The sequence below is a fragment of the Rissa tridactyla genome, chromosome 4, assembly GCF_028500815.1.
Source record: "Rissa tridactyla isolate bRisTri1 chromosome 4, bRisTri1.patW.cur.20221130, whole genome shotgun sequence".
Classification (NCBI taxonomy): Eukaryota; Metazoa; Chordata; class Aves; order Charadriiformes; family Laridae; genus Rissa; species Rissa tridactyla.
The window spans coordinates 70,285,359-70,429,537 of NC_071469.1; the positions used below are offsets into that span (position 1 = coordinate 70,285,359).

The following is a 144,179-nucleotide window of genomic DNA, read 5'->3' on the forward strand; positions in this document are numbered from 1 at the left end:
ACAACAAGCCTGTTTTCTGGAGCAGAGGTGTCAAGCTGCCTTCTCTTAAAGGGTTATTTTCATTTTTTACGATTGTTCATCAACCGAGGTAAACATGTCAGGCAGGAGAGTCACAGTTCTCCGAAGCTAGACGGAATTTTTTTCAGAGCTCTGCACCGAAGCACAGTCTTTTGTACCCTCTGAACATCTTCACTGGGTAGCGGTGCACTGTGTTTATAGCGGTGCTGTTTCTTCATCTTCTTCCCTTCCCATTCCCCTCCACTCCTCCCTTCCCCTTTTTCTTTGCATTGTTTCCGCCCCCCCCTTCATCATTATTCCTAAATCCAGAACCCCAACATACAGCCCTAGCTCCCAATTCCTTCCCCCCTGCACCACGCGCCAGAGAAACAAGCCACAGCCCAGGCAACATTACCGGGAAGAAAAGCCACCTTTCCCCCCACCCGCCCGCCCCTGGAATTTCAGTAAGGGCCCTCTGGGTGGTTTCCATGTCCCCGAGCCACCAGCTGAGGCCGTCTCTGAGCCCACTGGTGCGGCCACATCTGTTTACAGGGAGAACACTGCTATTCCCCAACACCACAGCCTGATTATTATTTTTTTTTTTTTTTTAACAAAAATTTAAATTCTGCAGCTTCTACATAGGCCATACAGATCATAAATACCTCAGCCAGAGGCCACGTATCTGGCACTTCTGCTCCAGAGCCTTCCATGCTGTTTTAAAACTCTCAGCAATGACCTTTTAGCGTTTCTTTGGAGATTATTCCCTTTCATCACAATGCTTCTCCCTTGACTTCTCCTGAATTACTTTCAGATACGAACCCAATCTAAACTCTGCTATTCTCAGGCCTTGCCGAGTTTTTTTTTTATGCTGCCCTCTTCCCTCTTGAGAGGATCTCTGCGCATAAAAATACAGATATTTTTCATACAAATGCACACACACGCATATATACATTTAATAATGGTACGGAAAAGACAGCTGGATCCTCAGCAAACCAAGTCTAATGTGAGGTCAAAACCTTCACCCACCTGAGAAACACGTGGGACCTAAAAAACAAAAGGCCGTCACTTACCTTTGAGAAAAATGTGACCGATGTCATTTGTGTGAAACCACAAATATTTATTTTTAATGAAAAAATACTTAAAGTGTGCCACAGTGTCCATATATTCATTTGAATAGTAGTACAAAGATATGCATTTCTGAGAAAAAGTCTTAACGCTGTAGAAAATAAACGTGGTTCTTAAATTATGCCAAAAGAAACCAGTAAAAAAGTAATGTTTTATACACTGGAGTAAACCAAAACAATTAGAGATAATAATAAATTATAATTACAGTATTCCAAATATTCGCTTCATGCTTTTTTCAGCATTAGTTTCTAAATGTGCCACATATAACACGCCCCTCAGAAGCCGGCGGTCAGAATGGTCGTTCAATGGTACTGCGGATAATAGGATGTGGAGCTGAATAAAGTCCTAGAAAAATGACACCACCGTTTGTTATTTACTGATACATAAAACATCAGAACATGGCAGTTTTAGGTTTGTACCTAACATATATTTTTCGTTAATGGAAATTAATTTAGCTTTTTTTTTTCTTTTAAAAATCAACTAATCTTTTATACTTTAATGAACTAAACAGCAATTATGGTCATTAACAAGTATGTCACCCAAGCACACTGCACGACCGTGCTTACGGGATGCTACACGTCGCGTTGCCTTTTACACAGTCAAAGTTAACAAGAATTTGGAATCATTTCAGGTCTAATTAAGCACTGCAAAATGTTTAAAACTATAAAGTGCTTTGAAATACAAATCATTTTTGCTCTTTAGAAATAGGAAAAAATCCAAACATGCACTTAAACCTGAAACCTCCATGCCATATATACTGCTGTTCTGCAGTAAAACATCAGTTTTGTGCCATTTCTTTTAAAATTTCCTTTCCCATCCCGCCCCAACCCCAGTCAAAAATTCAAATGGCGTCTAAATTGGATTTGTCGGTATCTTCTTGGTTGTGTTTGTACATGAAGGTTAGGAGGAAAAGAGCGATATCCAGAGATGACCAATAGGCAGTGTGGGATGTGACGGCGGACCAGTATCTGCTCTCCACAAGACCTTCCCTGAGCTCGAAATCAATCCTGTGCTCCAGTTCCACTGGAAATTGAACAAGAAACAAAAACGTTAGAATTCTAAGTCAGCAGAAGGAAAAAACCACCTGCACGTTTTTCCATCAGTTTTGGGTTCCGATTCTATTTGCTGCATATAAAATGCACATAATATCTCTGGGTTTACATTGAGCAGCCCACTCACCTAAGTCAATTGTGATTTTTAATAGTATGTACATACGTTTTTATGCACACGCATTTACCACACACATGACCTAAGAGTGATACTTAGTTTACGGGGGAAAAAAACCAAAAACCATCCCTAAACCTAAAGCGAAGAAAAAGCCGGCAGTTTTTAAACAGCTGTTTTCCTTACAGTAACTATACAAATACATTTATTTATGTTCCTTATGATAAGCACGCAGAATCATCCAGCAAATATTGAGGCCCCACTAGGAAACACCAACTTTCAGAAGGCGGATGCTCAAAACGTGCCGAAATAAAGGGACTTCTGGCATCTTCAGTGGCTACACAAGGAGACTACACCCGGTATCGCAAGCCCTTTCTGAAAACCAGCTGTCCCTACACGGCACTAGCCCTTTTAATTTCCAGATTATTCCAAATAGATTTCAGCAGCTACCCTTTCATTTCAATGGCGGGTTTGATTAATACCACATTCAAAGCAATTTTCACTGCGTGTTTAACTGGGCCAATGGCTAACCTATTGTTAAGGCACTTCAGTGGTTAGAGCATCTCTACAAGGAGCACTAGAATAAAAAGGACAAAACTAAAAGCCTGTTTCGCTACAAAAGCCAAAACCCCATATTGAGTAAAAAATGCAGCCATTTACAAAGCCAGTTTCAAGGAATTTTAATTCTTGGCTCAAAGAGGGGACGAAGAGAGCATCGCACAAGCGCTGCCTCGGCAGTCGTGGCTTTCCCCAGGAGCAAACCAAGGAGAGGGAGTCCGAGCCTTCCGATATGAGGAGATGACTGCAGACGCTTCCACGAAGGCACATATATTCCAAAAACCCCAGTCTCCCCGCAGGAAGGGACGCCCCAGACGACTCCACAAGAGGCCGTTACAAGAGCTTGGGTGGCAGCCAAACCCCATCACAAGCCCAGCAAATACCGTGGCCATGGATTGCATCATTCCTGCACACAGGCTGAGAGAGCTGGGGAGGTTCAGCCTGGAGAAGAGAAGGCTCCGCGGAGACCTTCCAGCCCCTTCCAGTCCCTAAAGGGGCTCCAGGGAAGCTGGGGAGGGACTCTGGATCAGGGAGGGGAGCCATGGGACGAGGGGGAACGGTTTTACACTGAAAGAGGGGAGTTTTAGATGAGATCGAGGAAAAAATTCTTGGCTGTGAGGGTGGTGAGCCCCTGGCCCAGGTTGCCCAGAGAAGCTGTGGCTGCCCCATCCCTGGAGGGGTTCAAGGCCAGGCTGGATGGGGCTTGGGGCAACATGGGCTGGTGGGAGGTGTCCCTGCCCAGGGCAGGGGTTGGCACTGGGTGATCTTTAAGGTCCCTTCCAACCCAAACCATTCCATGATTCTATGATTCAGCTCACAGCCCCACTGGCTGCCACTCCACGGCCTCCCTCTACAGAGCAGGGAAGGGCTTTCAGCAGACGGGGATGCAGGAACCATGTGGAAGGCCCTTGATGTGCCAACGTCCCCTGAAAGGGCCTCAATCAACAGCTCCACGTTATTCACTGTCACGCCATTCTGTTTTCCTCGAGTTTAAAACAAAGTCCCTGTCCTCACATACTGACTCAGACAGGTTATCTGTCGAAATTAGCAGCGATGAACGGACGGCAACGAATCATGTGAACGCTATCACAAGATACAACATACTTGTGACTCCTTAGATTGCAAAAAAACCCGCCCAGCCTTGCAACAGTGTCAATGAGCTTAGAAACAAAATCAAGCATGAATTTCTGTAAAGGAAGTACGTATACTCTTCAAAAAAAAAAAAAAAACACAACAAACCAGCTGCTAAAATTGCAGTTTCTGTTCTGGGCAGTTCAGATCAGGACAAGGGTAGCTTCTGTTTCCAGTCATACGTGCCTTCAAATCTAGATTGCTTCAGGATTGCAAGTGTGTGGGGAAATTTAAATAAATCCATTTTACGATAACTGGTGAGTGGGATTCTCTGCAGCATTTTTATTGCTTTTCCTAGTGGGAGTCTAGGAACTAGTAACAGGCGACAGGAGAAGAAGGAACAGCCTCAAGTTGTGCCAGGAGAGGTGTAGAATGGATATTAGGAAAAATTTCTTCACCGAAAGGGTTGTCGAGCACTGGAACAGGCTGCCCAGGGCAGTGGTGGAGTCGCCATCCCTGGAGGTATTTAAAAGCCGGGCAGATGCGGTGCTGAGGGACATGGGGTAGTGGTGGGTTTGGCGGTGTTGGGTTGATGGTTGGACTCCATGATCTGAAAGGTCCCTTCCAACCCAGACAATTCTATGATTCCATTCTACGAACTACTGATACGCAAATCTCATTAGCCAAAACTCATACGTGCGTATATATGTGTCAGTGGTGTACACGTACGCACAAACACATACACAGACAAACCTCCTTTAAAAGAAAAAGGGATAAAAGGGAGAACAAAGAGTCAGTCCTTGGACACTCTTTGCAGATTCAAAAAGCGGGTTCAATTTTTACCACTTTAGAGCAAATCAACAACATTGATTAACACACGTTAATTGATATCCCACAATGTACAGCCGCAGCTCACCAAAGGTGGTCTTTCCATGAGGTTTGTACGGCGGACTTGTCACTCACCTATGGGTTCCAGAAAGCCCGAGCTGCTGTGGGGGAGCGGCGGTGTCCCAACAGTTGTGGCCTTTTTGTCGTCCCCCTCGGCTCCGTCTTTTCCCGGCTCGAGCGTCTGCGGAGTGGTTGTACTGGATCGACCAAACCTCGAAAAAAGCATCCCGCCGAGGCCCTTCCCGATACTCGCCGCTCCTGCATTCAGCACGGAAGGAAAAACAAACAAACAAGCACAGGGGCAGCTAAATCAAACCGCAAATTAAAGTCACCGCAGCACCCATCAATTAGAGCGGAGCGGCAGACAAAGGAAAACACTATTCATGCTTTTCTAGGGTGGGAACGGCTTATCTGACTTCAGTGTACACTGTTTATCGTGAGACTAATCTAGCGTACACACAAAAGCTATAATTTGGAAACTGGAGTTAGGGGAGGGAAAAAAAAATACATGAGAACACTTCTGCAGCAAGAAACCTAGTACTTTTACGGACACGATGTAATTCCCCTTGCATAGAAAGTCTAAGACTAAGACAAAAGTGCTTTATAACATTGTTAGTACCTTCTGCACTTAAGAATCCCATCATGATACTTAAGACAGTCCTCCCCTTAAGGGCCCTTATGTTGGCATCACCCTTACAGACATTTACAAATGCTCTATCATCCTTTAAAATGACTATTTTGGTTGCTCAGGGAGAGTATGAAAGTTAAGAACAGATCTGTAATGTTTTCTCCCGACTTTGCTGCCACCTTATGGACAAGACATTAAAGTTACTGTAGTAACACAGTAAAAAGCAACTCTGCTTTGAAACACTGCCTATTTCCACTTAAGGACAAAACTGCTTTTATATACTTTACTTATTTGATTGGGAAGATTCCTGGCATAAGGTCACATTAGCCTTCTTCCAAATCCCACATAGAGAGCTAAAGAAAAGCCTTGAGTCAACAAAAACTGCAAGTGCGTGCTCAAATGTAAGCTCCAGTGAAAGTCAATTTAAGCTCACTTAAACCAGGGTTTATTTTCAATCAGAAAGCCAGAAGGGGACAGACTTCATATTAAACCGGCCTGACTGTTGTAAACCCATGACTTCAGTGGAACTGTAATAGCTTACGTAGAGTGATTTTTCTCCTATTTGCCAATACCAGAAAATGCAGTCACAAAACAAGCTTTAAATTAATTTTTTTTTCCATGAAGTACAGTGGAAACTATTAAATCACCATGATGTTACTTCAATAAGGTAGACGACAATAAGGCAGCGATAGCATAAACTCCCCAACACACATCCTCTCCCCGCAAGCCTGGACTCCCGTGTACGTAAACGGTCTTTTCCTCAAAGTAAATGTTAGTTGGGATTAAAATAAGCCGTAAATCTATACGGAACACATTAAACCAGCCAGGAATAGCTTGCTTACGGCTGCACCTCAAACAGTGACGCCCACAGGAAGGTCCTACGTTAAAGAATAATTAAAAAAAAAAAGAGGACACAAAGAACAATTACCTAATATACTCGCTTTGCCGATGTTTGTTATAGACTCCCCGTAGTGGCGTCGAACCATGACTGGTGAAGTAGTTGGGCTGGGTACAGTTGAAACACTTTCACCATCAGTAACTGAGGTAGGTTCTTTTGTTGGGTTGAGAAAACTTGGCTTCATATGCTCATAAGGTAGAGGGTTTGCAGTGTTGTACCAGTGGATCTGGACAGGCGAAATGTTGCTGTAGTGCTTCAGAATTAAAGGTTCTAACCTATAGGCCTGCAAGGGTGAATCAGAAAAGAAAATCCCAGGTGTGAAGACTGAAAAAAAAAAAAAAATCACGTTCCTGTCCCATACAGAGCCCTCTCCAACCTCAAATCCAAAATATCTGTAATGACTGAAGCCTAGAAAGCGACAGAATGGTGGCGTTATGAGCCGGTTCACTTTTATTTTCACGGCCTGGAAGACATATTAGCCGCCTAGTTGCTCGTGCACTCACATTTGCACATGTTGTTACAAATACACAAGTTATTCTTCACACACGTTTGTTGTTGTGCATTGACGGAGCAAATTTTACATACGGTTAAACAGATTCCGCACAAGACAGCGGAGAGGGAGGAACTGGCTATGTAAACATTTTGTTTGACGACTCTTCATCGATCCCTGTGCACACCATGAATTGGTATGCTTATTAAAAAAAAAATCATTTTCTATCGATTATTTTTCTTTGTTTACTTAGACGTAGAAAATCATTCTGCACTTTATGTTAAGACTAAGTCAAGTCACCATTCGCAGAGTCTATGGATCCAATCGTCCTGCGTGTCCCAGGAAAATTCTGGTTTTGGAGTAGCTGGAGCTGAGCAAGATCTTGAGATACCCCCGAATTACTGTTCTACAATAAGTATGAAATCCCAAATCAAGCTCGCATCAAAGAAGTTGCCAAGGTGATACAGATCAAAGGCTCTTTGATAAGAGCGAACAGCGGCTGGCGATGGAAGGACAGGGCACAGCTACACCAACACCACCCTCCCAAGCACTCTCCCACCCTCCAACAATCTGTCACTCAGGACCCTTTGGGAAAAAAAATACCGTCTTTCTTTTTCTACAGTATCTTGTAAACTGCTTGTGAAGCCTTTTTTATTTATTTATTTTTTTATAACAGCAGTAGTATCTTTGGACAGGTGATGTTTAATGGAAGTTGGTAAGTTAAACGCAAGTTGGAACTTGACTGAGAAGGATTATTTCTTATGTCTTCGCAAAAAAAAAAAAAGCAGACTAATCTCAAATCTTATGCTTACAAAAATCAAAAGAGAAGCAAAGAATATGGTATTTAAGGCAATTATTTGTAGGGACTGTTATTCTACAATCACAAAAACCAAGACATTTTACAATAATCATTAACAAACAGTCCTTTGCTGGAACATATTTGCGTTGATTCACACGCTTTGAAGATCACACGTTATCACACAGCTGATGCTTAAAATCAGACAAGGTAAAAGCTTGCAATTGCAATTAAAACTCACCACTGGATCTGTTGGATGAAAAATATTTAGTAAGCGGTTACAAATTGTCCTGGGCAGAATATGGTCTTGACTACCGCTGTTTCCTGGACGGATGCCACGCAATGCCAAGAACACTGCCAACGGAGAGCCCATACAGAAGAAGTTCTCAACCTAAGGAGAGATTTCATTCATGTTAATAAGGATGGAAATAATGCTTTCTAACATGGCTGGACTTGATTTCTCTCTTTCAACTGATTTCTCAGTTTCAACTGAGGTACTCGTATGGTATTAGTAAGTCAAAACAGGGAAGACCACTACAACACACATACGATAACATGAAGGTTAACCTTCCCATTTCCCTTTGTTGTGAGAAAAGAGTGGTGCTACATAGTTGGAAAACTGAAAAACAAGTCAGATATTTGAACCGAAAGAGGTCTACCCATGCTGGAAAGGCTGGAGCAAGAAGAATTTGGAAGTCATTAAGGAAATGTGATGAGTTTCACAAGACTGAAGTCTGATTTCTCATGAAACTTCCCTAAGCTTACAACACCTCCTTAACCTTACCCTAACCAAGTACTCCATGATTTGTTTCGCCACACACATCCATCGAGGTAGAAATACAAGCTACACTGAGTGTTAAAGGCAACCTAGAGAATACTTAGAGCAGCCACACACACGTACAGGCTGGTGTTACGTACAAGCTCTTCAAAACACCTAGTGTTAAGTGAACAGAACGGTGCTCATCACAAGTGCCACCATGTCACATGTGAGGAACAGCTACCCAGGAGAGGGAGAGCACACCGAGCAGCTCTGCAGGCTATGCTCACCTCATCCAAAGCCACCGTTGCTTTGCTCTAAAAGGACTGTCTGTGACACCAAGAGGCAGTTGAGTAAACCTGAGCTGCAACTGCCAACCCATCTGGCAAAGGTCACCAAACGCGCATCAGTGGTAATGCCTTTTGGTCACTACCAACGCGGGCTGGGATTCCACAGTGACCTAGAGGTGAATGGCTTCGTATCCTACTACCAATCCTCAGACATCACCTCCTAGAAGCACCAAATGTAAAAATCTGTAGTCAAAAATATTTTCCTAAGTCCAAAATTACTTTTTAACCTTTAGAGTATTTCCTTATACGAAAAATTAATTTTACCGTCACCAGACCTTCACCGCGACTTTCCCAACAGCAGTGCCCAGTTTGCAGAGCACTACACAACTGGGCAACTCCCAGTGCTGCTTAACCAGCACGAGAAATCGCTGCATCCTTGCTAAGTGCACGCAGAGGACGCTTGGATTCCCATGTGCCTTCGCTATATGTCAGCGCATGGAGCGAGGGCGTAGACATAATGGTTCGTTTCATCTATCAGATTCCAGCACTGCACACAACATTCCTCCTCCTCCTCTGACTTGGCACTGGGACTCCACCTCCACCTTCCAAAAGAACGCGCGAGTCCCAATACAATGGAAAAAAAAAAAAAAAAAAAAATCTAGGTCTTCAGCAAAGCTATTCAATGTCATACACTGCTCTGTCATCTACATTGGCACTCTAGTCTGCTGTGAAGCCCCTTTCCTTTCTTATAATCAAGCTTTATACAGAACCCTTGCATTTTTGCAGCTTGGACAAAAAGCCTTCTCATCTTCAAATACACAATAGGAACAGATATTCACAGTACAATCCTTTAAACCGAATAAGTAATGTTTAACCCTGTCCATCTGGTATCCCTGTCGCGAGCATCTGAAGTACAGAATTATGGTCTTTCTGCTTCAGAAAGAAATCAGAAAGCGACTGCCGGCTTACACTTGCTTAAAAGGTGTCTTCATGGATTCACCTCAGGCTACTACAGACGAGGCAAAAATCTCAGAAGGTAAGTAGCTTCAGGGGTTACACGGTGCATGGCTTTTGTTCTATCGTTTCTATCGATAAACATACAATTAAGAGTGCCCACAGAGAGATGCTTTCTTTTTGGAGGGCACTGTTCTTTGCTCCGTATCTTCTTACGGGCACAAGCCTTTCAACATCATCTTCCAGCTCTGGAAATGCTTACGCAGACGAAGAACCACTCGGTGGGTAACTTAACGGGTGGCACCAGACCAAGACCAAAGCAGTGAGCACTAAAAATCAAAAGCAAGTCTTCCGAAAATAAAGTCCTTTAAAATTGCAGCCATTAGACTCTCAGTGCTGATGCAAAGTGGCTGATGAGAAGGCCGCCACGCCATGGAACCTACTGTGAATAGAAGACTAAGATCTTTCTAGAAAACATTTGTTAATTTTGGTGTTTCTCCTAGAAGCAGGAGTGGGGCACTTCACATACACTCCTGTAAATGTTTAACAGCAGAGAAGAAAGGTTTAATAACATGACCTTTCAGGACAGCACTGTCCTCCTGGGTATGATTCATAAACAAAAGACTTAATGAATTTATTCGTATCTTAAGCAGAAGCTGAGCTAAACAGTCATACGTTCAACTTAGAACTGCAGTATCTTCAGAATAATAATAATAAAAAAAAAGGTGAATGAGCCACCATTCAGTGAGGCAGCGCGGCTCTGCTGTGCACAGGTAAGTGGGGGGGACAAATGAGTGGTTTTTAGTGGCAAGGTTAAAACAGAAGACCCAGAAGGCAATTACAATTTATGTTTCTGTGCTGCCTTTCAGCCTGGAGGATCCCAAACATCCTCCCAGAGTGAGGAAACACAGACCTCTGCAGCAGCCTCCCCCCATTCCTGCGGCCAGGAACGTCCTGTAGCCTTAGCAGACAACGGGAATAGAGATTTACACCAGTATGACACAGGGAATTTAACTGGGAGATCGTGTGTTGAACTACTGCTACGGCACACTTCTGCATTCAGTCTAATGGCTTCCTCCTCTCAGATAAAGCTGCGCATCGGCAGCCCATTAAGCTCTCATGGTTCCCCTATGTGTGGTAAAGCGCTGGTATCTTATAAATAATTTGTGATGGTTGTTATCGGCATTGACATCACTGTCAGATGATGCTACACAGAAACCACAAAGTCAAGTACAAGCTCGAGCTTCTTCCAGAAGAGTTTCTCCAACCCTAGGGGAATAAGAAGCACTAAGGAATCCTGAAGCACTTTGGGACAGCACACAGTCAAATCCAGGTGTAAATGAACGTCCTTTTCAGTACTAGGGAGCAACTGTGCTACATCCTGCCCTCCTCTTCCCCACTGCGACTGAAACTCATCCCACAAGACGGTTATTTTCATGCACCACAGAGTCATAAAGAGGTAGATATCGCACCATGCCCCAGGTTTTCATGGTCTTCAGCCCCTTTAGCCTTTAATTCCGATCCCTCTTACACAGATGGTTGTGTTTCTAAGCTTTACGTTTACAGTGGGGGGTTGGCTTTGCTTTTAACCCATGCAGCTCCTGCTGATTCAGCACTGTATTTGATTCTGCCATCTGAGGAGAAGTAGAGGAAGAGAGACAAAGATACCCCACCCTCAAGTTCTCATTCTGGCAGCTTGTCCAATGTATTATTAGCGTACAAGACACTCCATGGTTTCAGGTTTGGTTGGGTTTTTTTCTACCAAAAGGGAGAATCAACCACACAGGTCATTTCCTCTAATATTAAATACCAGCCGAATTAGCTGCTGTATTTATTCTTGCGCTTGTCTTGCTAAAGCTTCCTTTGTGCTTGCTCAACATCAAACAAACTTAACTCTGCTTAATGCAGGACTAGTGACTCCGCCTCATCCTGGGAAGCTTAATTTGTTTCGGTCCATGAAAGAGGCAACACATGGACAAGCGGCTAACCTTTTTCATTACAGCTGTACATCCCGTTTCATGGTGTAATACAGCCTAAGGAGATCAGGGACCAAAGACCAAATTAATTTGTGGATCAAGCATTTACGGTGAATAGCAACTCATGACCAAACCAGAGCTCTGGTCTGCCATGAAAAGCCAAGGTGCTGCAGGTAGTTGGTACCTACGAAGCTGTTAGTTCTCTTTCAACAAGCTGGAAGTCCTCCCTTGGCAGAAGCCCTTGGCCATCGCGTTCATGGAAAACCTCTCTTCTCTCTCTGGAGCTCTGTCTCGGGCACGGTACTCAAGCAACGTGAGTGACTAGCGTCCAGCTTCACAGAAACACAACATCTTCCTCTCGGTAAGGGTAAGAAAAAGGATGTACTTCAATGGAAAATTACCTAGCAGCAATTGGGATTGATACAGCCTTCTTTTCTTCCCCCTTTCTTTTCCCTTCCTTTCCTGCTCCCTCTAAAAAGCATCTGTTCAAAAAAATCCTCAGTTTAAACACAACTGAGTGAAGAATAATCTTTCACACGGCTGGAGGAGTATCAGCCTGACTCCCGCTTCCTTGATAGTAGAGATAATAGCGCGATACAAGCTTTTAAGCAGCGATGAAAAGGAGAAGGCTATGACAAATTGAATTAGAGTTAGTTTCTTCTTTTTTGTGGCTCAAGATTGACCTTGGCTTCTAGAATTCCTTCTGAACTCAGAAGGAAAGAAAAATGGCAAGTTAAGAAAAAATAATCTATTTTGTTCTCATCTATCATATCATGTCATGTCACGTTTTTATAGTTTAATATTTCAGGATATAGTCGAGCAATTAGAAAGTGTTGCACATCCCACCAAGAAGGTAGAAAATGCCTTTTCCCAATGATAAGAAATGTTAGCAATCTGTACAGCTGATTAGCAAGCAATCTATTTCATGAGACTAAAAGCAACTCGTGCTGTCAGGCCAGAATAATGTGGAAGGAAAATCCACTGCTGGAGGAAATTCAATCAGATTTGCTCGGAGACGTGACACGTTAGAAGCAGTCCCCAAGGAAAATGGATTAGTCAACAAAGTAGAATTGAAATTGTTTAAGATACATGGTTAATGTAATTTGCCAAACGGCTTTTACCTTCCCGTGTAGTTGTACACACGTGTGCAATATATTAACCATCTATATACAGGTTTATTTATCTACATGTAAACATATAAATTTGTAATAAATAGTAATATATGAATGCATTAAAATGTTGACAGACACGTACACCCACTTCAAGCAATGCATTAAAATTATTCTACCAACATCATGTCTAGGGAAATGGCAGGGGGGAAATAGTAAGTAGAATAACTCACATTGCAGGTGTATTTTTACAGCAAGTAGAACATTCAGTAAAAACCTCTCGACTATACATACCTTAAATTTTAAGACAGGTGGTTTTGATATGGTGGATGCCTTTAACTCATGTAACCTTTCTTCTATCTCTTTCAACCTAGAAAATAGAGATCTTTCTGAGATCCAATAAAAAACGTAGCCTTAACCCCTCTGATCCAAACAGGCATTCCTGTGGGGTCCAACATGTTTGGCTGCTGGGAAGAGAGAGCGATGGCGTCAGTATTTCTTGGAGGCAGCCCAACTGATAAAGAACCAACGTATGTGAAACCCTGTTTCCCTGACCACAGAAAGAATCTGTCAAGACACAACAGTTCCCCCCTTCACCACCCCAAGCATCTGCCCACCCTCCTTCCTCAGGAGCAGGTGACTCATCTCCCATTTCCTTGGTGGCTTTGCAGCCAAATCACCTGTCTTGGTTTGGTTTTTTTTTTTTGTTTGTTTGTTTTGTTTTAATGAAAAAACCCCAAGGCCACAGGGAAGTCCGTGGCCCAAACATTACGGAGTTCTGTACTGTGGTAGATTATCTGGAGGACAGCGTCCCACCCTTTCAATTATCATTTAAAAAGACTGTTCACCTGTTCTTCTTGTTAGCCTGAATTAAAGAAGCAGCTACAATATTACGCACTCATACGGACTGGTAAAAATGTTCCTAATCCCAGCACCAGACCGTTATGCCCTCTTCAGAGCAGGAAAACAGCATCCACAACGACATTATGTAAACAAACACATTAGGCTCAACCTCTGCCATCCTGATCAGAAAGAAGCAAGTCTGGAGCTGAAACTTCCCAAAGACTTGCCAGTACTTAAAAAAAATAAAAAAAAATATATGCTTTAACGAATGTGATTCAGTCTTAAAAAAGAAGGCATGCAGAACTCTTGTGAACCGTTATCAAAGGTTTCCAATCCACAAGCTTCACATGCTGTATGCATTTTCATCTACAAATTAGAATATTTTCACATGCTACAACACACCCTGCTCAGGCATAAGCATTTCCAAAAATCCACTATGTGTTTGCCAACCTTACAACACTAGAAAGCCACAAGCTAGAGGATTTCAGCAGTATATTTTCTATCATTTCAGACCGAATCGCACTAAGATGGCTCACTAAACGGGGAGCCACTCTTCCTAGACAGAAGTGCCAGTGTCAAACGATACTTGGATTACTGTGGATGCAACCTGAAGCACTTCAGAGGATGCCTAAGGAGCCGGAGCGTGAGTGTGAAAATGATAATTTTTCCCTGATGACATGCTAGGGATATGCCTGAAGGGTCATCTTACCACTGCACAGCTTCGCTAGGTTTCGTACTTCCCTTCTCTCCGCAAGACTGCACTTTATCCAGCCTTGCAGCTGATAGAGATGTACCAATCCCTAATTACACACATACCGATGTGAGCACGGCGGGAGATCTGATCCTACATTAATGCTTCCACAATACCGCCAATGCTAAGATGGGTTTCAAGAAGGAACCAAAAAGAACCATGATCATGATTTATCCTCACCTCCCATTGGAAAGACTGAAGCTCAAGCTACTATTGTTAGATGCCCTATGTACGGGTGTCTCATAGCACCTCGATATCCAGGTTAGAAGAGGGAAGTCACCTGAACACTGTGGAAACATCACGATGATCTACAAGGTCCCCTAACACCGAGAATCTCTACCAACACTTGCAAGGCGCTGGGACCGAGATCCCGTTTGTCATGATGGGCACTGCTGCTTCACACTCCCAACAGCACGAACATTTCTAGATGGCAGCAGGAAGAAGCTGGTAAATGGTCCAGCCACAGAGTAGTAACCTCATAAACCCAATCCCAACAATGACAACATCTGTATCCAGCTGGTGGAGCTCAATTTCCAAGCTGAGCCTAGGAGAAAACTTCTCATTTTCCTCCAGAAACAGGAATTTCAATGCTCGTGGGTTCTGCTCAGTGTTATAGCTCACTGCCCGCCCCCCTGCAAGCTACTTGGTTGTGTTCCTCCTCAAGTATCTGGAGGGCTAATGGCCTGACCTTCTCCTTTCTTCCTGGCTATGATCTGCTCCCAGTGCCTCTGGTCAGAGAGAAGTAGCTACTTGCTTGGTAGAGCCCATGGGATGTGGAATGAGAGCTCCTTATTAGCAGTGCCAGCTCCCTGTGCCTGCTCAGTTGTGTGTTTAGCATTTACCATTGCCGTCCATCACCAGCAGAAGAACATCAGCCACAAAAGATAACAGCCATAGTGGGTTCTGGAAACACCCAAAGGGCATCATCTAGTGATGTGGTTTTCTCCTTTAACAATCAGAACTGGATGCATTACCGTTGTTTAGTTACGTAAAGTTCTTCAAGTAAACGTTGCTCCTCATAGCTCATCCAACGTTCTTCAAGCTCCTCCTCCTCCTTCTGCAGCAACTGTTCGTAAAGCCTGACTGGGTTCCAGCCAGTCATGATGTCGTAGGTGATGACGCAGCCCAGCGAGTGGGACACAATCGAGACTTTCCCTCCTTTCTCCTCAAACTCCGGATTCCGTGAGCAGAAGAGTGTGTACAGCCGGTTCAGCTCCTGCTGCAGCCCTTTCACCAACTGTTTCAAGAAGGAAAGGAAAGCAAGTTTAACGTCAACATCTCATCACTCCTGTTCGTAGAATCACAGAATGTGTTGGGTTGGAAGGGATCTCTAAAGGCCATTTAGTCCAACCCCCCTGCAGTAAGCAGGGCATCTTTAACTAGACCAGGTTGCTCAGAGCCTCATCAAGCCTGGCCTTGAATGTCTCCAGGGATGGGGTCTCCACCACCTGTCTGGGCACCCTGTTCCAGAATGTTCATGTATGTTCATAAACTACACTACTCCCTGAGCATGTATCTAGGATGAGCATGATGGTCTGTTCACTCAGGCTGGGAAGATGAGCAAAATCTAATGGTCAGCAGCAACGGTTTGGTTGACTGCCGCTGACTCCGGTGGTTCCTCTCTCCCCTCCAGACCCAGCAGCAACAACCACACAAGACACGTGGTGACCCTACAACTGCTACACTACACCGTCCATAGCATTACGTTGAAATAAACCACAAAATAAATGACAGCTGTATTAAAGTACGTAACGGCATCCTCTGAGGTGAGGAGCAGCAAGGCACTTGGTTTTCACTAGTGAACCATTAGCACCACAGCAACTATTAATACAGCTGTGCTCCCTTATTGCTTGTTTCTCCCCCAGTTTCTCTACCTTTTCACAGCACCGAATGTTTCTCCTGCGTCAGCAGTTCAGCAAATTTTTTAACCTAAGGAGCCATAGATGATCTGGAATCAGCTCACATCTCTGCCACAAGCTCAGCACATAACCCTAGACAAGTAACGCTCGCTCTTCTCCATTTATCAAAGCACGGCAAGAGCGTTCCGACCTCACTGCAGGGGACTAGGAAGATAAACCCACTAAAATGGATATGCTCAGATACCACAGTGACAGTCTAAATGGGTTGTGGAAAAATATCCTCAAATTGCTTTTGGATCTTCGGTAAAGCATACCTGAACTCATCAAGTCTTTCATTATTCTGCCCAATGCCTGGCTACAAGGAGACGCAGGTTTCTGTCCTGTTTCCCCTCCCACCATACTGCACCTGCTGGAATTTTTTTCTAAAGAAATCAGAATGAAACGGTGCCACTAAAGAATAAAAAGCCTCATCTCAGGCAAAAGGAAGATATGGGAAGAGAAAACACACGCATGAGACAGGCAGAGCCAGAATTCGAACATTTGATGAAAACAATGTTAAGAAAGCAGTTTTCTGGTTATAGTTTTCCAGGAGGGTTTTTTTATTGGGGGGGAAAAAACAGGAATGCAACATGGTTCTCAAACACCACAGGCTAATCCTATAGTACTACCACAATAAATAAATATTGGTCTTCTGGTAATTGAGTCTCCGAGAGGCTCATCTGCTTCAAATCCTGCACTAGGGCACATATGCATAAAAACGTTCAGATTCAGAGAAAGCATTTTTTAGAGAGAAACATTGAAAGCCCTGAGATTTAGGAATGAGACAATACAAAAAAAGAAAAAAAAAAAAGCAGCTTTGCTTGTGAAACTCAGCACGGTAACTGAGCGATGCTCCCAGGCTACAGCATAGAGGAGGACAAACAAGAAATTGCAAATCATTCCCTCGTTAGCAACAGGAAATTAAAGCTCTACAACATGTAATTTGAACACGATTTTTCAAGAGCCTGAATCATTACTGAATATAAATATGAATGGCACTGGGGCTGGCAGTGTTTGATACACATTTCACTGAGCGAGGATCCACACAACAAACCCTTGTGCCTGAAGCACTGTGAAATGATGAACAAAGCCTTGCAACAGCTTGGAGAAATAAGCGTCACCGTTCCTGTTTTCCAGTCTTTTTTTGACTGGGACGCTGCCCATTCTTGCGCTGGGCTCTGTACAGGCTTTGGGCACTATTTTCACACACAAACAAACAGACAGAGGTTTTTGCAAGGGTTGGAGCCGAAAATAGAAATGAGGACTAGCTTTGGCTAGCTGGCATCTTCTCCATTTAAAAAGGTTTTGAGTAAAAGCCAGAACAAAATAGCGGAGGATCTGTTGAAATGCAAGTGTTTTGGGATTCCTGCCAGGAGCTCAGTGAAATGAGGGAACGCTGGTATCCAGTGGTTTTTGCGTGGCCGGCTGCCGAGGTACCCACCACACATCGTCCTGCTATCTGGGACCTCAGCAGGAAGCCCAGGACCACCAGCCATACAGTAGATGCTCTGGATGGAGCTCTGGCTCCCGGTTTCCAAGGAAAAATGCCAAGCCAAACTACTGCTGGACTCCTCACGGCTTCCAGCATCCCTGTCAGTACAGCAGGGAGACGAGTAATGCCATCTTCTATTAAAAAAAAATAAAAATCCCTAAATAAGCTGTATTAATATATCTCAGCGTCCCCAAATTTCTTCTCTGGTGGGAAAAGTAATATGCACAACAATTCAATTGCTTCCTCTGGTTTCTTGTTGCATAAAAGCTATTTCTCCCAATGCCCAACTTGCTCAACAGCCCTGTACCCTACTCTCCTGTAACCCTATTCCTTCACAGCCTATTTCCCTGGAGAAGGAGATATCTTCCAGGGAAAACGATATTATGTCAGCCTCCCCCACAGCCCATAGGCACAGAGTGGGTAAGTAACCTTCTGGCATCATGGCATTTCATTATAAAGGTCTTGTTCTCTTGCAATCTGGGGGCATAAAAAAGAATATTCTTGCAAAGTCCTGCTTGGACACCGAGTCCAACCCTGTTTTTAACTGTCGTACTCCTTAAAAATGTGCCGTTACCGAGAAGTTAGGCAAAAACACGGTCAGCAATTAAGAAACTGGGCATGGATTTCCAAATACTCCAAAATCTCTGGTTACCTAACTTAATTGCAGAGGAGAAGGTCTGCTGTAGGAAAGCCTCCAGATTTTCAGGCACTGTGAATGGTCCGGTTTGCTGCTACGATAAAACCAGAAGCCCTGCACCTGCAGTGAGTGCTTATAGATGGTTCTCTCTTGCCAACAGTTCTGTATCAGTACTAAGATTCAAAACTGAACCATTTGGTACACAGTAAGAAAAAATAAAACAACCCAAAACAAAAAAAAAACAAAACCAAAACAAAAAAAACCAAACAAAGGAAAAGGAAAAAGCATATTCATTTTAAGTTCCAGCTAAAAAACTATTTGGTTAAGCAGTATATGAAGTTAAGAAGTTTATATGAAGTTTAAGCCTGATTTGCTTTCTTAGTCTTAAAAAAGCGTATGATACTCTAATCTGTGAAAGAAAAGCTTGGTTTGAAAAGAGCTTTAGTCCAGCAAGCGTAACATGAAGTGCTTTCAAACCTCTTCTGTATTTACAGCTTGATATATATCCTAACGCTCCATATACAAACACCTTCTATAAACACCAATTGGCTTTATATTTGTTAAAATCAGTGATTTTTTTCATTGAAATTAAACATGAAAAACATACCTACCTGTCAAATTTTCTCTCCTAAATGGTATCACTGTAATTAAAAACAATGTTTTAAATGCTGATTTATTTTTTTGGTTTTGTCCACGGCTTGTCTTTTTGCTCACCCAGAGCTTCCTGACAGCTTCTCCTGCTCTACCGCCAATGACTTCCCAATTAAGGGAGCCCTTTCCCTACTGGTTTCCCCGGTGCTTCTCCCAACCCCAAGCCTCACCACCTGCCGGTCTGTGGGATCCATTATGTGCTTAGGAAGCACCTGCTGTTTCTGCCTAAAAACAGGAAAGCAGGAACCATCCCGGGGGGGGGGGGGGTGGTGGAGTTTCACAGTAGAATGCAACACAACCAGACCTCTCTTTCTCCCTCCATCTTCCCCTCTTGCCTCCTCCCTCCAAGTTCCCATCTTATTTTGGGGACTGGTGAGATTGGACATTCAAAGAGCTGTTTCTCCAGCCCCTGCAGCAGTGCTATTCTTTGACAGCCGCCCCCCCCTCAGCACAGCTTTCCCCATGGAGCAATCCCATGCACAAACCCAGGCTGGGTGGAGAAGGATGTAGAGCAGCCCTGAGGAGAAGGACTGGGGATGCTGGTGGATGAGAAGCTCAACACAAGTCGGCAACATGCGCTGGCAGCCCAGAAAGCCCCCACAGCCTGGGCTGCGTCCCCAGCAGCGTTGGCAGCAGGGCCAGGGGGGGATTCTGCCCCTGTGCTCCGCTCTGTGAGACCCCCCTGCAGTGCTGCCTCCAGCGCTGGGGCACCAACAGCAGAAGGACACGGAGCTGTTGGAGCGGGGCCAGAGGAGGCCCCGGAGATGCTGGGAGGGCTGGAGCCCCTCTGCTGGGAGGACAGGCTGAGAGAGCTGGGGGGGTTCAGCCTGGAGAAGAGAAGGCTCCGCGGAGACCTTCCAGCCCCTTCCAGTCCCTAAAGGGGCTCCAGGAAAGCTGGGGAGGGACTCTGGATCAGGGAGGGGAGCCATGGGACGAGGGGGAACGGTTTTAAGCTGAAAAGAGGGGAGATTTAGATGAGATCTGAGGGAGAAATTCTTGGCTATGAGGGCGGTGAGCCCCTGGCCCAGGCTGCCCAGAGAAGCTGTGGCTGCCCCATCCCTGGAGGGGTTCAAGGCCAGGTTGGATGGGGCTTGGAGCAACCTGGTCTGGTGGGAGGTGTCCCTGCCCAGGGCAGGGGATGGCACTGGGTGATCTTTAAGGTCCCTTCCAACCCAAACCATTCCATGATTCTATGACAAGGCTATGGCTTCCTTGAGTTGCTGTCCAACCTGTATTTATTACGGGTTCTCCCATAATAAGGCTTCTCCCACAGACTACACAAGCTGAAATATCTCACAAAAGAACGAATGTGGCAGCAGTCAATTGAGTCGCTTTTTTTTCCCTGTGCAGCTGCTCCCACAATCACTGCTCTGAATGCTGATCTGCTGGCTGCTCTGCTACTCTCACCAGTGAAAGGCGGCACGCTTACACGTCTGTTCCTGAACAGATCAAACCACTGTAACAAAGGGAACACTTCCTATTTCTTAAAAAAAATAGCTGCATCAAATCCCTTCCTCCCAGCTGACCCTTCTACTAAGGCATTAGTTTAGCATCAGCCTGAGGACACTGTAATATTTGAACGAAAGGTACAGAAAAACTTCCAGTGTTTCTATTTTCTTCCCCAGAAAAGTCCTTTTTCCCTATTCTGATTTTTAGGGAAAAATTTCCTCAGCACCTTTTGCAGACAAATTGTTTCAATACGAAAGTTTAGTGTGGGATTAAAACACTACAAGCCTTGTTGAAGCCACCGTGAATACTCATGGCTACCTAGAGAAAATGAAATACAAATAAAGCAGGACTCTGCAATGCCTGAAGCCTTTAGTGCAATGAAATCTCCAAGACTGATTTTACGACAAGCCATAATCAAGCACATGAAGCACCCCACAATTCTCGGGCTGGGGAGAGAGCCCTTATGTACTACTGAATTTTCAGACCTGCTCAATACGGCACAAACATTTGAGATACAGTTTGGGAGCAGCATCCAAGAAATGTACGCATTTCCTACATGTTCCAGTCTGGTCCCAAAGGGCAAGGGAGAGGCTGGATTTCCAGCAGTCAAAGGTCTCAGCAAAACCAGGGGGAAATGGAGAAAAAATGCCACCAGCCAAGTCCGCAGATGCAGTAGGGTGCTGTTCCCCTGTGAAGCTCTTCTGGGAATGTGTTTCAGTTTTGTTTCATGAAAAGGAAACGGATTACTACTTGCCTGAAGCTCCCTCTATCAGCTGAAGTTTTGCCAATAAATCTTCCATGCAGGAAACCCAAGCCCGCAGGATCAAGTTGCTCAGAAGTCATCAGCTCATATTCTGACGAACTGAGGTTAAATGCTCTAGGCCCTTCACAAACCAAATGAAAGGCAGAGTAAAGGAAAGGTCTTTCTGCACGGAGAGCCAGCGTGACAGCCATGCAATTCGAGGGGAAGCCAAAATACCAGACTGTTGACCAAGGAATGGGGTGGCAGACCTGATGGGGCCAAAAATCCCCTCTGCTTTCCAGTTACGCACCTGCTTGGCATATCATGTCCGAGTAGGCAAAACCACAACAGCTCATTCCACCCATCCCGGCAGCAAGGGCATGTGTTTTACAAAGACAAGACGGAGGCTGAGTCAGACGAGAGACACCACTGTCATCTTGGGCAGAAGAAGGAGCTGTGGCAAGGCTGATAATAAGGGCAGAAGGATCATGTCTCTAATCACCTTGTGGGTACTGGGTAAGCCCGAACTGCTGGGTCATGATGGGTAGCAAATAACTGTGAAAGCAGCCAAACATCCAGAGCCGCCGTCTGTCTCCACTGAAGCCCTTCTGCACAGAACATTAACAGCATCCTGTGCTGAGCTGGAAAAAACCCAGCTAAATCCCCGGCACCAGCATCCAAACCAGCTGTTCTGATGCAGAAGAAGCCTGTGAGACACCAGTGTAAACAAACAAGCCTGTTTCTTGCAAAGCAGGAGGAGGTCGGCTGTGTGCGTGGTGGACAAACACCTCCTGGACCTACATCAAGGAGATCCAGGCCGGAGGAGGAACATCCCCCACGGCCCATTCTAGCAGGCAGATCGCCGCGGTCGAAGGGGCTTTTCAGTGCACGCTGAAAGTATCAGGGTAGAAAATGACATTTTCCCCTCAATACCCACAAAATGAGGTTGGTTTTTTTTTTTTTTTTTTCAAGAAAACAATGAGTACAACCCCCCTGCTGGCACCCTGAGCACAGAAGTAATGCAGAGCTTGCGCTCCTCTTGCTCAAATCCTCAATGACCCGCTTGCTGCCAAAACTTGGATAGAGCACTCCAGTCCCGAGCCCTTTGATCTGTCAAAGCCAACAAAACCACTTGCTCTCCTCTTGGGCTCTGGGGATTGTCCTCTTCTGAGACTGCTCTCAGCTCTGACCACCCCCTTGCTGTAACTCTTTCTCCCTGCCGTCTCCACAGGACCCTCACCCACTGGACAATCTTCTCACATGAACAGCTTGAAGCCGAAGAGAAAAAACAAAACAAAACAAAAACCAAAACAGAGATCTACACATGAAAAGGGAGCGCAGGAAACCTGACCTCTGCACCCCCTCCAGCTTGAATAGCAGGACTGTTTTCATAGGCTTCGTGGGAAAGGAATTTTAAGGAGATCTGAGGAACAGTGAGTTTTGCAAGCAGCTCCCTCCAAATGTCAAGAGAACTTCAGGAGAAAGCACAAACTTGTTTGAAATTCAGCAACCAGGCAGTAAGAAGGTGTGCGAGCCAACTGGAGGTAGGAGAAGGTCCTTAAAAGCCAACGAAAGATCCGCAGCTCAAGGATGGATTGTAAAGGACCATGAAAGCAAAGGCAAGGCGTGTTTGCTTCATGTGAACCAGAAGAACATGCCAGCACACAACGCAGGGATGGTGAGACTGCTGACCCTCCAGCATACAACGGCTGTCACGCTCCCTGACGGCATCACTGATGGATGCCAGAAGAGTGTCACAACAACAGATGAGAGGCCAGAAAGAGACTTCAGCTGTGTGAACAGACTGGAACGGCTGCGTGTCTTGGTGACGTTACAGAGAAAGGATCTGTGGATCTGCCCAGCCCAACATCTCTCTCGCCACCCCTCTTGCTGTTGAAAGGCTGAGTCTGTGTGTTCAAGACTAAGTTTAGGTTCAGGCAGATCCAGTAACCTATCACTTTATAACGCTGCAATTACATTCAAGGACAATCAAATGAATTAAGTGAACCATGAAAGTGCTGCCAAGCAGCTCCTTGGCTATTAGGTTCAACAGAATAAGCAAAACCAGTGCTGAAACAGTCTCAGTTAAAAATCTCCTGCTTCACATCCCTCTCGTTTTCAAACACACATAAAACAAATGCCTTTTATTGCTGAAAGAAGTGCATAAGAGAAGGACATTTCCATTTACTGTGCTCTCGTGAGACCCTATCTGGAGTACTGTGTCCAGCTCTGGGGCCACCAACAGCAGAAGGACACGGAGCTGTTGGAGCGGGGCCAGAGGAGGCCCTGGAGATGCTGGGAGGGCCGGAGCCCCTCTGCTGTGAGGACAGGCTGAGGGAGCTGGGGGGGTTCAGCCTGGAGAAGAGAAGGCTCCGGGGAGACCTTGGAGCCCCTTCCAGTCCCTAAAGGGGCTCCAGGAAAGCTGGGGAGGGACTCTGGATCAGGGAGGGGAGCCATGGGATGAGAGGGAACGGTTTTACACTGAAAGAGGGGAGATTTAGATGGAATCCGAGGAAGAAATTCTTTATGATGAGGGTGGTGAGCCCCTGGCCCAGGTTGCCCAGAGAAGCTGTGGCTGCCCCATCCCTGGAGGGGTTCAAGGCCAGGCTGGATGGGGCTTGGAGCAGCCTGGTCTGGTGGGAGGTGTCCCTGCCCAGGGCAGGGGGTGGAACGGGATGACCTTTAAGGTCCCTTCCAACCCAAACCATTCTGTGATTCTAGGATTGCAAAACCTCATATTAAAGAGGGATGAAAGCTCTAGTAAAAGTTAACACTCATCCTGAATTTCAAGACTATAGTCATGAATTACTCCTTATTAATACCTATATAATAGCAAACCATCAAGCTGTTTGAAGGTGGGCAGTAAGGTCTGCCCAAGGGAAAAATGCTAGGTTGGCTGCATTACACTGCGTTCCTCCTGGCCTCCTAAAGCCCATAATGTACCTCCAACACCAAGCCCACAGCCACCACGTCCCAGACCCCGGCTTCTTTGTTTCCTCTCCTCAGCTCGTCAGAAATGTTCACTACCCACCACATTTCCCTGCACTTCAGCTGTGGCGGAAGTAATCCATAAATATCTCCTACTAATCTTCTGAGGGTACTGCAATATTTGCACTAAATCTTTAGGGATCTCAGGATGACGGATGTAAATAATCTTTATCATGTACTAAAGGCATTTTCTGCCAAGATATATATCAATAATTTACAGAATTACAATTAGCCAGCAAGTAAGTACAGTGAAGTTCAGTAAAATAAGCACTTAACAATGTAATGAAGGTGACAACACTAGATCTACTATGCATCAATTAGTCTTTTTAATCCCCGTTACAGCCATTTATTATTAAAGAAATATGAAGCTACAAAGACACAGATGTGAAACCAAGTCACCCACCGAACACACTAAACCACACGGTTATCTTACCACAGGTGGCACTAGCGAGGTCAGAATTAAATGATTGCTCATGTAGAAATAGGCACATGTGCATCAAAATATCAATTTATTGCTTCTCCGTACTACCTGTAATGTTGAAAGAGGGATTCTGTTGTACTCATCGTATAGATGAGGACCTGCATGGCACAATTTGCTTGCGGCCACAGCTGAATCCATTGGCTGCCCGCCATCCTCCAGACTGAACCGCGAGACCCGACTGTCTGCGATGTTCTGTACTGAATTATTAATACCCGTCTGATATCACATCCCATGTCAGAAGTCAGAGGCACCTTTTGGATATTCTCCCACCCTGCTGCCGAAGAAACAATACTTGAAATCAGAGAGGGGGTGATCCACCACGCTCCCGTAACACTGAGCAGTGCAATCCCGCTGCACCCCAAACAGCTCTCTGCGATCTCCTGGGAAACCTGATATGAAAAGGCTTCTGCCCCTGAAAGAAGGTAGTGGCTACCCGCTTGCAAATCCCTTACCGAGTTGTTTAAAAGAGCAGTCAAAAGCTTTAAAGAAGCAGTTACGTTGCTTCTAGATTTGGGGAAAATCCTTGGAAGTAGAAAGAAAATTCACATCAAAGTCTTGTTGAGCGCAGTCAGGTGAATCTGAAGCTTTACGCTTCTCTGGGCTGAACTCACTGCATCGCTTAGTTTATTTCACAGGGGCACAGCAAGGTTTAATTGCCTCCTTTTGAGATACTTTTAGGATTTTTGGGTGGAAAGCACGAGGAGTGCCCACAGTATAGAAAGAAGCAGGTCAGCTTTACGAAGTGGTGAGCAGGAATACGAAATCCTGAGTGACATCTGACCATGTGAATACTTGAAGACAAAGCTCATTTCTGAGCTGGAAGGACCACTTACAGCAAAGTGCCACAAAATAGCTCCACGCTGAACAAGGGGGGGGGGGGGGGGGGGGGGGCGGAAATCAACTGTTTTTCCAGAAGAATGCTTAACTTGATACTATTGTGTTTAAACTCTGCAAAGTTAGGTCGTAGACAATAAAATGAGATAAGGAAGAGTGAGCAAAAAAAACCAACCTGAGCCCAAACCAAAACATGTCTCCTTTCTGTAGGCAAAATAAAAGGTGAAAAAAATATGGAAAAACTATTTAATGACTATGAGCTTTACCCAACCCTTAACGAAACGAGCAGAATCAAATGAGAAGGCCCATCCCTGACAACTCACCGGCAGAAGGTGAACAAGGAAACCCGCACCCCAAACATTTTGGCTGCCACGCCAAAGATGCCTTTCAGAAACCCGTTCTTCAAGGCTTTAACGTTTCATTTGTAATAGCATTTTCTTTTTTGGACAAACACTTGCCATCCAAATTGCACAACTTGGCTTCGAGGAAGTTATAAGAGTTATTGATGCAGTCTGAACACGGTAAGGGAACAATCAACTTGTTGCAAACATTTCAAGAGAATTCACCTGATTCCGTGACAAAAACAACTGCGTCTTTTGTAATCAGATCTAAGCACAGCCACAGCACAACCATTTTATTTGTCAATTCTTGCACTTGAGGCATGGTGATAAACCCGCAAAACCACAGTTCTATCGAGCAATGCATTACATTTTTCATGCATTGTTGCCAGCATACCTGAACCTTCCTCCCTAGTCCGTTTCCCAGAAGATGCCCACAGACATGCCAAGCCTCTAATGCAGTTTAAAACCACCCTATTTTAGAGCTGCCAGAGAAGTTTTCATCGCTTGCCATGAAAGTTCACGCTGGCCTCAATTCCACAACAGAGAAACACGATACACAGCGGAGAACCCAGGAGCCCTGAACTTTGCATCCTTCAGCAACAAGAGGGGTACAGCTTTCCGTACACCTATCCCTAGCGCTGGAAGCTTAAAAAGCTCCCAGCAATCTCACCCCCGTTGCTGCTATCAGGAAAGGAAGTATTATTAGGCAGTTTAGGGTTTAAAATTATATCGCCAGTCTAAGGACTTGGATATCTATCTCATTTTAAGGAAAGGTAGCATCAAATCCCCACCTAAATTTTGAAAGCCTCTCCTCTCCTCCCTGCCCCAGTCTAACCACGCACAGAGCACCAAGGCTGCAAAAAGAGTACCCTATTATATATATCCATACATAATGTAGTCAATATAGGAAAAAACCTACAATTCCTATAGAACACTAAAACATCCCCCCAAGGGGTTTACCAGTAAGCGTGCCACAGAAAGGATGCTATTGGGGTGATGCACTGTACATGCCTCAGAGGCTACTGTATTACTTATTGAAGGCTTTTCTCCTCTGATTAATGGGGTCCCCTTACAGCACAGATGGCTGAGGTAAGATGGGAGCCTCCACTACATGAACAGTCCTCTCACAAACAAATAACCGAGAGCCAACTTGCTTTTCCTGCAAGGTAAGTGCACCTAAATGCATTAAAACTGGCTTGGGCACGGTGACACATGCTGCCGTCCCATCTGACACAAACGAAGTGACAAATATTCACGGATTTTGCAAGAGGTATGAAGAATCTCGGCTCTATGGACTCCCATTGCTCTGAATGTGCAATTATATGGAAACGCCATAAAAAACCTTCCCGTTTCTAAGCTGCTGATACAGACCCATTTTAGAGAGCCATTTCTGCTCTAAAAAATTACACTGATTGTACTTTTTGCTGTTTCTCTACCCCTCTCACTCTTAAAACTCTGTATTTTGATTACTATGATGACCATTACACACTTGCAAAGAGTTAGTAATCTTTATGCGGAGTCTCTCAGAAGGAAAATTGGCTTACATCCCTAAGCCCAGCTTGTTTCATGCTCTAATGCCTGCTCTAGTAAAACTTAGATAAAAACCACACTTACTTCATCTCTATATAGAGGACTCGTATAATACATGATATCCATCGCGCTGCTGTTCAGCATGTCCCTTAAACCTCGTACTTTATCCGGAGTAATGGAGTCCACAGTGTCTGGAAAATAAAAAAAAAAAGACTCGAGTCACATGCGGGAGAATGATAAAATCCAAACAAGGCACGTGCAGAGAACACGGGATGGAACTTCTGGGGACAATTTTGCAGGCTGCAGCTACTGGAACGGCACAAGAACCAGTAAGCAAGCAACTTACCTCCATCGAGGGTAAGTTTTGATCTCCATTCAACCGGGAGAAATTCAACGTGCGTTGCAAGATTGGAAAAATACTTTTCTTCTATTTTTCTTGCAGTATCTCGCATCCTGTAAAAGAGAAAAGAGAACATGTTCCCGTAAAGACTGCTGTTGGTGCAGTGCATCCAGGAATAACGCATTTCTCACATTACTACTTTTCAAGTATGCAATGCGTGCTTATTAACACGGATAATTACCTCAATCTCATGCTTTTGTTATAAAGTGCTTCAATTCTTATTCAATGAAAAATTCTCTACATTACACGCTCAAAAGGGTTTCAAAAACTTTAAATATATTACACTACAGGCTTAACATCAATCACTTAAGTTCAGCTGAAAGACATCTGTTAACTTCAGTGGGTTTGGGGTAGAATGCAACCAAAAATTCAGAATTTTATCAGTGCCTCGAAATCTTGAATCCCTTTAGATCACCAGTTTAGACCAGTATGTAAGGAAGATAGTTCAGTGCTTTTAAACACAAAGAAAACTATTAAGAATATTGCTTGAGAAGTCAGAATTTACTTTTAATTTCACGTATCAAATTGGAAGGCTTGAGAGTTCTCAGAGTGAGAAACAGGATCATTTATTAGCGTTTCAGTGTGCAGCGGTGAAGGGACAGGCTAAATGTCCTGTTAAAAGACTTTTCATTTTTTAAGCATATCTGAACACGAACACGGAGGCACCTCTATCAAGGGATGCAAGAAACTTAAAGTATCTAAAAACCAAAGTATATCTGGACCCTCTCTGTTCTTTGGGGGAGAAGGGGAATAATGGTGTGTTATATTCTTTTAAAAATACCACTTTATTAGTGTTGTGTGAAAGACTGCTCAGAAAAAAAAGAAAGCCAGCATCAAATTGTACAAGACAGTAAAATATCCAAGCGTTCCACCAAACACATTCAGCAGCCAAACTGAGAAAGCTTTATATTTCCTTTCTTTTCTTTACATGAATCTCAGCTCCCAGGGGTATTAGCATTTTTGAAGATGAGCACGACAAACTAAACCTGACCGAGCGGCAGCAGTGCTGGCTTTCCAGCAGCTGGTTCCCAGTTCCAAGCATCAGAGGGGTTTTCCTTTCCGAGACAAAGCCCAAAGTTTCAACACGGGTTTTATTTTCTCCTATTTTCAAAGAAAACCCTTTTAATGATTGCTACAACCAAAGGCATGATGACACTAATCTCCCGTCTGTACTTCTACCCATCCGAATGCAGTTTAGTAAGTTTAACCCCTTAGCTGAGACACTTTCTATGAATATATTAATGCTCCTCTGTTCGCCTTCAATAGAAGTCATGGAATGGTTTGGGTTGGAAGGGGCCTTAAAGATCACCCAGTGCCATCCCCTGCCCTGGGCAGGGACACCTCCCACCAGACCAGGTTGCTCCAAGCCCCATCCAGCCTGGCCTTGAACCCCTCCAGGGATGGGGCAGCCACAGCTTCTCTGGGCAACCTGGGCCAGGGGCTCACCACCCTCACAGCCAAGAATTTCTTCCTCAGATCTCACCTAAATCTCCCCTCTCTCAGTTTAAAACCATTCCCCCTCGTCCCATGGCTCCCTTCCCTGATCCAGGGTCCCTCCCCAGCTTTCCTGGAGCCCCTTTAGGGACTGGAAGGGGCTGGAAGGTCTCCGCGGAGCCTTCTCTTCTCCAGGCTGAACCCCCCCAGCTCTCTCAGCCTGTCCTCCCAGCAGAGGGGCTCCAGCCCTCCCAGCATCTCCGGGGCCTCCTCTGGCCCCGCTCCAACAGCTCCGTGTCCTTCCTGCACTGAGGACTCCAAAGCTGGACACAGCACTGCAGGGGGGGGTCTCACCAGAGCAAAGGAGAGGGGCGGAAAGGGAAGGGGAAAGGGAAGGGAGCATCCTTTACATGCTGTCTTCGAAAGCAGTTACCAATGGCCTGACCAAACAGCCAAGAAACAAAACTAATCAGCACCTCTATTTTTTTTCCCTGGTTTGGTTGCACTCCTAATCTCCCAGTCTCTAGTCCAATGAGATAGCAAAGGTTTAAGTAAAGCACAATGTCCTTCCCATGATGAGGAAAAAAACCCCACAATTCAGCAAGAGGATCTCCTTAAACTGGGGTTAATTTAAGGCTCGAACTGACACAGCCTTGCAAGGCACGGAACAACCCTCCCCACCACCATCCCACACAACACACCTCTACTTCAGCCCAACTTCAGCCGAGCAGATTTTTCTAGATTATCAAGAAGATAAAAAACTCAGTAAATACAAGAATATTCCTGGAGTCCCTGAGTAACCAAAACAAAAGAGAAACACATCTGTCTGAACAACATCAGATGATTACTAGCACAAGGAAACGTAGGGACCTAAAATCTAAATGAATATTCTTTGGAAATGCTAACAATTCTTTGGTCTTGCCAAGGCAGCTTAAATTTCTCTGGGTGAAGGAGGATGGTGGCCAGCTATGACGAACTCAGAAACAGTAAGTTTAGCAGAAAACCCGCCAAGCAGCAATCTAAAGCTGTAAAAGCACAGAAACGTTGTATGAATAAAGCAAAGAATTCTACACAGCAACAATCACTTTAAATGAAGGAATCGGTAAGTAACCTGGTCCTAATAGTGTAGGAAAAAACATCCAAATTATTTACACATCAGTAGCAGCTGTAAATTTTATGAAGAAATAGCTATTAGAGCTACTGACATCTCCATCTTCCGATACAACAGCTACAGGGCTTCTTCCTGTTCCAAAGGATCCAGGTCTTGCTAAAGCTATTCACAGCCAAACTGACACAGAGGATTTCTTTAACTAAAAATCTCCTTTCTAAAGCTAGTTATATGATTTTGGAAAAAATCAGTGCAGCCCAGCAATTCTGCCAGAGCTTTTGGAAAAAGCTTCACATGGGAGAAGACACATTTTCCCCAGAGCTTTGGGAAAAGCCTCCTGAAAACTGTGCCAGCTTTGCGTTCTTACCCAAAATTTTGCGGAAGGCAAACCCTAATTTTACTCGGATCTGGAAGATTCCTTCCCTACATCATCTGAGGTTGTGCATGGTGCAGCCTCCGGCACAATAGTCCCAATTTCTGCTAGAACGGATTATGGACAAACATTCAAAAGCTCTTGGGTACAACACAAAACCAAAACCCAACTCTGTGCGTGTCGTCCTTATGCCTGGCAAAATATATTCAGGTGGAAGTTCACAAAAGGTCTGTTTCAACAAATTTTTGTTACCTGCCACTTCACCAGTGTCAAATCACATGTGCAGTGATTGTGTTCCTCAGCGTTGCAAGCGTGCTCCCCGCTCCGATATGCTGCATTTCACGCTAACTTTATGAAGCTGGTTCATACTACCAACTACTGGCTGGAGTTTCGCAGGTTACAAACTATGTAGTTACAAAACTATTTCATTTTTTGCCTTTCGCTAAACTTTCTGAGGCAAGCCAGTTTTGTGCTACTAGCCAAATACCATCAGAGGGGCAATTATTCTCTCTCTCATTATTTCACAGCAGGAATGTCACCCCCATCTCCTGATCGCAAGGATCACGGAGGCATTAAAACACACCAGCACAACGATTCCCGAGGCAACCCATCTCATTAACAGCGAATGGCACTGTTCAACATCTCCCACTGATTTCGATCAACAATTTTATATTATAAATTCTAATAAAAATTGTGGTGTAATTGCCAAGCAAGGTGGCTACGCTCACACGCAAACCCCCAGACCTGCTATACACATGCTTACCTTCTCTGCTCGAAAGGCTTTCCCCCCCCCCCCACCCTTCTTCTGGCTTTTTAAACATAAATATTTTGAGCTATTTTATTAGTCCCTCTGCTCACTTGCTAAATTAACACCAACCGAAGTCATAAATCCTCATTTAAACAGGCAAAGAATTCTTCTCCTTTCCAGTGCAAACGGATGTTGAAATATTGACCCCAGAGCAACAATTACTTAAATCTATACACCAAAACACATGGTAACAACTAAAATTTATTATTTCTCCAAGAAAAAAAAAAAAAAAAAATCACTCAGGTGCAGATGCAACGCATACCTTAGAAAACATTTTGACATATTGCTGTTTTCCATGCAAGAAGCAATGGCCTGAAAATAGATACTTTGAGACTCACCATAAATAAAATGTGCTTGGCTGCCTTTCTCTGATTAAAATAATAAATAATAAACCCATATTTTCACAGGTATACATCCTTGCTTAAGCAAGTATATTGCAGAGATATGGTAACATATTTACGATTATTGCTGTGGGGTTTGTTTTTTTTTTTTTTTTAAATCTTATGCTACTAATTTTACTCTTGTGGAGCAAATCACAAATACTACATTAAAAACTGGAGAGCTGCAAACAACTTGGCTTCAGCTAGTTCACAAATTTTATAAAACGACCTTGAGAGTTGGTAACAGAGCAAAATGCCTGAAGGCTTGAAGATGTTACTCGTTTTATTCCCAAGTCATCTTTGCAGATTCGCTTCCATCAGATGATCCATAGCCAAGAAAAAAGGGAATGGTTTTTAATTTAAAAAACATTACAACGCAAACTTCTTACACTGAACTCTTGATTTCAGAGATAGGGCAATGGGATGTCCCTACAAAAAAAAAAACCCCTGTAAAGTCTCTACTGCCTGCAAAACACGTGGATCCATCCCTGGATTTCGGTCACACAACTGGTAAATTATGCCCCAAAGCATTCCCCACCTGCTTCCACCATGCTGGAGCTCCCTAAACGGAGGGCAGCACTCACTGCCTCTTTCAGGAAATAATACCACGCGTTCTTGAGGAAACTCAGGGCTGGCTTGAACTAAATTTGGTATAAATCGAAGTGAGAGTAGCGGGCATGAGTAATAAAAATTGCGATCTGCTCAAGGCAGAGGAAACGAAAGGGAGGTTTCATTTTCCTAAACGCCTACCCGCACCACAGAAATGCAAACTCAAGTCTTACTCTAGGCGGGTTTCAAAGAACAACGGCAAGACACAAGTCGTCTTCTGGAAGGTGTCCCTGCCCATGGCAGGGGGTTGGAATGAGATGATCTTTAAGGTCCCTTCCAACCCAAACCATTCCGTGATTCTGCCACTGTTCTTCAGGGATTCATCTGCTCTCAGACCAGACGCAGTAAGACCGCTGCTCAGGACGCAGAATCATTTAGCTTGGAAAGGACCCTTAAGATCATCCAGTCCAACCATAAACCTAACACCGCCAAGTCCACCACTAAACCATGTCCTGAAGTGCCACGTCTACATGTCTTTTAAATACCTCCAGGGATGGGGACTCAACCCCTTCCCTGGGCAGCCTGTTCACTTTTGGACTACCATCCACTCGCATGCATGCTCTCAGCCTGGGAGGCAACAGGTTGGTGAAATATCTTTTTTCAAATGAGTCTGTAATAAGAAGAGGACAGAAATAATCCTGCGCGTGGCTTCCTACAGATGAGCTTTAGTACTTGTAAAAGGTGTAGCAAATGGATGTGCTCCGGGCTTGGATAGACATTGACAGAGTTATAGGATGATAGGTGAGTCACATGCAGACTCATTTTACTTTGGAAGACAGACAGAAATTGTAGCATGCAGACAAAGTGAGCACGATCGTGATTCACACTTCGTCCTTTTCGAGAATAACGGGACTCAGCATGATCAAAGGAACTCGAGCTGCTCAGTTGGTTGATTATGGGATTCCCGAGACAAGCCTGTGGAGATCCAAGTGCTCCAAGTGCACCATTTGCCAAACGAGATGTTGGCTTTGGTATAGAGCTGATTTGGCATTCCTCGTCCCTGTTATCATCCCCTGCCTCCTCGCCTCTCGCTCCCATCTTCCAGAGAGGGTTCCAGTTGTTCTGACCAACTGCAGGGATCCAGTTTACAAAGGGATCATACCGAAATTGGTGCTGGTGTGGGCAGGAAAAGGGCAGCACCGGGCAGAAATGAGGGCTGTGGGGGTGGGGACAGGAACCAGAATGGATCTAGAGATACATCTAAGCCCTGGACAGGCTATTACAGCTTCCACCTGCTATGCAGTCGTGTTAGCTAATTAAAAAATTTACGCAAAACAAGCTCTTATGAAAGTATTTAATGCCCTAACTATCACCTTTTACCTCTTGGGTTGAACTTCTCATTTAGCTTGCAAGACAAGCTCAAGTTGAAACCTGTAAGGCAATTTTTACCATTTGGATACGTAATTTCAGAAAAACATGCAATTATTACCAGCACCAAAGAATTGAAAACAAGCACGTAATACGTATTGAATGCAATGTAAGCGTTTAAATGGAAAACGAGCAAAACTACCAGATACCTGAAAAGCTAAAAATTATAGGAAAAATTTTACAGGAAATCTTGATTTAAGATTCTAGCAGCATATATTTAATGCACTGAAAGGCCTCCGAGAGGCCCTGCACTCTGTAAGGGCTGGCACACCACTGGAAATTTACCAAAATAGCTATTCTGAAGTAATTATAATGATAATCCACAATTAAAATGCTTTCTAATGGGACTTGCAATAAAAATGTAAATTGGTGATTAGGGAACGCCAAGATGACGTCGCTTGTGCAGACAGCAATTTTTGGGCTCCGAGCAGCAGCCCAGGCAAATACCATTTTGGAATGAAAACAGGAGATTCAAGCAGAGGCAGACAGACACCAGCTCTAGGGAAAGAGCAGCCAAGAAGCCCCACAACATTACAGCCATTATGGGAACAGGCACAACAGTTACTCCACTCAATTTTCAAGCACAGGAGACGATGAAATCTAAGGGGCCAGCCTAAAGGTCTGACTTTTACCTAAGTCAGGCAAAACAACAGGGTATTTTTAAAGGGTATTGGAAACATGGGCAGTAACATTCCTAAATTCTATCTAACATAAGAACGCCATGCCACCCCCTCCCATAATCTAGAAGCACAAACTCAAGAAAATCAGAGATTAGGCTTCAGTGAAAAAATATTCCAAATAATGAAAGTGTGTAGAGCAAAATGAAAGGATATCCCAAAATGATATATTTTTTTAAAGTTAACATTGTACCTTATCAGAAACCTAGCAATGCCGGAATACTGTATCTGACAGCAAATAAAAAAACCTTCCAATTAAGTACATTATGCCACAATATCTTAGTTTGTATTACACAGAAATACAGAATATTCTATCTTCTTCCTTAAATAGTCATCCCTATGTCGCCGAAGCGGCCGACAGCACATTATTCTGCTCACGTTAGGTGAGGTGAATCACTGCTCCAGCCTGGAGGAGGTACTGTCTCTTCCCAGACAAGTTCTGCACTTAATACCAGCGCTGACAGGAGCAGCTTGTTGTACCAGCTGCTGCGCTACATTTAGATAATAAATGTGTTTAACTACACTGTGAAGAAACAAAACGATGCCACATCTACCAAAGACCTGCTCATTCAAGCATCAATAAAAGGCACCTTTTGCATTTACCTACTTACAGGGCACCCTGTAACCACGTTAATGACTAGATTCAACTCCATTCCTTAATGAAATCGGTGCACATAATTTTAAGTTACCCTGGAAGCAGAGTTCTGTTTTCACCTCTGTAACCAACAGGATCTGCCTAATGATGCAGATGCATCGTGTGAGCTGCACCGATTTCTTCTCGAGGCGGTACCCTGAGGACAGAGCACATCAAATGAGCTCTGGTAGGGTCTCTCACCAGCCTGGTTTACAGACAAAGCATTCCATGTCTGAGTTATAAACTGTATTTTTGCACTTTTCTTTCTTTTAAGACTACTCGTTCAAGGGAGGCTATGGTTTTGTGCTATGAACCAAAGTGTTGCTCTCACACAGGCTGAAATAAATACAAAAGTTTTATCCCAGGGTAGACTGAACCCCCCCAAGAAGCAACAATAAACATACATGCATCCTGGTTTGAGGACCAACTCGAACCAGGACAACGTGGCAAAGACAAAATGCTTCAGACAGTTTTTTTGTGGATGGTAGAAAGGGAAAGAACCTGAGAAAGTATTCCCTTCTGCAGATCCCAGAGTCCCTCCAAGCACCATGCCAAAAAACCGCAAGGTTTCATGGAGTTTGCCTCGTCCAACCTGCCTCATCGCTGTTCTCTCCCCATCTGTGGCCCAAAGCCCACAGAGAGGACTGGTGGTGGCACTCTGCGGAGGAACTTGGCCTGCCGGATGTCCTGGGGACTAAACCAAAAAGCACCTTTCTATTTCTAAAGGAAACACACGCCGCCTACCCGGGGGTTCCCACCCCACACGCATGTATCACAAGGGACATCCAGGTCCTTCAAAGCTGCACAACGATGAGTTATGAGGGCTGGTAGTGCCTTCTATATCTGCTGGCAGCACCCAGGTATTGATGAGGGAAGAAAGGAGCGGTGACAGTGACAGGCAGACCTATAGCTTAAGGTACAGATTTAGCACGGCTGCAACTACAGGTTTCCTACTAAAGAATGGGCATTTAATAGGAAAAAAACACACTAAGCCTTTTCTCCTTAGCTTCTACTTTAAAGTGCGAACAGTCAAAAAAATATTTCTCCTTCTCCATCTTATCATTTTTCAAAAGGCAACATTGGACACCCTGTGTCGCTAATGCAAAAGAATGTAAAAAAAAAATATATATTAAAAAATACACACATATATCATGGATGAAGGTGCTAACAGAAAGTGCTAGTATGGCTTGTGAGAGCTGCCACTGTGCTGGCCTGGCAGAGATTTCTTCTAAAATATCTTCCTAGAACATATGGGATGCTCCCCACTGATAAGTACTAAGCTATCAAAAAAAAAAAAAAGAGGAAAAAAAAAAAGGATTTCAATTTAAAATGATACTTTCGTTTGCAGATTTTGTACAGAATCCACAATTTATGCCAATAATTAGCACTTTAAAAGGCCATGCAATACTGTCTGTTGTTTCTTGAGGATATGAGCGAGATTTACTGAAGGACAAAAAGTCTTGTTTCCTTTTTAGGTAAAAGATTTCATGTAATTGGCTGTCGATCAAAGCAGGACTTCTTATGGAATGAATACCTGTGCAGTGTGTCCTGAGCTGAAGTTAACCCACCCATACAAGCCCTCTGTGTATGTTCGATGGAAGGCGGGGCAGGGAGAAAGAAAAAGCAGAAAACCCTGATAATTCCAAGGTGGAAGTTTTATTTCTTGCCGCTGTTAAAGCAGCAACTTATATTTAGGGTATTGGCATTTCCAGTAGAATTGCATCCTACAAAAATTTAAGTTTTTACATTTATTTTGGTGACCTGCTTTAGCTTTTTATCAAGGGCTATGGATCCATTTCTCTTTGGTTTTGATTGCTTGCTCTCAAACAACAGGAATAAAAGAGCAGCGAAGTGGCAGCACAAGAGGAGGAGGGAAGAGCAGGCTGGTTGTTTTGAGATGACAAATGACACCGCAGTGACATCAACAGTCTACTCTACTGCACCAGAGGACACTGGAGTGGGACAATGAGCTGAATGAACACGAAGAGCCTGCTGACACGATGGTACACACCACGGCAACGGCAGATAAGCACTGACATTCTGCAATTAAAGAGGTTCACAAAGCTCCTACCACAAGATCAGCAATCTCAGCTCTACACACACTGTCACAAGAGTCACTGAGTACGTCGCTATTTCTGTCAACTCTGATGGAACGTGGAACTATTTGTGACAAACGTATTAAACCATCTGCGCAAGACTGATCTGCAGTTAACACTTTTTTATCCTCTTCTTTCTGCTAATGAAGCGGTCCTCAACACCACCTCATCCCTCACAGTGCTGTCATCACCACTTTACAATTTCTTCTGATATTCAAAAGTCTTTTCAGGTACAGAATTTTCACTAGCTCCGGAGTTTCTCTTCCCATTCACCAGTACCCTAAGTGGCCTTCTGAATTAGCTCAGATTTCAAATCAGAACCCATTTGTCTTGACAAAAGACATTCAATGAAAAGACCTGGTAAGCTTTTAACCAGGGCTGCTACAAATTCATGGGCCAGTGCCTTAAAAGTCACAAGTGTTGGCCATGAAAACGGAATATATCTTTGCTCTTCTCGCTCTTGCAGCTGCTCTCACCAAGTCCATACATCCAAATTAACATAGAAAGTAGCGTACCCGCAATATAAATACTAATGAATCAGGGGAAGAGGAGGAGAGAGAAACAAAAAAAGACAGAGCATAAACCAAAGGTTCTGCTGTTATTTATAACAACAGCCTTATATTCAGGCTAGAGTTGGTACTGCAAATATTACGAAGCACTCACATAGCTGTATTTTTGATGATCCTTCCTTGGTCCATTTTCTGCCCAATACCATGCACAACAAACACAATGTGACTAGTTTGTGGTGGCTTGTCTTCTAACGTAGCTTCTTCTACATAGCCTCTATGTAGCCTTGTCCCACTACTTGAAGCTGTAGAAAAAACATTATCCTACGTCAGTTACATTCGACCACGCGCAACGGTCTCATATGTTGACAGAAGCTTGACTAGTCTCAGACCAATACATTAAAGTAATCTGAAAATAAGATAATACATAAAGGAAGAGCATGCATTTTCAAGTACCTGCAATTTTAAACTTCTCAGATATTTGAGCAGCTAGGTGATATTATGACAGTTAACGTATTAACAGGCCATTTCTACTGTAAAGATAATTAATTTCAGAGATGTTTTGAAAAACAACTTTTTAGACAACAGTGTATGATTGTCCATCAACTTCTACAACACAGTACCCTCCTTCTGTGTGTCTCCATCATTAAACTCCCTTACATCCCCACCTTACTTCCACAGCATGGGAGGATCATGGAAATGATCTGGCCACAAAAACTGGTAAGCGTTGTCATTCCTTCTCTGACCCAGTTGAAAAGCTTTACAATCTTTCCATTTTGACAGGGAAAAACCTACGCTTTATTTCAAGCCAATCCAATCTCAAATTTTCCCACACGTTCCCCAGTTCAGTGGCCAAACCAAAAAAACCAAAAAACAAAAAACAAACCAAAACAAAAAACCCAATCAATTTCTTGGGGCAAATGTGGGTGTTTTCTCAGTGCTTGATGGCTTGAGAAACCCACTGGCACAGTGTGTCTCCATCCCCCTCTAGTGACAGACCCATGGAGAGGACCACAGCCCTGCAGGAGAGCTGGCTGGCCAGGCGGCCACCAAGACCTTCAGATGGCCATAGAGAGGAAGGCGGCATTATCAAGTGGGCTTCTACTTGGTATTTCTCTCCCCCAAAACGTTTAGGACGATCTTACTTATTTATTACACACCGCCCAAATTATGTTCTGGATACAGAACACTTCGTTTCTTCTGCAACTGAAGCACTGAATTATATTCATTCTGGGCAAACATTAATTAAGCATCCACCCAAGGGCCCTGTGGGGTAAGAGGGCATTAATTACGGAATGGAGGCATGGAGATTGAAGTCAAACCTATTACCCAATCTTGTCCCTTTGGTGGCCAAGGAACACAGCAGCTGTGTATGTTCTTGGTTTTGCTGTTGTCCAGCAGCGCACAGAAGCGCCACAACAGGCCAAGTTCCAATTTTCTACGTTGGCAATAATCTGCTTTTTCCTTGAGAGAGGCCATCCTCCCTTCCAACCATCCCAGCCTTCCTGGCTTTAAACTGGTAGTTTTGAGCTTAAATGAGCCCTGGTTCCTACTGGAAACAATTTCTGCCTAAAAGAAATTCTTCACCCTTCCTCTCGGTTCATACGTCTGTTTAATCAACGGGAAAAAAAGGCGAGAGGGGGTGAGAGGGGAAGGTATGATGGTGTATTTAAGGAATGCATCGCAGCTTGCAAGTAGACAGCGGTAAAATTCAGGTTGCAAAGGCAACTGTAATTCTTACATTGTAGCTGCTAGACTCTGCCACTATAATATTTTTTATATACTTACTATATAATGTCAACTGCTGCATCCAAAATAATAAAAAAAATACGTAATAAAAAATAAATTGTAGCCTATTCATATCTAGTTACAATTATGTACAACAACCTAAGGCACCTAGTATACTCTTCCATAGAAACTGCAATGGCCAAAGGGGGCTAGTCACAGATTAAAACTTCAAATTTAACATCTCCTTCTAGAGTTAAAGTAACAAAAACTTAAAATACCGGTATTGACGATATTCTTTACAAACCTGGGAGAAATATTACCTTTGGAAAACCCCAACTTTTGTGTAACAGTTCTTGCAATTTTAGATGTTGTTGCATCACTGTAAAGATACACTTCATCCACACTGTGCCAGTCCACATGGTTGCGACTCAACTTTAGACTATGAATAGCTGCAGCAAAAAGGAACAACATATAATTTAGATGGCTGGGGGGGGGGGGGGGGGGAGAAGCCTCTTCAAACACAGAGAGAGAGAAAAGTAATTTACACATGGGTTAAAATCTAGAGCTCCATTATATCTAAATCTGTATAACTTCTTACCTTGAAAAGTTTTTTTTATGTTTAGGATTAATCTCAGCAGGACAAGCAGCAGTTTGCAGACCACCCCTGAGGACATCTCACATCATTCTCCTCCCACCCTCATTTTGGGATGGTTGGTTTCCAAAATATTCCCTTTAGCTGAAAACAAAAGCCGGGGGAGAAGAAGGAGGGCAATGCATCCTGAAATATTGCAGGTTGGCGGGATGACGAGGTGGTTGCCATATGAACTCTTACCACTAGAAAAAGGGCAATTTCACTCCTATTTTCTCTCTCCTTGTCCATACAGCGAGATCCCTGGGTTTGACTGTATACTGCATTAAGACAGAAGCTTTCAAGGCTCCATTACTAGAAAGCTCCACTGCATTTCTTTCCTTTCAGAAATATCTTGGAGCTGGAAACACAGTTCAATGAGAAAGCCTCTGAATGAGTAATTTCTGGCACAGAACAGAATCTAGCCCTTTCAAAAGCCACTAAGAGCTCTAGTGTTTTTTGGGCAATTATTGTGTTTTCCAGATTTGGAACCGATTGAGCTCTGGGACTGACCCCCATGACACACTGCCCGATTGTCAGGATTAAGCACAGCGGGCATGTTATCATGCAAGTCAGAATTTCTCAGCTCAGGCTTAGAGCTTGCTCGAGCCAAGCAGTACCGCAGCTGTGCTGCTGGCAATTCGGATTTCACCTGAGTTTGGAAATCTGCTGCTTAGGTCTCACCTAACTGGGATACAGAACATTAGGAGAGCTGACAACGGCAATAGCCCTATGACAAAAAACCAAAAGTAGTGTTATTTAACTGTCATTGGTCTTGCTAAAAAGGCCAAAGTCATGGAAAACACCCAAAGGGGTTGTTTTGGGTTTGGTTTGTTTTTTTTCCCCGTAACAAGCAGAGCTCTAACCTGTCCCCTACCTGAAGACAGTCAAATGAATTTTTAAAACTCTTCTAAAAACGTTCTGAGAAAGCCTGTGCCATCACGATTTCACATTTTAACTCTGCTACAGCACAAACTAGCCGTGTTAAGCTAGACGTTGTCACCTTTCTCCTGTAGTATTTTTTGTTTCTTTGCCAAGGCAGATAGGCCTGACATACTCAGGTGAAAAACTAAGTGAAGTTTGTAAGAAACAAGGGGATTAGAAAAGGTTTACCCCTTCTCTTATAGTAAGCATCTGATTCACAAAAAATAACTACAACTCTATTGCTGTTTTACAGTGACAGAGCAAGAACAGGAAAGGAAGTAAGCCTGACTTTGAAGGTAACACCGGCCAGAGCAAGAAGCAGCCTAGTGAGAACTCAACGAACATGCAAACTGATTCTCCATGAACATCCCTGCGGGCGCAGAGATCAATCCATGTCCAGAAATCGCAATTTAGAACTGGAGAAGGAATGGAGATTCCCAGCAAAACTTCCCTCTTTCAGACTTGGAGACAATGCAGCACAGACTGTGACATCCTGAGACAGACACGCAGTCCAGGGGCAGAGGCAAGCAGGTCTTTAAGAGCTGTTCCACCCGCATTCTGTAAAATCCCTCTCAGAGGATGTTCCTGGGGAAGCTGACAGAGGAGGGCTGGAACCTTGATGCCTTTGGAGAGCGTTGTGCTCAACATCCAAAGCATGCAGAGGAAGAGATGGAGATGCCCACGGCTGAGTTGCTTATTACCACCGAAGAAGAAAAGCAGTTTGGGGAGGAGTGATCCTCAAACTCTTTCTGGAATCATTTCCAGCCTCTCTACTGGAAAGAATATACAGAAAGAAGTTGGTTTTCCCTACCCTGCATGAATTATTCTCACTGGGGAAGAATAAATTCCTAACTTGTACTCTTCTGGTCTTCTTCAAAAACACCTGTGTTGAAGGACACATCAAAATCAACTATAAGAACATGCAAGCACTGAGGAACTGCAAAGGAAATACCCAACACTATTTCTCTGTATGTTTAGTAAGGCTTTCAAAAGGGAACCTGAAAAATTTGGTCTACTGTTAACACAGGCACCACGTAAAACTACCAGTAACCTTCAGTAGGACGATACTCATCTCTCGACAACAGAGTAACTTACTTCTCTGAGATGTGGCGTTAACATCCACATTGCATTCAAGCTCAGATATATATTTTTTACAGCACTTGGACTATATGCTCTTCCTTTCTACCCAGCACTCAGAATAAAAAAAAATTAAAGCCACCCCAAAACCATGTGTTTGTTCTTGCTTCTCAGTTTTCCTTCAACTGCAAAATATCAGGAGTTTTTTAGGGAAGTGGCAGGATCCAGAACATGTATATGGACAATGCTTTTCAGAGAATCTTCCAATTTGCCAGTAAGATGATAAATTTTGCCATTTTATTGATATATTTGCATTTTATTTTGCATCTCTCAGTAATTTTGGTTTATCAACACATTCACTGCTTTGCTTTTGAGTGCCTGTCCACGTGCACGCTCCAGAGCAAGGTCCAAACCAGCAGTTTGGACTGAAATCACTGAAAAATAGTGGCTGCAGGACATTTCAAAAGCACCGTGCACTCCTGTGCAGTATTTTGCAGAAGTCTGGATACACTTCCAGAGTGTTTATCTTACCAACCAGGAGCAGACACACTCCTTTAGAAGTTAACAAGAGTCACTTGGGTCAAAACAAACTAAACCGAGTGCTCCACCTTGGCACCCTGTTTTGAAATCCCATGGACTGTTCAAAAAGTCTTCCTGAGGATCGATGCACCCGTTCCACAGACCCTCTTTACTGTGGCAGGATGAGATGTTGTCTTCCCTTTTTTAATTTATATAAACATCGGGATGCCTGTTCATCCTCAGACCCTGGATGTGATGTCCACCAGCGGAACAGAAATCCCCTAATATGGGAAAATCTGTCACCCTGAGCTCCAGGCCCTCTTGCTCTGCAAGAATATCCCTTCAAAACAGGAGTGACGCCCCACTTGATGACTGTTGTTGTGCTTTCTCTATCCCTACATAAGAATTTGTCACGGAGATGACAATGTCTGCGGAGAGAAAAATGGTATGCCCTTGCAGGTTTGCATGGCAGAAACTCAACTGAGAGAAGACCTGCCTAGCGGAGATCAGCCGCAGGGATAAATGATCCACAAGCCACATGTGCATCCACATCTAGGCAGAGACAGAGGTTCTCTGTCCTTATGCACAGGAAATATTCAGGTAAAAAAAACCCCACACCTGCAATAAGGTACCTCTTCATGAGGGCCAATACTGCACCGAGCACTGGGAAGAGATTATCGAGATTTTCAAGAGCCCAACCAAAAGGGGCTTCTGCCACTCACAGTGTGTTAATAGTGAGGCAGGGAACAAAAAAAGTGTCTTTGGAAAGGATTTGATAGAAGCCTGAAAATAAGCATCCTAAAAAAAAAAGTAAAAAAAAAATTCAAAATATGTAAACCATGCTTTCCGGGTATGGCATAACAACGGGTGCCATCGCTGTTTTGAAACTGAACACGAGGAAGAGAAAGTTATATTTTCCTGAAGATGACGAGACAATACGATTTACATTCTCTTTTCAGAACGAATGGTGACTGTCCTATAAACCTCTGTCACGCTGCAGAGGTGGTCAAAATGACAACTCAGGAGCTTTTCACACCAAGAGATGTCAGAGTGTCAGGAAGTCACCAAGGCATGTCGTAGCATGGCCGAGGAAGCCAAGCTGCAGAATTCAGATTAGGCAGTGGGTATGGCACAGGGGAATGCTCTTCGTGTTCATGCCTCTGCCTTCTGGGTCCTTCAGGAGCACGACTTCTATGTTTGCGGATTCTCTCCAGTGCACCTGGCCAGGATGTTGCTCAGCCTCACTGAGATTTGACTGAGGCTACGGCATCTCTGAACGTCAGGCACAGAAGATGAACGGTCTCCCGTAAATCCATGGGTCAGGAATCTCCCTCTGGACCAGACTTCTTGCAGCTTTTGTTTCACATGAACCACTTCTCTTGACACTGCCAACATGCACAGCTTTCTTAGCAGGCATCTCCATAGGCGCATCTTCCCCAGTTGCTGAAAACTCCAGGTATTCTGCTCACTGCCTAGTTTTCTAGTTTGGGATTGACGGCCGAGCCCACAGAAACAAGACCAAGTTTTGAGTCCTTTGTAGCCAAACCAGAAATGAAGCATTTTTCAGGAATACCAGCCATGACAGACACCTACAGTATGAGTACATGGAAGGCACAACCCTACCGTAAACAGAAGACAGCCTGGCGCTAGACAGCGGTGAGCAAGCCATGCGAAAACAAGGAAACACAGGGGAAGGGAGAGGGGTCAGAAAAGGACTTCTTTCAGTTGAAGAAATTAATGGTTACCATCACACAAACCTCCAGCTTCACCACGATAGATGAACACAAAGCGGAAAATTCCTCTAAAAAGTTAGAATATGAAAAATGAAGTGATAAACAAAAGATATGGAATACGTCTTCCTAAAGCCTTGAAGAACCTGATCCCAATTAGACTGCAGAAACTCATCTTGAGTCAAAATAACTGGAGAATAACCGAGGAGCAGAAAGCCTGCAGTGTTTTTTATGCTTAAAACCTGTGGAGAAGCTGGGGATATGCACACTGCATCCTCCCAGCTCAAGCGCTTGAGGAGCTGAACATCTCCAGCGCCAAGTGCAGACAGACAGGCACTTGAACTTGGCATTTCACAGGGCCAACAGTTTAAAATTAAATACCTTTTAAGGTAAAGCAACTGGTTTTTTACTTGAGACTTTCATCCAGCTGCCAAGACCAAAGCATGGGGTGATTCTCTTCTCCCAGAGCTTGACTATGCTCAAGTCAAAATCAGTCTAGAGGAAAGCATCTTTGAAGTGCTAAGAGCTGGTATTATCTCCATCTCTTCCACAAAGGTACCGTCATTCCAGTCAGGGCTAAAGGCCAGAGAAGGGATAAGTACTGTCTGAAAACCTTTTCTGCCGGCTTTTTTTTTTTTCCCCAGGGATTTTTGAATTAATCTGTCTTGCAATCGATAAGCAGCAGTTTCTGCACAAATCCTGCCACATCATACAGGTAGCCGAGAACATAATTTGGCCACTATTGTTCGTTCTTAAACAACTCTGAAGTCGTGCTACGTAAACCTGAGGTACAGCTGTAGAATTTAAAACCTTTTCTTATTTATTTCAAAAACAAATGCAATGCCATTCAAATGGCTATCGCTCTTGATTAAAAAGGGCTGTCGTACATTGCTGCCATTTTTATATTGCATTTCACCACCTCTCGATTCACCAGTATCACTGTTTGTTATATAAACATCTACTTTTAATTTTTTAATTAAGCACACTCGTTACCACAACTGCACATGATCTGGAGAGAAAAATATACAAAATAATTTCAAAATTACAATCACAAAATAAAAGGTAAAAGTCCTTTCTTACTGCTCAAGACAGTAGCTACATTTATTCGCCTTTATTAACAGACTTGAGTTCCATGTGTGAGAAGAGGCAGGAAAAAGTTTACTATTAAACATTTTGCTTTCAGGCATTTTCATTTGGGCCCAATTATTGAAAAATCTAGTTAAAGGAAGTCAAAGAGGCAAACATTTATGCATGCCAAAATAAATCCTCATACCTTACAATATCCTCAGGAGCTAAAAGAATACACGGTATGACAAGAACAACTCTAAACCTACCACGTGTATTTACATTTTAAATCGCGGGAGGGTGCAGTTTTCAGGAGTCTACTTCCACAGTCACAGAAGTCAGTAAAAGTTTAATCACTGCTGGCTTTAACGGTTGGCAGAGAAAGCACTTTTGAGCCTTCTGCAATCATTAATGGCTCCTGTAAGATCTACTCCCACTTTCTGAAGCAAATTTGCACATCAGCCGCTGCAAAGTTCAAAGTTTTCTGCAACACAGCAGCCTTTATCATGTATTCTATACAGCTTCCCCTGTTTATACCGTACATCCAAAGTCTCATTTTGTTCCAGTACTCATACAAAAGTTGCAGTAAAAATAATTTACAACATAAAAGATTCATGCATTATCCAAAAAAAAAAGTGGCAAACAAAACACTGTCTAGCATAAACCCTCCATTCCTTCTCGGACATAATTTATCTTGTACCAGGCCTGCTGTGATTCTAAAAAAGTTGCTTTTAGTTTACTGAAAAAGCCAAAGCACATATAAAGAGTGTAAGAAATAAACTTTTACAGTTTTCAGTCACAAACAATTATAAGAAGGATTACTGCGTGATACTGCTAGCATCTACTTTTCTCTAAGATTCACAACGCTTCTACTTTTCTTCTAGGATTTATGACGCTTTTTCCTTCCCTTTTGAAGGAAACGGCATGAATACAGCTCAAGAAATTGAAGCATGTAAATCTAACACATTTAACTGATATAAGCAAACTAGAATTTAAAGCCTCCTAAGCCAGGAGTACTACAAAAAAAAAAAAAAAAAGAAATCTACAATTACTGTACCTTGGGAACGCTTGCGTTTAAGACATGCAGCATCTGAATTCTCCTTATATCCTCTCCATTTGAACAAAGAAGGGAGGGAGAAGGGAGGGAGGTAGTAGAGAACTAAAAGTAAAAACACTGAGCTTCAAAGTAAAATTTTTAAAAGGGGTGTCATTTTTTTCATTAGTATTACCACTTTTAGAAAGAAAAGAAAAGTTGGCACATTTTCCGAAAAAGTTTATACACATTAAAAATGGGTTTTTGTAGCAAAAGTGTCAGGTCACATAAGCCAAATTCAACTTCTTCACTCTTCACAAACAGTTATGATATCACAACAGAGCTAAAGGCATTACTAAAAGACAGCTGGAACACCCAGTGCCTTTCTGTTTACACACACAAAAGCCTAAATGCTCTGTTTGTATAGGGTAGAACACAATCACCCTTCTTAAATATACACTAAACATTTTGGGGAAAAAAAACCCAACCCACAACTCAATTTTAATTATTATTTTCCCCAGAGAGTGTAAGAGGATCATTAAAAGTTCATTTAGACAAAATATCCTACCATTACCCTGTTCTGTAAGTCCTCAAGAAGCTGCCTTCTGCAGTGAAATGCAAGTCCATGACTTTCATTAGACTTTCAATCATCTTATTTCACTCCTCGTGAGAACATTTCAATATTACACAGCAATACAACAGATTCTTTCTGAGGGACATACGTATCAGCGCTCTGTGATTCTGGAAGGAGTACTTTCAGGTAAGTGAAAACTGCTGCTAAGGAGCAGATAAAGTTATTTGAGGGGGAAGAAGCTGCTCTTGGCACTTACACAACAGGAGATTTGTATTGACTGTGAAGTTGTCATGATGGAGACCTTCAATACCTTCTACACTTCTTCAGTGGCTCCTGAGCAAGGCTGAAAGTGAAGTCCTACAAATCTACATCTTCTCTGTTACTGCTCTGTGGGCCCCTGCTCATACAAACAGTCTTCGTTTCAAAATGTTTCAGCCTCAAAAACCTGCTATAGTCAAGAGAGTGTGTTTAAATCCAATAAGAAATCAAGATTCTCCAGCCTGGCTTCAGAATGCACAGCCTGTGATGACCTGAAAGGAGTCAGCCTGCTGCAGAGTGGGGAGAAACACAACTGAACGGCATCTTCCCTTAAAAAAAAACCAGGAGCAGTTAATACTCTGTGATCCAGTAACTTATGCCAGTACAAGAGTGTGATATTCCATGCCTGCGTCAAGGGCATCGACTGCCACAGTGATGCTGGTCCAGGGTCACACCTCTTCACACCCTCAGCTAACAGCTCTGTCAGCAGATGCCTTAATACAGATGCAAGCGAAGTATATTACTATATTACATCAGTTTTTCTAGAGGAGAGGAAAATTAGGCTCACAGCCACTGCACTTGGAACTTGATGGAATAATTCAGTCTACAGAATAGTTTACTGGCTGTGGCAGCTCAAGAAGAATATACACAGGAAATTAAAGTCAAGTATAAGAAAAAAATATATCTTTTTTATGGCGTGGGTGAGAAAACACCGGTACGGATTGCCCAGAGAGGTTGTGAAGTGTCCATGGTTGGAGATATTCAAAACCCCGCCAGAAACATCCTGAGCAACCTGCTCTCCTTGACTCCACCGCTTTGAGCGGGGAGGTTGGAGGGGACCACCTCCAGAGATCCCTCCTGATCTGCACAACTCCTACAAATATGACTTTCCCATCTAAGGGTTAACTTGGCCAGCTGTGACAAAACCCCAAAAAATCTATATAAACTTTTCTATGAAAATAGAAAATATTATTTGAAATCTACGACAAAACAAATCAACTATTCCAAATGCAACTTTTGTGGTTTTTGGGGCATCTAACCACATGTTGAAATTCCATAAGAAAAACCAATAAACTCAGGACATTTCAAAATCAATGCATGAAAAAATTTAATTCTGACTCACAGGATTTTTTCTGTGTTTCTTGTCACCTATCACAGAATCACAGACTTGATCTCAGAGTAATTTCTGCTGAAGGGAATGCTGGGGTTCGTCTGCTCCAATCCCTCATGCAGAGCAGGATCAACTTCTAAGTTGGACCCAACTTCAAGTCTGATTCAGGTTGCTCAGGCGACTTCCAGCTGAATTTTGAGCATCTCTCTGTGCAAATACAATGCACAATATCTGTTCCTATCTTACTATCAAATATATTAAGCTTTAAGCTTCACTTCATCCTAATTAAATGAATATACCTGAAAAAGATGATGGAGCAACAGATGACAGGTACTCAACTGTATTTACTATAGTAACAGCTAACCAAGTATTCTTAAGGCAGAGATCATAGAATTATGGAATTGTTTTGGTTGGAACAGACCTTTAAGATCACCAAATCCAACTGTTAACCCAGCACTGACAAGTCCACCACATCTACCCGTCTCTTGAATACCTCCAGGGACGGGAACTCCACCACTTTCCTGGGCAGCCTCTTCCAATGCTTGACAACCCTTTTGGCGAAGAAATTGTTCCTAATAGCCATCCTAAACCTCCCCTGGCACAACTCGGGGCCATTTCCTCTTGTCCTAGCAAACGTTAAAGCTGTTGGAGGATATTATTTCTACCAGGGACCACTTTATGATGTACCCTGTGAACCACTGCTCAGCGGAGGAGGAATCAGAAGTAGCCCTCACACGAGCCCAGAGCAGCGGGAAGTCCCATCTATCTGCTGCTCCCTCTCCAGGAGCATGCTGAGAACTTGCTGCTCCTGCTCTGCTGTTTGGCACCATCGCTGCTATGGAGAAGACAAGAGGTCACAGTTTTACCCTGTACCAGGCAGCTGTGTGTCCTGCAGTTGGAACCTCCAGCTGAAAGTTGGACTGTCTGAGAAAAGCTGCTTGTCCATCCTTGACCACCTTCCTGCGCCTGAAGTGGTGGGCACCTTCCTGCTAACAGCTCCTCGGTCCTCGAGGAGCTTGCACCAAGGGATATTTGGGCTCTGGCCACAGAGCAAGAGAGAAAAAGCAACTTTGACCCTCCATCAAGAAGCTCTTGGTCTGAACATCACTGCCTTTATTATGGTTAACTACTGTTAGCAAAATATCGAGTCTGAGAACGCTTAAGAACTTGCTATGATCGGAGTTCATAGTCTTGTTTTATCTTACAACCATCTTAATATTACTGTAATCACTTGAGAATGCTGCTCCTTTGATAGAAACTACTTTTTGTGCATACTTAGGCAGACAGTGAGTTCAGGATCCATCTAAAGTAGCCTAAATCTTATCTTATTCTGTACGTTTTAAGCTTATTGACTGCTAAAAAGATATTAGGATACCCTTTCTGTATTCGTTCAGAATGGTTTCAGCTGAAATGCTGCTTCAAAGAACAAGTGTTAACCTGTGTCTTTCTCAGAGATATTTGTAGAATTATTTGTTGTAGAATTATAATAACGTAGAATTATTGTAGTCATATATTTTAGTGTAATCACCGGGTACATGCAATATGAGAAAGGTCAGTATTTCTGCAAAAAGGCACAGAGATATAACCTATTCTCGGTGTCATCCAAAAAACGCCCCAGATATTTCCACATTTTAAGGGCTGAAGTTTGTATCAAATATCTAAAAATTTTGAAGCTAAGAATTTAAATCAAAACGTCGCCTTACATCTTGTGTTGATATTAATTTATGTGTGTTAAATTTGAAGCATGAATTGTTCTTAAGAAGGACAAGAAAAGCCAATATACAAAAAAGCCTAGTGTTACCTGGGTGAAAAAAAACCAAGTACTGGATAAATAATTTTGAGGGCTCAATGTTGTCTATCCATCAACAGAACAGCAGAACAACAAATCAGACCGGGCAGCCCACGTATACTGTTACAGCAGCGCAGCAACTCATTTAGGGGTTTAAGGTACCAGCAGAGTCGACTGTTTTTAGCATAGACTTGAGTGGCAAACACCAAGCTCTGCTCCTCAATACAGCTATAAAATGACAATGTGGTGACTCTTGTTTTCCTCAGAAAAATTATGCAAAATTACTTTATGCAATGACAAGCCCGAAGATGCCTTCCCGAGCCTGCCAATGTGCAGATTTGCAGTTGTGCAAATCTGTGATTTGCCTTAACTCAAATCAGGCTGCAGACATTTGGTTTCACAACAAAGCAGTCGAAATGCAGCCAAACCCCTAATTCCTCATCCTGAGCGTGGTTTCCTCCTGCAGCCCTATCGGTTACTCTGTCTTAAAAGACAGAATAGCAACATCCTTCCCTGTATCTATCGATAGTAAAATTAACTATTTAAACTGAAAAATGTATATGGAATTTCGCCAGGATCAGAGCAGATTCTGGGGTGACAAGATGTGAAACAAGAGTGCGGTCAAGCGACGGGTGATGTCCTTGCAGCACTTGCTTGCACCAGGACTTGTGCAGCATCCATCCCTCTGGCCTGGTTTTAGGCACCTCGGGAGTCGATGAAGAGAGGGGCTCATGTCCCCAGCATCCCTCCCCAACATACAGACATGGTCTGTGGTGGGCTGGGGAGTCGGCTGTCATAGAATCATAGAATGGTTTGGGTGGGAAGGGACCTTTAAGGTCATTTACTTCCAACCCCCCTGCCCTGGGCAGGGACACCTCCCACCAGACCAGGTTGCTCCACACCCCCTCCAGCCTGGCCTTGAACACCTCCAGGGATGGGGCAGCCACAGCTTCTCTGGGCAACCTGGGCCAGGGGCTCACCACCCTCACAGCCAAGAATTTCTTCCTTAGATCTCATCTAAATCTCCCCTCTTCCAGTTTAAAACCATTCCCCCTCGTCCTGTCACTACCCCATCCCATGCCAACACCTCCTGTGTTGCTGCACTTCAAGATCGCCGGTCAGGATAGCTGGCCTTTGACAAGCATTACAGATGCCAACACATTCAGAACCAAACACCCCTCCAGAAATCTCGGCAATTTGACTAATTTTTCCAAGCAGCAGGCAGAGCTCTGGTAGCTGGGAGCCACGTCTGTGAGCTCCTACAGGACAAAGCCTTCTTGGAGACAAACCCAGGTCAGCTGGATATGGCAAATCTAAAGGTCACATTAACCTGTTTGGACAGTCCTAAGAAATAAAGTGCCCCATTTCTGCCTTCTGCCATAACAAATAATTTACCTGAGAAAGTCACGCCAGTGCTGAGACCAACAGCTCAGCAGACCACTGGAGAGGATCAGACACCAAGGGGAGTTGGTGACATCAGACACCATAAATGCAGTTCATTTTGCAAGGCATGAAATTAAATGCTTTGTAAGGATGAAAATCAAAATACCACTACAGTTTGCTCAGCAGAGTGATCTCCCGCTGAAGCAGTGGTCTCCAGGCTGCCCCGTGGAAAACAGAGTTTGAGAAATCATTGACCTCAATGCTGTCACGTTTTCTGTTACCTTCAGCACTTACAGCTTCACGTGCTCCCTAACATCCCTGGAAGGTGGCACGGGCATTATGTTACTTGCAGGCCACAGGCTGGAGATCCCTATTCTGAAACATTTTGCGTTTCTGGAGGAAGGTTTGCTTGGATTAAGAGTTTAATAATGGGGCATTTATTCATCAACCTCCGATCACCAACAAAAGCCCTGGATGAAGCTTAGTGATTTCCTTGTTACAATGCTTCAATCCAGAAGCAGAACTGATAAATCAAATTATTGGTATGGGAAATTGTGTTTTTAGACCTAAGGGTTCCCTCCTACCGTGTATCCCAAAACTACAGATACGCGGGAAGACAACGGGCACTTCACAGGTAACGTACATCGTGCTCACTATCAGTTTTTGCACAGATGACTCCACAGGCAGACGGGAAGAAGCACCACTTGCCCAGGACTTAGAAGAGGGTGATTCCATCGCCAGCAACACACTGGGCAGGCTGGTCAAAAGCTGAGGGTGCTAAACACCTCGTAAGCTTGCTCGCAGTTTTGTTTTCGTCACGAAAAGATTTCAGGGGACAATAAAACAAATAAATAAGTGCGACTAAATTGCAAATAAATTGTCAGCTGAGTCTTGGACACTAAGTTCCAGGGCATTGTATGTTGCCCTGAGTTAGCAGGCTGAACAAGAGAAAATTATCCAGAACGGGAGCAGCGAAGTGGAACCTGCTCCTTCCTAATTTTTCAGCCTATGGTCACCGTTTAGAGCACGGCTGGGGTCAAATCAAGAGCTAACAGGTTTGTCTACTGCACGATGCCTATTTACAAGCTAGTTTTTCATTATTTACGATGCAAACTGGCATGTTCACATAAAAAAGTAATTATGTCTAAGTACTAAGAGACTGTTAAAGCAGATTGTATTAATTTTGCTGAGGAATTAAATGAGACGGGTAGTTTTTCATCATTTACAATGCTTTATCATAGCACTGCGAATAGTCACTTCGCTTCTCAATGGTATTTACAGATCTATTTTAACTTTCACTAGTCTTAAATAACCACTACCTGTAAACCTCGATGGGACCAAAATACGTTTCATACAGGATGCAATTCCAACAAATTGTAGCAACAAACTGTAGCACTTAAAAAATTTATAAACTGAATTCAGCACTCCCAACTAATTATGTTTACTTCAGCAGCGATAATGCAAGCTGTAAAGCTTCTCCCAGTGCCACGTGCAGATGGCAATCATGGATGGCAGCTGATCAGAGATGTATTGAGAGGCATATTATAATGACAAAACCACTTTTCATACCTACTGTTAGCTGTAATTATCCTGCAACTCTCCTATTACTACCAAAAAAAAAAAATCTATTGAAAGTTATTGGTGACTTGACACATATATTACATTTTGAAATGACTGCATGAACAGCTTGGAGATTTTTTTTTTTGTTTCGTCTTTTTTTTTTTTTTAACTTTAGCTTTAGAAAAGGCACCGATGTCTGAATTTGGAGTTTTCTCTTCTGATTTTTTTATGTTTTCATAAGTATCGGGGATTATACCTTTCTCATCACTCTCTCCAGTCTCTCCAACCTCAAATCTGAAAATTCCTGCTCCACAGACCAGACTTTTTCTAAAAAAAACTGAACTCTTCCTTACTCGATAAGGAGAATCCAAGTACAACTGAACCCATCCTTCCTTCCTTCCATCAGAGGTTAAGCTAACAAAGGCTGGAAGCACTCAGCACCCATAAAGATGTGTTTTCCATGAAAAAAATCACACTACCCCACCACAAAGAGCACCGCACTCACAGTAGGTGTGCAGCTGTACTAACAAAGCTGGGCTTCGTACCAGTGCACTGGAGCAATGAATGAGCACAAGCACACAGAAATACCGATCAAAGCGCCTTTCAGAAGGGCTGTCGTACCGGCAGGGTGCTGTGCCTCAGGGATCACACCATTTTACACACCTGCCTGACAGAGCTGTTAAAGCAGAAAAGTGTACTGCAGGCTTGGCCAGAGAAAAAAAAAAAAAAGATCTTTTAAAGCGGTACAAATAGGGGAAAAAAAAATATTCAGAGTCCTCACTAGCCTTGAGGGGAGGTAGAAACTTAACAACACTCCGTACTGTTGAAAAATCTCCCCGAGTCAACAAATGATATTCTGGTTTTCATGACAGTAATTACAGAAGTAGCCTGAATACTGCCTTGCTTCTAATTTATTAACAAGCTTTTACTTGTGTGTGCTCATGTAGCTCACACATAAGAACTCTTCCGTGCTCGTGGCCAAAACACAGCCACTCCTACACTCTGTAGTTTAAAGAGATTAAAAATAAAGTTGCTTTATAAAGAATAACATAACCAAAACCCTACTAAAATATACTGTGAGGCCTCTGTACTTGCAGCTCTTGGTTTGTGGGTTGTTCACCAAGTGAAAAGCAACATACAGAAGCGATGTGAAACCCAAAAATACTGCTTTCACTGTACTATACTTACCCTGATCAACCAATTCAACTGTGTACATTAAAAATAGATCAGTAATTTCAGAAGGCTATTCTTAAAAATGTTAAATGAATTTGACTGATGCTCTCAGCCCGGTCATTAAAATATAAGGACCTCCATTACAGAATGAATGCCCAAGATTTACTATAGCTGAAAACTACTCTAATAAATTCACAGACTGAACAAGAATGGAAAATGAAATGTGATCACTAAAACTGATACTCCCTTCAGGGCAGAGTTAGGAACGCTGGCCAGAGAGCTAATAGCCACTTTGCATTTAGACACTGACTCTTCTTGTCCCATCAAGAGATTTCAGTTTGAAGTGAGATTTCAAGCACAATTGAAAGATATGAAACATGAATCAAAATGTGAACAAGAAGTTTATCCATGAATTTAATACTTAGTGTTCATCAAATGTGCTACAGCAGGAAATCCTACAGCATCAGGATGCGCTGAAAAATGGGAGAGCAAACTGATGCCTGTAATAATGTTCCCTACTATGTAGGGTGGAAAACCATCACAGATCACATTCTTAAACTTAAGAAAAAACAGACGCCAACCGTCCAGAGAACATACTATAAAAACAGCAATCTAAACAATCTTACCCTCCTTCCCATCAACAGGTTTTGATACTTCCATATCAAAGCTCTCTTGCAGCTGCTGGCCTTTGAAGCGGTTGAGATGCTCCTGTTCTATTAAGTTACTTTCCTCCTCTTCCAGAGGTTGCCATGTACCGTCAATAAACCACTGTCCACGCATTACAGGGATCTTTTCCGTTTCTGAAAATCAAACAAGAGATTTTTTTTTTTTATTTTTTTTTTTAATGCAACAAATCACAAACTGACAGCAGGTAAGAGGGAAGGGAATTCTGTTTGGTGTTTTGATGAAAAAGTTAACATTCCCACTGCTGGGACCCCTAACGAGATAACCACAAACGCCTTAAGAAACACCACCACCTTTTCCTATGGGGCCAAAATGAGCAGTGAAAGTAGTGTTAATTGGCAAACACCTGAGCTAGTGAGGCCAAGTTTTCAGAGTGTGTGTGAGGATGTGAGAGATGGACAGAAAGATGCAGATTCTGTAAAGTTTATTAAGGGTTAAGTTCAAACAACAGTCTGGATTTAACGGGATATGCTCTTCTCTACCCAGTTGCCTTGAATTTTCAAAAAATTCAGAACTTTGTGAGACTTATGCTCCCCTATCAAATTTGACTGATAACAACCATTGGTTTCAAAGTTATCAAGAGGATGCAGAATAAGGAGGAGATACAAAACCACTCGTGCTTACCCTTAGTGCACAGAGCCTTGTTTCCCTTGGGAATCGCTCTTACAATAACCCAAATTACACATCAATTAGCATAAAGGGTGATTTTGAAGACGAAAGGTGGTTTTTTTTTTTTAATTAAAATCAGTCTTTCACCAAGGGCTGTTTTCAGTCACTGCCATTCCAGTTTCAGCACCCCAAAATGAGGAACTGGGTACCCAGCATTTGCTGTTCACGTGAAAAAAAGAGAAGTTTCTATGAAAACTCTTGTCTTGTTGCTTAGTTCTTCATTAAACTGTGCTTGATACCCACACTAACTGGGGCTGCATGGAGCGAGAATTCTCTTACACCCATCCTTCCAAGCTAGCTGAGACAATAATATCCATTGTAGCTCAGCTCAGAATTTCTCCTCCTACATCTAGAAAATCAAGAAGGAGAAATACTCTGTGTGCCTGTGGTCCATAAGCCTGTAAGTTCCCAACCTCCAGCCTCATGGGACCAGCACAGGGACAGGTCTGCTGAGACCCCAAACCAGTTGGACCACTGACCTCTAGTGCAGGCTAACCAGTCCTGCTGGGAAAGTTAGTATCTATAGAGAGACTAGGCCAAACGCAAACATCTCAGGCGTGTGCACGCTAATCTCTTCAAAGCTGCTAAGAACTCAACCACAAAAGAAGAATTCACAGCCAAGAATTTCTTCCTCAGATCTTGTCTAAATCTCCCCTCTGTCAGTTTAAAACCATTCCCCCTCGTCCCATGGCTCCCCTCCCTGATCCAGAGTCCCTCCCCAGCTTTCCTGGAGCCCCTTTAGGGACTGGAAGGGGCTGGAAGGTCTCCCCGGAGCCTTCTCTTCTCCAGGCTGAACCCCCCCAGCTCTCTCAGCCTGTCCTCACAGCAGAGGGGCTCCAGCCCTCCCAGTATCTCCGGGGTGTCCTCTGGCCCCGCTCCAACAGCTCCGTGTCCTTCTGCTGTTGGTGCCCCAGCGCTGGAGGCAGCACTGCAGGGGTGTCCCCAGAGCGGAGCAGAGGGGCAGAATCCCCCCCTGGCCCTGCTGCCCACGCTGCTGGGGATGCAGCCCAGGCTGCGGGGGCTTTCTGGGCTGTGAGCACACACTGCCGGCTCACGTAGACCCAGAAGTATTTTTTATACTAACTGCTTGCAGATGAGAATGTAATAGAGAATTGCGAGCACCTCCATAATTCACTTGGAACCTCTAAACTATTCCAAATTCTTCATCCCTCAGATCACTGCACCTACAAACTCTGAAAGAAAATCTCCTTAAAATAATCTCCCCACAGGGCAAGTAACACTCAAACTGTTTCCAAAGCCAATTTTGAAACCTTTCCCTAACAGATCTACAGGAAAACAGGTTCTACAGTACTAGGGATGACGATCCACCTTTGTAACAGGAGGAGGGCACGCTTGCGGGTGATGGCATCCTTAAGTCGGTCCTGCAGCAATTAGCAAGGAGAGGTGAATGGCAGGAAAGCTCAAGGCAGGGAGGGAAGCGGATGCTGGAGGCAGATGATGAGCACGGAGCTCAGATTACCACTGAACTACCCTCACTTGGTGCTGGCAAATGGTGTTCCCCTGGCTACCGGAGCGTTCCAGTGACTGGGAATCCCACAGGCAACCCTATAGTTGTTTTAGCAGTTTTGCACTGCTAAAATAGCTACTCCAGACAGGAGCCAATTGTTACAAGCTGAATTTCTAATATTTTGGATGCTGATCATCCATCAGATGAATAGAGATGCTGGGGTGTTCGAATGGTGTGGTTATTTAATGAAAATGAACTCACACATATCAGAAGAACAAAAGATCTGAGCGGCTTTAAACTGCAGAAGTTAACAGTCACTACAAATGGCCTAGAAAATTCAATCGTCTATGAAAATTTAAACTAATTTTGGAGTCTACATCCCATCAGTGAAGCGTGAAACATGAGTATTTTATTTTCTTGAAATTAAAGTTAACCACAGCAACGTTAGCTCACACCACATACAGCCGTCGCTCATGCACTTGCCTTAACCTTTGCTGGATTCCCCTACATTTTACACCTGCCACATATCCGCATTTTTCAGTACAGCTAATACACGCGGATCCAGTCAGGCTGCCCTCACAAACAAAGCGCTGTCTGTAGGAAGAAATGAAATGCACATAATATGTGAGCGTACATAAAGGATCCCATTGTTGCTCAAGCGACGACATGACTACGTCAGATGTTAATCCTTACTGGGAAAATCTGTAAGCAATTCCTTAATTCTTGACTAAGCATTCTGATGAGGCTCCATTCATTGAATCCATAAAAAGATTTAAAAGAAAAATCATAATAATCATATGAATACTATTTTGTACTCCAAATCAAATGAATACAAGACGCCTCTTTTTTCAGTTTTGACGGGCTTTAAGTTTTTCATGTGGGAATTTCCACCTACAGATTTCTAAAATTCTAAACTTAAAGCATTAAAATAAACACTTCCAGGCTCTTTTTGCCTGAAAGAGAAACTTTCCCATAGCAGTTCTTTACAAGAGCAGACTGTAGCACTCAACAGCAGCTCTCAAACATAAGATGGGCAGCGCCTTTTCCACAAAGGCTCAGCCAGGAAAAATTGGCATGTTTCAAGTAAGAAAAATTTTATTGCCAAATCTTTGCAGGATAGTTTAGCTTGGGGATAAACTAATATATCTGGCTCTGGGTCTGGAAAGGGCATTTATATGGAAATATAAATCACTTTCAGATCCAAAGTCAGATTATTATGTGTTCAGAATACGGATTTAAAACCTGAGTGAGGCAATTCTGTTTTCCAAAGCTCTGTGGGATTTTAGGGGAACCCAGGAGTTGCCTTCCCCCCCCTCCTCCTTTAAACTGTTGCATGCTACGTGTGCAGCCACAGCACCCTGAACTCCAAGCTTTGTTTTATTTCAGGTCTGATCACTGTGCTACCAGGAAACCTCAAGAGAAAACCGGCTGGTAGAGGAAGCGAGGAAATGACATTTCCTTCCATCAGAGGCGCAGTCTGGTTTAAAGAAAACTGAACGCTTTCAGAACAAAAAAAAAAAAATCAAATTTGTGATCACACTGACACTTGCTAAAGTGGGAGAAACCAGCCCCCATTAACATCTGTGTCTTCAAAACTCAACAACGGTGGCTATATTTTAAGCGTGTAATGCCGGATTTCAGTCCGGGTGAAAGTCTTAACTCTGGTCGTGACAATGATGACAACCTACTGACGCTAAAAGTCACCAGCTCCAAAAGCAAGCGGCATTTCAGTTAAGACGAGCGATATGTTAACGGTAATTACGCCGAATACTCTGGGTTGGGTGGGGAAACGAGGCGACTGCAACACAAGAGGGAAGGAGTAAAGGCACGCCTCGATAAATACAATTCCTCAGTTTCATCTTAGACAGGGGCTGTTCTTTGAAGATTTCTCTACTATTCATCCAGAGAACTTGATGCAAGCTATTACACTAATTACCATTAAAACTGCCATTTTAGCACCCAACTTCACTCCCTCCTATCCACCTTCAATAAATCCACTCACGTCTTGGATATTCAGATGATTTTAGAAAGCTTAAACTACATTATTTCAGTTATTTTTGGCTTACGGGAAAACCAAATACACGGATATTTAAATCATGTTGCAATTTAACTGCCCCCCCCCCGATGCAGAATTCCAAATCTATAATATGAAGCGTTACTTATCTTTATCCCTACAGTCTGGATCCCTAGGAAAGCATTTGCCTTGATTTCTTTACTGCCTTAAGTCTTACGCCATATAATCTGCAGTTGGCAGTGCCTCGAACTGAAAGATACCGATATATTTGGCCGGTTATACACTTGCATGGTTTATTTATACAAGAATTTCTAAATAAATTTCAATGGCAGGGATTACGAGCTGATGAAAGGCTCTTTATTTTAATTAGTCATACACATTTTACCACCTTCAGAGGAAAACAGTTTAAGAGATCTAGACTGCAACAAAGAATTTCTTTGTTTTTACACAAAAAGGTCTTTTTTTTTTTTCCTGAAAATTGAAAGAATAAAAGAATACAAGCACTGTAATTAATGATGTGATGGGACAAGAACATGAGCGATTTGCATCATGATAATCGCCTAAATCCTCTGAATAACAGAAATTATGTGAAAATAAAAACTGTATGCAACATATAGTATACACGTGTACAGTAATTTGTATGTATACCCCAGCTACTCCTTTTTTGTGAAGGCCTTTAAACTGTGTGATCACACCCAACAGAAATTGCATGAAAAAGCTAACCAATCCATCAGAACACATATGAAATTTAATTTGTTTCCTGCCACCACACTGGCTGAAACTGTGTATACCTAAAATTAAATACCATACAGCTCAGGTACGGCTCATATAAGGCTCTTTCACCTCACTTGATTCAGAACCAGGAAAAAGTTGCAAAACCAAGAGGATACAGAGATAATAACTAAAGGTTAATAAACAGAGCTTAAACAAAAAGCCCAGAGGAGATCTGTTTCGGAAGTGCCAACCCCATCTGGAAGACAGAGAGACAGAATAAAATTATAAGAGAATAAGATTCAGTGGAACCTTTGTTGCATTGATTCAAAGCTGATGTCCTGTCCAGACGGCTTGGTGGCAAAGTTAAGGCACTATTCACTCAACCAGTCTCAAGACAGCCATAACAATTTACCCACAAATGAGATTTAAAAGGTTCCTATAATATTCAAAGGCTCAGAAATTTAAATTAAAGCTTGTGCTTCGCCAAAAATGGACAATCCCAATTTCCCAGCTCTCCAAGCCCAAAGGCAAGAGGTTGTCCGAGAAACATGAGCTCATAAAACGCAGTCACCTCGAGACGCTTTTCAGTGTAGCAATTTCAGATTCCTGCTTTTCTGCGTAGCGTTTTCTGTTCCCTAAATTTGACTTCCCTATTACTACAGTTGCAAACAATTTGCAGCATGTGAGGATGACATCTGTGCAAGCTGAAGGTAACTGAGGCTACTGTGTGACAAGCTGAAAGCTATTTAAATAATGAAGGGAAGTTCCCACACATTTAACAAGGGTGGGGGGGAAGGCAAAAGTGATCCCTTTTTTTTTTTTTTTTTTTAAATTTAATTTCCTAAAGGCCTGCTAAAAGCGCTGAACGTCTTACATCTTGGAGCACAGCACTCCTAGCAATTGTAATACACATAAGAACCTGAATGTTGACATGAGCCACTGAAATAACGTGTTCCAAACTAACATCAAGGATGACTTTTGGAGACTTTTTAAAATTTGCTATCCATTCCTGTTCTATCAAACCTAAAATTATAGTTTGGGTAAATTAACTACTACACAGTTTGTAAGACTTTTTGCTAGTGCAAAGTTCAGTTTAAGGACAGGTATTTCTTGACCTCCGCGACAGCAGCCACGGCCACTATAGCCTCTACAGAAACAATGATTTGCAGATGCTGTTTTTGCCAATGCAAATGCAGAGAGCACAGTTTGCAGGACAAGATCTGTTCCTCTTCCTTAGTTCCCTCGTGGCTGGGTTTGTAGAGTCTCACGAAGTTAAAAAAAAAAAAAAACAAACAAAAAACCAAACCTCCCCGCCTCCCAAAAAAAAAAAACTCATGAGGACAGGAAGCTTAATTATGAGAATAGATGGTTACAGAAACCAATCATGAGATTAAAGATTCCCATGTTTTACTGTCAGTGCCACTATCATACATGCTGGGTGAACAAATAGGTGTTATAAAAAACAAAATAGCCCAAAGCTAAAGTGTCACTATTTCACGTTTGCTAGCTAACTTTTTTTTTTTCTTTTAATAGCTTAATATTCTATAGCTTTCTAGCTTTTCCCCTAACACAGTATTTCAGAATAGAGCAGGTTACTGACATTTAAAAAAATGAAGCCACTCACTTAATCACAGCCCGGGTGACCCTCCTTTGTTTAACCACAAACAGAGGCAATCTGTTCTGCTCTTTCAAAAGCACCAACATAACCTGAAGAGGAGTTCAAGGGTGAAATCCCGGCCTCAGAAAACTTAACAGAGCTGCACAAATTGACAGCGCCCAACTTTTTTTTTTTTTTTTTTTTTTTTTTTTTAATTCGGCAATCGAGGTGAAAAGAGATTTCATTCACTGAGCAGCAAAGGATATTATTTTGCTGGTCCAGCAAATAATTCTAAATTGCTTTACTGAAGCAATTTCGAAATTACAGGTGGAAGTTACTTTCGAGTTTCACAACGACTACGCACATTAAGAGCAATCTGACTGGCAAGGACGGGATTTTCTTCCCAGACTCTGATCTCCACAGATCAGCATTAGATGCAGCAAGGGAGGAACATGCACTTTGCTCCACTGAAAATGTGAAATTGCCTCTTTTTTACTGAGATCACCTGAAATATTCAAGCAACAGCTTGTAACTGTTCCTCCCTGAACCATTTTTAATCCGTTTACACAAACTGAGCAATCCAAAATAATAACGAAAGGCTGATCTTTGGGGCTGGTTCAAATGCCAAACACAGAAAGAGCCCCTCAAAAAGAGATGAATGCCCTCAAAGTCCTCTCTCAACTGCCGTACATCACCCCAAAATTTAGCCGTTTTTCAAGAAGGATTTTTCTGGTTTAAGACAGTAGTTTAATTAAAATCTCTGCAATTGCTCTTTACATAGACTTGAACCTGATGGCGCAAGTCAAAACGCTAAAGCCCACCTTACTGGCCATGTCCGTGATGAGTGAGAAACGCTCATCAAAAAACCTTGTACTGCTGAAACATGAAGCGGGGATGCAGTTCAGAGCTTTATTTTTATTCAGTCCTTATCAACTAAAACAGTTCACCACATTTCAATACCAGTACTGTGAAGTGAAGCACCTCCATGACCAGCATTTGCTGCTGGGGTTGGTAACAGGTGGGAGCAAAGTTCCTCATCAGCTCTTTTTTCACCCAGAGAAACTTGCATTTTTTTGAAACCGCATTAGGTGAAAGCTAAACTGACCCACAAAAGAACGACCGTGTCACATGAAAAACATGTGAGCACCTCCTAAAATGCGAGCACGCGCTTAAATCCCATGGAAAGTCACGAGACTTTTGGACAATCACACCAACCTCAGCTCAGCATGTGCTCTCCTGGCAGGCACTCGTCCATCGGTTTTGGTTATCGAGCTCTCACCCACACTGAGCAGCGACGATCACGTATAGATAGTCTGAGCATTCCTGTACGATAATATCTTTTAAAAAAAGAGCAGCCAGATTTTTCCTGTTCAAACCTCAGACCTACCACTAACGACCACGATGAAGATATTTCAGGGCACACTAACCTTTGCTCTCATCTTCTCCCTTCTCCTCTGCAGGGATTTTTTTTCCCTGCACTCTCCTCCTGGCCTCACTTCCTTTTTCTGCCTATTCCACCCCATCTCCTGATTTCCCCACACTTTCATCCCCAGATCTCACTTTTTCCTTCAATTTTTTTTTTACCCTGTGGAGTTCCTCACCCCTTGAAAACAACCAATTTTATTCTCTCTCATCTTAAATATCAGTGCCTGGGACCCCACTTGCACCTGAGGCTCCCTTCATCCCACCGCCCACTAACCATCCTATTTATAACACTTACAACCTCCGGAGCTTCCAGTGTGGCTTCAGCTACTCACAACCTAGTCAAACACTCAAAACCACCACTTCATCTTCACTTTTCTTCAACCTTACACATAACCACTGAGAGAACTGCTCACGCTTCTTGTTTTAACTTCTTGTTGCTTTACAGATTTTTCTTCTATCTAGCCCTTCTGCTTACTAACTTACACTGTGTCAGCTCTTACAGATTATTGTTGTGCTCCTCTCGGAGCAAAAAGGAGCTCTGCCCAAGGTCTCTCTGCCTCCAGTATCATTTTTTCCCTAGAAAAAAATATTCCTCCCCCCCTCACACACATACGTGCAGAAATTCACCTGCCATCTATCTTTAATCCAGCCCTGTCACCTCCCAATTAAATCCCATCCTATTTCTTTGATATTGCCACAGCTGAATCAGCAGTCAATGCTGAATCAAGCCAGAACAGAACCCCTGATCCTCCTCATCCCACGAACGTTTTCTGCTTTCTCGGTTACAGTAGCTAACGCCCTGTCACCCACAACTTGTGACCCAAGTATTCCCTGCATCTCTGCCTTCTTCCTTGTCGCCCACATCCAGCAGGAAAAGTGCCGGACCACATCAAGGGCAAGCACAACTCATTTTCCAAGATGAGTCCATCCTACTCTACTGCAGCTGACACCATCCGCTGGATTTTGGTATCATTTACAGGAGTAAGACAACAGATTCATTTTGCTTAAACAATGCTTAAATCAAAGCTGAGGACAGGGAAGAAACTTGCCCTCAAAGACGCATCCAAGGAAAGTGATGCCATCTCCCACCTGTTCTAATGAAAGCATCCTAAATGTCACAAGTTCTCTCTACTGAAAAAAAGACAGGTACCAGAGACCATAAACACAAACAGAACATACATACAAACAAATGTAATTTGTGATTTAATACGTGGAGCACTGCAAATCTAAAAATTGTTTCTTCTGGTTGGGAAGGAGCTGGCCAAAACTAAGCTACGAGATACTTTTGGAAGGACGGTATGATAAGAACAGGGACAGAAAAGTAAAACCCAGGAAAGATTTTGAGCTGCAAAAGTCATGCTTTACCTTGCCGTGTAAACTATCAGTATTTTATTTGCAAAATAACAACATACCTGGAAAGAAAAGCAAGAAAACAGCATTCATGAATTCAGCCTTCAATCAAAAGGTCCTTTACATAAAGGAAACTGCATCAACCAAGTTCAAAGACTGTCCAACACACCAAAAGCAATGTTTTAAGCATGCTGCAAAGCAACTAAAATTGTGTTCTGCTGCTAAAACCGGACTAAAACAAATGCAAGCCACAAACATACTGACAACCTCTTGGTTCCAAGCCCTTAATTTTGCTCTTTCCCTCGTGAACCTGTTTTAATACTCTTTCTGTTCCAGAACACAAACCCCGTAAAACAAGCACACGGCCTCAGAAGAAATATCGGACATTGATTAAAGCGGCCAGGCAAGAGGTTTAGTGGGGCCTGAATGTGGGTTTAAGGGTTTTCAGTCTGCAAAGTGTCAACCTACAAATTCATGCCACCAGCTCCAGGGACGGCATGAGCACCCAGGGCTCCCGCGCAGAACCAATAGCAAAGAAGCACCTGACAGCTCGGAAATGTTGATTTTTATAGTCTTGACAATGCAGCCCAAAGAACGACCAGTGGCTGAGGTACGAAAGGCTTCATACCTTACTGCTGACCTCCACCTCCTACATCAAAACAAGCATGTGATAGAAAAAATCCGCTAAGAAAATGGCCTTTTGTAATCACCCAGTGCCAAGCATCAGCTGCTACACACCAAGATTTCTCAGTAATCCTGACTGACTCTAAATTCACAGGGCAGATAAACACTTCCCTGGCATTCACCTCTCATTTTGCAGAAGCTCAACCTGCAGCAGCTTTTCACAAGGTGCTAATGATTGCCTCTTCTTCCAGCTTACAAAGCAGGTCACAGAGAGCTTACAGAAGAAAATAAAGGTCTTGGATATTTCTTTCAGTCCAAGCTTAAAGGCAGCTGAAACAGTTTTGGTTTTTTTTTTTTTTTAAAGCTGCCCATTTCCAGCCTGAGCACACAGATTTTAAAATTTGTATGCTGTATTTACAGGTATTTCCAGGCTACGGTCAGTAAAATATCTGTTATACCAGTACAGCAGAAGTTACTCTTACATATTCACTCAAGGATGGTCCTAGTGAAGAAAATGTTTTTAAATACAACAAGGGGTATTTTACTTAATAGACTTCTGCAATTATTAGATGCAAACCCATACATGTTAAAAACCAAACAAAAACCCCACCCTTACCAAACCTGTGTCTGTGAATGGAGTATTTTATCCTTCCTTAAAAGACAATGCTCCGCACACTCCCTAAATGTCTGTAGAAACACACATTTTTGTTGTTGCTTCTCTCCACATACCACCGGATTTTACAAAAGTCCTACTTCGATCTTAAAAACTACTGTTGCAAGACAGATGTCAGCCGAGGCGATGAGTGTCCCCAACACACAGCCAGAACTGAAACTGGAGAACATGCCAGCATGGAGGCGACTACCTGGAGACTGAAAGCGTTATAAGAAAAAACAGCGCCTGTAAGAGCTAAATACAGGCAACTTGACAACGTAACCATCAAAAAGCAAGGGGAAAACAAATACCAGACAGGGCAATAGCCGCATGGGACAAACTCACATGCCAAGGAACACGAGAAAGCCACTCAGAAGTGCACCAGATGCAGATTTAACAGACTCATCCAGGACTTCAAAAACTATACTGAGTAAATCTATAGACAAATGGTTGTAAAACAGCCCTCTTCAACTGGGAGGGGGCTGGATAACCCAAAAAGATTCCAACAGAAGACCCACATGTAAAGCATGACTCGTAATGTCCACAGAAGACAAGAAGCAGCCCAACCCCAAGTTACTCACTTATCTGGAAGCCTACACTAATAATTCTCATCCTCTTGTGCTGCCGTTGCTGGTTCTGCAATACTAATTAAATAAGTCCCAGAGGTCACAAGGTAAGGATAAAATTCTCAGTAATTAACCTGCTCAAATTGTAACTCAGTCTGATATTCCTGATGTTACAAACGAAGCCTGTGATGAGCTTAAAATTTCTGAAGACGTGGAGTGAAAAAACATTTCAGCACATGCCAAGCTATAATCAACATTTCCCTGTCATTAAGACGCCATAATAGCTGAAGAACTGTCAGTGCGTTCAGTGTTGTAGCTGTGCGATAGCAGCCTTCCCTGAAGCACGGCACATACGTGAAAAAAGAACAACAAAAACGGTCAAGAACACCACAGATAAAAGCTTTTGACCTTTGCTCTGAACTGAAAATGTGAATCAGCAGAACCAGACGGCAGTTTCTGTACTCTTTAACGTGCACCTCAGAGTATTTATGTCAGTTGTAGTTATTAAACCTCATGCTCGTGGCACCAGAGAGCGAGACTTTCCTCCCTTACTCATGGAATTTGTTCATGGAATTCCACCACTGGCTCCCTCCCACACACTACAGCAAACCAGCATAGTAGCTAGCTACCCTTTGGATCCAAAAATCACACGTGTGCTGTCAAATGGGAATAATTTGGGAAAAACAGCTATATCAAGGCCTTCAAAAGCACAGATGAGACAGAATCCTTGGGATTTCACCTTGCTGGTTTCTCAGGTCTGGATGCAGCAGTTGGGAGGAAAGAATGGGAGAAAGGCAAGAGCGCTCATGTACACAGGGAATGGAGGTAAGGAAATGTGCAAGTGGAGGAGGAGTTAGACCAGAAGACACTGACAGACCCTTGAAACACCAAAAGTTTATCTCAGTCTTGTGAGTGAGTGAACTTGCTAATAAGAAAAGACTTGAGTGCTCTCCTTAATCAGCTTTCCGAGGACTAAAAAACATCCCTGTCATTAGTCTTCTCAGGACCGTGAGTTTATTTCTCCCCTGCCCAGCACCGCTTCTGGTGCTAACCTCTGGGAACCTCTCCTTCCTAGCAGCAGAAATCATCTCGGCGCAGCGTATGCTGTCATTTGAAACATCTGCCCCTCAGGCTTAATGAGACTGAATCAGCTTCCAAAATGGACAAGGCACGGGGTCAAGAAATTAAACCTTTAAGCTGCTGACAAGCACAGCCTCCTGTTCGTGTTACCGGGAGCAATCCTGCCTCACCTGACAGCTCTGCTCGCCCGCTCCCCTCTCCCTGCGGCACAGTTACAAGAGGGATGGCAGCAGCTTCCTCACCCCTTGGATGACCTGCGTCTTCTCCTTCCAGTAACCATGTGGCAGATGCATCAAGTACCAGCACAGTGTCTATCGCTTGGCTGCTCTACTCCTTAACATTTCCCTCGTCCTTGAAGGAATGCAGTTGCAAAGCAAGTTCTCAGGGATGGAGGGTGAGCACGGCTTCTCTGCTCCAGGAGAGCAGATATCCAGCAAGACCCTGGGAGACATTCCCCCCCCAAAGGAAGGGGCAGAAGAGCTGAGGTGCCTGCTCTTCTTTCATCTCTCTTCCCCAAGGTTTCCTCTCCTCCAGCAAAGCAGAAATCCAAAGGGAGAGGGAGTGCATCACCACCTAATTTTCAAGTCGAGGGAGTGAAGCAAATACATCTCTATTGGAAGGGTAAGAAGTAACGACTGTGTGTGCATCTGAGATGCCTGTTGCATTCCCTCCAACAGAAAGAAGTCCCATTTCATGCCCCCTCCCAGTGGACAGGCAATGGGGAAGGGAAGATGAAGCACAATATCATCATCTTCCTAGTGGAGAGGACGCGGGCAGCAGAGGGAAAGCCAGGTATCAGCCCTCTCTTCATCATTCCTCGCTGAAGAAGAGGGATCAGAAGCATGTGTGTACTGGGGAGGTACTGGACAAACAATTGCTGTTTCTACCCTGCTCCTTCTGAAGGAAGGGCACGCATCTTGAGGGAAGGGGGAGTTTAAGGCAAATATCCACCCTCACTCACCCTTTGTTTAGGAAAAGGGAAGCATAAGCAAGAAGGTTCTCAGTCACCTTCCCTCCTGCTTCCTTCTGTGCGTGTCAAGAAACAAGAAGATGCCCAGACCTCCCTTCCCTGTGTCTCTGCATGTGGGTTTGAATGCAGATCCCCCTTTCCTCCAGATGCACGGGCACTGGGGGGCGAGAGGGAAAGATGCTCGGTTCCCTTTGCAGCTGGAAGCAGCTTAAGAGGTGCACGGTTCACCCTTCTCCCACGTCCCTGCATGGGGGGTGAGGGTTACCCAGTGTCTCTAATCCTCCAGGGGATGCTAAGGGGTCCAGTGCCCCCTCTCTCAAGCGCATGCTGAGGGATACCCATCCCATTTCCCGTATGGGTGTGCCTGGGAGGGTGGGATGCCTAGTGCCGCTGTTTCCCTCCATTTCTGAGACTTGGAAGGGGAATTTCCAGTCCTTCCTCGCTCCGGTGTGTGACAAATGGTGCATGTGAGAGATGGGTGGCCAGGGTCCCCTCTCCCTGGGGAATGATTAGTCCTGTATCCCTTATCCCTCAAGTGTATGTGGGTAGCAAGTGATGTCCAGTCCTCTGCACGCCCGGGTTAGTGCGATGGGTAGTGCTCGCATCCCCGTTTACCCACGGGGTTGCACTGGAGGAGCAGGAAGGGCTACCTGGTGTCCCCACAGTGGGGAAGGAGGGGACATCTCCGCCGGGGTCCCCGAAGGAGGGGACGGGGTACAACGACACCCCCGCCGGGGTCCCCGCGGGAGCGGAAGCGGGGGGAGACGGGACGGGGACACCCCCGCCGGGTCCCCACGGGAGGGCGGGCGGCACTCACGGTTCCAGTAGACGGGGTAGCTCTCCGCGCTGGCCACGTCCACCTCGTAGAGCCCGCTCCGCACGCAGACCGGCTCCACCGCCGCCACCTCACCTTCCCGCGGGTCGGCGGGGCCGCCGGCGGGTCCGAGGGCCCGGTAGGCCAGCTCGATCCGCAGCGAGTCGTAGCCGATGAAGGGCTTCCAGGTCTTCCGGTCCTCCCGGTAGAACCAGCGCACCTCCTCGGCGCCCAGCTCCCGCACCACCTCATAGCGGGGCCGGCCGCCCCCCGGCCGTCTCCTCTCCGGCAGGGCGGCCGCCGCCAGGGAGAAGCCGCTGCCGCCGCTCTCGCTGCTGGCCAGCCCTGCTCCCTCACCCTCGCTGCCCTCGCCGCCGGTGCCGGTGGAGTAGCGGAGCGAGCCACCGGACTCGGCCGAATCGAAATCGCCGCCGCCACCGGCCTCGTCGCTCAGGCTGGGCTCCCGCGGCAGGGCGGCCTCCGGCTCCCCCTCGGAGGAGGAGGTGGAGAGCGCGGCGCGGAGCAGCGGCGGGGGGCGGCGAGGCGGGCGGGCGACGGGATGCTGCACGCCGCGGAGCGCCGCCGTCTGCTCCTCCGCCGCTTCCTCTTCGCCGCGGGCCGGCCGCTCGTAGTAGCCGCTGGCTTCGCCGGGCAGGTCCCAGGCGGCCTGCGGCGAGGCGGGCTCGGGGTAATCCATGCCGCAGCGCGCCCGGCCCGCCGGTGCCGCCTGGGCCCGCCCCGCCGCCGCCGCCGCCCGCCCGGACCGCGGCTGCCGCAACCGCCGCCGGCTCCCTCCGGGCGGGGGCGGTGCCGCCTCGTCACGCGCGGCGCGACGCGGCCGGGGGCGGGGCGGCGGCACGCGGCCTGCGGGCACGCGGCGGGGGCGGGCGTGAGGGGCGAGCGGGGACACGGCCAGGGGGGAGAGGTGTCAGAGACGGGGTGCAGCTCCGTGTGCGTGTGAGAGCCTCGGACGCGGCCTGCAGCAGCCCTGTACGTGTGTGAGAGACACCCTCAAACAGCCTACAGCCCTGTCTGTGTGCGTGAGACCCTCAGGCACAGCCTACAGCCCCATGTGTGTGTGCGAGACAGCCTCAGGCGCAGCCTACAGCAGCGCTGTGTGTGTGTGAGACCCTCGGATACAGCCTACAGCCCCGTGTGTGTGTGAAAGACCTCCCAGACGCAAACTACAGCCCTGCGTGTGTGTGAGACACCTTCAGACACAGCCTACAGCAGCCCTGTGTGTGTGTGAGAGAGAGAGAGACGCCCCCAAACACAGCTACAGCTATGTGTGTGTGTGAGACACCCTCAGACACAGCCTATGGCTCTGTGTCTGTGAGACCCCCAGGCACAGCCTACAGCAGCCCCGTGCATGTTTGAGAGAGAGACACCCCCAAACACAGCCTACAGCCATGTGTGAGACCCTCAGGCACACCTCTCTGTGTGTGTATGAGACAACCTCAAACACAGCCTACAGCCCTGTCTGTATGTGTGATACACCCCCAGAGACAGCCTACAGCCCTGTATGTGTGTTTGTCAGACACTCCCAAACACAGACTATAGCCCTGTGTGTGTGTGAGACACTCAGACAGAGCCTACAGCTGCGCCTGTGTGTGAGAGACCCTCAGACACAGCCTACAGCCCTGTCTGTCTCTGTGAGACCCTAAGACACAGCCTACAGCCCCATGTGTATGCGTGAGAGACCCTCGGACACAGCCTACAGCAGCCCTGTGTGTGTGTGTATGAGAGACACCCCCAAACACAGCCTACAGCCACGTGTGTGTGAGACCTTCAGGCACAGCCATGTGTGTGTGTGTGTGTGACACCCCCAAACCCAGACTGTAGCTTTGTGTGTGTGTGAGACGCACTTAGACACAGCCTACGGCTGTGTCTGTGTGTGAAAGACCTCCCAGACACAGCCTACAGCCCTGTGTGCATGTGAAAGACCTCCCAGATGCAAACTACAGCCCTCTGTGTGTGTGTGAGACCCTCAGGCAGAGCCTACAGCCCCTCGTGTGTGTGTGAGACACCCCCAGGCACAGCCCACAGCCCCTTCTGCATGCCTGAGGTGCCCACGAGCACAGCCCCGGCTCCTCCGTGTGTGCCTGTCAGGCTCTGTGTGTGCCTGTCAGGCACCCTCAAACACAGCCCCAGCTCCACGTATGACAGGCACCTTGAACTACGGCCTATGTACGTGAGACCCCTAAAACCCAGCCTGCTGCCTCGTGGACATGGGTGACACACGGCCTGCGCCCCTCTGTGTGGCTGAGGCACCCTGAAGCACAAACCATGGCCTCACAGACAGAGAGACACCCCGAAACACACCCTGCAGCCCAGCGTGTGAGTGACGGGCACCCCCAAACCACAAACCGCAGCTTGGTGTGTTTATGGCAGACGCTCCTAAAACCACCCTCTGTGAGTGTGGCCAACACCCCGACGACAAAAACTGCAGGCTCATGTGGGTGACAGAGGCGCTTAAAGGACATCTTGCACCCTCGTGTGTGCGCGTATGAGAGAATACACATCCTGCAGCCTGGGAGATTGGTGTCTGTGTGTGAGACACCCCAGCACTCATCCTGCTGCCCTGGGGGGGGTACCTGGTACCCCTAACACTCATCCTGCTGCCTTGTGGTGGGTACCTGACACCCCCATCACTCATCCTGCTGCTTTGGGATCCCTCCTGTGTTCGTGCAACCCTACCCACGCCCACGCCAAGGAAACCCTACAGGATGACAACCATGCACAGGGTGACACTGTGCGTGAGATGCCCTCCCCTGGCTAAATACCCCCACAGCCTGGCAGGGAGAGGTGGTCAGGTTTGTTGGTGTGACATCCCTTCTCCCTTCAGCCAGGCATTTCTCGGTTGTTTAGGGGTGCGTGAGACAGGCAAACCCCAAACACACACTCTGCAAACTCATGGGGGGGGGCAAAAACCTGGGGTCACCCTTGTGCGAGAGAGACCCCACTCCTCCAAACGCTAGCTGTGCCTCCCCAAATCAGAGGGGCTGGGGTTCACCCATGCTTGTTTGTGCGTGTGAGCAAGAAACACCCACCTCCATCCCCAGCACACACCTCGTAATCAGCAGGAGAGGGCGTTGAGATGCATATCGGTGTGATAACACACCTGGCAGCCTGTAGCAGGATGAGGGAGGGTGCCCGGGTTTTACACCTGCATGAGACACCTCCCCGTCCCAACACACACCCTGCGGCCGAAGAGAGGGGCAGTGATGGATCACCTCTCCGCCGCCAGTTCCACCCCCCGCCACCACCTCCATCCTTTCTCATGGGGTGAGGGTTGTTGTTGTGTGTGTGTGCGTGTGGGAAAGAGAGAGACTCCCAGAAACACACCCTGGCTTACTGGGGTGGGGTCACCTGTTTATGAGACACCCCCCCCTTTTCGCAACATGCCCAGGAGGACGGAGGCGGTGTGAGGGTATGTGAGTGATACTCCTATCTCACTTACACCTCGAAGGGCGAGGGAGCTGATACCACCACGTTTGTCACATCTCTGTGTACAACATCCCCGCTGCCTTCCTCATACAGACATCACCGCCAGGGCAGGGTGCTGGAACAGTCAGGACGCAGGAAGGAAAATAGTTGGTTGGGTGTCATGTACATTTGTGTGCCTCCAGCCCTAACTGTCTGTGTGTGTCCTTCTTGATATACAGCAAAACCTCTCTGACAACCCAGTATGTCAGCTGTGGGTAAAAACCAGGGTACAGTGCATGTGATCATAGAATCATGGAATGGTTTGGGTTGGAAGGGACCTTAAAGGTCATCCCGTTCCACCCCCTGCCCTGGGCAGGGACACCTCCCACCAGACCAGGCTGCTCCAAGCCCCATCCAGCCTGGCCTTGAACCCCTCCAGGGATGGGGCAGCCACAGCTTCTCTGGGCAACCTGGGCCAGGGGCTCACCACCCTCACAGCCAAGAATTTCTTCCTCAGATCTCACCTAAATCTCCGCTCTTCCAGTTTGAAGCCATTACCCCTTGTCCTATCACTACATGCCCTTGGGAAACGTCCCTCTCCAGCTTTCAAAAAGTCCCTCTCCAGCTTTCAGTTCCCTCCATCTCCTACATGTTCTGCTTCTCTCCATCCTACAGTCTCCTGTGAGAAAGGGACTTCTGTGTATTGCATGGCACTGTATGTCCAAAAATAGGTTTGTGCCCTACCTCCTACGTCTGCTTTCAGACGGGAAATCCTGTTAATGGAGTGTGTTAAAACACAGAGAGAGGCCAGATAAAGTCCAGGCTGGAAGAGCAGGAGAAGCTTTTAAAAATATCCACTGGTGTTTTGTTTCCCTGAGTCATTAAAATCATGCTGAAAGACTGCGCATGGATCCTTGAGTGCATCAGCAACGCTTTTCAATCCTAAAAGCTGCAAGAACTCTGTTAGCTTTTATGAACCCTGACCGCAGGAGCTTTGGTCGTGCTTGTTCTACCTTTTCAGATGGAAAAAAGGAGGAAAAAGAGGTGAGATAAACAAGGTACAAGCAAGAAAGGGGGAGGGGAGGAGGCCATGCTAGGGTGTTTGACCACATTGCTCTAGCAACAGGGACGTGATCTCTTTGTTTAACTTATCCATTGCATTTCTAATGAACTCCATGAGGTAATCTTTCCATGAAGCCTGTCCCAGATTTTTCTCCACAGTGGGGAAGACAAAGGGAATGTTGCTTACCTCGTGGATTGCTTTGAAGGCACAGGTCGTTGGATTCTCACTTTTTATCCTCATTTCCATCAAAGTCAGGGGGATTTCACTGTCTTTTCTCATTCAACAAGTGTTTAGTCCTTCTCCTTGTCATCCTACTCAAATTCTCGCTCCTTTTGCTCCTTGTCTGAGATCAAGGAAAGACTGTCCAAATGAACAAGGGGCACTTTAAGTGTTTTTTACCTTTTTCATATATTCTTTCAGATGATCTGATTTATTTCTCGATGTGCATTTCTGGGGGTATACGTCTTCTCCCCATATGCTGCATTCTTGTGCACAGACTCTCCGTAGACAACAGGCAGAAAGACTGAGCACTGGTGGTTCATCGTCATCATCAAGCTGAACCACAGCCCGGAGAGTTGCAGCGTGATTGTTCTTCATTACAGCCATCTTGGAGCCCTACGGAGACACGTGGCCTGAAAACTGGTTTATTAAAGGCAAAGTGAAGGGAACTCCGGAGCCTGAAGCTCCTCCTGAGAGAGTCCCAATGGCTTTCACTTGGGTTTTGTGAGGAAGGTGTTTGCTGGGATAGGCTGGTATGAATGAAGTTGAGAGCCCAGATCTCTCTCATTTGAGCTCAAAAAAGGAGATTTCCCCCCTCTTTCCTGTTGACTTCTCTGAGCTCACAGGTGTGGAGCAGCTTGAAGGTTTCTGGCATGACACAGGACTCAAGTTCCGTCACCACAGAGTTAGATTAAATGAAAAATAAGACCAAATGTATAAGCTTCATTTGCCATCAGAGGAGGAAAGTTTCGTTACAGTGGAATAAATGTGGAAGAATGTAAGTGTCTGTATAGAAGTTTTAAAGCAAAGTTACATTTATTTTGTAATGTCATTTGTGTAGAACTTTCCGTGAGGACTAAGACCAGCGGATGCTGTGATCCTTCTATCATGAGACCTTCACAGAAGACTTCCATAGCCATATACATATACACGGTCCCTTCCTGCAGAGTTAAAGCATTTGGAAATTTCCTGGAAAAGAGGTTTCCATGGGAACTTCCCAAGGACCTCCCTTTATCCGAGAGATGAGGAGATACCGTGAAGGTAGGGAGTATGTGTGTAATTGCAAGCATAAATGCACTGCAAAACATCTCCGAACATCCTCCGGTTTTTAACATCACTTAAAAACCAATGTACACACTTAGAACCGGACTCTGCATTTCTGCAGCGACTTCGCCAAAAAATGAAACCCAGCAATGCCTCTTTGTTACCCGGTTCCTTTGCCCGAGGTTGCTCTTAGCTCCTTTGGCCACAGCGTTTCGCTGGAATTAGCTCACTACAAACGTCCTCACAGACCAGTTTTCCCCAGCACACTCTGCTGCTTTCCAGGGCACGGACTCACCAGGAGGCACTTCTGCGTTTAGAGGTGATGTCTGTATGACCCTGCACTCTGCTGGATGATTGTTCCTGAGCGTAGGACTTTGCATTTGCCTGTCCTAAGACTTCCTTTAACAAAGCTCATTTTACCAGGTTCTCCTAATGATCCCATCCCAGCGGCCTTTGTCTGCAAGACAAGCAACTCCCATTAGTGCGACTTTAAATAGCGCAGTCACTTTTGAAACTGTCTCTCACAGTTCTCAAATTTTCCAATCATCTTGTATTTTCTTGCAGATCCTGAATAAAATACAACGAATAGCACAAGTGCAAAGTGCTTGCAAGAGTCCATTAGAAACAATCTTTATTCATTGAGGAATCCTTTATAACAAAGCCATTTTAAGATCTTGCCATTAGCTATTTTTAAACCATTTATTATGCGCTCGTATTGATTTTGTGTATTTTTCTTCTCAGATCTGGATACCGCACGGCACTGAGTCAACACAGTTAACTGCTATCAACTGTACCCATGACTTTATTAAAGAACAAGATGAAATTTGTTCTTTGACAGGAACCATTTCCCACGAAAACTGCTGATTGCTGTTGCGTTACACCCCTGCTCTCCACCTCCTTATTAATTGGTACAAACCACTTCATTATACCTAGGTCAGGAGCAGTGTGGGACCAGCCAGCCTGAAATTACGTGGGCTTCCCTCAGTCGCACTTTTCAAATATTGACGCAACGCTGTTTTTGCTTCTTAGAAATGGTCTCCTGGACCGTTTCTAAACTCTCACTTTCCCACCTTATGTGAGAACAGTCATCTGAAGAACCAGCTCTCAACACGCCGGCATGCAAGTCCTCTAGACACACTGCTTTTACAATGTCGTCTGTGCTGTTTGATGTTCTTTTTCAAGTTGCTTGAATAGGAAGCGTTTCATCATCATTATTTAATGTGGAAAAATGGCATTCAACTTTGTCCCAAATTCAGGCGGGATATATTTATCAAACACGTCTGCTTTTTCGGTTTCACAGCTATCCAAATATATTTGGATACACTGAGAGTATTAGTAATTGGACTCCACTAAAATAGTGTTCATCAAATTAAGCAGGGTTCCAAAAAATCTTTGCTTACAATGGGATATTTTCTGCACAGGGAACATTAACTCTCTGGCTCTTTTAGAAGGGACGTTGGTCGACTGGGTTAAAAATCCCCCTTGGGAGTGTTTCACCCTACTGTCAGACAAGGGAGGCTCCTCTGTTTGTTTGTGTTTTTCTTTTCCTTGAACACCAGCGCTTTTGATACAGCTCTTATGCCAAGGTCAAAAGTGCCTTTCACTAGATCTGAAATGTTCTTCCAAAGAAACAACTCCACATTCCTTTACTCGTGCTGCGAGCAGCAGCAGAATATCCTCCTGGCTGAAAAAGACAAGAATTAGGGGGCAAGGAGAGGGTCATTTCTGTGATATCAGATACTGTCTCAATGCAGCATTGTTAAATTGTACGGGCTTTTTTTTTTTTTTTCCCCTTTTCCCTTTGTTCCAGGGCAAACAAAGGAAGAAAGAAAAGTAATGATCCCTAGCAGAAATATTTACCCTTTTCAGACTTTGATTTGGTGAAGCCCTGGTGCTACGCATTCCCCTATGCGGCGGTGAGGCTCGCAGAAAGCCACGCGCAGGCAGATTGCTGGCAGCATTTGCAAAGAAAAGGCTGAGCTGGAGCCGTGCTGCTGGTGTGGGCCCAGCCACCACATCTCCTCCTGGCTCCTCCTTCTCTCTTTCTGGATCTCCAGGGGTATGGATTTTGCCCTTCTTGCAGGAGTGAATGAGAACGGGGCAACTTGTTCAACAAGACATGGTGGGGTTGGTGGCACTCACGTCACTCTGATGGTGAGTCTGTCTGTTGTCACACAAACTAATATCATCACAGAGATGTTGGACGTGAATTATTGCTCGCCCTTTCTCTAAAAAAAAATAAATCCTGGCCCTGCATCTGTCCTCCTGGTAAAGAAGGAGGCAAAGACGTAAAGATATGAAAGCATCAAGTGGAAGGACTGTGCTCAATCTTCAAGCCAAGACCCCTTCAGCTGCCTTCTGAGGAGTGTTTAAAAACAAGTTAGTCGCAAGGTAGACTCATTTCCTAAAATAACGTTCTCTGTGTGTGCGCATGTGCACTCATAGAGGTGGAGAAAAGGCCTCTCCCATAAATGTGACTGCAATCCAGATGTCCATGTCCTGAACCAGAGAGAGTCCTCCAAACCCAGGTACTTCTCCTCATGGAGCATTGATTTAGCCCATCTCCAAGGATGCCAAGAGCTGCTCTGGGTACACCCTGTCCTGGAAATGATGCCATCTCATTTCTAGGATATTTCCTTTCCTTCCAGAATACTCTTCCAAGAGAGTTTTGTCACATGTCCCTTGGGTCTGGGATTGGGGCAGTTCCCAGTATTAGAGGGGTCGCTGCCATTGATTTTCTTTTTCCCCTTGCTAGAGATGGTAAGCACATGGAGGAAAATAATGTAGAAAAGGTAGTTCTTGCGGTGTTTTTCCCCCCGGTTAGAACAGGATGCAGAAGGTGCCTGAAGTTCCACTTTCTCCAGGTCTTTCATTTAGCCAAAGCCATTACAATATAATCTGAGAGCAAACATATTTCTTCCCATGGTTGTTTGTTTTGTTTTGTTTTTTTTTCTCTTTTTCTTCCTGATGAGATACCGTGAGTGTGGGCACACGGGAGGCAAATAAGTTTTGTAGATCCAAGAACACTGAAGTTGACACAGGTAATTTTTGCGGGAGGGAGAGGGGTGTTGTGTAACATTCTGCTATGTGTTGATTTTGGACTTGACCAGATCAAGGTTGAAAGCAAGGGCTCTGTATTCATACTGTGCCAACCACTAAGCCAAGAGGTGAAGCACAATGGCTTTCCAGAGGAAACCATCATAGACCTTTGGGAAAACGGAAACCTGGTTACTTTCTGTAGATGCTGAAGCAAAGAGTAGGAGGCCAAGGTCTTCACTGTCTTGAGGCTGGCTGTCGGAAAGCATACGATACACACAGCACAAGCTGGAAGCCCAACAAGCAGAAGAAAAAACCTTTTATCCTGCACAAAAAAAAAAAGACCCCTGTCTGGTGAATGGCTGAAAAGCTAAGAACAAGAGGTGGTTACAAGTTGTCAAAACCTCCTGCACATAGGGATTATAAGGGAAAAAAAAAAAAACCCAAATCCTCTCTCATTCACTTGGGAGAGGGTTGGCGTACGCAGGGCTGGGGTCGGAAGGGCTTTGTAGGGGTGTGGGGCTGTGCTAGAGTTCACAGAGAAGGGTCCTGAGAGTCGGGGCAGCTGGGGAATGGGGAAATTTTGCAGACCTCTGTACCGGAGTCACGAGGCCTGGAGGGGTTACACACAAACATTTTGTCTCGTAATAGCACCCAAAAGCATTGCTGGAGTTGCAGGACCTTGGGAACACTTGGCACGAAAAGTGACTTTGAGGTCACTGTCAGTGTGATGGTGTGTGAAATCCTGGCTTTACTGAGAACGATGTGAGTACTGCCATTGATTTCAGCAGGGCTAAAAATTCACCCGCGCTCTGTGGTTCACCCTTTCCCCTCCCAGGCGTTTATTGTTGTCCATTGATCATGACCCGCTGGATGTATTTCTGGCTCAAACTTGAGATAACTGTTACGCGTGATGAATCGTAAGAGATACAAAATATATTACCTAGTCCTTGCAGTACATACTGTTCTGAGGGACATACTTAACTTCAAGCATGAGTGCAGTAATGGAAACACTTGTGTAAAGTCAGGGACTGTCTTAAATATCTCACTGAAATAGGGTCTGATTGAGGAGACCTTTAAGTCTCCAGAGTACTGTGTCCAGCTCTGGAGCCCCCAACGTCAGAAATACACGGAGCTGTTGGAGCGGGGCCAGAGGAGGCCCCGGAGATGCTGGGAGGGCTGGAGCCCCTCTGCTGTGAAGACAGGCTGAGAGAGCTGGGGGTGTTCAGCCTGGAGAAACGAAGGCTCTGGGGAGACCTTGGAGCCCCTTCCAGTCCCCAAAGGGGCTCCAGGAAAGCTGGGGAGGGCCTTTTTACACATGTATGTAGTGATAGGACAAAGGGTAATGGCTTCAAACTGGAAGAGCGGAGATTTAGGTGAGATCTGAGGAAGAAATTCTTGGCTGTGAGGGTGGTGAGCCCCTGGCCCAGGTTGCCCAGAGAAGCTGTGGCTGCCCCATCCCTGGAGGTGTTCAAGGCCAGGCTGGACGGGGCTTGGAGCAACCTGGTCTGGTGGGAGGTGTCCCTGCCCAGGGCAGGGGGTGGAACGGGATGACCTTTAAGGTCCCTTCCAACCCAAACCATTCCATGATTCTATGAAGCCTGCACATACCCACAGAAATGCAAACACTATGTCTTGGTGAGATGACACCTGGTAGTAGGTGAGTGACCTTGGATCATGTGATGCAGTCACGTTGCCCCGAGGGAATGCCCTTCTGACACGTGTTATCAGTAGGTAAAATGGGGTCTGTGCTGCCTGTGGCTGTGGCATGTGTGGAAATGTGCAGGAGGGTTGTGGAAAGCTGCTATGGCAGCGTGCAGTCAAAGACACTGCGCTGTCATCTGGCTGGAGCTGTCTGTCGGTCGGGTGACAGCTAGGACCAGATTCCAGCTATAAATATATCACATTTTATTCATGACGTGGAAGGGCTTTCATCAAAAGCCTCCAATTCCTACGGGCCTCAGGACGCTCCGTGTTTGCTCTTTGCAGAATATTCCAGCTACTTTGTTCTGCCTCCATTGCCAGATTTATTCCCTTCTCTAATGTACCGTTAAAAGGTCTCCTCTTTTGTGTCATGTCTGGCAGATGGACTGAACTGCAGTTTTGCAAGCCTGAGCGGGACTGAAGGCCAACTGTTCCTACAGCCCGGGCCAGTGGTGTGGGCAGGAGATCTCCTTTCTATTTCTGGTGGAAGTTCTGTTACAGCAAGTAGTAAAGGGCCTGGCAAGGAGAGTCAGGAGAGGGGCCTCGGAGAGTGCGATCTTTCCAGTTAAATTTATTTAGCCTTCACGTTATCCAAGATCGCTGCTGTCTTACGGGCTGAAATGAGACAGTCTGTGCTCATGCGGTACAGGGGCATCAAAAAAAAAAAAAGAAGGAAGAAGCATCTGATGTGGAAAAGTCTTCCTGTGGTAGAAAGTCTGACTCCGTAGGAAATCTGACTGCGGTGGAAAGCTTCCAAGGACTCACATTATTGAAAAGGCCACAGGAAGAAATTTCCTCCCTGTTTCTTTGCAGAGGTAGACGACCCTCTAACTGTGAAATATACCTTTTGCTTCCCAACGATTTGCATTCTTTTACATCAAATTACATCCCAAATTTTCCCTTTTATATAATGCGTGGTGAAATATAAGAGCATTTCCAGCACCTCCTGCCTGGGCGGTGCGGATGGGGACAGTGGGTGGCTGCTCAGGGGACTGGATTCCTCCTGCTCCTGATCTGTGGGTCTGTCCCTGGACTGGCATGAACGCAGTAACCAAAATCTTTAAAAATATTTTCCCTGCTTCAGTAGGTTGAACCGTACCCCTTTCCAGAGTATTCTGGCTTTCCAGAGCCTTCCTAGGAAAAGGCTTATTGGCTATTTAAGTCCCAGGTCACTGTAGCCCTCTCACCCAAGGTGAACTACGCGAGTGGTTAGAAGCTTATGGTCATGTACACCATGTTTGTAAAGCAAGCTGTAATGGGTGGCTCTGCAAACGAGTGGTGTCTTTAATGATCCTTTGCCCTGTTCCCCCAACAGGTACTTGCACTGGAAAACAGGCACCTGCCCTTTCCAATTGTTCCAGTACATGTTTGGCATTTGAGGTGGGTGAGGGATGGGCAAATGATTTGTGTCACTCTCGCTGCATCTGATTTCACGCCCTGATTGGAGGGTTTGTTTTTCCTACGGGGCTGTATCGCTCGGATATTACATGGGATTTGTACTTCGTAAGGGAGATTCCGGGAATAGAGTCACATACCCAAAGCTGGCGTCAGCACCGCAGTTGGCTTGCTGAGCAGCACGAGTAATGACAGGTTTAATGATGTGAACGTCCGTATTCAGACAGTAAAGTCCCGTGCCGCGTTCTCTTTTTACGGTGCTTTTAAGTCAGCAGTTCCAGAAGGGGGGAGGGCAGTAAAATCAGAGCCACGTTCTGTATTCGCACCCCTCCTGGCCTGAGCGGGTGGCCAGCATTGCAGATCGTGACTTGGGAAGGTAAAGCGCAATCAGGCAAAGGGGATATGCTTCAATTAGACCTCTCCAGGCAGATAAAACTGCAAGCAGAGGGTTGATTTGTCCATCGCTTTCTGTTCAGGTCCTTAAGAAAGTGGAGAGAAGAATATATTCTGGACTGAGATATCTGGATGGCATTGAGTAGGCTTTATGATGGTGGCTTCTACATCCATGGAGTCCTGGGCCCCTGGCAAGTATCAAGACGCTAATATTGGACCTTTCATTGCCTTGTGTCTGAGACAGACCCCAGTGAGAGCAGCCCAGCAAAAGTGACTGTCCTTTCTGCTGCCTTTTCCTGTGCCCTGAACATTGCCCAAAATGGGAGGCACAACTTCTCCTCTTGCTATTATTCTTGCGAGGTTTGGTGTGGTTTTTTTTTCCTTCTCCATCAATCACATATGCTTTCCCTCTTTCCTTTCCTAAGGCCGAGCAGAGCCAGCCAAGAAGCCACATTTTGCAACTGTTGTCACTGTTTCTGATGCTGGAAAAGCAATATCCAAGGAAAGAGGCCAACGCTGGCAAAAATGTGTCACGTTTCAGGGCTGCAGATAGGGTGGGGAAAGTGTCTGTTTCCCCGGCAGCCAAATCACAAATGACAGTTGAAATCAAGCAGTGATTTCTATTTTTATTCGTCTTTTCTCTCTACTTTCCCCTGCATTCATCATCTCTTTTGGGAAAAAAAAAAAAAAAAAAAAAAAAAAAAGCAAGCAAAACCTATTGCTTGTACTGTCTGGGGAAAGCCAGGGATTTGGGCTTATTTTATGGAGCCTCCGTCCATTTGTGGGACCAAGAACAGAAGCAAGGACATCAGCCTCCCCTATGGACCACATGGCAGACTAAATGCCTACAATATGGGCTAACTCTCACAATCTGTTTAGGTTTTTTTCCACTTCAGCTGGATCAAAATATTAAGTCACTTTTTTTCCCTTATGGCTCTGATCATTAAACATCCACGCTTTGATAAGTGTCTGAGCCCGAAGGGCCCCAGAGATGCTGGGAGGGCTGGAGCCCCTCTGCTGTGAGGACAGGCTGAGAGAGCTGGGGGGGTTCAGCCTGGAGAAGAGAAGGCTCCGGGGAGACCTTGGAGCCCCTTCCAGTCCCTAAAGGGGCTCCAGGAAAGCTGGGGAGGGACTCTGGATCAGGGAGGGGAGCCATGGGATGAGGGGGAATGGTTTTAAGCTGAAAGAGGGGAGATTTAGATGGGATCTGAGGAAGAAATTCTTGGCTGTGAGGGTGGTGAGCCCCTGGCCCAGGTTGCCCAGAGAAGCTGTGGCTGCCCCATCCCTGGAGGTGTTCAAGGCCAGGTTGGATGGGGCTTGGAGCAACCTGGTCTGGTGGGAGGTGTCCCTGTCCAGGGCAGGGGGGTTAGAACTAGATGATCATTATGGTCCCTTCCAATCCAAAACGTTCTAGGGTTCTATGATTCGATGAACTTTACTATGTGCTTTTATGCCAAGAATTGTAAAAACCTCTAAGCTGTGTTGTCCCAGCAGTGGGCTCATGGACAGAGTTCTGGGTACAGCTGCACAAGCAAATACAGGTACTGCAACCTATCCCTCCTCCTTTTTTGGTCACTTCATGGCAATCACTGTTCCAAAAGGCCTTCACCAAGTAGTTTTTCCTCATTTTTGTGGTCTGCTCAAGCTCTTTTATTCCATCTAAATTAACAGCAACGCTATGCTTAGAAAAAACAACCCTCTGCCTTGTGACTTTCTCTCGCGCTGCTCCCCTTCCTCTCGCATTCAGCTTTTTCTCTTTATGTGGCTTGTGGATGCTTCAGCTGATGGATGTGCCGGCGAACAATACCCATCTCTGTGTCTGTGCTCAGCATGAATAAAACATTCCCCCACCACAGCTCAGCTCCCACTGCTGCTCACGGTTTTGGTGGTGCCCTCATCCTCTGACAAGAAGCTCGTCCCCTTCATGGGTTCACTCCATCAGGTCAGCTTAAAAATGCTTTGATCAGAACTGCCAGGAGAAGCTCCTTGTTTTCACTTGGTGCCTGTTATAAATCAGTCGATAGTGCTCGAGTGGAAGGACTTTTGGCTTGATGTGAATTCATTAGTGAGCTTTTCTAAGCATTTGATTCAGTTGAGGCAGCAGGAGCCTTTCCAGGAGCTTCCATGTGCTTCAGGACCAGCCCCGTTTAGCTTATTAATTTCACCCAGCTGTTGGTACCTGAGGCACCTCTAGCAGCTGCCCTCTCCACCTTGGGGACAACGTGGGGTCTTCTCTCCCTCCTTCACCCCGACCTTGCTGTGGGTTTTCCTTCAGCCATGTTGCTAAAGTCACAGCAGGCTTTTTGCAGCCATCCCCATCCAGTGTCCCGGAGGCACGAAACTGGTGGAGGAAGGGTTGCCCCACATTGAGCACCCAGCCCTCTCACCACCTCCGCTCCTGTGAGATGAGACAAGGGAGCCCAGGAGGAGGGAGGGCAGGTCCTCAGTGCCAGGGCATGGCAGGACGAGGCAATGCAAAGAGCAAATACAGTCACCGTGAAAACAAACCTCTTTATGCCGCAGATCAACACAGACCATGAAAAGCATCTCCATACAGCCTGTTCCTCCCTTAACCCCACAGCAACCCATCAGAGGCTACTTTAGTGGATGTAAAAAGATGACTCTAGGCAGCAAATTTTGGGAATTCGCAGAATCACAGAATCCCAGACTGGCAGGGGTTGGGAGGGACCTCTGGAGATCATCTCGTCCAACCCCCTGCCAAAGCAGGGTCACCCAGAGCAGGTTGCACAGGAATGCGTCCAGGTGGGTTTGGAATGTCTCCAGAGCAGGAAACTCCACAGCCTCTCTGGGCAGCCTCTTCCAGGGCTCTGCCACCCTCAAAGGAAAGAAGTTTTTCCTCATGTTGAGATGGAGTTTCCCCTGTTCCAGTCTGTGCCCGTTGCCCCTTGTCCTGTCGCTGGGCACCACTGAGAAGAGTCTGACCCCATCCTCTTGCCACCCACCCTCTAGATATTGCTGAGCATTGATGAGATCCCCTCTGTCTGCTCTTCTCCAGGCTGAACAGCCCCAGGGCTCTCAGCCTTTCCTCAGCAGAGAGATGCTCCAGTCCCTCATCATCTTCATAGCCTCCACTGGACTCTCTCCCATAGTTCCTTGTCTGTCTTCTAGGTCTCTTCTAGCTTCCTTCTGGGCTGATTTCAGCCTGGCAGGTGAAGCGCTGCTTGGTTAATTGTTCTTTAGGATCTGAAATGGCTTTCGTATCACAATTTGATTTGCACACGATGATGCTCATTTATTTCAGATTTCGTATTTATTTCAGGTCATGCTTCCCCCCTTTTAGCAATGATGTAGCTGATGATCCAGAAATGCCCGGTCAAGTTGGAACATATCTGGCATGTCCAGAAGGCTTTAATAGCTCTTAATAAATATTATTATGAACGATTTAAAGGCCTTAACCAAGGCAGAGCATTGCTGTGCTGGATGTGGTGCCAGAGAGGCGCAACCATATTTGCCCCCCAAAATGTGCAAGCTCTAAGGAGAAGCTGAAAAATGAAGAAAAAGGAAGCGTTTTAACATGTTGCCAGAGAATAAAGTGAGGCACCGAATGACAGAATGGTTTGTGGGAGGGCACACGGGGCTCTTGCAGAGTCTGGACGTGAATTCAGATCAGAAGGTATCTAGCTGCTCTCCAAGCCTTCTGGCAGTGCGAACTTTGCACAAGGAACAGCTGTTCCCTCTCTCACATCTGTCTTTAAGGCCCCTCGTAAAGGAGTGGGGAAAAATCTCCACGATGAACACGGCACGACAAGAAAGGGCTGAGGGAAAGGGGCTCGTGCCTCCTGCAGCCCCACGTCGGGCCCGTCCTTCTCCCTTCTTGGCAGGAGGAGAAAGTTAATGCTGGGGAGAGAGGAGATTAACGCACAGGCCTTTCACCCGGCTCAGGGAAGGCACGACTGTGTCCGCGCTCTGCAAAAGGCAAGTCCAGACATTTGTAAGTACAGCTAAGCTGGCTGCGTTTCTGTGTTAGATAAATACTGATTGATAAAAAGCTGCCAAGTGTTAAAATAACTGGCTTAGGAGCCTTTTTTTTTTTTTTTTTCTTCCCCTGGAGTTTGCTAGTTTTTTCTGCGGCAAGGCCATCCCAAGCATTTGGAACCCATCTGCAGCAACCATGCATCCAACGTTGCCCAAAAGGACGTGATAGAGGGATCAGAGATTTAAACTTCCTCTCCCCTGGGGCTCCTTACAAGCATCGTTAAAAGCAGCTTTTTCAAACTTAGGCTCTGATGATGAGACACCACTTTTTTCCCCATCCCATCTCCACATTTTCCTTTCCAGATTTGCCCACCGGCGGAGAGAACCGCTCATGGAAAGACAGCCCTTCATCACTGTTGGTAAAAATGCTGATTTTTTTCATGTCATGTGGCTTCTATGAAGCACCACCGGGAAGTATTACAGTGAGTGCCTTTAGAAATCCAACAGAAATTTCAGTAATTGGTCCAGTTACAATATATCAGCACTCATCTGAGTCTCACACAGGAAATCTGTACTTTTCAGGTGTACCTTTTGGTCTCTGCAGGAATCTGACTGTTTAAATGAAAGAAAAGAAAGATATAAGCAATCAGAACCCTCTTTTTTTGTGGGATGTTTTCTTCCTAAGATAATGTCCTAAAGACATCCTGTGCAGCATATATTAACGAGAAATACGTAGCAGTCCTGAGGAATTGGAACTGCACCTGAATCCTGGCACTGCGCACGGCATATTGCTGACTTACAGTGCAAAATCGTGTCATATGGAATTTCTTGAAGGTCAATGACTGTAGATTGAAATTTTCCTATTAGGCGATGTTAATCGGATTGAGGCTGATCTAATCAAAGATGTGAGGAGCTGGCTTCATCTCTGCTTGGCAGCGCGAAGCCTACTAATCCAAGTGCCACAGATGCAGAGACATTCCTTCATGCGGCATGAGCCAAATCCTGCAAACTGCCAAGTGCTTCCTCTGAAATTCATGGGAACCGGGAGCGTGTGGCACCTGGCAAGACCAAGCTTGCTACAAAAACCCCTTTGGAAAGGACAGGGTTTGCATACCAGAACCTGGTGTAGTAAATTGACGGTGGCCCCAGTCTTGCTATGTGCCAGCACGAGCCGAGAGCAGGATCCTGGTGTAGAAAAGCTTGTAAACCAGGGTGGGGAGTCTTCAGCCTGGAATTTCATTCATGGTCACGTGGCTCCTTCTTCCACGGTTTTACAATAAAATCTTGGCTGATGTGTTAGTAAAGCGTATTTTGCCCTGAGAAAGGAAGAAGTTCCCCACCGTTGCTGCTGAGAAACATCAGACCCATTGCACAACTCTGCTGGGAAACGTGCAGAGGCGCTCAGCAACTAATTAGCCAGCCTGGGCCTAGGCTTGGCGTTGACTTTGAAAGCACCACAAGAGGACCAAACTTGGTTAAAGCTTCACACCAAATCCAGATAGGGAATGGAAAAAGGCATTTTTCCCTCTTCTACCTGTGAGTGCCACCTTTTTAAGCTCCACGGTCCAGATGCACAAAGCCAAACATGTGCTGGTGAGATATGTACCTGCATCTTAAGAGAAGGTCCCCACAGCTCACCAGCACCTCAGCTCTGCAGAAGGGTAGCTCAGATACTGCTGGAGTTGGGTGGTGACCAGGAATCGCCAGGACAGAGTGAGATCTCATGGCCATGACCAATGGCAGAACAGAAGAACCAAAGGGAAGAACTGCCTTGCCAAACTTTTTTGCGATATTTTATGTTTTGAAGCTCATCCGTTTAGTTTTTTTCCTGAAGCCAAGTTTGCTGGCGTTGCCACGAGGGTTTTTTTAATCATTGGTGCAGCACAACACTGCTACAAACTTTGCTTACCTGGCAGCTGACATCCTTTGTTACCGGTGATTCCTATCTCTGAGTTGAGCAAAGTACATGAAATATGCTTTCATCTCACCTGGAAGCAGGTTGAGCTAAGCAGGAACTGGTTGGCCACTGTGAGATGCAAAGGAGATTACAGGAACCTTGCGTCAGCCCCGCGCAAACAGCAAGCTGGCTGGCCAAGCCTGCAAGAAGTAATAATCAGGGCTCACCCCAAAATGTTTGTTGCACCTGCTTTGCTGGGGATGTGACTAAGCGTCTGGCGCAGAGGTGTTGATGAATTTGGGGATGGATCCTTGGCTATTCTTCCTCCAGCAGCCAGCTGGGTGCTGGCGTGGGCAGCTGGGCTCATGCAGAGCTCAACCTAGGATTGACTCGGTTGGGGGGACCCTGCTCCTGCAGCAGAAAGCAGATATTTTTGGGTGGCTCCTCATGGAGTCAGTGTGGATCCACATAGTGGACCCTGTATTACTTGATCTTTTCCATTATCTCACCTACTCCAGCCCCCGTGAGCTGGACAATGGAATTTGACCTAATTCTGAAGACATGTAACACAGTCTGGCTCTCTGGGGCATTAGAAGTCAGTTTAAGTGATCTCTTCTCTCCTTACACGTTTACTGTCCTATTTCAGCCTGTAGATCCCATTAATTTTGCTGTTTTATCCCAGTTTTTCAGGGTAAAACTTTTGGATTTTATTATTACCATATAATGTGAAATTTTGATCCAAAATCTACTCCAAATGAGAGACGTGTATAGAAGGAAAGCGGCCTCTATTATATGAGGACCTTACACAACACAGCCATGAACATTTTGTAGTAATGGCTTGTCCAAGGGCCCTACTGGGACATGATCCTTGCTTTGCTTTAGAGACACTCGAAATACAAGTGCTCTTTTGAGGGTTTTCCGTAGGCTTGGATTGACTGCCAGGGGATGCAGGTCTAGAACTTAAATTTGGTGCCAGCCCTTAGGCCTTGGCATCAGAGATCAGTCTTGTCCCGGGAACTAAGTGTCACTTGGGCAGGTGTTACGTGACTGGCCGCGCACCACCGTTCAGTTGTATGTAACGAAGCAATGGTTGAAAATGGCAAACGCCCGCTGGGCACTGCCTTGCAGCTGGAGATGTGGTGAGCAACATCAAGTATAGGGTGTACCGGTGGGCAAGCTCTTCCTCATTGGCCTTACCTCTCTAAGATGAGACCCCATTTTGACTTACATCTTCAGTTACCAGCTCCATTTATAAAAGCATTGTCAGCTAAGGCAAGCCTTTCTCTAGACACCTATAAAGTAATTTTGCAAGCAGGCTTCCTGTCCTCTGCAGTGAAGAAAGTTAATAGAGCTAATGTGTAGATTTTAAGTTGAAAAGTAAATATTGTGACAGTTTAATCTGGTGGTACCCAAGCTTCTGGCTTTGTCAGTGCTGGGGAAGGACCTATTGCTCAGGTTCATTTTCTCTGTAGAAAACCTAACATATTTGATTCTATGAATCTATGATTCTATGATGATAGGTTTGGTAATTCTGGATCAACTCAGCACGTTCTGTGCTACACAATGCTGCCTCAGAGGAGATGTGGTTTAGAGGAACCTGCTGCCTCTGGGACCACTCAGGTAGGAGTAGTCCTGGCATTGGACACCAGCTTTGTCACCAGACTGGTACAGATCTATGGCTGACAGACCACAGATAGCCAAGAGATGATGGTGGAAAGCAGGACACATGAACTGTTGATGGATTAATGGGCCATCCACAGGATTTGTGTCCCCTTTGCAATTGCCTCCAGAAAGTACCAGCTGAAGGAAGTGTCTTGGTGGGCCATCAGCTATTTTTTAGATTGAGTATTTCTGATTAACTAATGCCTTGCAAAACACGGGCCAGAACATCTCTTTCTGGAGCTGCCACAGCCTGGCTTATAACTTGTGGTGCAGTGCAAGTGTCTCTTACAGAGCACCACCCAGCCTGAAGCCTTCAGCAGCAAAGAAGTCTGGCTTTGAAGCCCGCAACATTTTTCTTAATTAACTTTAACTGTGATGGCATTGATGGCTCTCTCTCAGGTGCCTGTACCAACCACATCTCATGTCAATGAACAGGGACCATGTACTTACTCAGTGTTCGCGTATCAATGCAGAGTGTCTGAGGAACCCAGGGCTCTACAATGGTGACCACACAGGTATCATTAAGTACAAGGAGATTGAATTGAACAGGCCTTTTAGTCAGATGGTGGCTGGCCACCATGGCATGCAGCAGGACAAGGGAGCAGGGTACGACGTGGTGGTTATACACATCAGCTAATAGCCAAACCCAAGCAGCTTTGGGAATGTACCTTTATGCACAGAGCAACCCTATGAACACCTGTAGGCCCCACTGATACTCTGAATCACATTGAATGAGCCTGGAAAAGAGAACAGGGGTGCAAGCTTGGTCCTGATGAAAAAAACCCCAGCCAAACTCCAATTAGCTTCACCGGAGCCAGGATGTTACCCTGGGACACTCCGTTCTGCAAGCTGTTCCGTGCAGATGGACCTCTGATTTTGTTCAAAGCTTCGCTGGTTTTCCTGGGGCTGCAGATTGCTCTGAGATCTGCTGCAGGGAGCGGGGCTGGAGCAAGTGCTCAGAGGAAGGAGCCAACAAACAGTGTCCCTGGCTCGGGGGGGCTGCAGTGTGCTGTAGCTTGACCTTCTGGCTTTGTAGACCCTACACCTTCTGAAGCATCCCTGCCTAGGGGTGGCTGGGCCAGAGGGTGTTACCCAGGAGTCAGAGGAAGACAGCAGCAAAGTTCAAACCTGAGTGTATTGCTGAACGCGGCTTGAAATTCCCTGGAGCTTTCAAGGATGACAAGCAGTGTTAAACATCCCCCCACCCTTAGAGTCCACTTTTTTCAAATGTCAATTGGTGGAAATAAAGTATCTTCTCGAATGCGCAGTGAAAAGGTCAAAAACCTCTGCAATTTGGGAATATGATGCTTCCAACCAGGGCTTTCCTGTGGAAAACATTTCCCAGAAATTTTTTGATGTTACCAACCCTGGAAAAGTACTGCTTGAGCCACGAGTGGTGGATCAGAAGGGACAGAAAAGTAGGAAGATGTTCTCATATGACCACGAGATGGCAGCTGGAGTCTGGGAAGTTTTTTGCAGACACAGTAGCTCCCATGGAAAACCGAGATGTTTGCCAACCCCGTTTTAAATCGCACAAGACAAGAGCCTGCGTTTGGGAATATGCACCTGCACCGCTTTGGCTTTGAACGTTTGGCCTGTGCGCTCTGAGCGGGCGAGCTGAGGAATATCTGATTACCCCTTTCATTTCCCGGCTCCTCTGAGCCTTCCTCGATTAGTCAGTATCAAATAAATGGTTTAACCAATGTAATCCCTGTTGATAGGAAAACAGCAGTGCGTCTGGTTTAACGCTGCTGTGACCATCTAGTCTGCTCCAACACCTCATTCAACAGAGATCTGCAGCCAGATGCTCTGCCTGTCCCGTGCCACGGCGACTTCTGGAGCTGAACTCTTCCGCTCGCCGCTTTAAACCGCCGATTGCGCGCGTCGTGAATCGGCGGTTCTGTTTCTTTCCAGAAGAGACCACGTTTCGGCAGGGCTTTGAGCAAGCCCTGGGATGCCCTTTGGCTCCGTGGCGCCGTTCAGTCGGGCTCGGGCTCTGTGAAGGTCTCTGGTGGGGAGCTGCTCTCACCCGCGCTGCCCTCCCCAGGGGCTGGGAGACGATTCGCACATGGAGTTAAACACCCCTCGACACTGGGAGCGTGAGGCCCCAGGATTTCTCAAGCCTTCCAAAGATCCTCACGGAGGCCAGAGAAACGCGAACTGGGAAGTGGAAGTTGAGGTCAGAAATTCATTAACCTGGCAGAGGAAAGGAATGAGCAGTTGCATAGACAGAGTTTTAAGACCACAGAAGCAGCATGTGCGGTGGTCAAGGTAGAAATTTGGAAGCCCTGCTGTATGACCATTTGGGCTAGAGCCAGCATACGTGAAAAGTGTGGATGTGTTTGGCTGCTTTCCACAGAAGTGACAGCATGGTACGCTCCATCCCCGCCTCTCTCAGCTGCTCAGCATATGCCAATGCTGCACGGGAATCCTGTCCTTCGCATAATGGAAAATATGCTAATATTTCCATATTTCTGCCTGTGGGAGATCTCCACATGGTGTGCAGCCCTCACTGCCCATCTTCGCTCCGTCCCAGCTCCGTATTTCCCTGTCGAGCCCTTGTTTCCCCAGTTGGGGTGGTGATAATCATGACACAGACTGCTGTGGCGCCGAACAATTTCTCAGCTGAGCCAGGCAACAGCACCTGCCGCTTCAGAACCACCTCGAAAAACAAAAGAAAAAGGTATTCAGGCTATGATTCGTGTTATTGGGGCACTCCGAGATGCTGGTTGGCACAACTGGAGCTAGAGGAAGGTGGAATGATTCACCCACACCCCAAGCTAGGTGCCCCCTAGAGCCTGGTACCCTCCCAAGTCCGTGATATCTCCTGCCAGAAGAAAACGTACCTGCTCCTCCTCCCCATACCAACTTGCGTTGACATCCCACAAGCAGATAGTTCCTAGGAGCTGTCATGCTTCTCACAGCAGCGGGAGGGATTTCTTGGCAATCAGGAGAGGGTAGGAAACAGGCCCGGTGGGAACGCTGAAGAGAACAAGGAGGAAATTGTTATCGGCCACGGAAAAAGGTGAAGAACCATCGCAGCGATTCCTGCCCTTCTTGAATGGTTTGGTTTGTGGAATGGAAACTACCACCGCGCTGGGTGGATTTGTTTAGCGAGCTTTCCTCTTTCGTAAGAGCGTAAGCTTATTTTATAGGACAGGGGAACACAGCCAGATATGAGCTGTTAGCTTCTTTTTTTCCCTGACCTATCGTGAGTTATTTACAAAGGTTTAGACCGAGTTAAAGCAAAGACGAATTTCTGAGCCTGCTGGTTAATATCTTGCAGCTGCTCTTCTGAGGCCTGATCTAAAGCCCAGTAACGTTACCAGGCACCTTCCCTCTGACATCAGGGGGCATTAGGATGGGATTTATGCATTTGGGAGAGGTTTTCCAATAATTTATTTAAACACTGGAGAGAGCAGCAGTGATTCAAGTCAGGTTGAGGGTTCAAGATTTGAGCTCTCTTGAGTGCCAACTCTTGTGGGTTTGCATGTTGTTTGTAAACGGGGCACTAATGTTGTGAATGATAAAGTCCTCAGGAGAAAGGGACAATTCCTGCCCTAATCTTTCCTCAACTTCAAAGCTGTTGTATCCCAATGATGTCCCCTTGCTGTCCCTGGGGCTCTGTGGGCTCATACACTGATGGATTCACACCTCTCCTGTCCCACTGCTTTCTGAGGGTTCTCTATAACCAGCAAGTCCATGGACACAGGCAGACATCAGCTTCTGGAGAGGATTCACCTGTGCAATCTGAGGCATTGTGTCTGTGTGTCTCAATGTTAAACTGGTTTTGCAACCAGGAGCTTGGATGCCAACTGATGTACCACGCAGAAGAAAGAGGGAATGAAGAGGACAGGAGAGCGATCTTGCAGGTTGCATTAGGGATGGTAAACTGCAAAGCTTGAAAGCCAGGAGGTAGTGAAGGAAGACACAGAAGCAAAGGATTCAATGGACAGGAGATAATGGAGGTTTGGGTTATGTGAAGATTAAAGGAGTCATTGAGAAAAGTTAACCAACATCATCTCTTGGTCATCGTAGAGGGCAGTGTCTCCCTGCAGTACAGCTGTCTGCAGGCTACAGTGACATTCCTGGGAACGCAGGCTGTAGCGTCCCGATTATACCTGTTGCTAGAGACGACCTAGCGTGAGGCTGCTGGAGTTCTTCTTGCCTTCCCATCCTGGTAGGACCTGAGCTGAGCGTGCCTGAGCAAGCATGAACCTGGTACAGAAGTGGTTGTACCCTTGACAGAGACAGCATCTGCGCACTTGAACACTTTCCATCATGCAAAACTGCCATAATTGTGTGTGACTTCATGAATTCAGTATGGATTTGGCAAACGAGTGGGTGAAAGACTTAGGGGGACCTCCTGGTTTAAGACCCTTGTGCATGTAAAGAGCATCTCCTTCACGCAACGTGCTCTCTTGAAGCTGTTGGGGCAGCCAGGTGCTTTTCAGCCACTAGTGTCTGTCCCTTGTTGGGGTGGCCCTTCTGCAGCCTGGCTAAGGGAAGTGCTTGCACAACTGCCACCCTTTGGCCCAGCACACAGAAGCTGGGCTCCTGTGGGTCCTGCCCAACCAGAGGCGGGCTTGCAGCTGTGCCCCAGTTGTGGAGAGGCCTTGGGATCGTAAACAGAGCTGAAAACTGGGACATCCCTGAGAGTTTGTTTCCATAGTCATCCCCAGCCATAAATGCCAGGGCTGTGATTTAGAAATCACAGCCTCCAGATTTTGTTCTGGCGGATGTCTGGGTCCTTTTCTCATCGCACTCAGTTTCTCAGTGCCCATTCACAAATTCCTGTGCGCACCACGGGATGAGCACATAGGCCCAGGGTCTGTGGTGAGCAGTGTCGTGTCCCCCAAAGCAATTTAGAGGGGCTGAAATCAAGAGGAGGAAACGGAGCCATTCGTAGCTCTCTAGAAAACTGCCATCAGTCGATTTCTTCTCTGCAGATGTGCCCTTTGGTGCCGCTCCCTCATCTCCCTCCAGCAGCAATACCTAGCAAGATAAATCAGCGTTTTCTCAGCAGTGCCCACAGAGCAAAGTTCCCAGTGTGGAAATGGCACCTGCATCATGGTCCCCTCGGCCATCAGAGGAGAGTGCGCTCCTGCCATCTCATGGGCGTCTCGGAGAACAAGGAGAAGGAATTTCTCAACAGGAGATGGGATTATGATGAATTTTTCTTCAAATCTATTTCAACAATTGAGAATTTAGCTAAGTATTAAATAGATTAATATATTAATTTTTTTTTTGCCTTTATGCAGGCTTTTGATTATGCAGTTGTCGTAATGAACTCAATGTGGTTGTTTCCGATTTGGCCCTGTAGCTCCTGGCAGGGAGCCTCCGTCTGAATGCGAGTCTTGCTGCATCCAGATTTGATTCCTTTTCCTTGGCACGGCTTTCCCTCCTGCTGATGGAAGCTTTAAAGAAAAAAAAAATACCATGACATCTGAAACACTGCCAAAAAACATCAACATGCTTTCTGGCTGCCATCTATTGTGCAATGCAAACCTCTTAAGATTTAATATTTCTAAAACTGTGGTGCACCTGCTTGCAAGAAAAACTACCTTGTCACATGATGACATGTTTTGTTAGATCTTTTTTTTTTTAATGTATTAGCTTCAGAATGCGGGTTTCTTCCCTTTCTCCCCTTTTTTTCCTCCTCCACCCCATGATTTCTCAATGAAATAATACTTTCTCCTAGAACTGTAATCTGTAATTATATGATGCATTTCCCGCCCTCTGGTTTTGACAGATCCTTGTCTTCTATCTATGGTGGGAGCACTGGTGGTGGGTGCATTCAGTTGTGTCCTGGAGGCACTGCTGCCCGCTATACCCCAGCACCAGATAAACCCCAGCTTGGCCCAACTGGGAGATTGCCAGTGCCTGCAAGGTCACACTGGTTCAACCAGCTCTTCACTACCCACTGCTGGACTGAAGAGGGCTCTGCCGTCTGGCCAAAGCACGCTCTCCTGGCTGCCACAAAAGAAAGTTTCTTCTACTGTTTGATTTTTTTTTTCCCCAGTTGTTTTTCAAGGTAGATTTCAGCTCCACAGGTGCTTTGTTGGGGTGGTAATCTGAGACGGAGCTGGATGTCGCAGGTGGGCTCAGGTGGGCCAGGAGAGCTTGGAGTGGAGAAGTCTCCTGAAAAACATGTGGGATCCCTTCATTTTGCTCCCATCTGGTAGATCAAAGTATTGCTCAGCGATAACGTCTAGCAAGTCGCCTTCCAGGTGTCACAGAGATAACGTGCTTTGCTCAGGTTACACTTACCTGTTGCTAGCGCTCACTGTCACCACAGCAAGCACAAACAATGTGGTTCTCGCTTCGGGGATTGTTCTTGAAAGACCTTTTCCTAGTTTTCAGTGGGGTGGCAGCATGGTCTCACCTCCATCTCCCTTTGCCCAATTGACCCTTCATGCTTTTTGTGCCTCTAGAAGGTGACACGGAGCAGGGAGTTCTCCATAAATAACCAAAAAGCCATGTTGTTTTGCTTCATACAATATCTGGCAACCTGGCCCATGAGGGAGTTGTGACTGTAGAGTTTGTTGAGTTACAACACCTACACATCCCCATCATCTTTATGGCCACCATTTCCTTCACTGCATTTGTCTGTTGTAGAACAGCAATGAGAAGAGAGCCCCTTAGGGACAAACACAGCCTCTTTTCTTGCATGTTTGGGCCCTTTCTGGGGTGTTTAAACACTTGAAGCCATGGTGGGAGCCTCTCAGGGGAGTGTAGGAGCCTCTCAGGGGAGTGTAGGAGCTCTGGGCGTCTGGCCCATGGCCGCTGTGCTCCTGGCTTACTCTGGCCTGTCAGCTCCTTCCTCCCACAACCCACAAACTGCTTTTGATTCTCCACAACTAGGAAGGCAAAAGTGCTTGTTCAGGTTTCTTCCCCTCACTGGCTCCCTGGCCTTTGGGAGAAGGATCGTGGGGAGCTTTTGGGTTGGATGCCTGTAGCTACTCCAGCTGGAAAAAAAAAAAAGTTCCCTGTTGCTCTGAGGCTTTCCAGAGGGAGGATCTCAGCAGATAAACGTGGTGACTACAGGTTCATTTGGACGGGTCAGAAATAGCAGTCTTTCCTCCACGGGTTTTACAGGTGAGGACCTGAGACACAGAAGGCCAAGGAGACCTGCCCAATGTCCTGCAAGAAACCAGCACCAAAATTCAGTGCTCCAGTCCCTTCTGTGTAGGCACAAGCAGCTTCTGATCCCTAGCAGCAAACCAAGGCAAGGAGTTCAGACTGCTGCTTTGAGCCTTGTGTCTGCGTCACCGGCCCCTGTGATATTTAATTAGAAGAGGAGGACATGGGCAACCTCTTCCTTGCTCTTGGCTGTGAGCTGTCGCAGGGGTGGGTGGCAGCTTGTGGTGACAGACAGATGCACCAGGCTACCAAACCACCTGGTGCTTTCAGCAGCTGCTGAATAAATGGAGACTCTGCAAAGTTTGTCAATATTTATCCTTTCTGCATATAGCAGATGAGTGTTAGCTAATTACAGGCTGTACCACCACAGACAGGCAGGCTCTGGTTGCGCGGAGCTGGGCTTGCCAAGTGTCCTCATTGATGTTGCCTTCATCAGCTGTGCTTGCTAGTAAATCAGCCACTTCAGCTCACTGTTTGCCTCTGTGGAGGGGCTGGGAATTATCTCAAATTGCTGCAGACATTCTCATGCAATCCAGAAGAGCGTGGCAATGCAGAGATCCCTGTAGGAGGAGGGAACTTGCTCTGCAGTGGTTTGAAAAACACACTGGACCTCCAGAGAAATGCAGCCTACCCTTGTTCACGAGGACATTTCTTTGAGTTGGCCACATTCTCTTCCACAGGCTGAAGCTGACCATCTTTCTCCCAGGCCAGCCCTTCCTGTTCTCTCCTCCATAAATGTGGAAAGGCTCTGCCTGAGTCCATGCTCAAGGCACGGCTGTTTGGTGTATTTAAGGGTCTGGAGATAACGTATGCCTAGATGTGACTAAACCATCCGCTTTCCCCATGACCAACTTTGGCCCCCCAAAAGACCTCCCAACTTCTCCCTTCCCCCTACTTGTGGAGAGCATGTTCTGCTGCTGCTGGTGGGGTTGGGACAGGTTGGGTTGGTGGATGCTCTCTCTTGCCATCCCTTGGACGTAAGGCTAGCTCCTCTGTGGGCTTGTTGGCCCCGAATCAGTGCCTTCACAGGACCAGTGAGCGAAAGGGAAGATCTCCCCTCCTGCCTTTTCCATCCTGCACTTGAGCAGACACAACATTTCTCTTCGTTTGCCACGGAACAGCACAGGTCCCTGTTCCCATATTGTGAAGCCCTCTGCCATAAATCAGGCTGATAGGTTTATTCTCTACGTAATGGGAAATTATGACAAATGCAGCTGTATAATCTAGTTAGTAACTCACCATAATGACTACTTCTGGGGTGATTTATGGGTTTTGTCATATGTGAGCTTTCAGAACATTAGAGATTACATTTTTCACACTTTTTTGTTGGAATCTCAGTTTATTAGACTTTACTGCAGCATTAATCACTTGCAGTACAACCCCGGACTTCACAAATGTATCAGATCAGCATGAAAAAGGCAGAGAAAACAAGAACTGTTGTGAATTAATGAGCCGGGCAACACATGTCTCACAACGAGTGATGAAACAACCTGTGTTCTTCTTCAAGCCGCAACAGAAAGCACTGAAGTTTGGGATTTTTTTTCACATAAAGCAAGCAGCAGCAAAGAACTGAAATACCACAGCCAGGCTTAAAACCTGAAAGATCCGTGAGGCTGAGTCTATTCTAATTAATGGTAAAATGATGTGTGAATCTGTCCTAAACGTTCAAATAAAGAAGATAGATTGATTCCCGGTTATAATATGGCTTATAAGCAAAACACTAGGATTATATAGGAGAAACGCATGTGTCGTGAAACAACCGATAAATCAGAGAGACAGTTCCAAGGTCTACTGTGAAGGTCTGGGAAACGTTCAGCGTTGCCTTCTATGGAGTTTGGTGCAGGATAAACCGGACCAAAAGGCCATCATTACCCAAATTGCTTTGGTTTACGCTGTTGGTTTTTGGTTTTTTTTTGCAAGAGGCCCATTCAGATAAGGCTTTATAATACTCCAGGAAATATGTTGGAAAGGTCACCATGATCCATCAAAAATAAGCAGAGCGGGGTGATGCAACATGTTCCCTGCAGCGGGCAGAGGGAAGGCCTGTTTTGGGGTAAATTGTCATGGTTCAGGGAGGTGGCTGACACCCCAGCTCAAACCTTGGCTGGCAAAAGCCTTGGCACATACTGATGGGCAGCAGCACCCGTCTGGCTCTGGTTTTTGGTGGGTGGGTAAGGTGATCCGCAGGTGGTGAGGAGTATCTCTGTTCCCTGAGTACCTGGAGAGCTGCAGACTCTGATAACTGATAACAGCACCGGCCAGGGAGGTGACCTGGGGTTGGTGAACTAGTCCTGGTGTCTCCTTTCTACTGCTGCTTTCTGCTAAAGATAACAGCCTGTTACCAAGCTCTGCTTACTGAGGCTATAGATGACCGGTGAGATTCGGTGCCGGACATCCCTGGTTTTGTCTGCACTTCTTTGCTCAGTGCCAGGAAGGATTGGTCCAGAATGGAGGGATATGGGATCTTAGAGCTGGAGCTGAGATGGGCGGACAAACGGAGCAGCTGGAGGTGTCACAAACTGTCTGCCAAAATAACAGCCCTGCTCTGTTGATGCAAGAAGGGGATACTGAGCCCCACCGTGAATGTACTGATGTCAATGGTATCAATGGGTATGGTGGTGGTAATCAATGGAAATGTGGTGGTAACCAATGGAAATGTGGTGGTAATCAATGGAAATGTGGTAGCAACAGTGTTCAGGGCAGCGTATCTTCAGAGGAGAGGTCCTGCCCTAGGCTGAGCTTCTTTGCATACTCAGGGAACAGCTCAGGCACAAAGGTTTGCATCTTCTGTGTGCCAGGGCTGCTTTCTTATCCCCTTTCCCCTTTACTACAGGAGTACCAGAGACATGGGGCCACACAGTCCTTCATCCCTCCATAAAACTGCTAACCCCATCGTAGGTCATGGTAACCCTCCATGGCTGCTGACCCCATGGATGGTGCGATGTTGGGTCTTTGCTGGGAGAAGAGAAGGTGTAAAATGAAGCTCCTGAGATTGGTCGATGTCGTGGAAGCTGGCCAGGCCCCACCTAACCACAGCTCTTGTTTGGCCGGCTGAGCTCATCCTAACTTATTGGGCTGTGCATGGACAGTCATCTGTGGAAACGCAGACATGTGAACAACCATCGATGGGCATGAAATGTGGCCTCATAGTAGAAACAGCTGGGCTGAACGTTCTTTGTAACAAGCCCCAACTATGAATCTTTGCTGTCAGGAGCAACAGACTCCATCCTTCATTAAACCAGAGCTGCCTTTTTATTATTTTGAGGAACACAACTGACCTTTCTTGTTTATTTTAGTATCATTTTTAATTCGTCTTGTTTGGGTAGTACAGGACACCCATTGCATAAGAAACATGAAACATTAGATATTGCCAGAGTGTGGCATCTGCGATTAGATGTAAATGTTGTTGAATCTCCTTTTGAAGATTCTGAGATGTGGGAGTCGGAGGCTCAGGTCCTTCAGTGACCGGCAACAGATGGGAGACCAGCACAGCCCAGCCATACAAGGTGACATATATCATGGCCAGATCTTCCCCATCAGGTAAGAGCAACTTTGCTTGTTGTTTTGATTTTAAAATCCACAAAAGGAGACAAAAGTGCGTTTCCATCTTCAGCTTGATGCAGGCTGGGAAAGACTTTTTCCATGAGTTTGATGCACCTGTTCCAGGCTTCAGGCATAGGGTGCTGGTCCTGAGCAGATACAGCTCTGCCTGGCAGGAGGCCTCACCAGCTCGGGTGCAATTCGGTGCTGCCTGTGCAGAAGTGAATGTCTTTGAGCTGCCCACAGAGGGGCTGGGAGGCAGCGGAGGGCATGAAGGCAGGGCTGGGAGCATCACTTGTGTCCTGCTGGGAAAATGTGGTGGCAAGAGGGTGAAGGTAAGGAGACAAATCCAGTTTTTGGCTGCTTTTTGGCCATCCAGATTGAAGTGGTCAATGTGGCAAATGTGAAAAAGCGGAAATTTCGATGGATAAACCCCAGCGAGTCCCATTTTCTGCAGGTCTAGGATGATATCAGCAGCGTCTGCATGGAAACCCAGGGATGAAGCAAGCAAGAAGAGCACCACTCCAGTGTCACCTTGAGCCCAGGGGACCAGACTGCCCCACTGAAGCCTGTCTCACTGGTGCCTGCCCCTCTGCGCAGGGGCAGGGGCTGGTCAAAGTCCTTCACCAGCTCAGCCCTCCTCTAGCTGGCCAGAAATACAGTCAAATCCCAGGCTCAGCCTACGTGATGTGGCAGAGAATTTGGCCTTGGTCACCACAAGCGCATGGTGGCCAGTTACCTGTCCTCAGAGAGGCTGTAGGCTTTGCATCCAGAAGTGACCTATAGATGGAGGATGCAGGGCATGGACACAGGAGAAAACCCAAAAAAGCACCTTGCAACATTAGACCCTTAAGCCTAAGCAGTGTGGCGGGGGCCAAATCCAGCTCAGAGCTTCTCAGCCTGTGTCTGTTGGTCCTCAGGAGGAGAGTCGGGGCAAGGACGGCAAGTGGGAGAAGATCTCGGTGCATGGCTGCATGCCCCTCTCAGCTCTCCCTCGGTGGCAGGAGCCCACCGGTCTTGTGGTCTTCTGGCACAGGCAGGGAGGCCCGAGCTGCTTTGGGCAGCTGCCTGGTTTTCCTGTGCCTCAAGCTGGCCTGGCTGGATGCTCTCAGCTCCGACGCGGTCCAGAGGAGAGAAAACAAGAGGCATTCCTGCCATGAGAGGGGGAGTGCAGGGAGCGGAGCCGTCACACAGCGCCGTACGTCATGTCCCGCTGACAGATACTGGCTGCAGCAAGAGGCTATAAACCAAAAATAGCCCCTTCCCGCACACATGAAATGAATAGACGGGAAGGCGTACGTGCGCCCAAATCTCCATGTCCTGTGCTGTGCTGTGTCCAGGCAGAGAAGCTCAGCATTGGGAAAAGGGGTGCACCCGCCTGCCCCCCGGGAACGGGTGGACGTGGCATGGCTCGTGCAAAGGTGCCAGCCTGGCCTGACCCTACATCTCCATACCGTGTGTCCTGGCTTGGTGTAGGCCAGCTCTTGGTCTGCAGTACCATGTGGATCTCCCATCTTCTACCGCCCCTGGGGCCTGTCCCCATCACCACAGACAGCTTCTCCTCCTGGAAGGTGTTGCTAATCTTAGAATCATGGAATGGTTTGGGTTGGAAGGGACCTTAAAGATCACCCAGTGACACCCCCCTGCCCTGGGCAGGGACACCTCCCACCAGACCAGGTTGCTCCAAGCCCCGTCCAGTCTGGCCTTGAACCCCTCCAGGGATGGGGCAGCCACAGCTTCTCTGGGCAACCTGGGCCAGGGGCTCACCACCCTCATCATAAAGAATTTCTTCCTCAGATCTCATCTAAATCTCCCCTCTTTCAGTTTAAAACTGTCCCCCCTTGTCCCATGGCTCCCTTCCCTGATCCAGAGTCCCTCCCCAGCTTTCCTGGAGCCCCTTTAGGGACTGGAAGGGGCTCCAAGGTCTCCCCGGAGCCTTCTCTTCTCCAGGCTGAACCCCCCCAGCTCTCTCAGCCTGTCCTCACAGCAGAGGGGCTCCAGCCCTCCCAGCATCTCCGGGGCCTCATCTGGCCCCGTTCCAACATAATAAGTCCCGTGCAATGTTTTACCCCTATTTTTTATGCAGCACAGAGCAAAACGACCCCAGCTTCTTGCTGTTGCTCTACTGAAAGCCTATTTCTCCCCTGCTTCTTCCCCTCGTCTTTCTTGGGGGAAACCTGTCTTTTATTTCAAGCTAGGGAAAATGGAGACCACTTGACATCCCCAGCTCTGAATCCTGGGGAGTGGGAACATAGGTGGTGGCCTAATGCCATTAAAATTGTTTTCTCCCCATGCCCATGGCTCCACATCTCCATCCGCTCCCAGCCCAGGGGTGCTGGGTGACCTCCTGGGGAGTCGTGCACAATGAGTGGAAAATTAGGGGTGAACTAGCGAAAAGGCTGCGTTGCAGCTCAAGCCGATGGATCTGCTCCGAGGTCAAGGAACTGCTGCTTCTGCCAGCAAAAAGAGCCCAGATGTTTTTCAGTTTTCACAGGCCGGCTCGCGGAGCACAGGTTAGCGCTATCGAACCGCATGTTTGCGATGGGGGGGAACCCCTTCTTTGCAAAGTCCCTGGCACAAAAATCACGCGCCGTGGAACGGGAGGTCGGCGCGCTGAAGTGATTTAAGAGCCCTTGCTCCGACTCAAGGATTTTGAAGGGGTCTTCGTGTTTGTTGTGTTTCTGGGTTCTAATATCAATGAGAGAATTAAATCATTATACTAAAACATCAAAACACTAATGCTTTGTTTTCATTGGCACGAACCAAAATGATCTAACTCAAAAGCCATGAAATATCAGCCTCTTTTTTTTTTTTTGATTTTTTTTTTTTGTGCCGATGAATAATAAGATCTCTGGCTGCTTGTGATAGTAAATTTAATAACGTCAGTGATTTGAAAGGTTTGAGTCCTAAACGTGAAGAAATGTGTTTTACCCCCTCCACCCTCTGCCTTTTTCTCCCCCCCCCCGCCCCCTCTACTACTGTCAGGAAGTTTTGTGGTAAATAAACCAAAATGCGTAGATTAGAGCCCATCGGTCTCATATACCAGGTGAGTGCCAAGCTCTACATACCCGGTGCAAACCTCCGCCTCCCAGGTGGTCTGAATTTGCTTATAGCTGGGTCCTGTAAGCAGATTTAATATTTCATAAGCACTGCTCCATCTCATGCCTATATTATTGACACCACATGGAAGTCAGGAAATTGGTTCTTTCTGGGAACAGTTTGCAGAAATATGCAGCCTGTCAGCTCCTTTCTCATGGGGTGCATTAACAGAGGGGCTCGCAATTACAAGTAATGAACCTTCTCCAGATGTCTGCAGTGACTCAGCTCCAACTTTATCTTCAACGTACGAGATGGACTTGACAAGACGGATTATTTGTGGATATAATATAATAACTTCTCAAAACGTGGAATTCCCAATTATTGCAAGGCAGGCGAAGTATTCGGTAGGAGGGGGGAACGCCAAGGTTTATCCACTGGATAAACAACAACAACCAAAAAGGAAATATGCCGTGCTATTTCCCCCTCTTGAAACTACAAATGTTCCCATGCTGTTTTAATTCTTCCTCTTTACGATACCGTTTATGTTACACACATTAAAGTTAAGTCATGTCTTTAATAAGATGGAAACTGGAAGTGAGATTTTGAAGGAAAAGGAGCTCGGCATCCTAAATTTACTCCGCGCTTGGAGAGCACAGAAAAACAACAGAAAGGATGGGATATACCAAAGAAAGCAATTTTAATTGTCATCTTCCATGGAAAATTGAATCCAGTCATTCCCCACCGCTGTGAGTGCCAACGTACTGTGCTATATATGGCTGGGTGCTTATTTTAGCAATTCAGCTGTACAGAAAAAGTGTAACCCAAGTGAAACTTCTCGGGTAAAGTTCTAGCTGTGAATGATGCATAGGGTTTCTTGGGTTATAAATTTTAAACCGGGTATTTCAAGGCCTGCATCAAATAATTGGGACAAATCTGTTTTACTTTGGGTTTGATTAAGAGTGATAATTTCACGCTAATGCCCTCCGAAGGCATACTTGTCAGGCGTGGATAAAGAGATGCTGAATTATCTTTCTTTTAAATCACAAGTCTCCCAGTACCTGAGTTGTAAGACTGGGGTCTCCTTGGGGAAGTATTTGTATATCTTCTTGGGCTGAGCTGCAGGTTTGTTTGATGTGGATCTTCAAGATAAAATTACTGCGCTCCAGATGTTACAGTTTAAATGTTTGTACATAGGGATTTCCTTGGTTGTTGGGGAGAGGAGACTCAAAACAGACTCGATCATTCATGCGGCTATTTCTAGCACATGCTTTGCTATGTTTGAGGAGGCGAATGTCAAGAGGAGCTTCTATAAACAGGCCTTTCTTTCTCAGAGCACAGTTTGTTTACCAGGTAATGTGCGGCGTGGGCTTCTTCAGTGCTGAGGGCAAACTGTTGATTTAAACTATCACGCCTCTCCCACCAGCTCCAAAAACCGTCCTTTCTGGTTGGGATGAGAAGATAAAGGGGGAAATTCTGCTCCCTACCTGCTGCCTGCCACGGGCGAGATGCGCTCTGCCTGCATCCCCACCAGCTGCCGTTGCAGCTTCTGTGGTGGCTTTTGCCAGGCGTGGGAAAGGGGGAGCTCCGGGGATGCTGGACCCTGCCCGGCCCCGCGTTCACAGAACCATAGAATTGCCCAGGTTGGAAGGGACCTTTCAGATCATTGAGTCCAACCATCAACCCAACACTAAACCGTATCTCTAAGCACTACATCTACCCGGCTTTTAAATACCTCCAGGGATGGTGCCTCCACCACTTCCCTGGGCAGCCTGTTCCAATGCTTAATAACCCTTTCAGCATAAAAATTTTTCCTAATATCTAAACCTCCCCTGACGCATTGTGTTGATCTGAGAAAGCCCACTCCCATCCCTGGTGCAACCAGGCTCTTTGCTCCCCTCGGGGTCTCCTCGTGCTCCCTCCATGCCCTCGCTCTGCTAGCCCCGTGCCATGTGCTGCCTGTCACTGGGTTGGTTTGGGCACCTGGATGGGAAGAAGGGCAGCTGCCTGGCCTTTCGTTGGCTGCATCCTCTGCACTGCTTCAGTCTTGCAAAACAAAGCACAGCCGGGACACCAAATTTTAAAATGCCAAACTCTATGCCATCAGCCAGGTGATGGGAGGGAAAGACCAACGTTATGGGTTTCTCTACAAGAAGAGCTCACCCAACAGCTGTTGGCACCTGTTGGGAAACTAGCATTTATTTGGGAAGGAGCAGAGATCTTCCCCATGCGGTTCTGTGCCAGGGAGAAGGCAGCACGGACGTTCGGCTACCATGACTCTTCATGGGTGTCCTCAGCAATTTGGGACAAAAAAACATGTCTCAAGGCAGCAGCAAGCATGTGTGGAGGCACAAATGACTTCAAAGGGAATGAAAGCACATCAGCGTCGTTGATAATTATCAAAAGAAAAGCCAGCCCTTTGTAAGTGAGAAGGAAAAAAAGAAGCCCACTGCAGGATGGGGTCTATCCTGATGCTGGTTTTGGTGGCATTGCATGCGGCAGTGGGGGAGCAGGGCTGAGTCCCCTCTCTTGGATGTCAGCAGAAGTCAAGGTAAGGGGTCGAGTTGCTTAGGCAGGGACCAAGGAAGCCTGGGTGTAGCTCAGAGAATAATGACTGTTCTCATCTGGTCATTTGGGGTGGCCTTGACGTCCCAAGTGATGGCTTTGTCAGCATGAAGGTGCAGAGGAGGGGTTTAATTCTTCACTTCCATGTATCTATAAACCCTGCTTTTGATAATAATTAAGAAATTTGGGGAAGAATAGACAACCCTATTAAACAGTGGGGCAGAGAAGAGGCAGGGGGATGAGGAACAAGGTGGCAGGAAGGAGACCTGCCCCAAAGCTGGTCCTGATCCTCTGTGCCCCACAGCAAGGTGGGGAAGGGTCTGTGAAGCCCTGTTGGAGGTGAAAGGACAAAGCAGCCGCACTTCTCCCCATCTTCCCAGGACAGAGGAGAGGCATCTGGGTGTGAGCACCACATGGAGCTGCAAAACACGTCCCCACAGCAACACGCTCCCCTCTCCCTTCTTTCCCATGCATGCAGCTGAGCATCTCCAAGCTGGCACCGGTGGCTGCAGAAGAGGTGACCCTGCTGCGTGCGGCCACCTGCGCCCGGCGCACGCGGCCATTTCCAGCCAGAGCATCTGGGGCTCAGGCTGCCTCTTTCCGGGCACCTCGTCCCTCTCCCTCTATGGTGGTGGTCTGGGATGATCCTGGGGCTTGGCGGCGCAGCATCTGCCAGCGAGCAGGGCCCTCGCTGCCGGCCCCAGGGTGCGAGCGGGGCGGCCCCATCGGATGTTTCCCAAGCGGCTTGAGGCGTTTGTAGTGAGAAAGGAATGTTCTTCCTGTCCCGCCCCATCCCCTTTCAAAGCCCTGCGTTTCCCAGCCAGCCATATGACTCCCTTCCCAATATATTCTTCCCTTCAGCTGTATTTTGCTTTCTTAGGGTTTTTGCTAACCCTCAGTAATATAGGCAGCCTTTATGCTGTGCTCGGGAGAAACATTTCCCTGCAAAACCCCACGGAGGAGAGGTCACCTCCTGCCACCTTGCCCAGGTGAAGGTTCACCTGCAAAGCTCATGCAGGCACCTCCATGGCCTTTTTGGATGCAGCCCTCCGTTCGTCCCCACTCGGGCAGGTCCAGGTGGGCACCTGGGATTTGGGCTTTCATACCACCATTTCCTGCTGGAGTGGCAAGAAATCTGGTGGTTTGATGGTCTTTTAAACGGCGCTGCAAACTAGACACAGCAGTCTCCATCCTGAGGAGGAAGGAAAGCTGAGACTCTTTGGTTTTGCTGTTGCTGCTGCAAAAGTTTGCACCCTCCTTCCTTGCAGCCAGGAGAAGACACGCATCACCCGGTCGTGGGGACAGCATGGAGGGCGAGGAGAGCAGCTGCGTGCTGGTGACTGTCTTCTGGGAGCTGAGCGGGTGTGCATCGTGACAACCACGCTCCAGTCCTAGCAAGCCAGGAGAGCCGGTCTGGCCATTGCTATGAGCTCCTGGAGTTTGTCCAAGGTTTGTTGCAGTGCTGTGGATGTCAAGTCCTGGCTGGCCAGAGAACATCTTGATAAACTGAAGGTCTGAGGAGAGTAATAGGCGAACAAAGAAGAAACAAGAAGCACAAGGAAGGCTGTAGCCCAGAGATGTGAGTGTTCCAAAGCTGGGCAAGGAAAACTTATTGGTGCTGCAGGATCTTAGACTTACCTGTGGATGATAACGAGATGCATTTTTGTTAGGTCTGATTCTGCCTTTTGCTTTCAGCTTGTGATGACTTTTAAAGCAAAAATATGCAAGAAACTGAGGTGCACTTTTGCTATTCCACACAGGCTCCCCCCAATCCTCTCTACAGCATCACCCTGCCGTTTTCAGTAGTGCGGTTTTGGGTGCAGAAACGTTTGGCCTGTGCAGGTGCTGACAAAAGCAGTGGGAAAGTCACGGCCCAGACTCCAAAAACTTGAAAGCTCTGTTTTGTGGTGGTTACGGTGACCTTGCATGTGTGAGGTTTGAACCCCTTCACAATATCTGCTCTAACGTGACGGTGGTTCCGCAAAGAGCAAGATCTTCTCTGAGAGACTCCCACAGGGTCAAATATTCCTAGAACGCAGCCAAGGGCAGGGCTTGTACTTAAACAGGAGGGTAGGGAGCAGACTCACGCCCAGGTGCATGAAAAGCAGCTTCGCTGCAGACCTCCTTGGCCAATTTTTCAGCGGCTGCACGTGGCCGTGTAGTTGCTGGACGTGTTTTTGCGAGCACTCATCTCAAACGAAGCCCTCCAGGCAATTTGCGCGAGGTAAGAAGACCAAGTGAGTAAATCACCCAGAGGACGTTCAGGCTGAGCTTTGAGAGCGAAGCCCTTGGGCACACACACAAAAGTGGTGCCTGCCAGCGAAAACCTTGGGGTTTTTTTGGGTGCGAAGAGGTGTCCCAGGAATGCCTCGTTCCCACAAGCTCAGCACCGTCCAACCTGACCAGACCCATCACGCACCAGCACAATGCAGGCAAGTGCTTTGAAGGGAATGGACTTTGCAGTGTTTTTGACACCTCCCAAAGCACATATAGAGAGCTGCCCAGGGTATATCCCCCTCCTGGCTCCATCCATATCAACTGCTCTATCGCTCCAGGCATTGCCACATCTTACCTTGGCCAAGAAAGGCTGTCTGCAGCTTGTAGGTCCTGAAGACAACAGTCCTTGACTCCATAGCTGGGTTTTCTCCACTGAGTGGGTTATTTGGTTCAATCCTGAGATGAAAACTGGCATATATGCAAAATGAGCAGCGAGGAGGCAAAACTGGTTTTTGTGTACAATCCGCCAGGGAATGATGGGGTGGAAAAATAAGGGGAAAAGCAGCCTGGCAGTATAAATTTAATTCTTAGAGCTAAGAACCAGCATGGAACAAACAGGTACAATTTTTCCGGGATAAAAGGAGCTGTGCCACTTCCAAGAAGGTAAAAAAGTTGCCCGTGGTTGTGCGGGCTCCCTCGCAGCGCAGCCTTGTGCAGCTCTCCCTTTAAGCCATCAGCGTGGGAGACCAACACCGCACTGCAGCACGAAGGATGGTCCCAGGTGGCCGTGTGGCTCGTGTCACTGTCCTTGCCTGGCCGGCGGTCCCCTTTGTTCCCCGGCCTGTGGCACCGGCGGAGCAGACCTCGGCACGGCCACACAGCCGGAGCAGCAGGACTCCCACCGTCCCGTCCCAGAACACTTTGTCCTTGGATGCTGCTTGCGGTGCGGCTGCAAGGACAAAGACCTACGAGCCAACATAAATCATCGTTTGAAGTCTGCAATGACAACATGGAGAAACATTAATGGGATCATTTAATAAAATCCACATTGTTTCCATCGGGAAGCTGTATAAACAGCACTATCAGGGGCTGCCTAAGCCAGCCCTTGAAGGCCGTGAGTGCGTGCTGCTCGGCTCATGCTCGTTGCATGCGGAGGGAGGCAGGGAGCTGGATAGAACGATTGATTAATCAAACGGTAGTTTGGCTCTGGGGTGGCTCACATGGGAGCTGGGATGCTGCACTAACACACCCTTCCCTTCAGCGGCAAGCTGGCCACCTCCTCCTTGAGCCCAGCTGTAGGTGAGGGATGCACAGAAGAATGCATGACGCCTCTTGCTTGCGTTGACCCTCTCATCCAGCCAGCACCCGTGTGGCTGGTCCTGGCTGAGAGATCCCCCTTGTTGCTCTTTCTGGGGAAATCAGCTCAGTTAATCAATGCCAGCTTCATCTCTTCCTGCCCACTCTCGTTTAGGGACGATAACCCTCTACGGTCCTAACATGCCATGCTTGGAGTAAGGCTGGGTGTGGATGTGTTCATGCATTTTGGCCTCGAGCCAGCACCTAAATTCATTTCAGCTTAATTAATCTGATCATGAGATGTATAACAATCCAGGGGGATCCAGGAGCTCTCAAAGCCTACCCATGGCAGACACCTCCCAGGACAACGGACTCACCTCTTTGCCAAAATTCCCTTCGGGATGATTCTCTCAGTGCAAGATGCACAAGTTGGCACAGGGTCCTTGCTGGAGGTTTTGCTGATGCCACGGTGCCGACTGCTGCCTTGGCAGAGAGTGTTTTCCTGCAGAGGAGCAGAGGAGCGCAGGCTGGAGGAAGCACAGTCTGTCTTGTCCATATTTCACCAGGGGGACAAAGCATTTTCCTGCATTGGCTCAGGGCACTTGAGGAGTGCTTTGATTTTTCTGGTATTTTGGGGAACTGCAGATATGAACTTGGTTGCTCTGGGCAAAGCCTAAAGATGGGCAGAGCTGCCAACTCATAGGATTTTATTGCAAGCTCTGTGGTATTTCTGAAGTCTTGGTGGACTCCATTCTCCAAAACCTCAACTGGTCTCTTGTCAAATCTAGCATTTCTTCCTGTGACTCCTCAGGTGAAAGCTTGTGGCCATTACACCTTTCAGGGAGACCAAGAAGCTCAATTTATGTAGCTTTAACTTATTCCTGCCTCCTGTAATTAGTTTATCTTACGTTGATGACCACCGTCCATGCTGAATTATGGATCTAGCATGGATAGCTATTGCTATGATGTTCAGTGTATAATGCAACCCACCAGTTCGCATGGGTTATCTTTACTTTTGTTAGCATTTGGTTTCGGGCTCTGTGCTGGTGCCATTTGCGATCAGATTTGTGGCTTTGTTGGAGTCAGTCACAGGTACAGACACCTCAAGGTGGATCCCTTCTTTGCTCTCTGGTCTTCTGTGGTTTCCTGGCCATCGCCAAGAAAATTGCTCTGCATTAAACCTTTTTTCATCAATTGCACTCTGGTGCAAAAAAATGGATCCCAACATAACACAGAACTGTGTTACCGAAAAAAAAACACAACCCAAGCCATTCACCAGCTCTCCTGCTCTGTCATAGCCATGGTTTTCCCAGGTCCATCGTTATGTCCAGATGGTCCTGGGGGACTGGGCAATGCTGAGAGCAAGCTGAAGGCTGCTTCTGCCCCTGCTACACCTGGTGCACTGGGGCAGAAGAAGACGACCTTTCTGTGAATTTGCTGGGTAGTTTGTTAACTGTTTGCCAGCCTTCACCCACCCAAAATGACACTGTAACTTTAAAGAGCATAAAGAAAAACAGAAGAGAGAAAGAAAAATTTTTGCTGAATCTAATTAGTTGAATCTAATCAAGGGCTACAAATGTAAACATGCTTGAATTATAACTGCGTCATTATTTCTTGACTGTAGGGCAGAGTTAAAGAAAGAATATCCTGAATGAATACACCCTGGACTGGTTTGGATTTCTTTCCCGTTTCAATTTAATTCTGATTTTTCTGACCCTAGCTCCTGGGGCTTGGGATGAGTCCAACATCTCTGTAACGGTGCTACTCCACCTGCAGCCTCCACTTCAGCCTGGATGGCTGTTTGAATCTGCCTATTTTTTGAAGTTGCAGCAATATCTGAAGACCCCCTCCTGGACCAGATCCCATTGTTCAAGAACGTGCGCCAACACCTACCAACGAGGTGGCTTTAGCTCACGAGGCAGGTGGCTGCCTTTGAGGGGGCAGCCCCATGCATTAGCTGAGATTCATTTGCTGCCTTCAGTGTTCCCTCTTTGCCTGGTCCTCCTGCTAACACAGTGACTTGGATCCTACCACACCATGTGCACCCCCATCTGTCACTGAATCCCACTTTGTGACTATGCTGTGGATAAAAGAGGCAGCAGAAGGGTCACTAAAGCCGCAACTAAGGTCTTAGGATTGGCTTAGGTCTGTGTCTAGGTTTTAGGATTGGGACAAATGTACCTAGTGTGATCCATGAGTATAATTTCCAGACATATAGAAAAACCTTTTTCATTGTGAGGACAGTCAACCATTGGAGCAGGTGACCCAAAGAGGCTGTGCAGTCTCCATCCTTGGAATTTTTTGAGGCTGACCGGATAACACTGTGAGGAACGTGGGCTGAGCTCAGAGGTTGTGTTAGGGACATCCTGATGCTTCTTCCAGCCTGAGTTACCCTGTGCTCCTATGACACTTGGTTTTATCAGAGCATTTTCCAGACGATGTGGTCACCTACAGCTGATGCACCCTGTCACACCTTCAGCTTGGTCCCTAGATGTGGTGCAGTCTGGCACAGTGAGTGCATGAACCTCATCTGGTCTCCTGGTTCCAGCTCAGCCGTGCGCTGGGAACTTGCCTGGGCATCTGGGCCTGGAGATGGCCATCAGGGTGCCCACCCACTGGTGGCCATCCCATCACTTCCTCTTTCTCTGTTCTTCCACCGTTCACTACTACCTAAGGCAAGGACAGGCCAGCGAGGAAGAAGGAGGCGGGATCCAAGGGGTCTTCGCATGCCAGGGCAGGAGGTAGCGCTTATGATGTGTTGGTGTGCTATGGAAAACTTGGGTTGGAAGAGCACGACGTCCAAAAATCAAGTTAGCATAGCATCTGTAGCATTTCTCTGGGATTTGGGCACAGCTGCACCAGGGAAGGAAACAGGCCTAACAGCCTACCTTCTTGGGACAAAACCTTTCGGGGCTCTGAAGCAAAGCGAGGGCGTGAGTGTGAATTCATGACAATATGTTTAAAGAGCTACAGATTGTCTTCCTTCCCTCAGCAGAAACATGGCCCCGGGGCACTCAAACCTCAAGGGATTGCTTCTACATTGCTAAAATTGCCAAAACTCAGCATGAGCAGCAAGAAGGCCTGTAAAGCAAAGCCAAATAACCTTCAATCAGAGAGGACCCTGCTGATAAGAAGAGACCCTGTCTGGAGCTCTGGTGCATTTGAGGAGGGCATAGTGTATCACGGGCTGAAGAGGAGTCAGCAGAGCTCTGTCTTTTGCGAGCAAAGCACACATCAGACTCGCAGCGCTATGCGAAAGACATGCAAAGTTATCCATCTGCTCCGCACAGCCCCAGGAAGACCTCGGCTGGATATTGAATACAGCTTTTGGCACTACACTTGAGAAAAGATGCGGACTCCTTGGAGAGGGTCCAGAGGAGAAGAACAAAGAGGAACAGAGCTCTAGAAAACATGACCTGCAAGAAGACACTGAGAAAATTGGGGTTGTTTAGTCTAGAGAGGAGAAAACTGAGGGAAAACATGATAACAGCCTTCAAGTATTTTGAATTTCCCCACTGGATAGGAGATAGGAAGCAGTCCTCCATGTCTGCTGGGGCTAGCACATAAAGTGATTAGGTGAAGGGCAAAGGTGACTGAGGTCAGACTTTAGGAAACATTTTCCAAGGGCGAGAACTGGGATTCCTTGTGAGGGAGGCGATGGAAACTCTATCACCGTAGGCTTTCAAGACCAAGTTATTTAGCTATGTATCAGGACAGACTAGGTGGATGAGAAGACCTGCGGGAACCAGAAGACCTCTTGAGGTCTCTCCAGCCACCGCTGTCCCGTGTGAGCTACTTTAGCTTTGTCCGTGTGGACTTTTTAAAGTGCTAGGGGACCATCCTATCTGCTGGAAATCACATCCACTGCTTCTTCCACCTCTCACGTAAGTGGTACCCCAGCAGCTCTGAAGAAGGAGCAAGGACTGGGCTTCCCAAAACACCGATCCTTGGGCCGCCTGCGCTTGACGTCTCCATGCGGGAACACCAAGGTGCGCAGAGAAGCCGGACATTGCTGCTGTAGAGCTGGGTGTTGGAGGAAAACAGTCGTGTCGGGGGAGGGAGGTACTGTGGGTGGTTTCATTGTAGTTGTTTTTGTAATTTATGGCTGGTGAGCCTGGAGTCTGGGAGGAGTGTTCCTTTTTATGCTCTTTTGTATAAATCCAAATAAATAAATTCAGGGAGAATCTCTTAGGCAACCAGGGCCCAGCCAGCATATAGCTGTTAAGATTAATATCTGCCTCTTGAACTGTGCCAGAAGACCAGAGAGGGAGCTGGCAGGGATCTCAAAGCACTTTGTAGAGCATGTTGGAAAGTCTGGCGAGTTATATGGTGCTCCGGTGGGAACTGAGTCGTTGGGCAAAACCGATCCCAGCGGAGGGTGAAATACGGGATGTTCCAGCCCAAAATGTTTACCTTGAGCAAAAGCTATGAGTATTTCTAGAAGGTGGGGACATCCCAGCTCTGGAAACCACGCTGCTTTGCTCAGCCCTGAAAATGCCACCAGTCCATGGGGCTGGGGAGGCCGTCACCTCCCTCCATCCCCTCGGATGTGCTGGGAAGGGGAGTGAGAGATAAGCCAGGCAGCCCCAGGATCTCTACGGAGAGATGGAGGACACCGGATGGAGCAGAGCGTTGGTTTGTTAGCAGAACAGCCAAAAGGCCGACTTCTTTTGGAGGGGAACAGGGTGCCGCCAGTAAAATGTCACCGCCCAGTTGAAGCAGTGACAGGATAATGGATAGGGGTGAGCCCCAAGGAAATTTTGGATGCTGAACGCTCTCAGACGCCGTGTTCAATAATTTTATGACACGGGTGTTCAGGGGAGTTTCTCCCGGAAACATTTGTTTTATAAATGGTTCATTTTCTAATTATGTTCTGCAGGGCTGAGCAGCAACAAGAAAAAGGAAAGGGGGAATAAAAAAAAAAAAGGGGAGAGCCACGAGACTTGCCAAAGCTGACTTGACGCACTCTTGCTGCAGCTTTCACTTTGATGCGAGTCAGAAACATCCACCGAATGCGAGCGATAGCCCTTGGGGGAGATCTCCCGCACAGGGAACCCTGCACCTGTGGGGCCAGGAGCGGTGGGGTGGCCGAGATGACTTGAACAGGGAGTACGCAGGGTAGGGGGTCCTCTGCCACGGGCGGTCGTGGCCGCTCTCCGCAGGCTTCCCACCGAGCCCCGTTTCCCTCCCACGCCAGCCATCTCTGTGGTCTCGCTCGCTCTTGATTGAAGAGCGCCTTTGCAAATGAGTCCCATTGTGGGGCGGTGAAGGAAGAGTTAACCACTTCCTTCCAAAAAAGTAAAGAAAAAAAAAAAGGCCACTGTTTCCTGACATGGGGCAAGATGAGCAGAGCAGTAGGGGCTGGCGGGGTGACCCTCTCCTGTCCCCTTCAAAGAGGGGCAGGGAGAGGTTAGAGCTTTGCTGGCTGGAGCGAGGGCTCCAACCGCCTCCTTTCGGCATGTGCCCTTATTTACAGGGGTGTTTTGGCTCGGCGCTGCGAGGCCAGGCATCCCGCGAAGCCGGGCAAGAGCGACTTTAAAGCATCGCCCATTCCAGGGGAAAGAGGGGAGTGAAAGGATGCGGCCCCGTCTTCCCGCTGGAGGGGAATCTGGTGGCCATATGTATCTACGTCCTCCGGCTTGATGATGATGATGAAAGATGTCATGCTAGGAAACTCTGGAGATCAGAGACACGCGGACCACATACCGGCATTTCAACACGAGAACACAGCTTCCAGCGTCTGCCGAACCTCGGAATTTGCACCTTGTAACACTAGAAATGGACATCTGTAGACGAAAGAAAAACCCTTGTGTACACACGGGTTTTATGAAGCAAGGGAGGAGGTGAGGGGGCTCTTTCATCCCTCCAGCACTGCAAGGGTAGCCCCGCTGCCAACTCTTCCCTTTTGGATGTGAAATGCAAGTTTAGCAGCACTCTGTGTGTGTGTGTGTGCGCGCCTACGTGCATGGGTGCACACGTGTGTTATTCTGGGATTAGAAATCTTTTCCAGGCTCAACAACAAAGGGTGGCACATGGCAGCTATTGTCCCCGCTCAGCCAGGGTGAAGTCGGGGGAGGTCACAGATGTCCTGACCATATTTAGCTCTCAGAACAGGATTAATTTAGTTTAGCTTTATTTTTTCTTTTTCTTTTTTTTTTTTGTTTTTCTTTTATTTTCTCTCTAAGGAAGAAATTGCTGGCTGGCTGGCAGGAATGCGAGTCACAAGTTTCAGGACCAGTCGGGTTGTTACTCATCCCAGAGAAAGTCTCAGAAAAAGGCTGTTTTTCAGGGGAAGAGCAAGATCCTGGTGCTCTCTGGAGTCAGGGTCCTGGCAGTCCGGCTCACTGGTCACCTTTGATAATCAGGGAGCTGTTTCATACAAAACCAGGGATTTTTGGCTGGGCGACCCTCTCCCCTGTGGCTGTTAATGGGGGAGACACAGCGTTTTCCCCGAGCAACTCCTTCTACCAGCTGTTTGTGAGCCTGCCCCCTTAATGAAAATAAGAGGGAGAAAAAAATCCCCAACCCAGTGACCCTCCTTCTTCTTGCCAGATGAGCTGTTCCTCAAAAACACCTGTCTGGTAAATTAGAGTGGGAATTGTAAACGCCAAGCGCAGCATATTTTCCTTCGCCACTAATATATTGGAGTTGCATATGGTGCCCTAGGGGAAAGGCGATTGTTTCAAGTCAGATTTTCAAATCGTGAGCAAATCCTAGGGAGAGAGATTCGCTGATTTACAGCGGCCCTTGAGAACGTATCACCAGCCCGTGCCTCCGGTGAGGAAAACATGGGATTTTGTCAGGACCAGGACCACCTTTCTGGCCAGGTCGATGCAGAAGAGGATGGTATCACACGCGCGGAGGCTGGAAGCAGAACGTGGGTGACTTCCAATCAAAACACAGACGTGAATTTTAACCATTATAAATTAAAAAACAGGAGAGGTCCCCTCCGCATTCAGGTGTTCAGGCTAAGGCCGGGGAAACGCTTTAGCGACACACAAATTACCAGCCCCGGTGCAAAGGAAAGAGAAGTAGCAGAGAGAAACCGAGAGGCGCGCAGGTTGGTTTTTATGTCCCCTTTTACGTCTCCTCTTTCACGTCCCTGTAAGTGATGAGCCTGATTAACTCTGTCACCCCAGAGACGGGAATTTCCACGCACAGACCCCGAGCATACAGATATGTAAAGGCAAAGGGACCGAGACTTTCACGTCATTTCTGAACAAATGTTAATGCAAATAAAAAGCATTTAGGTAAGTGTTTTGTCATTTGGTCCCTTCATAGCTGGAATAAGCGATTGGTTCAGATTTATGCACTACGTGTTGTTTTTCTTGGCAGTTTGCGGAGTGCCGTGGTCTCCAAAGGCTTGCAATTTTAGGGATACTTTCTGATATTTAAAGAGAGCATTTTGGCTGCAGTCCACAAACTGCCTATAGTCACAGATACTAAAACTTCTTTCCAGTGACTGCCACTAATCACGCAACAGTTTTGTGCTTAACATCTTGCCCTCGAGTTGACCCAGGGACTGACGGATCCCCATTCCTGCCGGCTGAGGTTGCGGCTTCCCTAAAAAACGGTGTCCAGTGAGGCTGGAGCAGCCTGGAAAGCTGCTGCCTCTAACAGGTACTGTCTGCAGGGCTTCAGTGAAAAAAAAAAAAAAGAATAAAAAATACATATATAGATATAAGGTGGTCAGTGGAAAGAAGAGAAAAATATATATGTATATCTGCTGTCTGTTCCTGGCTCGTGCAAACGTTGACAGACAGAAGAGGCATGAAACAAGCTCGCAAAGAGCTGGTGATAAGAAAATTAGGGTTTTTTTTCTGAGTGTGGGACATCGGCGGGGTTCAGCTAGGAGTGGGAAGGAATAAATGAAAGGCCGCCTGGAAATAACGGTAATAAAGGTAGAGAGGAATTGCGAGGAGGACAGGTGTTTTTCGATGTTACTACCAAAAATGGTCTAACGGATTATTCTTTTAAATTCTAGTCTGTTTAAAAAAGGGACTAACACTTTGTATGTCGAGTGCAGACATTTATGTCCCACCTGGAGCTGCCAAAGCGAAGGAGAAAACGCGGGTGCTGATCCCACCTGTGCCCTGTGCCGGGGAAGCGGGGCCGCGCCACGCTGCTTCGTACGCTCATTACCAATCCCGCTAATTTTATTTCTGATTATTTATGTTTTTTCCTGAGCGGCCATTAAATGTTCATTTGTTAAAGGCTTAACACATTCCATTACACCACAAAATTTATATTTGTAACAAAACGATGTCTCAGAGTGATTCAGAATTAAATTAATGTGACACGGGCTATTTATCAATATGGCAGTTCGGCTGCTCAGGAACAAGGGATGATTTAGTGGCGCGTATGTGTGCAAACCTATGGGCTCTGCCCTGGTATTTCTCTCGTAGTGCAGAGGAACTGATAAAATAATCCTCCAAAGTACCTCAACATATGGTTTAGATCATCAAAGAGAAAAATACTTGTAAAAGCACAAAGAAGGAAACCAATAAACATGTACATCTTACCCGTTAACTCCCTCCGTAGGAAATGTAAACCATGAAGGATGGTGGGTTTTGAGTCAAATTCTGTCATTTGTGTATTTTTTTAATTACAGTAACATGCTGGCTTAAATTACAGCGTGTCCGTTCAAACAATGGCAGTGCAGGGAGGAGGCAGAAGCTGGTGCAGATCAGGGGGGTACACGCTGATTTACACCAGTGAAAGGCTGAGCCCGTTTTAGCCGCTGCCCCTCTGAACCTGGTGGGCTGGTCACTATTCCAGGCCTCGATGGCTTGTTTTTACTAAAAGAAGAAATTTATGATATTGTGCTGATTATTGCCCTTTTTTTTTTTTTTTTTTTTTTTTTTAAATAAGCATGGCTTCCTCACACGTAAGATTTCATGTGTTTTGGCAGATTCACATCAGCACTTATCACAAGTTTTATCAATTTAATTTTTTTTTTTTTTTAAGGAAGTCTCCATTGCAAATCTTCATATATTTGGGACTTGCTCTACCACAAACCCGAGTCTGTGCAGTGGTATGGTACTCAGACTAAGCATACTGAGATTATTTTTAAAAAATACATATGCTTATGCTACACAGTATTTAGACAGCAACCTGTTTGCAAGCATGCAGTTAAGTAAAAATAAAACTCTTTTTGCATTTCCTTGCAGATACCAGCACTAAAATAAAGCAGTGTCTGATGTGAAGCACATCCAGGCATCTGAGGCGCTGCTATCAGAGCACCTCAATTACTAATATCCTGCATTTTCCAAAATAAATTGGAGGATTGTTGAGCACTTACTGAATTTAAAGCGTCAGGTAATGTTCACAATAGCAGATGAGTTCAGGAAAGTATGAATCTTTCCTTTGGTCGAGTTTTCTTTATTTTCCCATATCTGGAAATCAGGGCCACTTTTTGAATTTCCAGTAAGGTGTCGGAAGATTTGTCCTGAGATTGTGTTTCAAATACTTTCAAGATCTGCTCTTTTGAATGGGTATCTAGCATTCTTCGTGGGTAAATCAGCCATTCCCCAACAAATTTCTCTGGATTCTTTTATATTTTGTTGTGTCAAACTTTGTGGCTATAGCAGTGCAAGAGTTATTTATTGCTTCCTTGAACATCCTCCATTTCCTAGAAGACATTGCCTGTCACCTGCAGTAACTCCAGGGAAATTTATGAAGCGCATCGATAGCTCCATTTGTGATGATGTCACTCTCTTTCAAGGGAATGACTCCTCCACTTATTGTCAATATTTCAAACTGAAAGTACCAAACTGAACCTTAAATGGATACCACTTGGATTTCTTTCTCATCGATCGCGTAGATGAGCTCTATTCTTTTGTTATCCCGCAGTCTCCATCTTCTGAAATAGCGGGATCACCTTTCCTCCAGGCCCGTTTTGCACAGCTGACCCCGAGCTCAGCCGAGGAACCCCTCCTGCATACCCCTGCGTTGCATCCCAAAGGCCAGCACGGATCCAGGACAGGAGCCCAGTCCTCACAGGGACCCCACAACACATCTCCCGTTGGCCTCGTTTCGCAACAGGTTTCATGGCATCCGGTAGCTAAACACGCTATTTTCAGACCATCCTTGTCTTTGGTCTTTCATGTGAAACCTGCTGATCTCTGAAGGACATGGGGAATTCTCGGGCGATGAAGGAAAATATAGGTGAAAAAGATTTTTATGTTTACATTTATCTAAATATTTGCCATCAAATCTACTGAAAAACACACGGCTGTCCTAGGGCAGCTTTTATTTACCCAGCATAACATTTACCAAAAGACCCCAAACTGAGGCATATGAAGGTCTCAGAGTTTAGAAGCACAGTTTCTGCATTTCACACCAAAATGAGGAAAATACATTAGCAGCTGGAAATCCTCCTGACCCGGGAGTTTCACCTACAATTAGAGAAAACCGACAACTGTGTTAACCATCTGCTATTTCTTTTTTGAAGACGATCAAACACTTGAGAAAAATGCTCCTTTGTAAAGTGTTGTCGGGGGAACAAGTGCATGACGTGGGTCCATATTTATCTAGGAAAGCAAATAAACCACTTGTCTCGCAAAGGGAATTAAATGGAAACTCCCAAGGACACAGATCATGTGTGAAGTCAGCCGCGAGACCTGTTTCGGGATATTCGTGGCCTCAGGGTGTTTCTGCTGTGTTTTTCTTCACCGCACACCTGATGTGACTAACGTGCTTCCCATGCTCTGCAGTTGCTTGCTCTCCAGCTGGGCCACCACGTCAATATGTGCACATTGAAGTCTTTAAATCCTCCGTTTCGTTTCGCGTTTTTACTTTCGCTTTGTGCAATGATCTTGTGACAGCTTCTTCGTGTAGCCTGTTTTTCTGAACCAAACTCATGCTCTCCAGTGCCATTCAGTGACTGCCAACGCTCAAGATATACAGTTGAAGACCACAGTGCTGTAAGAAAACTGATGAACATTTGCTGGAAGAAAAAGAGTAACATGTATTTTTGCACCCAAGCACCAGATTTGTCATAAATTCTTTTTTTTCTTTTTTTTTTTTAATTGAAGATAATTATTCATTCTTTGGGGCCTTCACCCCAGGACCATGCCCAGTGCTTTGCCCTCTCCTCCCAGCTGCCCTCACTTGCCTAATGCTCCGCACAACCCCAACTCCAAATGAGGCAGTTGTGCAGCCTTCACATTTTCAATCTGCTGTGGAGGAAGCCCATGCGATGGTGTCTAAGGCCATTCTAGCTCATGGTTTCCATGAGGTGAGGGCTTTGGGATGGGCTTTCTATTGTTTCAGCTCCTTTCTTCTGCCAAGGAGCTGAGCACCTTCTCTGGGGTCAAAGATGGAGGGTGGTTACTCTGCCCTTAGCTTTGGAAAGGGGCTGATTTCCTGCAAACCTGTGCCTTCAACAAGGAGGTCTTACCATGCAGGCTGGTGACTTGCAGCTATGCTGGAGGTAGCAAGGGATCATCTCTCCAGCCCTCTGAAAATGTTTGAGCAGTGGGTATCTCTCTATCTACCAGCTGCTCAAACTCTCGCTGTCTTTGTGGGACATCACACCTCCTCAAAGAAGGACCCTACAGCCTGGGCATGTCCCGCCTTGGATGTATGGGCAAACAGGAGAGCAGTTGGGGTGCGGGGGGGGATTGGACTGGGGGATGCCATGGGCGTGTGGCCAAAGGGCATCCCATGGCACCCCAGCTGCGTCCGCACCACGTGGAGGTGAGTCTGGGTGTGTGTCTGGCCAAGCCAGAGGAGCGCAGATGAAACCTTTTTCCAATACATAATAAAAGGAGAGTGAAGCCAGCTGGAATATCCTGTACATTAAGTGTGATGACTAACTATAGCAGATGTTGGTGCATTTGTTAAAGTTTCCACCAGAGAAGGAGGGACTGGAATATGAGCATTTGAAAACCAAAGGTAGCCCATGAGTTAGGGAGAAGAAACGGGAGATGAAAGGGAACGGAGCTGTGGGGAGGGAAGGCGACTGCTGGGTTGGCGAGAAGGATGATGGGGGAAATTGTGGTCTGGGGTAAAGGGCCAGGGGAGGTTTGCAAGGCCTGGGCAGGGGGTGCGCGTAGGGCTCCTTTGTCAGGAGGGAAGGGCTGTGGAGCCTTCTGCAGTGAAAGCTTAAATGGCTCCGTTCCCAAGGGTGAAAGAGATGGAAAATCACACGCACGGCTTTGGGCAGACATGGAAACCCGCGCTGGGAGCCGTGCGTGCATCTCCCACCCTGAGCCACCACCAGAGGAAATTCTGAGGTCCCTTATCACAGCTCGGCCCCAGCTGTGCACTAGAAACCAAGAACCTCTCTGCCAAGGCATCTCCTTTGCTTGCTGTGGAAATATTAGGTCTTCCTCCTCCACAGGCATATTTATCTTGGTGTGGTTACACTACACCCAGGTATGAGCCCCGAAGTCACAACATATTACATACAGAAGAAAGGACAAATACATATAATAAATGTTATTGATATGTAAATTTAATTGATGTGCTTTCTTGTCAGTACTGTTTTCTGAGGAGTGTCTATCCAGTAAGCTGAGCCAATTTCTAAAAAACGTCACATGAGCATTCCTGACTGATCTCTCTTTCTAACAAAAAAGAAAAGAAGTGGATTGTAGAGTTGCTCAAAAAAAGTAAAATGTATTTTAAAAAATAGCTAGATAACTTTTTTCTTTTTTTTTTTTTGTGGCTTAAGAGAGACCTACATTACACTGTTTTATCTGTTTTGCTTTTTCCCCAACACTGTCAAGATTAGGTTGAAATATTTTGTTTACAGAAAACCTAGCTTCCAGTGAGCAAAATTAGCCATACAAAGAAAAATCACAATGTTATGGAGAGGTTAGCAAATGCTTTATTTCTTCAAATTCTGTAAATAACTTGGTGCATTTTTAAAAATGCAAACTAAAAAGCATAACCATCATTTGACTTTTACCTTCTCTTTAGGTAGTCAAATATTTTGGCAGCATATGTATGTTGGCCAATACTTCAGCAAAATTCAAAGAGAAATCTTATGCTTTGAAAAAAGGCTAATGCAAATGGAGTAGGAAGCACCCAAAAGTAATTTATTAATATGGTCGTACACCTATTTGAATGAATTTTTTCTCCCCTTAATGTTAAAATAATTATAACATGATGTATCAGCTGACGTATGAAGCAATTTCCCTCAGTATTTAGTAATTGCCTGCTGTGGGTCTGATGTAACAGTTTCTCAGATTTATTCAGCCAAATGTTCCTCTCCGCACAGGGCAACACAACTCTAAGTTTAAATTCCTTATACACAAAATTATAAATGGTAATGACCAGAGAATACATGTAACTGATCTAAGTGTTCCTGAAAAAATGCCTTCTAGTTATTCCACACAAAATAGTAATTTGTCTGTGTTACATGACACTGCTGGCGCTTATATATGAGTAGTTTCAGCAATACCAAAACCCCTGAAAGTCTCAATTTAATTCTTTTTTCCCCAGAAATTAGATGGTGCCAGCAATCTAAGTTAGTGACTTAGGTTTCTTTCACTGTCGCTGTTATCAAAGTTAAAAGGCAAAGCGGATCATCAGCTCTGGTTAAGACAAGTTCTTCTTTTAGCCCAGTTGGCTAGTCTAGTAAAATATTTTTCAGTTTGGATATAACGCAACATTGCCTTAGCCTTTCCTTGGCAAATGAGAGGAACATCAGGGGGAAAAAAAAAAGGCACCAAGATTCAGCTTGGAAAAATGGAAGTTCTGGAAGAAAGATTAAAATAAATGAAATATCGCTGGCTTGGCTAGCAGCAACTGGGGGAGAATGAAACAAATATTGGAATGACATAAATCCTGAGGAATTACAGAGTTATAAGGAAGGTCTGAAAGTGAAGAAGGTAAAATTTTGGCTGTCTAGCCACAGAAGTTTTCTGGTGCAGATATCCATTAGCGAAGTGGTCTTATGAGGAAATGGTGAAGGATATATAACGTATGACATTTATAACTAGACTAAACAAAAACTACACAGTCCTTCCTTCACAGACAAGTGCCCCCAAAAATCCACTCCCACATCCCATGCGTTCCCATGCACACCGTGAGCAGCCACGTCCCGCAGGACGCACAACCTTTCTTGAACCACAGCCCGGCCAAACCTGGGCTTTGAATGATGCTGAACTCCGACTGGAATGGCTTGAGCTAGAGCTTCAATCACAACCAGCCCTGAACCAAAATATCCTCTGGCTCAACTCCCTGATACCAGGCCAGGCTTTGGCAAGAGGTAAAAACCTGCAGATAATGGAGCAACGGTGATTCCACTCTCCTTGGCACTTCTGAGCCAAAGGTCTTTGATGATGTGGGGGGATGACCCTGTGTTTGGTCCATGCTGGAAAACCCTGAAAGTCTAGGGATTTGCTCATCTGTTGGCCTTTCACAACAGCAAACATGAATTCAAGCCTTTACATCTCTGTGTGTAACCACCTGCTTCCTCTCTCTTCGTAAGATTTACGTTCTGCTTGGTCTAGGGTCTCATTACATCCCACCACTACCAGACCTGAGCATGCTCAACAGTACCACATCTCTCATGGGACCTTCCTTTCTCCCCTTCCTAGTGGGGTGAGTAGGCGTGTTTGCTGATGTGACACCATTTGCTCTGGGAGGGTGAAGATGGGACCTTTCCCCTGCAGTAGAAGGTTAGAGATGTCCTCAATTCAGATACATCCTTGTTTTTTCCACTGTTCAACGCCTGGAGAGGAATTTATCCAAGGTGACCAACAGAACTGTGATGTCCTCCTCATTGAACCATTGAACGCTGTAGGTGGTGTAATGATGAGGAGATCAGCTAGAAGAGGTTTCCTCAAACACAAGTCCAACTCTCAGTCCTACACTGCTGGTGCTGGTGCTCTTCTTCCACAAGCCTGCTCCCTGCTAAAGATACTGCAGCAACTTTTATTATACCTCAAGACCTAAAGTTTCTTTTTGTCCAGAATTTGGAAGTAACTCCTCATTTTAGCCTGCTTCTTGCATTTTTTTTTGACAACAGAAAACAGAGATTACACTTTCTGAGGCGGATCAGGCTCTTTGGAGCTATTTTTCTCTGCGTTTTTTCTGGCTTTTATTAAGAAAATTTGGCAAAATACTGAAGGGCAACAGGCATGGTGTGGCCATTTGAGAATGGGATGCAGGCTCGTACCCAGATGAAATGGCTCGTGTGAGGCTGTGTCTGAATGCCAGGACAGTTTCGTCTTCCCAGTCGTTGTGCAAGGTCAATGACCAAGACTGAAACAGTGGGAAGCAGAGACACGCAAAACACTTCGTCGGTCAATGGCAGCTTCATTTCCTTCCTGCTTTGCCAATGAGTTTTCCATGACAGATAGAGAAACTATGTCACTCCGATAACCAAAACAGATAAGCACACATATCTCCATCAACCTAGCAGTACAGCAAGCTGGCCACCACAAATTGTTTTTGTTCATGACTAAAGTGAGATTTCAGCTTCCAAAATCATCTTTGGACACACAGCAGAGGAGAAGTCAGCTCTCTGTGACACTGCCAGTTCAGTGTGCAGCAAGAAGAGCCTCACATATCTACCACACATGTCTCCTGAAAACGAGGAGAGACAACGAGGCCCGTCTGTCTATTGTCTTCCAGTTGCTCAGGATTTTATTTTTTTTTTCCAGCCAGAAAAGGATCGCATTTAGTATGGTGACTCCTCTGTATCCCAAGGGGCAGCAGTGGGAGAAATGTTCTCATTCCTTGAATACTATTGTACTGAGGTTCCCTCTGTAGCATGTACTCATAAGCTAGTGGGACATCTCTCCATGATGCTGGCAATTACACCCCATTCAAGAATGGATGGGAAAAGATCCATGCTACTCCTCTCCACAGGAGTACTGTTAAATAAGAGTTAAATACAGACCCATGCTTACTGGCATCTGGAGGAAACTCTGATGATAGCTTTCAGACATTAGATGTGTTTCATATTCTCTCTGTGTGATGGAGTCCTCAAACAACATCTCTTAAAACTGATGGGGAGAGCTAAGTGGTGTTATTTGGTTGAATGCAGTTTCTATGCTCAGGAAAGCTCCCCATGAACTGACTATTGCAAACCCAGTAAATGTTCGTGTAGAGAAAAGGTGTTTGGATCAAGGTAGATGTCTCAAGTGAAATACCAGTGGATGTCCTCCTGCTCTCCTTAGTCAGCCACGCAAGCCAGAACTGGTGAGTTTGTCTTGCCTCTTTTTCCTACTCCAGAATGTCCTTCTTTGGGATCTCTTGCCACCACTTTAGCAGTGGTGACCAGTACTGGGGCTGGTAACACAAAACGTAGCCCCCCCGGCTGGGCTGCTAGCCACCTCCCCCAAAAGCCAGTCTAGTGGAGACCCTGGGTGTGGTCACCGAGTCCCAGTCCTTCCAGGATGGAAAGTCCTAGGAAGAAAACCATATACCCCTGTGGATGCTGCCCAAGAGAGATTTATTGTGGGCCACGGTGTTCTCATAAACACGAGAAACAGATCATCCTAAAATTTATGGCTTTCTGACAACTTGAGTTGGCTTCTCTGAGCCAAGTGGCCACTAGCCTAAAGGTAAATATTGGGATAAGAGTTAATGCCTGTCCCAGGGCAGAAGCCTCTGGGTTGGCAGGTAGTTTGTTTAATGGGTAACCATTTTGTTTCTTAAAACTTTCCTTCAACGTGACAAAGAATTGCAAAGAAATAATTTTATTTCTCATAGACGAGTCAAAGCAAATTGTTATCATCTCCGTTACCACTGTTGTTAGTGTTAGTATTATGGCATGATCCCAAAAGGCTCATCTGGGGAGTCCAGGGCAGAACGGGTCATGACAGTCAAATCCTTCAAAACCACCTTCTTAACGCCGAGTCTTTTTTCTGTATCTACAAACTTGCTTACGTGGCTGGTGCCACTATTGCCCTCCAGCGCAGGGAGAGGGTGGCATCCTGCATGGTGGCATTGCCCAGGGTGCAGAGGGACAGGGCGTTTAGCTATTAGTACCGTTAGAGTGACAAGCCCTTCCCTGGTTTCACTAAGCATCCAAATTGCTGACATTCCTGTCAAATGCTAAGTGGGGACCATTTAAAGAGTGGCAGCTGGGTCAAGATGTGCAGGTTTAATGAGTTAATGCAATTTGGTCCTCGGCTGTTACTTTCCCAAAAGGAGGTGGCTGGGCACGGGGGAAAAACCCCAGGGGACCCTTTGATGGCAAACACCTGTGTCTATCTGTTCCTCATGTAGTTTGGTGAAGAACGAAAGGATTAGAAACAGGTGGAGGAGGCAGTTCTCAGGTGGACTTCTGCAGTTGCAGTTAAAATGGCAGAGTCACAGCTTGGACCCTTGTTTGTGTTACAGTGGGGTGGCTCTGGGGCATGGTGATGCCATGCAGGTGACACACTGGCCAGGTAAGAGCCCCTGATGGTTTTCGTCACCGTTTCAACAGCTGGAACATTTGCTTTGGGGTTTTTGCTTTTTTGTGGTTGTTTTCTTTTTTTCTGGTTGACAATATAAATATCTCCTAAGAGCAAAGTACTCTCCCTCCCTGCTTCCCTCTCCTCATAGGAATGACCAGCAGATGTAGGGAGGTGATCGTCCCCCTGTACTCAACACTGGTGAGGCCACACCTTGAGCATTGTGTCCAGTTCTGGGCACCTCAATATGAGAGAGATATCAAGGTGCTGGAGCGAGTGCAGAGGAGGGCAACGAAGCTGGTGAAGGGCCTGGAGAATAAATCTTACGAGGAGCAATTGAAGGAGCTGGGACTGTTTAGTTTGAGGAAGAGGAGGCTTAGGGGAGACCTCATCACTCTCTACAACTACTTGAAAGGACATTGTAGAGAGGCTGGTGCTGGTCTCTTCTCACTGTTAAATGGGGATAGAACAAGAGGGAATGGGTTCAACCTGCAGCAGGGTAGGTTTAGGCTAGACACTAGGAAAAAATTCTTCACAGAATGAGTGGTCAGACACTCGAATAGACTGCCCAGGGAGGTGGTGGGGTCACCATCCCTGAATGTGTTTAAGAGTCGTTTAGATGTGGTGTTAGGGGATATGGTGTAGGGGAGAACTTTGTAGAGTGGGGGTTGATGGTTGGACTCGATGATCCCAAGGGTCTTTTCCAACCTAAATGATTCTATGAATAGCTTCAGCAAGGGATAGAGAGATAGAGGGGAGCCGCTCCCAGCTGACTTTCAGGGGTGCAAAGGGTGACAACAACTTAGGTGTTGGTGGCAGAGAAGTCTTAGAGGTGGCACTGGGTGTCCTGGCAGACAACATAAACGCATTACACTGTGTATCTAAAGAGCTGTAGCATGACTAGAAAAGAAGGAATAACATAGTGAATCCCTTCATTATCGTTGCTTTCCTATGGGAAATACAGGAGAATAGTTCCAATATCTACAAAGCCTCAGGTAACTCCCATGTCAACCAAGAGATGGGACGAGGTTGAGGGGGTTTGGTTTTTTTTTCCACCATCCTCTGGGTTGGGACCTGGAAGGGTAGAGCTTAACAGGAGAGTTTTAAAAGGCTCTAAACCCCAGGATTTATGCTGCAATAGCAATAAAACCCACCGGGGTATGCGTTATAGAGGCAGCTAATACACACCTCGGGTGGTGAGATGCATTAAGGGCATTGCTGTGTGGATTAATGTCCCCATAAAACACATCCCGTTGTGCGACATTGTTGTGAGGAGAATGAAGCAATAATTCTGAGACGCGCCGGGCAAGTGCCTGCCCCAGCTCCGTGCTTGCAGATGGATCCCCAGCCCAGGGCTGGAGGCTTTCAGGGCTAATATAAAACATTTGTTATAAAGCTGCCCCCTCTCCTCTCATCCAACACCAAATGGCACAACTTGGGGCCCCTTCCCCACTGCCTCCCCCTCCTTCCGTGCCTTCTGCACCACCGGCATCGCCGGCTCCCTGGTCCCCAGCGTGGGCCAGCTCGAGGTAGTCCTTCAGCAGCCGGGTATGTCTCTGGGCAAGCCCAGGCGATGGCAAACAACAGGTTTGGCAGGGCTGAGGGTGTCAATAAAAGAGCCTGACTCAGCCAGGGCTGCTGAGCGGACGCCACAGAGAGCCTTGAAAACTGGAAAGTATTATATCATTTATTAATAGGCATTTCTGTTACACTCCCCACCAGAGTGTGTGTGTCCCTGATGACAGAAGTGCTTACTAGTGCTAATGAGGCAGAACAGAGAGGAAAAAATGGCCCTGTGGGTCAGGGACTGGCTGGGGAGCCGGGAGATGTGAGCTCAGCTCCTGGCTCTGCCGCCGACCTTCAGTGGGCTGCTGAGCCTCAGCCGGTGCCTCGCCTCCCTCCCTGCCAGCCGCAATGGATGGGGATGCTCTGCCTTTACCTGCGGGTTTGGGGCAGGTAACAACTCCATAATTAACGTGGAGGAATGATTACTGGGGATTTGTCCGCAGGCTATGTTTTCTTCCTCCATCACTTCTCCTGCAAGCATTTCTGGGACCAATGATCCTCTCTATCTCCTTCCTTGTGCTTTGCACCATCCCAGAAAGGGTTTTTCTGTAAAGCCACAAATGCAAAATGCGAAGGGGAGAAACATGAATGGGGGTTGCAACAAGGCACCCACCATCACGGGCTAAAGGCACCCTCTTGGTGCTCCCAACTAACATGTTTCAATGGTTCACCCTCGGAGCCTCTGCCTTTGCCTTCTGGGTATGGTTTGACAGATGGGACACCGAAATATCCCCTAGAAATCTCCATCACAGACCTGAACTGTGCCTGGGATGTGTCTGAAACACGCCAAGCAGCACTGACTCACGCCCCAGAGAGCCGGGAGGGAGTAATTGTTTTTCGGATGGGATCACAGATGCTTACTGGGTATTTGTGGGTGCTATTTTAAGGCCTTGTCCTAAGGCAACTCTAGAGTCAACAGAGAGCCCCTCTGTTGACTCGGGTGGCCATTAGGAAGCCGGGATGAGATACAGCACATTGCTTGGAAAAGCGGTGGGCTGGGCTGTGTTTATCTTACAACCGCTGCTTGAACAGGCTCCAGCAGCATGGGGATGCATGCCACCTCGGAGAGGGATGCTCCGGGGTACCCAGGGCCCTGACTGCTCTTTCCTCTCCATCCCTCTCCACCAAAGTTTTGGTGCCGAGTGTTTGGGGTTGGGAGGACCCGGTGCAAGGTGGTACTTTCCAAGCACAAAATTCCCCCTGGGGGGGAAGGTTGCAAGCGATGCTTCGCTGGTGAAGGCTCCTGAAGGACCACAACACAGCTGCTTTGTGCTGACCCACCTTGGTCTGAGCACCAGAACCACACGACAAGAGGTGAGGGTTTGTGTTATAACCACTGGAGACGTCCAGAAGCCAGGCTGGGGCACTGGCATGCATGAAACGCGTGTACTACATGCTGGGAAAGGCAAATAATGAGCAGGCTGCAGTGCATTTCTACACCTTTCATTTCTCCCCCTTCCTCAGAGTGGCAATGTCTGCTCAGCACATCTTGCGAGTAAAAAGCAGCTGAAGTAGAGCAAAAATAAACTGGATAGCTGAAACAGGAGAAGAGTGCACAGCTACAGCACAGCTTTGTGTAAAACCTCATTCCTTACTGGTAGTAAATAAAAATAGTTTTGTTTTTTTTTTTTTCCTTGGTGACTCACAGCACAGACCTTGCATGGAAAGGGCACTAGAATCAACAGCCAGGGGAAAAAAAAACCCACAGAAATGGAAAAATGATCATCACAGTGCATTTTTCCCATTCCCCTTTCATCTCTTACACCTGTGTTTGACTTCAGCCAACCTTACATAAATCCTTTAAACATCTGTCTAAGTCACTTATGAAATAAGCTGGGATGGTCTCAGCCAGGCTAACAGTTCATTCTGCTGGATATCTCAATGTTTAAACCCAAACAGGTTTGCAGAGATTGCCAAGCCAGGCAGGCAGCGGGTTTCCCATCAAACCCCACTCATTCAAAATGTTAAAAGCTGTTTGTGCCAGAACTTCTCCTGCAGGCGTCACCTTATGAAAGACCCTATTTATAGCTGTGAACTTAAGACAGCGGCAACAAAAGTTTGCTTAAGTGTAGTGGCTCACTCCTATAAAGTCACGCTCTGCAGAAGACCATTTTGCAGTCTGAATGTACCTGGCAGGGGATGAGTGCCATGGGGTGGGAAAACAGGAGTTTGGAATAATCTTGGAAAGATGCAATCCTGCCGCAGGGGTAGAGTGACAGCGTCGACGGTTGCTTCCTCTGAATGGCAGAGGGTGGGATGGATGTGTCCCTTGCCTATATGAGGTCAGGGCACACACCTGAGGCCATGGTCATGACTCTGTGCTAGTGCAAGGCAGGGCTGTGCTGTTGCTCTTCCCCTTCTGAGTTTTGTTGGTGGTTATTTCAGGTCATTATATCTGAAAACCTCTTTGCAGCCACCAGCTCTGCTGCCTGGAGAAATTCACTACATCTGCAAAGATGATTCCCTTCCATTCCACCTTCCCTGCCCTCCACTGAGTGAGTCTGTACTGAGGAAGACAAGAAGTGGTGGTTTGGGTTTTGTGTCTTGGCTGATCTTTTGGGCTTCTTGAATTGAGAGAACTTCTCTTCTGGCACGGAGCTAGCTCTGCACCTGGTTTTGCTCTTGCCCACTCCGTGCCAGGGTCTGAGGGTGTCACAGTCTATCATGGGACTGATTTTATATCAAAATACTTTGAAATCTGCTGCTGAGCAAGGTAAGTCTGTGCTTGTGGGTGCTGGAGTCAGTGGGACCATGGGCAGTGATCACAGCAGGACGCGCGCAGTGCCACGATGCACGTGTATCCTGCAGGAGGAGAGGGGTTCCTGGGCATGCCACCCACTTTGGGACCTTGGCAAGTGCCCGCCTGTCTCCTCAAAGTGCCCTTGTGCTGTACGGCCCACCGTCAGCACTGGTCCTGCTGCTTTGCACAAGCACGGGCCCCCACAAAGCTTAGACCTCCGTTCAGCTTGGCAAAGAGAATGAAGGCTAGTGGCCGCCAAGCCGAGGTCTCTGGCTCTTCTTGATTTACTGCTGAGTTTGGAAGAAAACGTAAGATTTCTCTTTCAGGGGCAAAATATATTTTTCCCTTGACACAAGTCAGAAATAGCAAAAGGGATTTGTTTAAACACATCTGATAAAAGTCTTCCTTGGGTTGTGATCAAGGCAGGTCAAATTCTGCACTGGGTTTATCTCGGCTCATGAATTCAGCCTGTCTGCTTGCCTGTGAATTGGTTTCTGTTTCTGCAAAAGAACCTGCTATTCACCAATATTTTTTCAGATGTTTGTCGTGTGGGTTTTATTGATCTCTTTGCTTTATTGTGTGTATTCACAGTAATGATTCTTCAGAATCTGAGGATGTTTCCCTTCCCCTGGCCATCTTCTCCAAGATGCTCTCTTGACCCACAGTCCTAACATGGGAGTACCTCACACACATTAACTATCTCACAACAGCTCCATAAAATTTTAGGCCTCTTATTCTAGAAATCAGAAATTAGGAAGAGTTCAAATCGCTTGCTTGTTGTCGTGGCAGAAAGGCTGCCAGAGAGCCACTGAATGTCAACGTATTGCTACACAAAAGACCTTCAGCAAACAAGATGAGCTGCGACAAGAGCCATCGGTGGAAGAACATACTTTTCAGGACATGTTAAAGGGGTAAGCCCTAGCTCTTCCCACCATGACTGACTGGCAGAGACCCTGTTCTTCTGGACACCTCTGTGTGAGACTGCCCCTCTGAGCAAACAGAATCGATAGCAATAGCTATTGTGTTTGAAATGCATGTCCCCGTGCTTCAGCCTACTTGGTATTTCATGAAATTCAAACAACGGGGATTTTCCTTGTGTGGAATAAGAGGATGCTTCTTAGGGAACCTGCAGTATAAGGCACATCTGTAAATAATACATATAACTCCAGTTCTTTTGCAACTGGGACAAACCCCATCTTCTCACTTCACGGAATCACGGAATCACGGAATCTTCAGAGTTGGAAGGGACCTCTAGAGATCATCTAGTCCAACTCCCCTGCTAGAGCAGGATTGCCTAAAGCACATCCCTCAGGGCTGCATCCAGGCGGGTCTTGAAAATCTCCAGAGAAGGGGACTCCACAACCTGCCTGGGCAGCCTGTTCCAGTGCTCTGTCACCCTCACTGTAAAGAAGTTTTTCCGTGTATTTGAACGGAACTTCCTATGTTCTAGCTTGTGCCCATTGCCCCTTGTCCTGTCGTTGGGAACCATTGAAAAGAGCCTGGCTCCGTCCTCCTTAAACCCACCCTTTAGGTACTTGTAAACATTAATCAGGTCCCCCCTCAACCTTCTCTTCTCCAGGCTAAAGAGTCCCAGCTCTTTCAGCCTCTCCTCATAAGGGAGGTGCTCCAGTCCCACAATCGTCTTGGTTGCCCTTCGCTGGACTCGCTCCAGTAGTTCCCTGTTGTTTGATTTGTTGCTCAATCCCTTGGTTGATTTGAGCACGTAATAATCGTAATAACTTTCATGTTTATTAGGAGGCAATATACACACTCTTTTCATGTTGGACTTGTGCAGTTTCATTCCTTCCATGTCCCCAGGTACAGTATCTCCTCTTGTTTCAGGCTTCACTAGCCTTTGGCATGCTCTCCAGTGACCTCCTGAAGGTTTGAGGATTCTTATGTGTCTTCAGGAGTGGATTTTTGCTAAGCTTTGCGTGGGAGATACCAGAGCAGAAGGCGAGGCAGAGATCAGAGTCTGCAGGCAGGGGGCTTGCTTATTGAGAAGGTAAGGGTCCAAAGAAGGATCAAAAATGTATCTAATGAAGTCAGACATCAACTGATCCGGCATACTACGCAGAAGAAAAGAAGGCAAGAAGCATCTACGATATTGCATTAAGGCACCTACACAATGCTAAATGGGAGCTGGAATGGCAAAAATACCAGACAGACTAGGTATTTCTCAGGTATTTTATCCTATTTACCTTGGGAGCACCATGATTACAAGTCTCTACTAAAGATGTGACGGTGCAGGCGAAGGAGTAGTGGATAAAAAAATAGACCTTTTTTTTTTTTTTGAGAAATCAGTAAATAGACTAAAGGGAGACTGACATCGCTGTGAACCACTGGCTACTCTGTCTTTGCTGAGAACTCCCTGGTCTCCTTGTTCTCCCAAGCAGCACGTTCCTGGTATCTTACCCATATTATGCTTCTAGGAAGGGTATTGCATTCCTGGGAGATGAGATGGCTCCAGGAGTGGTCCAAGGGAAAGGGCTTTGTAGGTGAAGGATGCAGATGTTCAGAGATATTTCGTCTCAAGTCCTGGAACAACCCAAGGTGAGTCACCACATCCTTCGGGACCTTGCTTTTCCTTGGTAGAGGAGAGATAGCCTTTCTTTGGTTTCTCTAAGGTTGGGGTTTTTTGCCGCATTTTGCACAATGGAGAGCTTGATTATAGCTGGGAGCATAGTAAATAAGAGCAAAGCGAGGAGCTTGTAGGGGAAAGAAAGGGAAAGGTAGCAAGTATGACTTTGAGTGCTTACAGTTAACATACCAGAGTAAAGATTTTCAAACTAGCATCACTATCAAAAGCAATAATGGTATGAAAAGCTCTGATTTGCAAGGAATCCTTTTGTTTTTGAATTAGCTGAGGCTGCTGGAACGTGCCATAAAATTCGACATGATAGAAACCTGCAGTGCCACCAAGAGTAACGTACAGCTTTGTGCTGCGTTCAACAGGTCAGTTTAACATGTCTGTGCTGGTTGGGCATGTGAAAAAAAAAAAATCAAACCTCTAGCCAACAAATAGCAGGCAAAACCCCTGGTGCAGAATCACTTTCACTGTCAAAATGTCCCATTCCCATGAAGTGACATGGGACAGCTACCTGCTCTGTGCCACCTTCTGCTGGGGTGCAGGGGAGGAGTGGAGCATTTTGGGACAGCCATATGAGCTTTGCAGGGGACATGTGCATTAGGAATGGGGAGGCAGACACGTTTGTCCCATGCGGTCAGCTGGGCCCCAGACAAGACAGCCCTCCGGTAAAACTCCATGAATGAACATCCTATACCTTGGTTTCAAAATATGCTTCTCTTCTCAGCCCATCTATATCACAAAGTGATTTTTCAGCTCATCTGTTTAACGATTAGGCATTGCTGCTGATACAAAGGGCGCTGCCAAAAACATGAACGGAGTGCTGCGGTGAGGACAGACTTTCTCGGTATTCCATCACAATTTCCTCTGTCCTGGTGCTCTCTTGGTTGAATTACGTTGTGGTTTCAGTCCTGCAGCTCGTGAAGGTGCAGCCTGCATTGCGGCATCACCAGGCACGAGTCCTCACGGTGTGGTACAGCTAGGCAGGTTCTGCAGAGACCGAAACCATTCATCTCCCCATGCCCTTAGCTCCCTGGCTCCGAGCACAGCGCTGTTTGCTGTCCTCGCTCACAGCGGAGAGCACCATCGAGGAACCGCAGGGGTGAGCGGGAGAGGGTAGTGTTCAGTCTAAGGACAGTTGGCAGGGATGACGATGCTGGTCTTAAATTCTGTTTATGCCCAAAAATCCATGTCCACAGGACTTTTTGGTATGTGGTTGCTTCTGAGGCACTTTGATGGCTGAAGATCATAGAATCCCAGAATGGTTCGGGTTGGAAGGGACCTTTAAAGGCCACCTAGTCCAACCCCCTGCCATGAGCAGGGACATCTTCCACTAGATCAGGTTGCTCAGAGCCCCGTCCAACCTCGCCTGGAATGTTCCCAGGGACGGGGCATCTCCCACCTCTCTGGGCAACCTGGGCCAGTGTCTCACCACCCTCGGCGTAAAAAATTTCTTCCTTATATCCAGTCTGAATCTTCCCTCTTTTAGTTTAAAGCCATTACCCCTTGTCGTGCTGCAACAGGCCCTACTAAAAAGTTTGTCCCCATCTTTCCTGTAGGCCCCCTTTCGGGACTGGAAGGGCCTCTAAGGTCTCCCTGGAGCCTTCTCTTCTCTAGGCTGAACCCCCCCAGCTCTCTCAGCCTGTCCTCACAGCAGAGGGGCTCCAGCCCTCCCGGCATCTCCGTGGCCTCCTCTGGACCTGCTCTGACAGATCCTGGTCTTTCCTGTGGTGAGGGCTCCAGAGCTGAGCTCTGTAATCCAGGTGAGAAGAAGCCCTGAAGATATCCAGGGCTGCCAGCAGCCAAGATGTGCTTAAAGGGACCTTCCAGGTCCAAAGCTGGGTGCTGTACTGAGCTGTGATAATGGAGGAGCCGAGGTGGGACACCCTGCTCAGTGTTCCCAGTTTGATCTGGATCTTGCCGAAGTTTGTGGGAGAATAATCTCCCTTAGACATCGGCCAGTTTGCCTTCACTGTGTCCTGCTGCACAGGCAAATGGACCGTACTGCTCTCCTGTCCTCGGTGTTGTGCTTCTTTTCAGGGAGGAAAGGGAACAGAGCACCTCCTGAGGGAGGACCAGCAGGTTGCCCTGAGACACTCCCTGAATGGGTTCAGCTGACAACTCAATATGCTCTACTCAGCGTGGCCTCTCCCCCCAGGAAAATTTTCCCCATGTTGTGAGGATACCCATTTAGGTGCAGTTAATAGCCGAGTGGCAGTAGCTTACATCCACGGATCCTGGGGTTTGTAGCATGAGGAGCACTTCATTCCCCTTTACACTGATGTTTTCCATCTGCTCTTTACTGCCTGCAAGGTATTCCCATGCGAAAAGTAGCTTGAGCCTGCCGTTTTCAAGCCTCATCCAAAAATTATGTCAAGCATGAACATTTTATCATTAAGGGCACTAATACTTTGCACATACACAAAATTTGTCTTTTGATTATCCCCAGCTTGTATTACCATGCATTTTGTAGGCACTTAGCCAAACATTTTACCTTTAGTCAGATATATGACCTGCTGTTTTGGAGAGATTGGAGGCTGGTCCAAAGCCTGTTAGATCAAGGGAAGCCTTTATGCTGGTTTAGCAGAATTTGGACTGGTCCCTAAAGGCATCACAGATGATCTGAATTATCAGAAGTGTTCCTAGGCAGTTGCAAGTAGGTAGAGATCAGTTCGCAACTGCCAAGGTATCTGAAGAAGTTGGACCAGATTGTTACAAATCATCTGATGAGAATTAGCTCAACCTAATCAAATCATGAGGCAGTTGGAAATTCAATCTAGACTAGACGGAAGAGGTTAATGGGCTAGATGGAAAGCTAAATATGCTCAAAGAAAAACAAACAGGCAAACAAACAAAAAAATAAAATGAAAAAAGAAAGAAGCTCCATCAGCTGGAAAATGCATCTAAACAAATTCTGACCAGAAGCTAGGTGTGCATTTTTCCATTTGTCTAGAGTGCAATATTTTCAGCTCTGTGGAGTCTTTAAATGAAGCTGGATGTCTTTCCAAAGGAGATATGCTACACCTCCATGCTGATCTTACCGGCTTTACAACCTCTGCTTTGCAAAATCTTATTTGGTTGATCATAGTGATTCCTTCTTAGCCTAAAATGATGAACTTACAGAAGTCTGAAGACAGGGAGTCCAATTTCAGAAATAGGTAAAGCTCTTATTTCTAATAGACTTGAGTTTTCCTGGTAATGACCAAGTGCACACAGAAGACCCTAACTGTACCTTGACTTGGCCCGTGAGTTGAGCCAGTTACTTTGTCAGATGAACAGATTGATGGGTCTCACTCTAGCTACAGCTCATAAGAGCCCTCACCCTAAATTACAAATTTAGTCCAGCTGAAGAGCAGGTGATGGGTTAGATGACTTCATCATATCCAAATCATCCTAATTCAGTATAATTTTCTTTTCATCCAGAGAACTGGGATTGCTCCCATGTCTTTCAATATGCAAGCCACTATGCGTCCTGCCTGCTCCGAATTTGCTTTTTGTGTCACCAGACAGCTGGAAAAGGGTGACTTGCCACGTATTCCTGCCTTTTTCATATGGAATCTTGAAACCCAAGCAGCATTACAGCAAGGTCATCTCTACCCTGAAGCAGCATTTTAACGGTATCAGATTTTAGTTCCTTCATCTTCCCACCTTCCTCAACCCGGAAAGCTAGACCCAAATTTCCTGTGGAATTTGTGGCCCATTGATTTATACTGCCCAACCACGTCTCTGCTATACCAGTTAAATCACCTCACCTCTTGCCAAGTTAAATACTATAGCTTTCCTATGTTTGGTGGTAAACTCCTGCAATTAGCACAGAGGCATGTGGCATTTGACTGCTGGTAGACGCTTTGCTCGTTGTCCCACTCTGATGAAGCCCTACGTCTACTTGGAGAGGTGCCTCTTGCTTATTATTCTGTATTGTTCTGGCCACTGGAAATTCAATACTTTCCCACAAATCCTTCTCATCTACATCCTCCCAAACCTTAGAGCCACCTACAGTGTTTGTGGTCTGAAATCAATACTCAGAAGTTTTCCCAGGCAACCGGTGGTTTCTTCTCTTCACTTCAGTTGCATTCCCTCAAAATGGAGGCTGAGATGACCAAGGCAGAGCTAATGACAGGGAGCAGGAGTGTAAGAGTAATCCAGTGGGTCAGACCACAGGTCTCACTGGTGCAGTGTCCTGTCTCTGGAAGTGACCAAAACCTCAACAGGCCCAAGGAAGTGTATGAGATTTATGTGACCTCCTCCAAGAACCTACTCAGCTCCCAAATATTTGCAGATCAGGGACTTTCTGAGCCAGACGTGACAGCCTGTAGTTTTTCTCAGTGGATTTCTGCTCCATGGACATGTCCATGTCATCCCCCAGTATCCCCTCTGCAATCCACCCTCTGGTCTTGAGACACAAGTCCTACACTCCACGTTGGTGATGGTGAAAGGTCAAAAAGCTCTTTACTGTTGCACTATTCACTTACAAATTGGCCAAAATCCATGCCCTCTCCATCAATCTTCCTTTCTACAACAAATTCCTAAGTGCCTAATAAAGTTAAATCACATCCATTCTTCACTACCAGGCATCCACGCGAGTTGGCACCTCCCCTGCATTTCAGAGGAAGCTGCCATAAATGGACTTCCTTCCTTCTCCCCTCTCTTCCCCCTTCCAGCTCTTCCCATCAGTTGCAATAAGGAGCCCTACAGCCATTGCCGCATATCCACCCCATCCCTGCGGGCTGTTTGCAGGAAATCTGAGCCCCCCCCTCTCCTTTTTACGCAAGGGCTAAGGCACTTATCTCTCCCCTTGCCTTTTGACCATCTGTCTGCATCCAGCAGCAGAAGTGCCACGCACTCACTCGCTCTCCCACCAACTCAACCTAAGCCCCTACCATCTGGAGATGATCTGTTTGTCTATTTAGACTCCAAGCTCTCCGGGGCAGGAACTGTCTCTAATTGCGTGTTTGTACCGTACCTACAGCTGTGTTGGACTGAATACACCCACTGTCATCTTCTCTTGGAAACTAAGTTCCTCCTGGGAGTGTCCAGCACTGAAAAGTAAGACCACTTGCAAATCCAAGTTGCTGGAGGCAAATGCCAGAGCTCCTTGGTTGCACTTATATTAGACCACAGAAAATTCTTCCAGTGACTGCAATAATCATCCAGCCCAATTTTTACTGCCAAGCTGACAAGAGGGACTTAAAAGCAGTGAAACCATTGCCTAGTGTGGTGGAGCTCACATCTGGCTGAGGCTCCGAATGTGCCCTAATAATACTACATCCCACTGGGTAAATGTCTGAGGACCCCAAATTTGCCAGTGCCTGGTTCAGTGACCTCCAGCCAATGCCACCAGGGAGCCGGGTGGAGAGGTCGGGAATCTCCAGGCCGGATTTTGCAGGCTGGATTTTGTCCTCAGTCCAGCACAGCAGGACAGACTCATGTGTCTATACCTACTGCTCACAGCTAGCATCCAACCTGCCTCCCTCCTTCAGGATGATGATGACCTTAGGTGCTTTTGTTCAGAAAAAAGTGCAAAAATTAATTGCTTTCCTCCCCATGCTACTTAGCAGTTTGAATTTAAAAAATCTGTAATTGTACTAAGGCCTCTTCTCTGAGCCATAGTCTTTTCATACCACCTCTTCTTTATAACACATTTTTCAAGCTCTATATTTTCAGTGGCTCAGGGCAGGTGCTAGAAAATGAAGGTGTTATCACAAAAATAACTTAAAAAAAAGAAGAGAAAAAGGCTTAATAAGGTTTCTGGTCTAATCCAAGGGACAGCATGAATGTATTACCACAGAAAGTCTTCTACAGATGGTTAAAAGTGTTCCGATTCAACGATACAATAAAATAAAAAAGTGCATCTATATATTTTCCCATTTGGTTAACTCCGGAACACCATTTCTGCTTGTTTTGGCTGATTTTTATTCCTGCCTTTGAGTGTAAAGGAATGGTAAGGAAGTTTATGAATGAGGTCCCGCTCGCATTCCAGACTCAGCTATGTACGCGGGCTGTTTTCTGCCGAGATCCTGGGATGAGGTCATTTCCAAACCACCTAGTTTGCCCAGTGTGCTAACTCAAAAAAGATTGAAACGGACAGATTTGCAGTTACTGCAATGCAAACACGCATACAGTAGTTTTCCCGCATGCCAGCCTCCGCCAAACTTCAGCCTAGGAGACTCGTGGAAAGAAAGAAAGGAAAGAAAAGAAAAAAAAAACCCCACCCTTTTTCCACTACGAAAGGCTGTTTATAAAATCAGTTTGATCAGCTCAGGAACGAGCTGAGAGAATGTTTATCCACACAAACACAGAAGATCATGCACCTATCTTAACATACCGAGCTAAGATAACTACTCAGCTGAAAAAAAAAAAAAAAAAAAAAAAAAAAAGAAAGAAAAGGTTAGAACAACAGGAAATGGCTCATTTACTACCAGTTGCTCAGGTATTTTAAAGAGCTTCCAGAACATTTGCTTTTGTGTACCTAAGAGAAAAAAGTCGCTGATGGTGGGGGAAGGCCTGATGGGTAACATAAAAGTGACTTTCCTTGCTGAAAGAGTAAAGGCAGAAGAACGGTTTTGTGACAAGAGGATATAAAATACCCTGCAATTCATCAGCGAGGAGAATCAAACTCTGCCCGAGCGATCGGCATTCCTGGGGATTATGAAAAGGATTACGGTGAGTTGTTAGCAGGGTGAGGGAGCCACTGAAAGATGGGCTTTCCTACTGCCTTGAAATAAATGGGACAATTAAGGCTTTGGGAAAGTTAATGAGATTTTTTTTTTTTTCCTTCAATTTTCAGAGCAGCTGGCCAGCCCCTGTGTAGGAAAAGCCATTTATTTGAGGAGGAAAGAAAAATAGGTAGTGAAAATAAAAATGTTTGCATTCCCTAAAAATATACTTCGAGCCTTGCGAGGGGGAAATCAATTATCCACAAGGCCATCCTGCTGTCGGGCAGAAAAATCTAAAGCATTTTCTAGCTCGGGCTGCCCTCCGCTCTGTGGCGGTTAGCTGATCTCTCTGTCAGATGGGTCTCATCACGGCGGCATTCGGTGCCTCCGAGTCTTTCATGTGTTTAATCTCACAACCCACCTGTGAGAGGAGGAATTACAGTGAGGGAACTGAGGAAAAGGGCAAGACTTTTAAAGGGATTTAGCTGCCCAATTACCTGGCTCAGGGTTAGACTGGAAATCCCCAGGAGAGAAGGGTGTTGCACCTGGGTCTGCCAAGCCTCGAATTGGTGCGGTTCTCAGGAGCAATGCCCATTTGGACCTCGGACAAGGAAGAGCTGAACGTCCCCATGAATGGGCCATTGTGTCTCCCCCGATTATTATTAAAAAATATTTTGAGCCTGAAGGAAAAAAAAATAAATTAATCAGAATCTGAATTCAAAGCACAAAGACCAGTTCTTTCTCCCAAGGCTGAGCAGGGTCTCGCAACATTCATGTTTGTGTTTATTCCCAGGGAAATGATTTACAAATAACCTCCGAGTGCCATGAAGAAGTCTTGCTCCTTTCTGAGTCACAGTTTTGCTGCCTCCCTGTGCACCAACACCACTCACTCCTCACCCACCCCAGACCTCTCAGGCATGCTCTGGTCTGGGTAGAGTCCTGATAAGAGGGCCAGCACAGATGATGTGCAGGAAAGAAAACAGCCTATTTTCTGTCTAATTTAGAGCAACAAGACATTTTCCCCAGGTCAGGCTTCCTCTCTTATTTCTCCTTGCTTTTTCCCTCATGCCTCTCTTCTCATGGGCACTCAGCTCAGGTTCGGCAGGTCACGATGCATCCCAGAGAGGAGATGGCACCATGAGCAACTGGTTGAGTTTGGGTCCAGCTCCCCCCATGCCCCATGAAGACGTAGCTTAGGCTGGACTGTAATCCTAATGTTGGAGGCTGTGAATACAAAAGGGGATGCCGCACCATCCCAGATCCATGGTCCCACACACCTTGTGCTGCAGGAATGGGTCAGGGACATAGAATCATAGGACGGTTAGAGTTGGAAAGGACCTAGTTGCAACTAGAGTTGGAAGAGATCATCCAGTCCCAACCCCCCTGCCCTGGGCAGGGACACTTCCCACCAGACCAGGTTGCTCCAAGCCCCGTCCAGCCTGGCCTTGAACCCCTCCAGGGATGGGGCAGCCACAGCTTCTCTGGGCAACCTGGGCCAGGGGCTCACCGCCCTCACAGCAAAGAATTTCTTCCTAATATCTCATCTAAATCTTCCTTCTTTCAGTTTAAAACTATTCTCCCTCGTCCTATCAGAATACTCCCTGATAAAGAGTCCCCTTCCATCTTTCCTGTAGGTCCCCTTTAAGTACTGGAAGGGGCTCTAAGGTCTCCCTGGAGCCGTCTCTGTGCATAGAGGAGTCTGGCCAGGAAGACCAGAGCACTCATACAGTGATGTTTCACAGGGATATTCATCCATCCTCCATGGATGAGTCTCTGTTTGGCAACAACCACTGAGCATGACCACCGCTGGCCTCAGCAGAGGACTATTAGCCATGTGGAAGCCCAAGGTCGCACTGTATCTCTGCAGGTCTCTGAACCCCCGGCAGGAGGTGGGACCATTAACCATATCTCCTATAATCCCTTCTGTAGACCGATAATGGTAAAAGATGCAAACAGAAAAGGAGAGATGACAAATAACAGAGAGCATGTGTACCTGCTTGGGTGTGAAGACATACGTTTGTTTTTCATTGTTATAAGCCATCGTTCATTCATCACGGAGTTTCTGCATATTTTTTTCTCTGTCACGGCTTGACCCAGGAAACACATTTCACTCTAAAGGAATTCCAAGGCAAAATCACAAATTTCTCTAGATCCTAATTTATAAGGCAGCTTTCCCTGTGAAGGGCTGCCATGGGTGTTGCATTTTGATTTTTTGCCATGGCTTTGCTATCAGCTTCCGGTAAACCATAACCCCCCCCCAGTTCCCTCAATCTGCAAAACTGCATGACAAAGTGCAATCAGTCTCTTATAAATCCACACTGGTATGGAGGCAGTTCCCTTCCCATGCACTGTTTCTTATTAAATAGATATCTATCGGCTGGTCACACATGCTGTGTTACATAGCTAGGTATCCAGGCAACCTATTCAAAACTTGCTGAAGTCAATGGAAAGAGTCTGCTGTCCCTACAATACCACTGGCTTTAAAATGATAGAGAGCTCTTTGTTAGGAACCAGCAGGTTTCTCCTGGTGTGTCGTCTCCTTGCATGTGGATGGAGCAGGGACTAAAGGGGTAAAGTATTGAAAAAGGATAGGACGAGGGGTAATGGTTTTAAGCTAAAAGAGGGAAGATTCAGACTGGATATAAGGAAGAAATTTTTTTATGCCGAGGGTGGTGAGACACTGGCCCAGGTTGCCCAGAGAGGTGGGAAATGCCCCGTCCCTGGGAACATTCCAGGTCAGGCTGGACGGGGCTCTGAGCAACCTGATCTAGTGGAAGATGTCCCTGCTCATGGCAGGGGGTTGGACTAGATGCCCTTTAAAGGCCCCTTCCCACCCAAACTGTTCTATGATTCTACAATTCTAAAGTTGCACCAGGCCAGAGGAGTCAATGCAACAGAATCCACGTGGTTGCTGTTGCTGGTTGGATGTCTCCCATTTTGTCCCGTTGTGAGCAGAACGGATCAGCAGCGCGGTCGGGCGCCCTGACGGGCGCAGCATCCATCGGCTCCCCGAGACAAGCTGCGCGGAGAGGTGGAGTTTTAGACAATCGGCACCCGCCTGCCAGCTGAAGTACAAAGCCTAATTGAAGAAAGCTGTTCTTTCATCCGCACAAAGCATAAACAGCCAGTGTTATGGTGACAAACTTTCCAGCAGCTTCGTAGCTGCTACTCCAAGCGCTCGCATACATCGCTGCTGAAAGCAGAAAAAAGAAAGCGACGGCCTTATTTTGCAAAACTTCTCAGGCTGATTCCAGAATGGCTTTGGAGATCACACCCAAAATCTACACATCTGCGATGTTATCATGTACCAGATAATTCTTGTTTGTGTCCGAACTGTGGAAAAATTGCTCTTAATTTCAAAAGTTTACGTAAGGTCTTTATTTCCCTCCCTTATTAGATAAGGTGGTTTTGGTTTTTTTTCTAAACTTCTGCAGTTTTCTCCTCTTTACCGATGGCTCCATGGACACGGTCTGTGCCTTGGCCAAAGCAATTCTCTATCGCAGACCCCTACACAGGAGAAATTTCCCCACGCATCACGCCAAGCTCTCGCAAGGGGACAAGGGTACCATTTGCCCATGAAATGGACCCGATCCAGTGAGGGTCTGCTTTGACGCTGGGATGCAGGAACCACATCGAAGGGCTTTGCGGGATGTGTGATGATGTAAGACTCTATTTTTGGTTTTGGTGAGCGCTGGGCGGAGTGGCAGAAGGTTAGCCTTTTCCCATCACCTTCCTGCCAGAGACACGCATGGCCCCGACACAGTACGCTGTTGGCTACTCATCACAAGGCCCCCTGTCAAAACCAGGATGGCTGATGAGCTACGAACAAGCTCACAGTTAGATAATAGATGAAAGAGCCTCAAGATAAATTAGGTGCCTCCAGAAAACCTGGCCAAATGTGTTTAAAACAGGAGATCCAACACCATTAATTCTCATCAAGCAGCTTTAAAAAAGGCATCCCGGCACTTGACTTATGCTTAGAAAACGTTATCTTTCCTTTTAACAGGGGTTTTATAGTGTATTTTGAGAAGATGACAAACAATAGGGTTATTTTGAAGTCATGCCAAACACTACATTCGCTGGAGGAGAAGAACAATGTTACCTCCTATCTGTCAACTGACCCCTCAGCCATTAAGCCATTTCACCAACAAACAATATTAATAAAAAAAGGGAAAGTGCTGTTCTTAAGTTCCTTACAATCAGAGCTTGGGAAATGGCTTTGAATGAGATATTTGTCCCTTCAGGAAAGATCACTTCGTCAAAAGTGAAACTTTATGCAAGAAAGCATTCATTTCATCGCTTCTCAGGTAAAAACTAAATCAAAAAGAAGCATTTCAGTAATTCCCATGGTCCATGCTGCAAAGGTGAAGTCTTCATTTGGTTTTGCTTCCTGGCGATTTTCAGTTTCAAAGTGTGCCGTATAAAATCAAATGAAATGGATGATTTCTGAGTTCAGAGGACGGGGTGTTGTGGTAGTTTAAAGCTTCTGGATCAGGGTCTGTATTTTTTGCTTTGTGCCTGTTCAGAGCCTCTGATGTGCTACTGTAAGACAAATATGTCTACAGCAAATAATAATAATAGCAAATACATAACATCTTTTCACCAGTGGGAATCTCGCACACATTGTCCCCAGCCACAATTAGAGACAAAGATTTGAGGAGGACAGATGGGAACAGCTATTTTATCTGAACGACTTTGTCGGCAAAAGGAGCACCTGCTCACAAAGCATCCAGCCAGCAATACCAGTAGGTGTGTTATTGCTACAAATGCCGTATCATCCCATTCAAA

The 144,179-nt window shown here is 46.2% G+C and overlaps 1 protein-coding gene and 1 long non-coding RNA gene across 3 annotated transcripts; one reads left to right on the forward strand and one right to left on the reverse strand.

The window, feature by feature from the left end:
• Positions 1 to 896: 896 nt before the first annotated feature.
• DDHD1 (DDHD domain containing 1) lies at positions 897 to 69,664 on the reverse strand. 2 transcript variants are annotated; one of them, XM_054199798.1, is made up of 13 exons: positions 68,914 to 69,664; positions 54,910 to 55,083; positions 46,460 to 46,561; positions 39,780 to 39,908; positions 37,889 to 38,036; positions 27,685 to 27,791; positions 27,423 to 27,529; positions 15,270 to 15,532; positions 12,996 to 13,071; positions 7,857 to 8,006; positions 6,360 to 6,612; positions 4,879 to 5,061; positions 897 to 2,145 (listed from the first exon to the last, which is right to left on the reverse strand). In XM_054199798.1, exons 1-13 carry the CDS (start codon positions 69,605 to 69,607, stop codon positions 1,964 to 1,966), a joined length of 2,568 nt encoding a protein of 855 aa, XP_054055773.1. In that variant the 5' UTR covers positions 69,608 to 69,664; the 3' UTR covers positions 897 to 1,963. The 2 variants fall into 2 exon arrangements, with proteins under 2 accessions (XP_054055773.1, XP_054055774.1); XM_054199799.1 differs by lacking the exon at positions 46,460 to 46,561 and having other exon boundaries at positions 905 to 2,145.
• Positions 69,665 to 73,249: 3,585 nt separating this feature from the next.
• LOC128909324 (uncharacterized) lies at positions 73,250 to 76,426 on the forward strand. Its single transcript, XR_008466336.1, has 3 exons — positions 73,250 to 73,380; positions 74,460 to 74,659; positions 75,404 to 76,426. It is a non-coding gene; the product is annotated as an uncharacterized LOC128909324 (long non-coding RNA).
• Positions 76,427 to 144,179: the final 67,753 nt, after the last annotated feature.

What these genes read in the sequence shown, in the direction of transcription:
- DDHD1 (XM_054199798.1), bottom strand. Translation starts at nt 69,607, where the DNA reads ATGGATTACCCCGAGCCCGCCTCGCCGCAGGCCGCCTGGGACCTGCCC. An exon ending in ACCTGTTGATGGGAAGGAGG is followed by an intron (nt 46,562 to 54,909) that starts GTAAGATTGTTT and finishes TTTTACTTTTAG; the next exon opens with TTCTCTACTACCTCCCTCCC. An exon ending in CACCTGTCTTAAAATTTAAG is followed by an intron (nt 8,007 to 12,995) that starts GTATGTATAGTC and finishes ATCTCTCCTTAG; the next exon opens with GTTGAGAACTTCTTCTGTAT.